At 46.2% G+C, this 144,179-nt stretch overlaps 2 protein-coding genes across 3 annotated transcripts; both read right to left on the bottom strand.

The window, feature by feature from the left end:
- Positions 1–4,380: 4,380 nt before the first annotated feature.
- Cd101 (CD101 molecule) lies at positions 4,381–45,505 on the bottom strand. 2 transcript variants are annotated; one of them, XM_005076664.4, is made up of 9 exons: positions 44,975–45,494; positions 35,049–35,429; positions 33,436–33,849; positions 30,619–31,005; positions 26,241–26,618; positions 25,137–25,541; positions 19,991–20,401; positions 15,170–15,565; positions 4,381–5,189 (listed from the first exon to the last, which is right to left on the bottom strand). In XM_005076664.4, the coding sequence occupies exons 1-9, from the start codon at positions 45,015–45,017 to the stop codon at positions 4,957–4,959; spliced, it is 3,048 nt and encodes a 1,015-aa protein (XP_005076721.1). In that variant the 5' UTR covers positions 45,018–45,494; the 3' UTR covers positions 4,381–4,956. The 2 variants fall into 2 exon arrangements, with proteins under 2 accessions (XP_005076721.1, XP_021086586.1); XM_021230927.2 differs by lacking the exon at positions 4,381–5,189 and having other exon boundaries at positions 15,428–16,121; positions 44,975–45,505.
- Positions 45,506–55,635: 10,130 nt separating this feature from the next.
- Positions 55,636–124,695, bottom strand: Ptgfrn (prostaglandin F2 receptor inhibitor). Its single transcript, XM_005076518.4, has 9 exons — positions 124,403–124,695; positions 96,101–96,469; positions 93,107–93,520; positions 88,865–89,245; positions 75,689–76,114; positions 70,742–71,161; positions 65,592–65,699; positions 60,739–61,044; positions 55,636–58,893 (listed from the first exon to the last, which is right to left on the bottom strand). Exons 1-9 carry the CDS (start codon positions 124,449–124,451, stop codon positions 58,727–58,729), a joined length of 2,640 nt encoding a protein of 879 aa, XP_005076575.1. The 5' UTR covers positions 124,452–124,695; the 3' UTR covers positions 55,636–58,726.
- Between the last annotated feature and the right edge of the window lie 19,484 nt (positions 124,696–144,179).

Genomic DNA, 144,179 nt, shown 5'->3' with positions numbered 1-144,179 from the left:
CTCAACTATTATTGACAGGAGCTGCTCCTACCATTGTGAGCCTGGCCATGGAAAAGAAAAGAAACAGAAAGCCCTATGTCTGTATAAGCGCACCATCTTGAACCAGTGATATGGGTATTATCATCATCGAAATTTCCCTTCCTCACAATAAATTAGTGCACAGGGTGTGTAGTAAGAGTCTAGGACAGCAGTTCTCAACCTGTGGGTCGTGGCCCTTAGGAGGGTGTGTGTGGAATGATCCTTTCACAGGGGTTTCGTATCAGATATCCTGCACATCAGATATTTACATTATAATCCTGAACAGTAGCAAACTTGCAGTTATGAAATAGCAATGAAAATAATGTCATGGTTGGGGGTCACTACAACATGAGGAACCCTATTAAAAGGTCACAGCATTAGAAAGGGTGAGGACCACTGGTGTAGGATGTCTCAGTAAACCTAAAGTTTGATTCTTGCTCTTCTGCACAGTGCTAGTTGATCCTGGATGAATCCTAACCTCTCTAATTGAGCATCAGTTCCTTGCTTGGGGAAAGGAAACAATTCCTTCTGTGTGGGATGCCAAGGAACTCTACGGTGCTGAATAAATTCTGAACAGTCACGAGGAGTTAGCGTGGCTTGCATCTTTTCACCACCGCATTCATCTTCGGCCATAAATCAGTCAGTGAACGCATGCCTCAAACGACTAAAAATGATGAGAGGAACGGCCATACCTTACTCATCTCGGTGTCAGCTTGCCTCGCTTGGAGAAGGTTCTCAGAACAGTGGCGTGGAGTTCCACAGGGAGGCGAGCTTTCCACTCTGCGTGGGTGTCAGCCTGCTCGGGAGGATCCTAACGGCAGAATGGCTTGGACCAGACACCAGTCCTGACAGCCCAAGACTGTTTATTAAGTCAACCAAGTGCACAACAAAGGAAGATAAAATAGGTCAAACCAACTGTTTCAGGAACATCATACACGGCTACAATGAGCAGAACACTAACCCAAAGAGACAGAGGCTGGAAATCAGTCCCTGGAAAGGGTCGGAAGAAAGCATTTTAGGCTTTGTAGGTCACATGGTGTTCTAGCTTTTTTTTTTTTTTCTGTTGCCGTGATAAAGCATTCTGACCAAAAGCAACCTGGGAGGAAGGGTTTGTTTGCCTAGTACCTCCATGTCACAATCCATCACTGAGGGAAGCCAGGGCAGGAGCTTGAAGCAGAAACCATGGAGTAACACTGCTTATTAGCTCAGTATCATGTTCACTTTTGTAGTTTCCTTACACTGCCCAGGTCCCCCTGCCTAGGGATGGCACTGCCCACGGTGGCCTGGGTCCTCCCATAACAACTAATGAAAGACCCCTACCCAGGACCCCCTAGGAAAAGAAAAGCAAGGCCAGGCCGTCGCCTAATGAAAAAACCCAAACCAGGTGCCTCGCCCAGCTGGCAGGATGTCAAACAGGATCTGTGGTCACCAGAGCAGTCATGGGACCCGGATAATAATTGCTGAAGCGTGCAGGGGTCTTTCATGAGGTAATACCAGGAAACTTAGTCAGTGGGAACTACCCCTGCCCCCAAGATGAGCCAATAAAATGCCTGTTGCTATGCTGATACTTATGTAACCATTATGTAACTCTATAAATATTGTACTCCTGCAAGCCCGGTATGCTCTGCACCCGAGTTGCAGTAGCGTCCGCAGGCGCCTGTGTACTCAATAAATCACCTCTTGCATTTGCAGCCAGTGGTCTGGCCCCGGTTCTTGGGCAGAGGGTTCGCTTCAGTGCCCGGCGCTTTGATGCCGAGGTCTTTCACTAACAATCAAGAAAATCCCCCATAAACATTCCTACGGGTCAGTTGGATCTAGCCAATTCCTGAATTGAGGCTGACTCTTCCCAGGTGACTCTAAGTCGTATAAAGTTGATGAATAAAATTAACCAGCACAAAGGTCTCTCTCCTTAAGGACCTCCTTTGTGGTCATCTCCTCAGACAGGCAGCCATGCATAGGATGTAAGGGAATGAGAAAGACTGTTTTCCAGTCAACTGTATTTAAAGCACGGGTGTAAGGCTGCATCAGGCCCCTGGGCTGTGGTCTGCCAATCCCCGAGATAAAGGCTTGTCTCACTGCCAAAGAGGATTTATAACAAAGCTGGAGACAAAGCCAGGTGGGGACACAGACTAGGAAAGTCGCAATCACTGAGCACAAGAAAAGTCCTCCAGCAAGTTCAAACACTAAAACAAACGAGCACAGCTGGAGAGAAGTGTCCTGAAGGATGAATATTATGCTGGATCAAAGCTAATTTTATTCAAGAAGCTCCAGGGTTGGGTTGGGGGGATGGCTCTGTCGGTAAGGCACCAACCCCACAGACATGAGGACCTGAGTTCAGATCCCCAGGCCCCACATAAAAGCAGAGTGTGGTAAACTCAACTCTGGGTTAGCATGAGTGTGTGTGGCGGGGAGGGGAGGGCACAAGACCAGACCATCCTGGTGGTTCACTGACCAGTCGGTCTAGCCCAGAGCAGGTGAGCTCCAAGTTCTGTGAGAAATCCTTCCTCAAAAAAATAAGGCAGAGTAGAGATTGAGGAAGACGCCCCAGTGTTTACCTCTGGCCTCTACACATACACTCAAAGGTGCATATATGAAAGAGAGCATCCAGAACAGATCAGGCAATGCTGCTATGTGGCTGGACATATTTGAGTCACTACCTTTTAGTCTGACAAGCAGGCGGTGTTTCAGGGACACACTTCCCCTGACTGCGCTCTGGCTGGAAACATTTGGTGCCCTGTATCCTCTAAGAAGGACTGCCCTGGGTTAATGAAAAATAAGCAATGCCTGAGCTGGAGTTGAAAGGTAAAGAGAGAGGGTAAATGTTGGGAGAGTACTCCAGGCAGACCAGATGGGAAGTATTACAGTGTATTCCATGATTCTCTGGTCAGGGTTCAATTCAAATACAAGTTTCCTTCAGGCATGATGGTGCATGCCTTTATAGAGACAGGAAGATCTCTGTAAGTACTGGGCTAGCCTGGTCTACATTACGAATTCCAGGTCAACCCAGGCTACATAGTAAAAACCTGTCTTTAAAAAAAAAAGCCTTAGGGGGCTGGAGAGATGGCTCAGCAGTTAATAGCACTGGCTGTTCTTCCAGAGGATTCGGGTTCAATTTCCAGCACTCATATGGAATCTCACAACCATCTCTAACTCCAGTTCCAAGGGATCCAGTGCCCTCTTCTGACTTTAGTGGGCCCTGCATGCCCATGGTGCACAGACATACATGCAGACAAATTACCCACACATAAATAAAAGAGTTTTCTTAAAAGGCCTCTAAAAGTAAGGGGAGCCATCATATTTCTAAAGAACTCTTCAATTTCAGGTTTCTTTTCATCCTTACCTGGGAGAGACGAAGTTAATGTGTTGGTTGTTTAAGAAAACATTCGGAATGTTTCAAATGCGGCTTTAGAAGGAGCTGGATTAGAGAACCAGCAGGTATATGGTGGGAATTCTCACAGCCACCAATAATCTGCTTGCAAAGGAACTAATTATCTTTGGAGAGGACTGTGTGCCTGATAAAATAATTAAAAATAAATGGCTCTCCTTAGAAATGCAAATTAGCAAGTACTGAAGAAACCCTGGTGGTCACATAGACAATAAATAGATGTGTTATCTGAGGTCCTTTACTTGATTGATTTTCAATTCTGGCTGGACAGTGGAAACAGCTCTTGAAAGCTTTAAACCATGACACCTCACTCTGGGGACTTTCTAGGGTGAGATTTGGGAGCTGCTGTGTTCCCCGAGCCCTAACTCCACTAGGAGCATCAATGCAGACCCCTCTCCAATGTTCTACTGAGACCCTTTCCTCCTCCTCAGTGCTGTCAAAGAAAATAAGGCATTAGACAAGTACCATGGTGGTGGGCTGGGCAAGGTGACAGGGAGGTAGGAGGCTCTGGAGGCCCAGTAGAACACTGTTGCATGGTGGGTGAGGGGATGTTCTTCAGTGATGACTTACTAACTCTGAAACCAAGCATACCAAAATGTGATAGCCCCCACTCTCCCATCCCAAGATGGGGTTTCTCTGTAGCTCTGGCTGGCCTGGAACTCACTATGTAGACCGGGCTAGCCTGGAACTCAGAGATGCACCTGCCTCTGCCTCCTGAGTGCTGGGATTAAAAGCGTGTGCCATTCATACCTGGTTTCACAATTTATGTTTCTAATCCCAGTATTCCGAGGCTGACCTGGGTAGGAAAAAGATTGCTGCAAGTTGGAGAACAGCCTAGACTATACAGTAAAGGGCTATTATGGTGACTTCAAGTTCAAGGCTAGCCTGGGCTATATCACAAGACCCTTTCTCATCAAAGTAAGAACAGAAACAAAAACCACCCCCCAAATCATAAAGTATGAAGCCAAATAAAAATGTAAAAAGGGCTACAACATGTTATCCTTTTGTCAAAGAACCAATGTTGATTAGATACCTACTCTTATGCTTTCTGGCAGGCATTTGTAAAGGGATTGGGGTTGGGGGATGGGTTTCTGCCTAGAAAGAAGCCTAGTGGGGAGTCAGATTCTCTCAATTCCTCTTGCTTTGCTGGTATCAGATTTCTCCTGCATCTCTTATCTGGAAGGAAATGATTTTCCTTTGTGACTAGGCCAAGCTGATGTTTTCAAGAGAATAGGTGATGTTGGAGAGGAATGAGAGAGGAAGGAAGGCTCATTGACTGGTGTTCCTTGCTTTCCAGATGAGGGCTGGACCTCCAGGAGGTGAGGTCTATGAAAGCTGGGGCAATGACACTATCTATATCTTCAGGACTCAAAGAGTCAGATGGGTGCCCCACAAAGAAACACAACAGGATCTGGTTAACAACCCATGCACACAACAGGTTTCTTCTGGTCCCTAGGTAACTTGGCCAAGGTTTGAAGCAGAATCCATTCACCCTGGTCAGTCCAATCTAATCGCATCACACTCCCTCTATCAGCATAGACATTCCTTGGGACTCAATAGCCTTCATCTTCCTTCCTAACTGTGGTCCAGTCTCCAGTGGCCATCTTCATGTCCATACAGAGAGCCCTTTCCTTCTGGGCACCGAGACTCAGCTGTGACAACTTCCTGGCCTTCCAGTACAAGCAGAGGAGGGAAGCGAGCAGCAGCAGCAGCATGATGAAGGGGCAGACAATGAGGAAGTGGAGGAAGCGTTCGGAGGAGCAGATGCGGGAGGAGAACGTGGGTTCTGCAACAAAAGACAACAGAAGACAATCAGTGTCCAGATTATCTGGGCTGACTAGTCACGTACACCTCCTTATACATGATTATAGGCAAGTCCATATAGATAACAGGGCGGAGTGGCACGGGCCCTTCATCCTGTGAGTGTGCAAGGCAGCACACGGGGTGAACAGGCCCGGGACATTCCCAACACACACATTTCCCCCTGCCTGGCCATTGCAGCTCTAGAGCTGCCAATGACCTACTTACAACCACCAACCAAAAAGGAGAGCAAAACAAAAAAGAAAACCTTTCCTTTAATCTTCTTCCCTCAGAAAAGATATGTATAATTCAGCCCTCGTTCTCAACTGTGTAGCTGGCCCTGAATTTTTAACTGAGCTATTCCCACTGCTGCTTCTGCAACTCACCACACACTGGTGCTGTCCTCAGCAGCAGCTGGACCTACGGAAGAGCATGCTTCTCCCCCTGACCCAAGTCACACAGGTGGCCCAGGCCCTGGCTCCTTGGCCCCCTCTGGGCACAGCTCTGTCTAGTTGAATCTCACTTCTTCCAGACTTTTCACATGGCCCAGTTCTCACTCTCTTGTTACACAGTCCTTTATTTAGGCCCCCTCCTTATCTTGACTGAGAATATCTAACAGTGTCCTGGGATCCATGCATCACCCATAATGCCTGGACATGTGAACTAAACCAAAATGAAGGCTATTGCAGGGTCAAAAACACTGTAAGGGGGGGGGGCATGCCAAAGCACGTGATCTCAGGCAACGACAGTCTGCTGTGAGGTACCATCACCAGACAAATGTGGGCCAGTGGGGCTCCTGGCCACTTCCCAGGGCAGTAGTGTGGATCAGACACCACAGGTCCTGGGAAATGCCGCCCTGAGCTAATGACAACCAAAACCCCGGGTTAGAGGCATTCAGCAGAAAGCCATGTGTATAACGTGCTACCCATCACTCGCTGTGGTCTTCCAACTACATTTATGATATATTTGAAATTGAGGCTGTTCTGAACAATCTGATGCTGAGAGCAGCTGTGCTTTGCTTGGGAAACCATAATGACATGAGCCCTCTCTTCTCAAAGGTTAAGCTATAGAATTTATGAGATTACAGATTCTTGGTGATAAAAACAGGTTTAATAGGTCATTCTGATCAACCTCCTGCTGCAAAAAGAAGTCCCTTTGGGGCCACACTGATGCATTTTACACGCCGGAGACTGCCTCTTTGTTGGAAGTCAAGAGAGAACCCAGACCTTTGTTCCAGGTTGGCACTGTGAGATCCTTGAGGGTTGGGCCTGTGTCTTGCATGTCTTTGTATCTATCTTGTGAAGCATTTGCCCTAGAAGACCTGACAGGATCCTGATGAAGGAGTCAACTGCCAGACTGTATTCTCCATACAAGAACCAGGGTGGCCACCATCCAGCTATGCAGAGTGACAGTCCTTGGTGTACATTAGGCTCTCAGTTCTGAATAGGGTTAGCACAAAGCTGCAGAAGTCGATGGTCTGGATTTATTTTCTGTTCTCATTTGTAGTCATCTTGCATCTGATTTTTCTTCTTGAAAACGTGATCAATGGAAGCGATATTTTGATTCTTTTCTCTCATTTTGTTTGTTGTCTGTTTTGTTCTGAGGCAGTCTCACTATATAACCCAAACTAACCCGAAGTCATGATCTTCCTGCTTCAGCTTCCCAAAGGCTGGGGTTATAGCTGTGTGTCACCATGCCTGTTTTAACTTTTAACTCTTTTCTGTCCTCTTTGTGCATTCTTCTCCCAAACGATCCAGCTTGACTATAATTAGGCTCCTAGGGCTCATCCGATGACACTTGCCAGCATGGTCAAAGGAGGCAGAGACTGCAATGCTGTGTTCAAATAGACCAGACTTCCGGGCCATACCTACCTGCAGAAACTTCTTCTTCTTCTTCTTCTTTTTTATAACAAGAGCCACTGTAAGAAAATGGCAAGCCCCCTACAGAGAGCCCATTTATGAGACGGTAAACAGTCTCCTCAGGTGTCCAGACTCCTGGAGAATGACAGACAGCCACGATTTTCACTTCCCCAAGGAAGCTTATAAGCCTCAGGGTTGGACTCCCTGGGATATCAAAGGGTGCCAGTGTTGACACATCCCTCCACCCATGTAATGGGTGCACTCAGCTAGGTGGGTCCTTCCCTCTCACTTTCTCCACATCCTCTGAGCTGCACATCCCTCTCTGGAATTCCATCTCCTCCCCACCCCACCCATTCTGCAGAGATAGCCTGGCTGCAAGCTCATGATGGGAAACCTTCCCTTTTCTGAGACCTGGAAGAAGAGACCTCCTATGCTGCCTGTGAGCTTGAACTCCCAACAGGGTCCCTACAATGCTGCTCTCTGTCCATGGCATTAATTACTCTTGTAATAAACTTCTTACCCCAAAGGACAGCCTGCCCTAGTGTCTCTTTTGGCCCCAGACCCAGAACTTTCACTGACAGAGGAGGGAGCTGTGGAGTCCTGGTTAAAACAGGGGCCATGAGTATTCCTACAGTGGAGTGAATGAAAACCAATTGGATTTCTGATAGAGCTTAAATCAGATCTTCACTCTTCAACTCACTCTTGTGAAGACTGAATAAGTTATTAATCTCCTCCAATCCTTTGTTTCCTTATGAACTAAACAGGGATAATAACAATCCATTGAATTTCAATGAGATAATATGTGCTATAACATTTAACACAATGCCTAGACCATTTCTTGAGTGGGCAAGCAATAGACATTAGCTAGAATGTTCTTGGGGAAACTGAGAAATGCCTAGGCAATCTTTCCCCAAGCCTGCTGATTCCTCACAGAGACCTTAGCTCTGCGGTTTGGATCTAGAATGTCCTCTAAAGGGTCAGGTAGTCAAGGTTTGGCCTCAGCTTGGTGCTACTGAAACTCAATGGGCATGGGTCACTGGGAGCATGGCCTTAAAGGGAACAGTGGAGTTCTGATTCTTCTACTATTTTTTCCTCCTTTCTTCTTTCTAGGATGCCAAGAGGTGAGAAGCTTCTTGAAGTGTTACACCCTCTTACAGGCCTTGCTTCTGGCCCAAAGCCATGGACCAACCAACGGTGGCCTGAAAACTCCAAGACTATAAGACAAAATGGGACTTCCCTCTCTAGACATTATCTCAGGTCTTCGGTCCCAGAAATAGGAAGCTGATCCCAAACAACAGACACCTCGCCTTCTTCCATGGGTTGGACATTGAACGATCCCTTTGGAGATGCCTGCTGTGGTGGTATCAGTGAGCTTGCCCATCCATCTCAGGCATCTGAACACTTGGTTCCCAGTTACTGGCCCTGTCTGGGGGAGGTTGAGGAAGTACAGCCTTGCTAGTGGAAGTGTGTCACTATGGCGTGCTTTGGGAGTCTTGGAGATCCACACTGCTCTTAGTTTGCTCTCTCTCCTTTATGCTTACAGTTCAAGATGAGAGGCCCTGTGTCTGATCTAGTGGCTGCGCCTGCCACCTGCTGCCTCTGCTCTGCCACCATGGCTGCTACCCCTCCTGAATCATAAGCCCAAACAAACTCTTCTATAAGTTGCCTTGGTCATCGTGCTCCGTAACGGTGATCCTGGCTTTGTTTCCCGTCAGGGGTGGTAGAGAGGCAGGAGGTGAGCCCATGGCCAGTCTGGAGCTGCTGGAATGGCAGTGTGTGGTGATGAGATGGGGTTGGGCACGCAGGAAGTAGGAAGAAATCTGGCACTGGGCTCTTCTGCCCCCGAGACTCTAGCCTTTAGTATAACAGAACAGTCTTCATGTGGAGGAGGCTTCTCCACTTAGAGCAATCTGTCACCAAAGGGCAGCACTGTGCCCTCTGCACAGCGCTGAGTTGGCCAACAGCGAGCAACTGTCAGCTCCAGTGTGTCTAAATTACCTCTCGGGGGAGGGCACTGTTTGCTCTGGATCCTGCCGCCACCATTTCCCACCATCTGCCTCTCACCCATATTTGGATGAGAACTGGTGACACTCAAAACCATTACGGTGTGGCATTTTGAATCAATCCAAGTAAGTGCCCCATACTCCAGAGTACACGCCTGCAGAAGGGAGCCAAGAGCATAAGGAGCACACTTCACCTCGAGCAGCCGTTTATAACTTGTTTCCTTCTGCCCACAGCCAGGCAACCCATGGATAGCTTTGCTTTTGGACGCGACTGCAGACATGCTGAGTTAGGAGAGGGAGAGGATAAAGGTGCTTCGAATCTCCCGACTCCATCCAGAACCCGGGCCACGCGAGGTCATTTAAGAGAATTGGCCCCCCAAGTGGGGTTTGGATATCTGCAGCAAGTACATCCCACAAGTGTCCCCAGCCCCCGGCAGCTTCCTGTGTTTACCTAACTGGAGGTGTGATTGCTCATTCTTTCAAGTGTTAGCTGAATGCTTCAGGCCAGACCTTGGGTAGTGTACTAGGGAAGGTAAACAAATGGTCTCTCTAGAAACTTCCGAGTGGTAGGAGTGCATGTCTCCTTTAAGAATCTACTTTCTAAAAATAATCCTCATCTACATAAAAGCTGGGAGATAGTAATGAGTATTATTGCTGCCACGAATGGTCCGTCCACCTCCTGTCCCCAAATCTTATAGACCGGCCTATCTCTGCATCACAGGCAATCTTGCGGAATATGGCATTTAGGGACTGGGGATGTAGCTCTACTGGCGGGGTGCTTGCCTGGCAAGCACAAAGCCCTGTTCTGTTCCTTAGTGCCATATAGACCTGGTGCAATGGAGCAGATATGTAACCCTAGCATTGACTAGGTAGAGGCAGGAGGATCAGAACTATAAGGTTATCCTTGACTATACAACATGTGTAAGGACAGTCTGGGCGCTATGAAACGTAATCTCAACAAACAACCAAGCAAACAAATAAACAAACGGATAATGCATTTGTATTAAGGATCTGAAGTTGAGGGAGGTAAAAAGACTTAGACCTATAGCCCCTACCCTGCTAATCTTTGTAAAGAGACAAGGGTTAGGGGAAGGTCTATGAGATGCCTGTTCCGCCTCCACTCAAGCCACGTGATCCACGGCTCTTTTCTGTAGTCCTAAAACTAACCCAATCTGCCGTGGTCAAACAGAGGAGGTGAAGTGAAGAGCAGCAGTGAATTGTATTTGATTTGGATTCTACCATCATGCAGGGTTGGCCGTCAGCAGGAGTATACTTGCGGGCTGGTAAATATTGACCTTCTCTTGGGTCAGTCTAGAGCTGAGAGAACACACACATAATGTCCTTGTATTCTCAAAGTCCATGTCCACTAGTGGTGATGTTCATGGTACAGTTAGCTTCAGGGTGATGACTGAGAGAAGGTAAGTCAGAAAAACATGAAGGCTCGGCTGTGGACCAGGGAAGGATGGCATGGAGGTGCACTGTCTTAAGGGTCCCCTCCACAGCCAGATGCTAGACTGCCATACAGACCTTATCTTTCTTCCCACTGCCCCTTCCCCTATGTACTGTAAACATGCTCCAGATCCTACCAACTTGAACTCCAGCAGAGCAAATAACTAACACTCATTGTTCAACGCTTCCTGCCATTTCTCATGGTCTTCTCTCTTGCCCTTTACAAAGCTCTTGAAAAAGAAGCCTTCCCCTGACATGTCTGTTTCCTCACTCCTTAGGCCCCTCAGCCTTCTGTTCTTACTGCTTTTCTGCCCATCATGTTAGATCTAGTGGAGATGTTCATTGTGCATGTGTGTGTGTGTGTGTGTGTGTGTGTGTGTGTGTGTGGTGTACACACACATTAGTGTGCAAATGTCCTCCTCTCTCACTCTCTGCCTTGTCCCTTTGAGTCAGGGTCTCTCCTGTACCCATAGTTCATATTTCTTTCTTGCCTAAACTTGCAGCCAGCAAACCCCAGAGAGCCTCCTGACTGCCTCCAACAGTTCCAGGGTCACGAGTGCATATGACCCTGGCTTGTGCGTGGGTACTAGGACCTGAACTCAAGTTCTTATGATTGCACAGCAGTGTTCTTAAGCACTGAGGCATCTTTTCAGTCCTCCCATTCTTATCTTAAACAGCCTTTTTGTATTGTTCAGTCTATTGGGTTCCCCTCGCCTCCTGATAATGCCATTCTGATTTTCCACCACTGACGCCTGGACACCTCAGGTGTCCTTCCTAGAGCGTGGTCATTACAGGCCACGCATTGATAGCACTTAGTGTACAAGTTTGGTGCAGTTCACATTTGGAGCTCCCACTATCTCCCAGATAAGCACCTCTTGAAAGTTCTTTGGGTTGAGTTCCAGCTCACCCTGCACAAATTGGACCTATCTCCCCTCTTAGCCTTGGTCTGGTTGTTTGGTAAACGTCCTTGTGATCCACTTACGCCCTGTGCAAATTTGTCTCTTCTCACTCACCACCCACAGATGTCTATCTAATCGACCTCCCAGTTCCTACTGCTTAGTCTCCCCTTCTCCCTAGCATTGCCTGAGCTCGGGCCTTCATGTGGCCCCATCTTGGCCAAAGGTTCATGTAGTTCTCCCTGCTCTGTCTGTCTCCACTTCAGCTTCACTGCTGTACTCAATGGGAACTTTCTAAATGTGGCTCCGAGGGTGTCACTGCCACATGTGAACTTCCACAGTAGCACCCATAACTGTCATGATAAAGTGCCCCTCCCTCACTTCACACACTAAGCACTGCTGAGCTCTGTGGCCCCCCACCCCAGTGCCTTCCTCTCTTAGGCTTGTACTGTAGGCTCCGAGTTTCAGCCCTTCTAACCACCAAGGTTCCCTGGCTCTGACATGGAGTTTTATATCTTTTTGCTTTATTGTGTACCTTTTTATTTCCCTACAATAGTTTTCTCTCTTCTCATGCATTCATGTTCTAGGGAACCTTCCCATCCCTATCGATCCTTCACTCTTGTTCAGTTGCTCCCTCAGCATTCTGGGACTACAGTCCTCTGATGACTCTTATCCCAGTGGATTCAACTTTCCCCATTCTGTGGGAATGCTACCTGCCATTTGTGGTTTTGTGGGCTCAGATCTCATATGCTTTTTTTTGTGAGACAGGGTTTCTCTGTGTAACAGCCTTGGCTGTCCTAGAACTTGCTCTGTAAATTAGACTGGCTTCAAACTCTCCTGCCTCTGCCCTCCGCATGCTGGGATTAAAAGTGTGTGCCACCACTACCCAGTTGAACTGTATCTTTGAACTAGGAGCCAGAATTAACCTTTTCTCCCCTTAAGTTGTATTTGTCAAAATGTTTCATGACAGCAATTAGAAAATAAATTATGACAGTGTGTATATGTGTATATAATGCATTGGGTTGGAGGCATAAAGGAAAAGGGGTTCACATTTATCTAGAACTTGTAACATGCCAGAGTCTAGGGATTTTTTGTTTTGTTTTGTTGTTCCTTTTGGGGGAGGAGGTTTCAAGACAGGGTTTCTTTGTGGAACTGTCGTGACTATCCTGGAACTCTCTCTGTAGACCAGGCTGGCCTCGAACTCACTGAGATCCCCTTGCCTCTGCCTCTCAAGTGCTGGGATTAAAGGCTTGCACCACTGCTGCCCAGTTCAGTGTCTAGGTTTTTAAAAACATATTTTTATTATGGTCCTCATTTGATGAGAAAATGAAACATCATTCATGTCAATAATCTGACAACATGGCTAATAGTTGGTTAGGACTGCAATCCGAGTTTAGGCTTATCTGACTTCAAGCCCTAAGGAATTTTTTCACCCCAAATTGTCTCCCTAACTACTCATCAGGAGAAGCAAGGCAGAGCAGGGCCAGTTGCTCAGTCACAGGATTTCCTTGGGAACACAATGTTAGCTGCAATGAAAGCCATGTTAGTCGTGGCACAGGTCTGTAAGCTTTTTCCCAAAAATGACTCTGTTTTTTTGTGTCTTCTTTTGAGTTCATCTTTTACATGATCTACAAGATGTTCTACATTATCTCATATAGATATGCTGTGCAGCCTCTCACCTGTCTCAGAGGAGATATGCTTGCTAGTCACAGAATCTGTCCTTTTTATGGTTGTTATCTATTTATTCTATTGTAAAAACTGCTGATTCTATGGGGTTTATCAATTCCAGGGGGAAACATTTGTGGGGTATGCCCAGATATATGGGGTATCCTATAGTTGTTGGAATGAAAAGCTGATAAAAATTTCTGCCTGGTAATTTGGAAGAAAAAAAAAGAATTACTGAAGAATGGACATGGAGGAAGGATAATGGGACCCATGAAGAATAGACAGGGGAGAGGATAGTGGAGCCATGAAGAATAGACAGGGGAGAGGATGGTGGAGCCATGAAGAATAGACAGGGGAGAGGATGATGGAGCCATGAAGAATAGACAGGGGAGAGGATGATGGAGCCATGAAGAATAGACAGGGGAGAGGATGGTGGAGCCATGAAGAATAGACAGGGGAGAGGATGGTGGAGCCCTGAAGAATAGACAGGGGAGAGGATGGTGGAGCCCTGAAGAATAGACAGGGGAGAGGATGGTGGAGCCCTGAAGAATAGACAGGAGGAAAAGATGGTGGAGCCATGAAGAATAGACAGGAGGAAAAGATGGTGGAGCCCCGAAGAATGAACAGGTGAAGAGGATGATGGTATCCTAGGGAACAAGTCAGATGGAGCCCCACTGGGATGCAGTGAGACTCTGTTTGCCTCAGAAAAATTGGCACATGAACTACTTCCCTTCCAGGAATTGTTGCTAAGGCTTGCTGGTCTGCTAGGAATTTGGTGGAGTACCAAGACTCTGCCTGAATTTCTCTAGTGATCCTTTTCCAATGTAAGTTCAGCCTGTAGTTCACCTTTCAGCTCTTTGAGTTTCTCTGGAAAGAAATAACTAAGATACTGAGCTGGCAGATACTGTAGCCAGCCACAAGGTGTTGGTCCAGCTGGAAGAAAACACCCTTATTATTAACACATATCTAATAGATGCCCATCACTGTCTGATGCCAGATTAGGCTGAGACGTTGGCTGAGGATGACCTTCCTACACAGAGAACTGTCAGTCATAGGTCAAAAGACCTATGGCTCTTCTCTTTGTTGGAGACTATAAGGCAGCTCTATATGGCATCCTACCTTCTCCGATATCTTCCAAGGCATAATACAATGGAAAGAGGATACCAAACAAGCATTGCTAATGTTTGGATTTTAAATGACCATCCCATCCCCTAAAAGATCTACATGGGAAAGAACCTCAGTTTGGTTCTATTAGGAGGTGGTGGTGCCTTTAGGAGTAAGTTCTGGTGGGAGATCTTCGTGTCATTAAAGGTATGCCATTGAAGGGATAGTTAGACACCAGCCCATCTTTCTCTCTCTCGCTTCCCAGCTAGAGGTGAGTGGTTTTGCTCAGTCATACATTCCTGCCATGGTGTGCTACTGCAAACTCAGAGTCCCAGAGCCACATGATCCGAGACTAGAGTTTCTAAAGCTATGAGCACAGCGATCATTCTCTGCAAGTTGAGTATGTCTGCCTAGTAACATTATCAAAGATCTGAGAGTCTGGTGAGGAGAGAGAGAGACAGAGAGACAGAGAGAGACAGAGAGAGAGAGAGAGTTCTCTGAAGAAGAGTGTTTTTGGTTCTGTTAATTTTTCTTTCCTTTAGCAAGGGAGCATTTGGGTGTAATAGACTCTGATTCATTTGGGTCAAAACGCAGAGCTGTCATCACAACTATCATCTTATTCTGCCTCATTATTTCTTCCACCACAAAACAGCATCCCAGGATCAGAGGATCAGCCAAAAGGTAAGGATGCTGACTGTTCATGTTCTTTGGGTATGGGAGGCACACATGGCACTGATGGCTTTTGCTTGGGAAGGGAAGGTCAGAACAGTTCAGATATGCCCATTAGTTAAGTGTCTGTGCCAAAACCTCCCGTAACCTGCGGGTTGAACTGAGTTACTATGGAGAAAGGCAGTAAAATCATCTTCTTTGAGAAATCTGAAAAATTGTCACTAGCTTTGGAAAAGGGGATCAAAGCTAAGAGGGAGCACAGAGGGAAGCCAGATATGCCAGTGACCCCATGAGCCAGTGGCTAGTTGACCCCCAAGTTACCTGAGGGTAGCACTGTAAGCATCATCCGCTGCGACTCATCTGAGGCTTGGTTGATCCACTTGCCTGGGTGGCTGTGTTGCTGCCACTCTGCCACCCTGCACCAATACATGCCAGCATCCTCCAGCTGCACCTGATGCAGCTTCAGGATGAAGTCCGTGGGAGAAGATCGGTAGCAGTGCAGGAGCCTCCTGCGCCCCTCTTGGCCGTACTCCAGCAATCCGTCATACTGCAGGTGGACCAGCATCTGACTCACGGCGTTTCCTCTGCTCCAGTACCATGTCACGGAGTACAGGGAGGCTGGGCTGCCAGAGCCATTCAGGCTACAGCTGATGTCCACCTCTCCATGCTCAGTAGCGTTTCCCAACCAGCTCGCTTTGGAGACGTGGACCTGACTTCCTAGAAGGCAGAGTGGTACACAGTTAGAGAAGAGCGGACTTCCGGCATGTTCGCCTCTGAGCCGCATCCGTTCCACAGGAGATCTTGTCTGGTATTCTCCAGACATTAGAACCTTCATCATTCTTGTTTACCTTTGATCCTTCCCCTATTTTTCACACTTGCCAGAACGTTCTCTGCTATGAACCAAGTTAACCACTTCCCTCCTTTAGCCTGACCCCTTGCCTGATAGACTCTACAGCTTCAGCAGGGCTTGTAGCTTTTGCCCATCTTTGAACTTCCTCTTTGATTTCCCACAGGTGCTGTTCACAAATTTCAGTACTCTCTCAAGTTACGTGTTACACCTCTGCCACTCCTTTTGATGAAATCACCTTCCCCCACCACACCCAGATATTACCTTCTGTTCAGGCACATTGAGAGACAGAACACTGATACAAGTGACAGAATACCACCCAGAGGAACCGCCTCAGTTATTATATTAGTGTGCCTTGGACAGCTTTGGGCCTTCCTTCTTCCCTACTTCCCAGTAGCCAGCAGGTGAGGACCTGGGATGACACACCTAGTAGTTATAACAGAGAACGACAGAAAGTCAAGGCGGGAAATAGCAGCACGCATGACATCTTCAACACTGATACAAATTCATCAATGAATCTGTTTTGTTGTTTTAAAACTTTTTTCCCCTGATCTTGGACTATGTTTAGTCTAATTAGTATTTACTTGTCCTTCATGGAGAATCATGTAAAATATTAATTAATATAGAATTCCCTACATTCTTGCCTAAAGTTACTACCTATTTGATTGCAAACTGGCTTCTAAACCATCACAGTACCTGACCACTGTCCACTTCCAAGCTCAAGGGACACCTTCAGTTTTGGCTTCGTTTTCTCTTTGGCTTTTGTCCCTAAGGATCATCATCATCATCTTCTTCTTCTTCTTCTTCTTCTTCTTCTTCTTCTTCTTCTTCTTCTTCTTCTTCTTCTTTTTGGTTTTTCAAGACAGGGTTTCTCTGTGGCTTTGGAGGCTGTCCTGGGACTAGCTCTTGTAGACCAGGCTGGTCTCGAACTCACAGAGATCCGCCTGCCTCTGCCTCCCGAATGCTGGGATTAAAGGCATGCGCCATCACCACCTGGCTCTTCTTTCTTCTTTTGACCTGAGAGAAAATTCCCTGCTACAGTGATGACCAACCTGCCTCCATAGCTCCATGCAGCTTATTCCTTAATTCATTCCCTAGTCCAGGTTACAGAGTCAACCCATAGTCACGTGGAGCTCACAGAGAAGACTTGCTTGATATCTGTGTATTTTAAGAGAGTTTGGTTAACTACAAGTTGAGAAGTGTCATTGTGTTGTCTAGTCAGTGTTTCATCACTGTGACAAAAATACCTGAGCAAAGCAGCTAAAGGAAGCAAAGATGTATCATATGGATGATGATTTCCATCCCCATGGTCCAATAATTCCTATATTTTGCATGTCTATAAAACTAGCACTATATGGGTTGCTGATAAGGTTTATAACCAGTTTGACCTATGACTAGGAGTCAAGCTTATTCCATGGCTTCAGTGGCTTCTTAGTGTCTATGCCATGGATCCTACAGAACTAACTTCCTGTGGAGCTCTGTGTGAGCAGGGGACTTCAGCCATGTTGTTCTCATCTCAAGGGAAAGTCATTAAAAACAACAACAACAACAACAAAAAAACCACAGTAGCTCAGGGTAGTCTGGAACTCACTGCGTAAGATAGGATGTCTTTGTAGTTGACATCCTTCTACTTCAGTGTTCCTACTTGAATGCCACCACACCTGACTTTCAAAGGAAAATGTACTCAATGAATTTACTCTGAGTCTTTGATTGGTGAATCTGGCCAGTTCTTGAGATGCTTCCAAGGTAAATTTCCTTTTTTGTTAGTGCAAAGTGTGTGGCACTAATTTCTAACAGGCACACTTTTTCTGAATCCCAACTTGAGTCTCTTTATTGGGGAGAGGACAAGGTTTTCACATTTTTTTTCTGTTCTTAATTGTCACTGTAAACCCAGCTAAAAGTGGTTGGCAGTAACCATGCCACAGCTTGAGTTGCCTTGGAATTTTTCCCATTCCTTTGAATTCAACCTCACTAAAGTCTTGGGGAATGAACAAAATATTTGCCAGAACTCAACACGAATGATGATCTTTAGTCCACTTCCCAACAGAGTCTTCTTTTCTATGTAAAGTTTCATAAGCACAATCTCTCTGTCCACATTCCTACCAGCATTTTCTTTCACCAGAATTGCCCATTAAGCTCTTCGTAAATCGTTCTAGAGATGCTCTAGCCTGCTTCCTCAACCTCTTCCAAATTCCTCCCACTAACCAGTTTCAGATCTTAAGAACCACTTCATCAGGCTGGACCACAGCATCAACCCCACCTCTTTAGCATCAATTCCCTGTATTGGGTTTGATGTTGTTGTTGATGATTATGATGTTGTCAGAACTATCTAAAAGAGTTTAGAGGAAAAAAAGTTTGCTCTGTTGATGGCCTCAGGGATTTCAACCAAAAGTCAGGTGGATCATTTGCTTTGGGCCTGAGGTAAGGTGGAATACCAGTGTTGGAACATGTGGTACAAGCTCCTCTCAGATGTCAAGGATGTAGAGAGAGAGCTTGCCTGTACCCATGGACTTCCTTCTTCTTCCCTTTTATTCTGTCTGGGACCATACACATTCAGGCAGGTCACCCCTTAGTTAATCCTCTCTGGGAATATTCTCATAAACACACCCAAACTATTCTCCTAAACATACCTAAAACACACCTTCCTAACCTCCTGGTTATCTCCCAATCCAAACTACTCAATGGTGAAAACTGAGGATTTCTTGATACACTAAAAGATCTAATACTGAGGCTGTATTTCTACCTGAGGAACACGGGCTTGAGCTGAGAGATGTTGCAGGCACATGCAGTTAAGTGTTTGGCCAGGACAAGCAGAAGACAGGGATATCAGTCACACAGATGCACAACATAGGGAGACATAAATGCAGTGGCGGTGTGGTCTCTGGAACATCCAAGTAGAAGTGAACAGTAGGATCTACAAGCCTAAGGCTCGGGGCATCTAAACCCAAAGATGTGAAGTAATTATCTTGTAGGTGACAGTTAAAGCCAGGGCAGTGGTGTAGAAGCTCTGAGAACAACAGGGACTAAGAAGCAGAAGAGCCCAGGATCACCCCCTGAGGAACATATAAGTTTAATGGAGAAAGGAGAGGGGCCCGGATAGGAAGCAAGCCAGGCGGAGGGGAGATCTTTTCCTAAGCTATGCTTTACCTCCGCTTCTCTCACAGACTGTGAGTTCCCCAAAGGCAAGAGCTGTGTCTTATTCATCTTTGCAGCCCTGTTTCCTAGCACATGGGAATGTCCACTTATACTCTTGGCTTGTTTTTTCATGTCATCTTGGAAATAGTACTTTAAGCACCACATTAGATCAGGTTATTTACATCGTTCTCTTGGCTCTTGTCCAGTTCTTTAGCTGGGATACCCATTTGACTTTAATTTGCAGTTAGAGGTGACCCAGCCAGTACTGAGAGACATAGTCAAGCCTGCCCACATTCAGACAGCAGCACTCACAGACTAGTTCAAATGGATGAAAGTTCCATTATGTTTTTTAAAGATCTCCAGAGGTGGAGAAGACTTCCCTCGTAAGCCATTCCAACAGTTAACTACTCTTATTTGCCTTATGTTTAGGCAGCCAAATGTTGGAAAGCAATTTCTCCACACATCCCCATAGAGTTGTACAGTTTCTGTTCACAGTGGGGGAAATATGCTTCGTATTACTCTTTCTCTGCCAAATTACAGTAGATACCCACTGGAGTGACACAACTTGTTATTATAGAGATCTGGAGATACAATTCCCTGGGCAGCTGTGCAGACCAGGCTGCCAAGCTGCCAAGCAAACCAGGAGAAGGGATCTTGTTCCCTTTTGAGCTAGAAACCTCATATTGGTTCACCTTAGGCAACCTCTCCTCCTCTAATGGATTACCAGGTCCTGTGTGCATTTTTAGGTGGCTATTATTCCTATGGTCCAGTTTTTTGTTGTTTGTGTTTTGAGACAGGGTTTCTCTGTAAAAGCCCTGGCTATCCTGGAACTTGCTTTATAGACCAGGCTGGCCTCGAACTTGCAGAGATCTACCTGCCTCTGCCACCATATGCCACTACTGCCTAGTCAGCTAAAAAAATTAAGATTTATTTATTTATTATGTGTACAAGAGGGCACCATATCTCATTATAGATGGTTGTGAGCCATCATGCAGTTGCTGGGAATTGAACTCAGGACCTCTGAAAGAGCAGTCAGTGCTCTTAACCTCTGAGCCACCTCTCCAGCCCCAGATAATATTTTTAATCTCCTCATAGTCACACCCGAAAGACTGTTGGGCATCTTATGGAAAGGTATATGACAACACTCTTCTGAGATTTACCTGTGGGCCTGAGTTTCAATTCTGTGAGTCCTGAAGTTTTTCTTTCAAGCTTTTTCCAAGTGCCATTCATAGACAAGAGCCATTCCTCCACAGCACAGTGGTAGTGGCCCTGGTCACTGTCTTCCACGTTCAGAATGTTCAGCAGAAACAAGTCTTGGGAGACTTTCTCAGAATGAAATTTTTGCTTGCTCCGAGGGGTTTGAAATACATCCCCATATTTTACAACATTGGTTTGGTCTGTTTCCAGGATCTTCAGATAGGACACATTTGTAGGAGTTGGAGAAAAGTACCAAGTGATGGATAATGGAAGGTTTCCGGCAGATCGGGACAAGATGGCACACCCTATATGAGTGCTGGAGCTGATGGAGAGCTCTTGGACCTGACTGCTGGAGTTCACTCTCAGTTTGCTCTCTGAATGAAAAGAATGAAAAGAGTTACTTTGCTGGGAAAACAAACCAAAACAGAATTTTAAGTGAGCACGTCAACTAGGGCAAACAGCTGCCCTAACTGTTCATTCAGCTTCAGCACAATTCATGATCTGATGACGCTGTCCTTTCTGACTTTGAGCTCTGTTCATCTCACAGGCTGCAAGTGGCTAAGAATAGCTATGACTGTGGCCCAACACAAGAGTGTAAACTTGCTTCAGATACTATGAAATTTTGTTTCAATCTTTGGCTTTGGTTGTGCATGACTTTGTAAATGACAGTGTGGTGTTACAATGTCAAAAGACCAGACATGCCTGTGAGAAGTCTGTGTGAGTGCAAGTTGGTGGTTCTCTCTTCATAGCGTCCATCTGCTCATCCCTGCTCTGTTCTTACTGTGCAGGGAGGGGAGAGTCATGGAAAAAAAAGCCAGCTCTTCCCCACGATATTACTGTTGTATTGACGCAGAGGCATGTCTTCTGTGGCAGGTCTGCATCACTGTGAGAGACAAAGAAACTGTGAGTGCTCTGTCTCTGTGTGTTTACTGTATGAACGGTTTCTGGATCCTCAATTTGTCAAAGTCTAGTTAGAGCTGCCTTCAAACAAGAGTAAACAAGAGGAAGTTGTGTGTGGGCTATTAAAATTGTATCTCTTTGCATCCATTCCACTGTGAGAATTTCATATGGAAACAGAGTCTGCCATCTTTTAACTCCAATGACTTTTCCTTTGTCACAAGATGCACAATAAATCTTACAAATCTCACTCCCATTTCTGGTTGATCCCCCTACTGTTGTTGATGTTGCCAGCAGGTCCCTTTATTCCCTTCGGCAGACATTTGTCAATCACATATTATAGCACGTGTCAGACTATTTTAGGTATTTTGTGAACACCTCCTCTCAGTGAATCACAGTTCAGAGCAGCATTTCTCAGCCTGTGCGTTGTGACCCCTTTGGTGGTTGACTGACCCTGTTACAGGAGTGGCATATTAGATATCTTGCATATCAAATATTTATATTATGATTCATAAGAGTATCAAAATTACAGTTATGAAGTAGCAACAAAAATAATTTTATGTTTGGGAGTCACCACAACACGAGGAACTGTATTAAAGGGTCAGAGCATTAGGAAGGTTGAGTATCACTGGGTTACAGGAAGATATAAGACAGGAACAAAGACTTCCAGATATAGAATAGGTCACCCATGTAGAACAGAGATATGCAGAAATGCAACGAATATGAGGATCACCCAGCAGATTTACCTAACCCAAAGACAGGAGTGGGGAAGAGACTTCCTGGAGGAGGCAACTCTGAAGTTAAGTCTTGAAGATTAATAGTAATCACTGAGATAAACAGAGAGCAAAAGAATTCCACATAAAAGGAACCACTTGAATTATGGCCTTGACCTTGAGAGTAAATGTGGATTATCGAATTGCAGGCAGTTCAGTGTGGTTGGGTCAAATCTAGGATAGAAAGTGGGAGGCACTGGAGAAACATGTGCATAGGATTACTGAAGATCTTTAACACCTTGCTATGGGAGTTTGGACATAAAGAGGACACAGTTTCTAATCTGTGGCACTGGGATGTGGTAAGGACATCATGAACAATATGGAAAGGATATCTTTGGACAATGATGACAACTTATACTCTGACACTGAGTACAGGCATGTCTTGGAAGCAGTTAGCTATGAATCCCGAGACTAGAAGAAAAATTATTCTGCATAAGGAGCATGGAAGTTGTCAATAGGTGGATCATATCCATGAGCAGAAATTATTTTACCTAGAAAATCACAGAGAGTCACAGGACATACCAAGCTTGAATCCAAAAGAACAGTTGTTTTTAGAAAAAAACTGGGCTCAGTGGGATAAATACTTGCCTATTGTGGAAGAGAATCAGAAGTTGATAAGTTTGATGCTAACCTGAGTTTAGAAAGATAAGGAGGAGGAGGAGGAGAAGGAAGAGGAGGAGAAGGAAGAGGAGGAGAAGGAGAAGGAAGAGGAGGAGAAGGAAGAGGAGGAGGAGAAGGAGGAGGAGGAGGAGAAGGAGGAGGAGGAGAAGAAGAAGAAGAAGAAGAAGAAGAAGAAGAAGAAGAAGAAGAAGAAGAAGAAGAAGAAGAAGAAGAAGAAGAAGAAGAAGAAGAAGAAGAAGAAGAAGAAGAAGAAGAAGAAGAAGCAGAGCCAAGAACAGCAGCACAAACCTGTAAACCTAGCATGTAGTAGGTTGAGGCAGGAGGACTGAGAATCTCTGGTCAGCCTGAATGAGAATGAGACATTGTCAAGAAACAAAAGCAAAAATCAAATAGTGACTCAATGGAGGAGGAGAATATAAGAGAATGAGAAGGAACCATTAGTATTAGGAAGAAAACCTCATGCCATTGGGCTGAGGACAATAATACAAGAAAAATTTGTGGAAGCAATCTCAAACATCAAGGGAATGACAAGTAAATTAAGGCATGAATTCATGCAAAGTCATTACTAATAACACAAATATTTCTCAGCAACACAGAGTAGGTAGTGACTGTCCTAAAAGACTGTTTCCTCTGGAAGAAGGCCCTTGAGAACCTGCTGTGCCAGACAGTATCCTTTTGACAGTATTTCCATGTCTATCGCCTTGCACAAAACTTAAGTCCAGATGGATCAAAGACCTCAACATAAATCCAACCACACTGAAACTCTTAGAAGAGAAAGTGGGAGATACTCTTCAATGAATTGGTACAGGAGACTTCTTCCTGAACATAACACCAGTAGTACAGACACTGAGATCTACAATTAACAAATGGGACCTCCTGAAACTAAGAAGCTTCTATAAAGCAAAGGACACAGTCAGCAAGACAAAAAGGCAGCCCACAGAATGGGAAAAGATATTCACTAACCCCACATCTGACAGAGGGATGATCTTCAAAATTTACAAAGAACTCAAGAAGCAAGTATCCAAAACACCAAAGGATCCAATTAAAAAGTGGGGTACAGAACTAAATAGAGAATTCTCAATAGAGGAGTCTAAAATGGCTGAGAGGCACTTGAAAAAGTACTCAACACCCTTAGCCATCAGGGAAATGCAAATCAAAACAACTCTGAGATACCATATTACTCCTGTCAGAATGGCTAAAATCAAAAACACCAAAGACAATTTATGCTGGAGAGGATGTGGAGTGAGGGGAACACTCCTCCACTGCTGGTGGGAGTGCCAACTCGTACACCCACTATGGAAATCAGTATGGAGATTCCTCAGAAAATGGGAATCAATCTACCACAAGACCCAGCAATTCCACTCTTAGGCATATATCCAAAAGATGCAAATTCATACAACAAGGACATCTATTCCACTATGTTCATAGCAGCATTATTTGTAATAGCCAGAACCTGGAAGCAACCTAGATGCCCCTCAACTGAAGAGTGGATAGAGAAAATGTGGTACATTTACACAATGGAGTACTACTCAGCAGAAAAAAAAACCCAATGGAATCTTGAAATTCTCAGGTAAATGGATGGCACTAGAAGAAACCATCCTGAGTGAGGTAACCCAGTCACAAAAAGACAAACATGGTATGTACTCACTCATATATGGATTCTAGACATGGATCAGGATAGTGCCAGTCTGCACTTCTACTGACAGAGAGTCTGGGAAACAGGAAAGAACCAAGAGAGATATGCATGGTACCCCAGAGAAGAGGAATGAGGCAAGATCTCCTGAACAGATTGGGAACACGCGAGAGGTGGGGGGAGGCTGGGAAGAAGAGAGGGGGGAGAAGAGGAAGAGAGAGAGTAGGTCATGGGGGAACAGGAAGGTTGAGTGGGGGGTAGAATAGGGAGAGAACAGGATGAGAAATACCATAATAGAGGGAGTCATAGGTTAGAAGACAGATCTGGCACCAGTGAGACCTCTAGTGATCTAAAGCAATGACAACAACGGGCAAGCTAAGCAATAGTGGAGAGACCACCTCAAATGCCATTCCTGATAATGAACTTGATGTCTATAACCATCCTAGAACCTTCATCCAGTGACTGATGGAAGCAGAGGCAAACACCCACAGTTAAACACTGAACTGAACCCAAGGAGCCCAGTGACAGAGAGAGAGAGGAGTGATGAGCAAATTGGCAAAGAATTGGCTGGCAAAACCAGCAGAGACAGCTGATCTGAACAAGGGGGGGAGTTCTTGGACCCCAGAATGACAGCTGGGAGGCCAGCATGGGACTGATCCAGATCCCCTGAATGTGAGAGTCAGTGAAGAGGCCTAGGCAACCTATGGGGACCTGAGCAGTGAATCAGTGTTTATCCCTGGCATACAAACAGTCTTCGTGTGTCCATAACACAAAGAGGGATGCTCTCTCAGCCTGGACTCTTAGGGGAGTGCCTGGACCCTGCCCTGAGTGAAACGACAGACTCTAGATATCCCCTATGTGGAAGGATAGGGTGGGATGCTGGGGGGGATGGTGGAGGGATGCGGGAGGAGGGGAGGGAGAGGGAACTGGGATTGACATGTGAAGCAAACTATTTAAAATTAAAGTAATAAAAAAGTTAATAAATAAATAAATAACAAAAAATAAATGTGCACCATCATAATCATACCCGACCCCCCCCAAAAAACAAGATTCCTTCCTTCCCTCCCTCCCTCTCTCCCTCATTCCGCCCCTCCCTTCCTCCCTCCCTCCCTCCCTTCCTCCTTCCTTCCTTCCTTTCTTTCCTTTTTCTTTCTTAAGGTAGGGATCATTTCAAGCATTCCTTACCTGGGAAGGTGACAGTAATCCTCAATAGGTTAGAGGTGGCAGATACCCTGGCTGGACCATCTGTGTAGAGGGAATTTCTGTCATAACCTTCCACTTTGCACTGATACACCCCTGTGTCCTCCAGAGCGGCATCATAGATTTGGAGTTGTGAATGAAATAAAGACTGTGAAACCTTCGTCCTCCCGTGGAACTGGGAGAGGATGTCCCCCCATTCAACTGTGCCATTGTGGGTCACTCGAATTAGCCGTTGAAAGGCTCCAGAGCCAGCTGGCTGGAACTGCCACGTCACTGAGAATGGCAGCTTGGGAGCCGAGGAGTTGGCCCTCACTATGCAGGACAGGCCAAAGGTGTGGGTCAATGTCACTTGTGGCTGGCGGCTCATCAAATTAACTTGTAAACTTGATTCTGTGGGAGAAAAGTGAGACACACTTCCTGTTTACCAAGTCCAAGCACAGGATTTCCAAGTTTTCTCAATGCCACCGTTCACACAGGGCCACAATTTGTGCTCCTGATGTATCATGAATTTGGGGGTAGAGGTTGGTCCACAGTACAATGTGTCTCGAATTCCAACCTCAGCCCTCCAAGTTTCCTCCATCGCCTATAACTGTTCTCAGCAGCCACAACAAACAGGCAGTGTTTCCACAGTGTGCCACTTAGACAGCTGCACGGAGCAAGTAGAACACTCACAGCCAGGGTCTGGCCTCCTTCCTCTCCCCACTCAGCCAGTAGAACACTCACAGCTAGTGTTTGGCCTCCTCCCCATCCCCCAGGGTTTAGCATCACTCTCTTGCCGGTGCCTAGGAAGACCTCACGATGCCCAGGCTGCTGCTGGAATGGAACAGGCTTGGTTCTACTCATCTGTAAGTCAACTCCTATTCACAGGGATTTGTTTTCAACTTTGAACAACTTACAAGTTGCACTCTACAATGATCTTGATAAAGATGAGTAAACTGAGAGGTTAGTGGACAGGCCTGACAGGTAGATCCTGCTCTGGATGTCTTGGGGTTCACATACTGTCGGCAAGGGTTCTGGGTAACACTACTCCAACTGCAGTATAGGATGCAGTGACTGACACACGTTCAGGAAGATTTCCCAGATACTCACTCAGAGATTTTACAGTGACTGAAATCTTCTGGGTCCACTGAAAATCTTTGGCCTGGTTCTGGAGCCTCTCTGACACTCTGCATTCATAGGTGCCACTGTCTGTGACCACGGCAGAACCGATCTCCAGCCGAAAGGTGGCCCAGTCCACTTTCTCCAACCTTCTGTTACTGCGGTGCCTGGGGCCCGGAGACGAGACTCCCAGCTGCACAGTACCAGCTTGCCCCATGCCAGCCACAAACACGGGTGTGGTCTTGTCCTGTGGGATGAGCCACCAGCTCACAGACAGAGGACCTTCAGCCCCACCTGCCTTGCAGAGAAGGGCAAGTGCCTCTCCTTCCCACACTGCCCACTGCTCGGCAGACACGGTCACACTCCTTGCTGCAGATTACAGATTATGGAAGAAAAGTGCTTCAATTAAACAAAAATGCTTCTAAAATACAGTAACATCGAAATATAAGGACTTGACTTGTCTGTGACAGATCAGAGCTGGTTGATTCCTCCTGTACCATGCCCAGAACAAAGATCTGCCAAACATTTAACTTGTAAATGGATGGATGAATAGATAAATGTATGCAGATGTGTGTGTGCATGTATGAATAGATAAATGTATGTACATATATGTATGTATGTATGTGTGTGTAGATGCATGTATGGGTGGATGAATAGATAAATGTATGTGTGTATATGTATATAGGTCTGTGTATATGTATGTATACATGGATGGATGAGAGGGTGGATGGATGGGTGGATGGATGATAAATAGACGGGTGGATGGATAAGTATGCATGGGCATATATGTATTATGTGTGAGTGTGTGTATGTGTGTGTATAAAATAAAATTTTCCTAAAGTAATTATCACAAAGTGGAAACAAGACAGGTGACCAGAGAACCTATGGACATGTACAGGATTCATAATATACACTTGTTTTTCTTATTGTTTTGTTCAGTCAGCCCATACTGAAGAATATCAAGTTGCACAAATATCTGATAGTATTTTGTTTGAATCATTAGGGTGAGTAAATGAACCTGAAAGTAATGAAGTCCTGGTGATTTAAATGTTCAGGTTGTTTGCTTTGTTTTTTAGAATAAAGGCTGTCAAGGGGCTGGAGAGATGGCTCAGAGGTTAAGAGCACTGGCTGTTCTTCTAGAGGTCCTGTGTTCAATTCCCAGCAACAACACAGTGGCTCACAACCGTCTGTGATGAGATCTGGTGCTCTCTTCTGGTGTGCATGGATATATGTAGGCAGAACACTGTATACATAATAAATAAGTCTTAAAGAAAAAAGAATAAAGGCCGTCAGTGTTTTCAACACGCTCTCCGTCTTCTACTTACCTTGTCCCAGCCAAGTGTGTGTTTTGAACAGGGAAAGAAAATTATTAGATCTATGTTTACAAAACCACCATAAAATACTAATTTGGAGAAATATGTTTATATACACATACATCATATGTACAGATCCATATCTATCGATCTTTTATCATTGGCAAAGTCGTCTTCTTTCTTAAGTTTTATTAGGGAAAGGGAAGAGAGTAGGGGAAGGGAAGGGAGAGAGGGATGAGAGAAAGAAAAAGAGAAAGAGAGGTGGGGGAGAGGGACAGATAGGGGATGAAGAAGGAGGAGGAGGAGGAGGAGGAGGAGAAGAAGAAGAAGAAGAAGAAGAAGAAGAAGAAGAAGAAGAAGAAGAAGAAGAAGAAGAAGAAGAAGAAGAAGAAGGATGGTCTTCTTATGTTTAGATTACTTAGCATAGCTATAAATGCAAGGCAGGCTCCCAGATGGGAAATTCAAGATGTGGAGAAATGCAAGCATCCACTCAGCAAATGCTTATGTGCAAGGTGCTGTCCTGGCTGCTCTGTGGGCCATGCAGACTCATCAGGAGTTCCTGGGTCCTGGGCAGTCCAGCACTAAAGGCCAACAAGCACCACCACCCAGAGGCAGAATTACTCTGGGCAGCACACTTGACCTCTCTGAGCCTTCATGTTTCTTTCCAGGAAAAATGAGGGTAATAATGGCAGCCACATTCTGCTTTGTTGAGAAGACTGAACAGAGGCCACACAAAGGGCTTGGGCCTCCGGCTACAGCAAGTACTGAAAAGGGGTTAGCTATTACCATTAGTGTTTAATAAGAGGTATTGGCAACAGCAGAGGTGGTTCAAAGCAAAAGAGAAAAATAAAACAGAGCCAGCATTAGAAACCTAAAGGGGATCTAAATGAATCTGCAAATTGCTCTTCCCCACAGAGGAGAGAGATCCCTTCCACTGCTCCAGCACGCATGCACCAGCTACAACGGCAGGATGAAGACTAATCTTCATAAACAGGCTGAGCCAATTATCAAACCTGCCTCTGCATTTTGGGTGTCAGAGGCACGATCATGCTATCTGCCTTTTGTTTTTAATATAAAAATGACTCATAACTGAAGTTTGGAAATTAGAAGGGAAATGACTAGTCATAATCTCACCACTGTAAAATAACCATCATGATTATTTCAACTAACATCACTTCAAACATTCATTGTGGTCATTAGCCTCATAGAAAGAAGAAAGGCACAGCAAGGCACAGGGACAGTGGGTGTTCCCTTCTGCTTAAAATATTCATGGAACAATAAAATCTGCTCATATTTCAAATAGCAGTTTGACTTTCAAAACAGAATGTTAGACAAGGCCTTCAATAAATATGCTAATAAGTTTTCCAATTGCTACATGTTAGGCCCAGTTTGGACTCCAGGCTATGAAAAAAATTTCCTTTATCATTGAAAGATAACCCTCTCCCCAGGACCAGGAGCCAAATGCTGTGAAGTGCCCTTTGGAGCTCCCGGGATCAAGTTCCTACCCGGGTTTAAAGGAAGCTAGTAGATATTTTCCCCGGAGAGTTCAGAGATTTAGTGAGCTCTGTGTAAATATGTAAACCACCCACATTGTTTTTCCTGAATCCTAGAAAGTTAGACCAAATGTTTAGTGTGGAAACTAACACCAAGACGCTTCCCGCCTGTCACTCTCCTCCAGACATCCGCTCTCTTCCTCCCTAGCTGCTGGGGAGAAGAGAGCAGAATGCAGAAGGGGCATCATCTATCTTTGGAGACACCCCTAATGAGCTATGCAGCAAGATAAGCTTTCATTTTAGCTCAGTTTATTTTTAATTAAAATTTCTTCCCCTATTTTTTGCTTTTGGGCAAATTTTCTTTCTAGACTTTGACTTTAACACTCAGTCCAGAGGATTCTAATATTGGTTCTGGATGTGTCTGGTTTTACTCTACGTAAAGTAATGATTGTTCAAACATAGTTAAAGTCACTCAATCTTCACAAATAAGGATGTTAGGTGGCTGTCCTGAGTCTGTTTTGTGCTGCAATATCAAAATATCTGAGGTTGGGTAATGTATATAGAGGTCCATGGTGCTCATGGCTCTGGTGGCTAAAGAATCCAACTACTGTGGTGCTGGCATGGTAGGGACCTTCTCTCAACAGCAGAATGTCATAGAAGAGAAAGGGAGCAGGAGGGACAAGCACACAAGGTGGCCTCGTTTATACAGTCCTGTCTTCCAAGGTGGCATTAATATATTCGTGAGGGCGGAGCTTTCGCTATCTAATTTTGTCCCCATCAAGCTTTGAGCCTTTGAAAGACAATTAGACACAAGGCACAGCGGCGGCTCGCACTGTTTCATTCATAGGAATGTTCAGGACCAGTTGAGCAGACATCTCACCGCATCACAACAAGCACAGAGAATGGAGTCTGTCTGCTTTCATTTGTCTCCTCATTTCTCACTAGGAGTCAGAATTATGACCCAGTGCAAGTTAACATAACGAGATTAGCAGAAAGCAATTGAAAAATGGCTGCCCAGCCTCAACTCAAGGTCAGTTTACTTGGCAGTATGTTCCCCAGGAAAAGGGACTCTGCTCTCCCCCCCCACACTCCCGTATACATTCACACACACACTGGTACACACATATGCAGCATATTCATGCACTTATAAAGCATATGATCACGTACATACATGTGCACAAACACATAAAGTCAGAGGACTTCATTAACACAGAAAACCCAGCGTACAAAAATCATAACTAAAAAAGCCAAATAGACTCAAACAACATTAGGATGCCAAGAAGGGACTTAAAGGGGCACCTACTTGTGTCATTTTATAGACAAGAGAATTGAAATTGAGAGAAGTGAAGAGGAGAGCCCATGGCCTATGGCTCAGGAATTGGACTCCAAACGTCTTAGCTAGTCTTGCTGCTTTCCCCTCCTTCGCTTCACTTCCAGAAGGGTCTGACAGACTCCAGACTCTGAAGGAAGATCCCCACTGTGTTCTTGTACTGAGGGTGCGGGATGGGGGAAGGTGGGGGTTCTGAAGACAGCATCACCTGCGGTTGTCTCCATGTCACCTACCTGACAGCTCCTTCAGCTGCACCTGGCTGACAGGTGACTGCTTTCTCTGGAGTACCTGCCAGGAGCCTGCCGGAGTCTTCACCACTTCTGCTACTTCACAACTGTAGGCACCCACGTCCTCTGGACCCACGGAGAAGATCTTGAGAGAGAAAGCCTGGGCGCTTAACTTTGAAACCTGCAGCTGTCCTTGGCTTGCTCTGTCCCTGTAGTCTCTCTTCAGGTCCAGGACTCCACCAGCATCCATCTGGGCAATTTCCTTCCCGTTGAGGAACCAAATACCCTGAAGCTGCAGGTCACCACCGCTGTCAACAACCAGGCAAATCAGTTCCAAGGGTTTTCCTTCAGCAGGTGAGCTCCTGGCTGTGATGTTCACTTCAAAATCTCTTGCTGGGCAACAAAAGCAAGACAGATGTTTAGAAAGCCCACTGTACATGCCCCTTTCAGCCCAAGAGGGATGAGGTCCAGGACAACGATACCACAGCACTTCATGTAACCTTTCAGTTCTGTGGTGGCAGTGAGTTCCCTATTCCAAAACAGCCCCACAGTGAAAGAATTTACAAAGTCCCTGACTATTTCAAATTACCCAGAAAGGACAGTATCCACGGTTTTGTGAAAGCAGCCCCAGCAAGTAGAAAGCAAGCGCAGATGTGTGAGGTATCTACTTAGGCACGCCTCCTTAATTAAAGAGTGAGATATTCCAGGCTGTAAAGCATGGCTTCTGGTTTTCTCTTTTATTTGTGTGCTGGGGTTGAACCCAGACCTCACTGTGTGCTGGACATTCACCTCTTGCTCTGAACCATACCCCCCAGCCTTTATTTCTTACTTTGTTCATTTGTCTAAGAAACAGTCAGTAGAAATTTTCTAACTTCTGAGCAAATGTGATACGGCTTTGTAGGATGAGTGGATGTCAAATACTTGAGGGTCACAGGATGATTTGTAGTGGGGCAGAGTAACATATTAAGTCAGCGGTCCATGGGTGGAGTATTGCTTTCCACAATTGAGTTGTAGAATAGCATATTTGTTTAACTGTGTAAAGATGTGTTGCTTTTGTTTATGCTGCATTTGTTTAACTGCATACATTTGTTTCCCCTTGCCTACCTAAGGCACCTGACTGGTCTAATAAAAAGCTGAACAGTCGGTAGGTAGGCAGTAGTAAGACAGTCAGTGCTAGCAGGCAGAGAAAAAAAGGAGGAGGAGGAATCTAGACTCAAGAGACAATGAAGAAGAGAGGAAGATGCCCAGGTCAGCCAGCTGCCAGCCAACCAGACACAGAGGAAGCAGGGAAAATAGGACATGCAGAATGAAATAAAGGTAAAAGCCCTGAAGCTAAATGTAGAAGAAGAGAAATAGGTTAATATAAGTTATAAGAGCTAGTGGGACAAGCCTAAACTAAGACAGAGCATTCATAACTAATAATAAATCTCCATGTCACGATTTGGAGGCTGCATTTGGTGCCCCATGTTGGGCGACAAAATGATATTTTACCTTCCTCACAGTGGCTCTGCTTTCCTGGCTGCTCAGGCCATAGCCTGGAATTTTGTTTCCCCAGACAGCGAATCTGTTGCTGCCACCAAAGTTAGCTTAACTAAATCTCTATCATTCTAATAAAACCCAAGATGCAAAGGCTAGGGTGAAATCCTTCGAGATTATAGAGTTAGAGTAGCAACGGGCTAACTTTCTCTTTTTGCTGGTGTCCTGGAAGCCCCTCTCCTTTCACCCCACCCCAACTAAAAAATCCACACTATGCTCCTTCCTACTACTTCCTGTCAACTAGTTGCTAGCCCCGCCTCTCTGAGCCCAGGTTAATTTTATCTAATTAACATAAATGCAAAATATCTTTATGTGTTTAAACAAATGTAGCATAAACAAATATAACACATCTTTGCCTAGTTAAACAAATATTCCACCACATGGATACTCACAGTTTTAGCTGGCCCTTCTATTGGGCCAATGCACATAGAGAGACCAAAAACGACCAGGCCTTTCAGTCTACTCTTGATGAAAATGTCAATGGATCAAGTAAAGTGACAGTTTCAAGCTTGGTGGAAAGACGTCCTGTCACCAACAGGGACAAAGCTGCATGCTGGGAATGAGAGCAGCTTTGAGGCCCAGCTGCCTGTGGTAGGTGGGCTCTGGAGAGAGGCAGGTTTGACTTAGGAAGTCAACCCCAGTAGGGGTTCAAATGTATTCAGGGTGTCTATAACTGGGGTCCCTGGTTTTTAAAATGGGGAGCCGACTACCTTATGGGGTGATTGTTTGGACTACAATTAGATAATCTAGATAACATGTTTACAAAGTGCCTGGTAATCATGGTTGTAATATCATTTCCATGGCTGGCTTAGAGCATCAATCTAGCTCTTTCATATTTCATCTTCTTTTTTTATTTTTTTGAAGACCGTGTGTTCTTTTTCCATTTTTAAAAAAGATTTATTTATTTGTTATGTATACAGTATTCTGTCTGCATGTATACCTGCAGATCAGAAGAGGGCACCAGATCTCATTAAAGATGGTTGTGAGTCAACATGTGGTTGCCAGGAATTGAACTCAGGACCTCTGGAAGAGCAAGTAGTGCTCTTAACCTCTGAGTCATCTCTCCAGCCCTCTTTCATATTTCTTGCCCCAAATAAAATCTCCCATGAGTAGAGTCAAAATGGAATATTCTGGAACATCTTTTTATTTATGCTTCTCAGGTGACAAAAACAAAATTAACTTTAGCTTTATATCTACTTTTTAGCAAAGTCAACAAAAGGTTAAAAAAAAAGCTAACCTGCATACTCACTGACAGGGAATTCACAGGCTTCCTGGGAAGATAATTACCTGCTGGCTGGATCCTCAGAGCTGTTTGATCTGTCTGCTTTCTGGTGATCAAAGTCCACACTTCATCTGGATCCTGAATCCATTCTGTGGCTTCACAGAACAACTGGCCTTGATCTGAGGGCTGGAGTCTGCCTATGGACAGCTTGAAGGAAGTGGCTCCAAGCTTGTCCAGCCGCACATCGCCACCCATGAACCTATCTGCATAGGAGGGCCCTGGGGCCAACAGAAAATCCCTGGAGAGAGAAATGATCTCCATGGCTTGACTCCCTCCTTCGTGCATCAGGTACCAGGTGAGGGAGAGGTGGGTATGTTGAGCCGTTGCTTTAGTTGCCTCGCAGGTGAGTTCTAATGGCTCGCCTTCCTTCTTACTGAGGGTCTGGGAGGGCATGGTGGCAGACAAGGTGTCAGGAATCACTGGGAAGAAAGCAACAGCGATCGCTTGACTGGCTCATGTTTAGTTTATTAGACCTTCTCGAGGGAAGACAGCACCCCAACCTCATCTGCAAAGCGCTTCCTTTGAGTTTGCTTTCCCAGCTATGTGCTTTCCCAATGTGGGCCTTCCCTATTGCTGAGGGTGCATGGGAACTTTGCAAAGCAAGTGGCTCAGTGATGTATGATCCTAGCTTTGCTTCATCAGCCTAGGTTGCAGCCAGGTTAGCTAATTAGCCACCAGTGTGAGGGGCACTGGAGCTTCTAGACCTAGATTCTGGCCCTCAGCCACCCCGCGTCTCACTAGATGCACACGAATGGATCTCTTCATTTCCCTCCCCAGACCCTAATCTGCTTTTTCTATTACAGAGATCTAAAATAATGCAATTTGTTATTCAAAGCCCATATCCAATCTTTCCCAAAGTTCCTACAGCTGTCTTTGGACCCTACCATTCTCTTCTTCCCCATATGTAAGCCATATAGTCCTAGCTCACGGGAAAGCAGTACTGAGACAGGGTTACCAAATGCTCTAGACACTGCACTAAGAGCTGAGTGTTCCCAGGAGCTCAGAAGGTGGTGGGAGATGTGCATATAAGTAGCCGGTTATGACATAACTGGGTGAATGTTGGTAATCACAGTGTGAACAGGGCATTCAAAAGAACCAAGTTGGGGATATGCCCTGAGGTGATCTAAAGAGCTCTTCAAAGGACCTAATGTTGAATCTGCATCCTGAAGTTTATGTAGGAGTTTGCTAAACTGCAAAAGAAAGCTAGATATTCCAGTTGCAAGAATATGAACTGTCCCTATAGGGAAATGTGCTAGAAAATGGTGGTTGGAAAATATCATTCTGCAGTTAATGATGTCACCTACGATATTAGTACCATCTCTCTTATCAAGTTGCATGATGATATGGGGTGAGGGGTTATGCAAATGTCTATCTAATGATCTAATGCTTTGCTACTACCAATTTTATGAGTGGAGACCCTGGAAAGTCACCACACTGGCTCAACCTGTGTGGGATATGTCACTGGGAAAACATAAGACACCCACTTATAATACATCTCCAAAATAGTTGGAGTGGTAGGTAGGCTCTAGAGCTAGCATACTAGTGGGAAGCTGTTCCCTTGGCAGGGCATTGTGATGGTAGAGACAGGCTTGCCAGAGGCTTGCTAGCAAGAGCTCACCAGTTAGATTTGTCTTCGCACTGTAACTTCCCAAGTACTTCCCATCTGTGTTGGGTGTGTGGCACTCATATTCGCCAGCATCCCTCATCTGGAGCTTGGAGATGTGAAGCAGGACTGAGTTGCCCTGTAGTCTCTCCACGTAGATTTCCTTGCCTCGTACCCTCTGGGCATACACTGCGTAAGAGAAGCTGGCATCCTTTGTGCTGATGATCTGGACTTCCCTGGTTGGGGCTGTTGGCAGGTAAACAGACCACTCGAAATCCTGTGTAGAAGGTCCCTGATGACCCCTTACATTGCAGCTGATGCTGACAGGGTAACCTTCGGCTCTGTACAGAGGTCCTTCTTGAATTTTTACTTCCCTCTGGCCGATGCTGAGCTTAGCTTGCAAGTAAGAGGAAGAAAGGGGAATAGAAATAGATGAGTGCTCTAATTCCCGGGTACCGCATCATGTAGTTCTCTATATTACCATCCTGGTTAAATGAGATCACAGGTTAGTAGCTATAACCACCTCAAATCTGCACTGCCTTCCTCAGGCTGGATGGCAGTGGAATGGCTCAGTGAGGTCATTGTTCCTCCGTTACTTAAGCTTGCACTGCCCAGCCCTCCTTTTGAAATGTTTAGCCTCAACCATGTACCAAGACTACATTCACAAAGCAGTTGTCTGTCTAAACGGACTTAGTTGAAAGGCAGTATCTGATAATTTGCCTTTTGTAGCATTTTATGACAAAAAAGCATAAACTTCCTCAAACCTAAAATTCCAAGACACAGTCTCTCTCAAGGATGGGCTTTCGAGAGAGGCAAAGTCCTCGGCTCTGCTCGTGAAGCCTTTGTCTTTCTTGTTAGTTGGCTGGAGATATTTGTGGCTCTCAGCCACGACTGATGCAAGCCTAGATAAAATGAGCACCGGAAGTGGCAGCAACACTTCCTGTCTACTGTAAAGGTTTTTCTTTTCTATTTGCTTTTGCTTTGTTTTGCTGGTTTTGCTTTCTGACTTCTTAGAAGGACTCTTGCATTTTACTGGGTAATCTAAGAGGGACACTTTATGGAGTATCTCCCCCTCCCTCAGAAACTACTATTGATTTATTGATACTGAAAGGGATCTTATTTTGTGTTTCCCAAAGAGCAGAGACCAGTGACAATGATGGCACAGGGATGGACAAGATCTTCTATGAGGGTCCAGGAATGCTTAAGGTCCAGGGTTGAATAACATCAAAAGGTCCATCGAGAGCTATGGCCAGCACAGAGGAGATGACAGAATAGGATCCTTCAGAACAGGCTCCAGAGAAGCAGAGCAAGGACAAAGAGTCAAGGTGACTCCTGTGGGGGAGACAGAGAAGACACGTGCAGAGCTCGTGAGAAGAAACGGAAACTATCACAAGACACAGAAGGTGGCTTCTCTCCCCCACACTGGGGTGAGTGATTACTTGGTATAATCGGCTAACAACTTAAAAACTGCATTGAATACACTCAACTAAAACCAGCCAAGAAACTAATCAATACCCAACCACATATATTTCCAGTAATAATTTAAAAATACATTCAAGTAGTCATAAATCTCAGTGTTATATATTTACATCACCCTTTTTGTGCTGAATATCTATAAATAGGAATTAGACTACATTAGAAAAAATTAAATTATTACTTACCAGAAAATGACTACAGAGGAAGTTTAAAACATTTTCAGCAAGGCAGTCTTTGTGAAATGTGGGCACTGTGCACTAGGCTACATAGGAAGGAATATTTACAGCTGTGATTTTCATTGTCACCCCAAACAAGGAACAGACCACATGTCGATCAACAGTAGAATAGAAACACTGTGGTGATGTACCATAAGATGGAATAGTATAAAGAAATTTAAAATAAATTTATAACTATTTGCAATAGCATGCCAGATTATATCTGATCAGACACAGAATACCTTTCAATCTCTTGACTATGTGTGGAATTGTTTTATACTTTATAAAGTTAAAAATAGGGGCTGGAGAGATGGCTCAGTGGTTAAGAGCATTGATTGCTCTTCCAGAGGACCCAGGTTCAATTCTTTTTTTTTTTTTAAGATTTTATTTATTATGTATACAGCACTTTCATGTATGTCTGCAGGCCAGAAGAGGGCACCAGATCTCATTACAGATGATTGTGAGTCACTAGGTGGTTGCTGGGAATTGAACTCAGGACCTCTGGAAGAGCAGCCAGTGCTCTTAACCTCTGAGCCATCTCTCCAGCTCCAGGCTCAATTCTTAGCACTCACATGGTGGCTCACATCTGTCTGTGTAAAGGGAAACCTTTACCATGAGAGAAGCCTTGCCGCCAGCCTGATTCCAGAGCCGCATGAGTCCCAAATAACACACAGGAGGCTATATTAATTATGAAGCTGTTGGCCTTGCTTGTTTCTTACTGGCTAGCTCTGACTTAAGTAATTACCCCAATAATTGTTAATCTAAGTATTTGCTCTTACTGGAGAACTTTCCGGGCTTCCTACCCCATGGCGTTACATCTTGACTCCCTGTGTTTCCCCTACCCAGAGTCCTCCTGGATTCCTAGTCCCACCTATCTTGGTTCCCTATTGGCCAACAGTGCTTTATTGACACATACACAGGACTTCCCCCATCATGTCTGTAACTCCAGTTCCAAGGGACCCAACACCTCACACAGGCATACATGCAAGTAAAACACCAACACATATAAAATTAAGTTTTTTAAAATAGGCAAAACCACATTGTATTGTTTAATTGATGCATATGGGTTAAAATCACAGGCCAGGAAGTGGTTATTGTGAGAGTCAGGAGTGATTTGAGGGAAGAATTATGTCCAGGTGATGTACAGGTAGGATGGGTGGGCACTTCTAGGGGCCTAATGATGTTTCCTGAACCTTGTAGTGATTACATAGGTTAAACTTCACATTTATGCATTATCAACCTGTTCTAACATAGTACATTTCACCATGAGAATAGTTTTTAGCACCAAGGAGATGGCTGTTGTGCATGCATAAGGATGTGCATTTGAAACCCAGTATCTAGGTAAAAGCTTGACCCAGTGGTGTACCTGTTATCCAAATGCTGGGGAGGCAGAGACTGGAGGGTTCCTGGGACTGGTAGGCAAGCTCATCCATCTGAATAAGTGAATCCCAGGTACGGTGACATATCCTGTTTCTAAATATAGGGTAAACAGCCAACTGTGACCAATTTGACAAGATATCCCAAGGGTGCTATACTGGCACTCATATCTTGGTAGTAACCAATGGCTCTCTAATTGGACTTAAGGCCCATTTAACAGGAGAGAAATCTTGCTTAGTATTGGAAACCTAGGCAACTGCCCAGGGCTAGTGAGGTCATGGGTCTTAGAGAAGAATCTACTACTGTCACTTTACTAAACCAGAATAATTACAACTACATTCTAAATCTTAATCTCTCTACCCACAGGTATGTGTGACTCTCATTGCTCATCAAACAAACTTTTCTTTGCAACAAAAGGAAACATTACAGAAAACCATAACTAGGCAAAAGGCAAAGAACAAGTGATCATGGGGTGCCCATCTCCAACTGATATATTTACAACACAGCTCTTGTGTCTAAGGCTCAGGTAACATCATAGGAGAGGGGGACAGAAGAGAGTGCAACAGGACCAGGAAATCTGCTGTGAGAATGTGCCTTCTAGAAAGGACAGAGAAACCTCACCCATACCTCAACAATATGAGTGTCTAAACAAGACCTGAAGAACAACACAACAGGCAGATTCACATGGAAGAAGAAAATCTCAGCGGGCCTCACCTGTACACAAATGATGGGCTGTGGATTATAAATTGAATTAAACTCTCTTCCCCTCCTCCCCATGTTGACTTTGGTCATGGTGATTGTCACAGAAACCGAAGGAAACTAGAACAGCATCCTTTAAGCCTCACTTGTGTGGCTCCCCCTCCCCCCTCCCCACTGTCAGTCATGAAATCTCTGTTCTCTTTACATTCCTCCAGGGGCTTTCATTTGTGTCTTTCTCATGAAGGTGATTGCCATTCTAACTGACTAGCTTATTAAGGCTCAAGGTCAGAGATGACTCCAAACTCAACTCTGTATGTTAGTCTCTCAAGTATTAGAAAGCCTCTAAGTGGCTGAATAAATATTTATTGAATTGGCAAGTAAAGCAGGGGGAAATAAAGTGCTAGTTTTCACAATAGAAACTTTCCAATGAGCACTTACTTCACCAAGAAGTGACGAAAAAACATTGAAGAAATGTTGCCCAGCTGCCCACAATAAAAATAAAAATAATAATAATATGACATGTCCTGACACAAAAAGATTAATCATACCTCAAACTATTCTTTAAAAAAATGTTTATTTAGGGCTGGGCATTGGTGATGCATGCCTTTAATCCCAGCACTTGAGAGGCAGACGCAGGCGGATCTCTGTGAGTTCAAGGCTAGCCTGGTCTATAGAGCGAGTTCCAGGACAGCCTCCAAAACAGTACAGAGAAACCCTGTCTCAAAAAACAAACAAACAAAAAATGTTTATTTAGCTGGGTGGTGATGGGGCATGCCTTTAGTCCCAGCACTGGGAGGGACAGGCAGGTAGATCTCTGAGTTTGAGGCCAGCCTGGTTTACAGAGTGAGTTCCAGGACAGCTTGGGCTACACAGAGAAACCCTGTCTTGAAAAACAAAACAACAAATGTTTATTTGTATATTTGAGTCAAATGACTAGATTGTTGTGCAAAATTCTAGGAAAGCAGAAGCAGTGGTGGTTTTGAGGCTAAGAAATGACTGAAGGACATATAAACCACTTCATGACAATGTACGGGACAGGATTCAGGAAAGCCAGGGTGGGAGCTCAAGGTAGGAACTGAAACAGAGACCATGGAGAAAGTTTGCTTACTGACTTTGTCCAAAACTCATGTTCAGTTACTTCTTACATAACCCAGGTCCATCTGCCTAGGGATGGCATTGCCCACAGTGGAGTGGGCCTCGTATATTAATTAGCAATCAAGAAAATGTATCCATGGATATACCTACAGGGCAATCTGATGGAGGCGTTTTCCCAAGTGTGATTCCCTCCTCCCAGCTATATCCAGGTTTGTGTCAAGGTGACAAAAACTAACCAGCACAAATGGCATCAAGACTGGACTCTGGAGGATTGGGAAGATTGCAGGCCAAGTGGAGACAGAGCCTTTTAGGTGAATGTGACTTTACAACAAGATGACATGAGTAAAACTGTAAATAGTCAGAAACAGGAAGTGGTCAGCGTTGGGGAAAGAGGTGCAAGAAGACTGATGGGTGGACACGAGATTGTCCAGGAGCATGAAGGACTTGATGATCATGGTTAACAATTCAAAGATTGTCCAGGAGCATGAAGAACTTGATGATCATGGTTAACAATTTGAAGATTGTCCAGGAGCATGAAGAACTTGATGATCATGGTTAACAATTTGAAGATTGTCCAGGAGCATGAAGGACTTGATGATCATGGTTAACAATTTGAAGATTGTCCAGGAGCATGAAGAACTTGATGATCATGGCTGACAATCTGAAGTTAATGAGGCGATAGGGAATCCACTGAGAGGGTCAGTTGTGTGGAGAATGGTGGAAGTTGGAAACAGACATCAGGTAACTTCTGGCTCAGGACAGAGGTGTTGGAAGTGCAGGGGTGGATGAACAAGATGTGATTAAAGAGCTATTGTGGAGATGATATCTATAGAGGTCAGGACTCTGATGCTTCAGTGTAGGAAGGATGAACATGGGGACAGGAGGATGGAGGAAATCATTTACCCATGTTTGATAAAATCGACTGGGAGAATGACTCTCAACAGAAAACAAAAGGTAATTAGTGAAAACTACTACTATGTATTCAAGGGTGGATGAGGGGATAATGCATTTAATTTTAGAGGCAGGGAATTTGAGCACTCTGGGATAAACAAGAAGGATACCCATAAAGCATTTGGGAAAATATTTAAATATGTGTATTTTACTTTTAAAGACTTTTGTAGACTTCAAAAACTTTTGTAATTTAACCCTTTCAAAATTCTGTTATTCCTGTTTTTAGTAATGTCAAAATTCACAGTGATTCAGCCAAACTTGAACTTGCAAGTGTCAACTGATCTATGGCTATTTCAACTGCCCTGGCAAGTCCCTGAGCCTGAGCTGTACGTGTAGACTTGGTCCGTTACCTTAAAGTTTTAGAAGAAACTTTTAGAAGTCTGAAGAAAATGGCCAATGAGAATCTCTGTTTAGAAAAATGGGTGGGAATGAAACATACAGAAGGGGAATGGGAAGTCAGGAAGGTGGGAAGGCAGCCATCACACAGAGGCTTGGAAACCAACAGATGTAGAACGTTCCAAGAGGAAAGGGCTTGGTCAGCACTGCTGAGGGTTGCCGGAGGGCAGGGACTGGGAGATTCCTTTGGGTCAAATGACTGGATTGCCGTGCAGATTTTTGTAAGAAACTCCAGGAAAGCAGAAGCAGTGGTGGTTTTGAGGCTAAGCAGCGACTGCAGGGCATATAAACTACTTCATGACATTGTAGGGGACAGGATGAGGATGGCAGCTAGAAAGGGTAACTGAGTGGCAAGTGAGCAGCAGCATGGATAAAGGCACCTTTGCAGGGGCAACAAGGAAGGAGATGAGACACATGGAGACAGAGAGGGTAAGAGGAAGAAGAGGCTGGACCACAAGAATGAAAGTCACTGTGCAAAAAGTTTAGTCATCCCTCTACTAAAAGAGAAAGCAATGGCCGGTCCCCTGCAGTATCACCATCTCTAGGAGGAAGAGAAAGGCCCTGACACACAGCACATACTTCAGTGTGCAATCCCTGTGACTGCTCTGGAAATCATCTATTTCCATCTCAGATATATTGACTGGGGATGTGGTTCAATGGTACAGTGCTTGTTTGGTATGTACTGGGACCTGAATTTAACCCCAGAACTGCAAAAATAGATGGATGAATAAATAACGCGTGAAACCTCACTACTTTTTCTTTCCCTTCTGAAAAGGTCTGTGTCTTAGTCTTTTCATTGCAATAACAAAAATCTAAATGGAGTAGAGCCTTGGAAACAGCCCTAGAAACTAGGCATTCCGCGATTACGGCACTAGTAGATTGATGTTAGTGGAGGCCTGATTCTTACAGATGTACCTTCTTACTGTGACCTCACACATGGAAAGGACTAGCTGGGTCTCTCCAATCTCTTGGAAGGTAACTAACCCATTCAGTCCATCACCTTTCAAAGGCCCTGTCTCCTAATACCACCACCTTGGGGTTAAAGTTCCAACAGGTGAATCCTGAGAGGACACAAACATTCAGTTCACAACACAGGCATGTCCAGGGCTGTATAGTGAGACCCCATCTCAAAAACAAACAAAAGGATTTGAAATAGTTCTACCATATGCAAAACCTGCCTAAGGGTCAGCCAACACACCAAACAACTGCTCTTTCCTTACACATTAAATTGTGTGTGTGTGTGTGTGGGGTGGAGCGCCGGGACACCATCCATCCAGAATGAAATGGAAAACTTTTCTGTTTTTCAGTGAACAAAATCTCAGTAACAAAAAAGCAGCCCCTTTCCCTAGGCCTCTTATGTTAATGCCCCCTTAATTGTTTGGCAGCTGGTCAGGGTCAGAGGCAATAGATGGATCAGGCAAGTTTGACTGCTAAGTCCATGGGAGCATTTTCCCCATTGTATTAGCTTCCAAGAGTCACATTCTAGTGTATGACTTGGTCTTTCCATTTAATAGAAAATAAATAAATAAAAAGGGTCTGGTAAGATGACTCACCAGATGAAGGTACTTATGAAGCAAACCTGACTATCTGTGTCCAATTGCCAGAACCCACGGAAGGTAGAAGAGAACTGAGTGAGTCCACAGAGCTGTCCCCTGACTCTACATATGTCCACATACAACACACAAATAATAATTAATTTTAGAGATAATAAATTGAGGTGTTGAATGTGGCTCAGTGGTAGAGTCCATGATGAATGGGCGCTGGGTACGGGAGACTTAGTCTCCACGCTGTAAAAACAACACAACAAAGTTGGGACGAAGACTAGGTTTGCCAAACAATGTGATTGAGGACTTTACCATCATTAATTTTCTGAGCTTCCTCTCTATAATTATAATGAGACATAGCAGGCTTGCCCATTACTTCCTGATTTACGCATGCCTCTTGCAAAATTTGAGATTCCATGCAAAATTAGAACTTAATATGAGCCAAAGTCTAGAAGGAACAAATGCAGAACCTGGGTCAGGCAACCGTGGTGGTGGGTAGGGAAAAGCACCCAGCTTCTCCTTTTTAAATTTGTGCTGTTATGGTCCTTCCTCCAGACCTTTCAGCCGGCTTATGAAAGACAAAAGGACAACTAAAAGCTAAAAGCAAATAAAAGAAACCGGAACAAGAATGTGCAACTTTGCTACATCCCTGTCCAATGGAAACCCATTTCACCCCCTCACAAGGCAAATGCACAGCCACCAGACACGAGGCATGCAAACTCCGTCAGATGACAGAACAGGACCAGAGACGCAGCAGTCCACGTGGGATCCCACCAAGGCACCTGTCTGCCAATGCCTGCCCTGCCAGGGAGCTGGCAGGTGTCAGTCATAAGGCAAATGGTCCTAGGACACCCCTCTGCAGGCTTCCTGTCTCCTCATCAGGCCCCAGGTCTGATCTTCACCCATTTGCTCTTTGAGATATGAACCTGGTTCAGCTCCACCAGCACTTCCATAATGCCAAAAGCTGTGCTCCCTTTCCAGTTCCTCCCTCACCCCAGCTGCTCAGGGCTCGGCACAAACTCCACTCAGTCTCTGGGAAGCAAAAGTTCTAAATTTGAACCCACAGATAGGCTTAAAGGGTTCATAAACCAGTGTGAAAGAAAGACCTGACATCTTTATTTTCATCAATCTCCAATGAAAATGTCCTATGTCCTTCAGTGATGGATATAGACAAGAAATCACAGATATTTGCACATTATGTGACATTTTTGTGGTCATATTAAAATATTCTCTTCATAGCCACCACTTCTCTGAAGTTAGTGGTTAATAAATATCCCTCCATATCTTGTATAGCACATAAGTAAGAAAGGAAATAAATACATTATGATTTATTTTTGAAAATGTTGTTTAGGCAGGGTTTACTCTGTAACTCAGGCTAGCCTCCTAGACTCTCAGGTGCTGTTATTACAGATGCCACCACACTCGCTATTGAAAATATTTTGATAACTCTATGTCAGTATGGCCACTTTTTTCCCAGTCCTATGTATTTTATAATATACATTTGTAGGTTATTCTGTAATGGTCTTTGTATAGGGCACACAGTATCTCTGGTACATGCCCTACCTGGTAAAGGAATTTCATTCCCAGCTCAGTTCAATTGCATTTTCCCTTTACCTCCAAATTTTTCCTTCCTCTACCCTGTTCAAACATGTATAAAGGCCACATATGGCCTTTAGCAAGCCAATTAATCTTCTTGTTCCTTCTGTCTCTTTCTTTGGCTCTCAGGAGAAGCCCAGAACCTTCTTTTAGTTTGTCCTAAACCTCAGCATGTTCTCCCCACCTTTTCTCCTACCCAGTTACACCCACAAGACACACTCATCTAGTTACACCCTAACATTAGGCAAGCCTCGAGGCCTCTTCATGTGGCAGCAAAACTTCTTCCTCTCCCATAGGACGGTCAACCCAGAAGGTGATGTAAAGTCAGGGACACGCAAAGCTCAAAGACAGACAAACATAAGAAAACAGATAAATAACAGATATTAGGTAGCCAGGATACAACAAAGTCTTCCACTGCCCCAGATCACAAGGACATCTAAGGAAGCCTAAAACTGTCACCAAAAAGTATGATCACAAAGTCAGTCATAACTTAGTTGTTCCTGTGAAGACCAAATTGTCCTGTTGCCTCATCCAGTGGCCTCTGGATGACAAGCTCCTGTGATGGCAGAAACATCAAAGTTATAAAACTTACCCAGGGAGAGAAAGAGAGATGCCACACACAGGATGCACGCCATCTGGACCACCACAGCCTTTCAGGGCAGTGTCACTGAAGTTGCTCAGAAGCTGAGTGACAAAATTCTGTGCTGTCACGGCAAAGGTAAAGAGGAAGCTATGGTGTGGTTTTCAGCCCACTGAGAGACGGAGATGGCTTGCAGAAAGCAAGCATGGTTACATTCAGAGTCACTCAGATTTGGGTGAGAAGTAACTAGTGAGCTTCATGGTGAAGTAAGCACACACAGACAAAAAGAAGCTGGGGCTCTTCCTCGCTAAATACAAAGGGATTCTGGGAAACTGAGTGAATAAAAAGCACTGAGAGGTGTTCTGCTTCCCTCTTAAGGGAAGAAGCTTGAGAGGGGCCCCTGAAAACATGAGCTTGGGGTCACATGAAGTGTGAAGATGGAAGCGCCAGAGGTGGGCTGCCTGGGGTTCGGGGCAGAACCCACTGTTAGCAGCTGTGTGATCTTCAGAAAGTTAACCTTTTCTAACTCTCATCTCTAAAGTGGGGCTGTGTATAACACACACCCACAAGAGAGCCCTAAAACTCATTGGTTTAAAGCACTTAGCACAGTATTTGGTCCACAGTAAGTGTTCAATGAATATTAGCTCCCATCATCAACATCAGAAGACCTCTAAGTGAATTTTTATCTTCCCAGGGTGGGTCTGGAGACCAAGGATAGCAGACGTTATCAGCCTAGTCTCTAGGACCCAGTAAAGCACAGACTGAGGTAGATTAGAAGCAAATTAGTCTGTGTCAGGGCACAGTAACAGGTAGAATCTTCACTGGTCTATCCACCCACTACCATCTACCTGTCTGTCTATTCATTCACCACCTATCCACCTATCCAAATATCCACCATCCATCCATGCACCCGCCCATCCATCTGTCAATCACTCATCCATCTATCTGCCATCCACCCACCATGTGTTCACTCATCATCCATTCATCCATGTACCACCCACCCACCCATCCATCCATTCATCCAGTCTTTTTGGTTTTCTTCCCATGTTCTGGTGTTGTGGTAAAACTTGCACATACAAAGATATTCACTACCTTCCCTTTATACTCAGAAAATGGTGTGTGTGTGTGTGTGTGTGTGTGTGTGTGTGTGTGTGTGTGTGGTGATTTGTAGACCAGTCTGGCATCAAACTCACAGAGATCCACCTGCCTCTGCCTCCTAAGTGCTAGGATTAAAGCACCTAACAATGAAATGCCTCCCTAATCAGATGACCACCAGTGTAATGTGGTCACAATCAATGGGACACACAAAAGCAGAGAAGGAGATTGGTGGGCAGAAGGGAAAGTCAGGATAGATGGGACTGGGCTAAAGAGACAAGATGAAAACTCGCTGGGGCACAGTTGGGAAATACTCTAGCAAAGCAGACGGGTGCTGACTGTCTCTTCCTGTTGATGACATTTGGGGCTGGTGAGGAGAGAATGAGTCTACAAGTTGGCTGGGACAGCTCTTAATGGGTTATGAGCCAGCCAGACGCTAACACTGAAGAACAGGGGAACTATTGGAAGGATTTTTAGCACGACTACAGCATGGTTTTTCTTTGAAAACAAAATTTCATATTATTGTTAACTGGTTGGAAGGTGAGGGAGGTAGAGAGGACTATACACAGAAGGTCAGTCATAGATTTTTGTAGTTGTTTGTTTCACCAATGATGAGTTCTCAGATTGGAGCATTTAAAATAAAGACAGGATGGAGAAATGAAGTATCAGATACTTACTGAGTCCCTCTACATGACAAGATACCAAACACTGGAGAGCCTCATGTTAAAGTACAGCCTCTCTTCTCTACTTGACACAGTGAGGCCTGACAGAGGTGAGAAGGAGAGACAATGACAGATTGTCATACTGGGGAAAGTAGGGAGGTCCCTTAGGAGACAGCTACAGTTGCTACAGGAGGTAGGGCATGTCTAGTTCAGGAAGACTGAGCGGTTGAAGGAGGCTTCAGGACAAAGGCATTTTAAGGTAAAGTTCATTTTCTTAGTGGAATGCTTACAGATCAGGGGAACATCTACAAATGTGGGGATGGAGACACTTCATCCATCCATCCATCCATCCATCCATCCATCCATCCATCCATCCACTCTCTATCTATCTGCACACCCACTCACTGAATCATCCTGACCTCTGGTTAAATTCATTAGCTGTGGTCTCTTAAAAATTAGCTCTCTGAAGCCAGTCAACCTGCAAGGGCTTTTGTGAAAGATTTTGAACTTCCCTCTTCAAAGTTCTGTATAAGACCTGGAGGGCAAAGGAAGGACAGGAAAGCTCCACCCCTCAGGAGCCAGGAATCTGGTTCAGTAAACATCTGAAGAGAAACAACAGAAGCCACAAGAGGAAGCTGGCTTGGGGTGTCCAGTGCATGGCCAGGCAAGAAAAACCCTAGCAGTGAATGGATGGAGAGGCAGGGTAGTCACCATGATCACTTAGAAAACACATGCTTTGAAGCAGTCCTTTGCAGGTCCAGTGTGATTCCAGGAGGTAAGAGGGGGTAGGAAGGGAGATCCCAGTAAGAAGTAAAATCCCAGAGACAGAGGTAGGGGCATGCTAGAGGTGTATAGGAGAGCACTAACTGTCAGGCTGCCTAGGGTTGAGATTTCAACCTCATCCTCCAAGCTGGTAATTTTAGTATCAGCCCAACTTGAAATGCAGAAATCTGTCACCATTTTGGCTAGAGAGGTCATAGGCCACCTTCTGGTATTAATATTTTAGGCAAATATACTGTATCAGCAGTTATTATTGTGTAACAAATAGTTATAAGACTGGGTGGCTTCAGTGATAAATATTTTTACTGTTGAGTCTATGGGTTAGCTGAGTGGCTTCACTAACGGCTTCAGGTGATGGGATCAGTAATGGCCTAGGATGACCTTGGGTTGGACAGCTCAGTGCTTTGCCACATGGCATACATATTTTCATATAAAGGGTCTTATAGACCTAGTAAAACCATTGCATGCTAGAGGAAGGCTCCTTAAGACTCAGAAAGTAGACGACTCACAAGTCTCAGGAAGTCCCTAAAACTTACCACATTGACGAGTCCGTCCCCATGCCCAGTATAAGCCACCAGAACACTAAGGAGAGGAGACTCTCTGGTCTTTTGAGCTTCCGTTAAGTTATGCAGAGAACTATAGGCTTCTAACTTTCATGAGCTGCTACCCATGTTGGGGTGGGTGTTCATACCCAACTGTGTTATCTCTGTACCTGTAAGCAACCCCTTACCTATGAAGTAAGTAACCTCAGTAAACTCACTGGTTCACTTTGGTTGAACTTTGGTGGTATTACTTTGGTCTGTCATTGGTTCCCCATCTGGGGTGTATGGATCAATGATACAAGAATTGTGCCACAGAACATAAGACCAAAACCAAATGCAACGAATAGATTAACAGGCTCTGCCTCTTTGTTGAAGGAAGCAGCAAAATGACCCAGCAAAGGGGTGGAGGTAAAGAACTTGAGCACCAGTGCATCTGTCATGTGCAGTGAAGAGAGAATTATCTTAGAAATAAGCATGAACCAGCCGGGCGTTGGTGGCACACGCCTTTAATCCCAGCACTCAGGAGGCAGAGGCAGGCGGATCTCTGTGAGTTCGAGGCCAGCCTGGTCTACAGAGCGAGTTCCAGGACAGCCTCCAAAGCCACAGAGAAACCCTGTCTCGAAAAACCAAAAAAAAAAAAAAAAAAAAAAAAGAAATAAGCATGAACCATGCTGCAATACCATGGAGTTTCTGCAGCCCCAAAATGCATCTGACCCAGTAAATGTGCTGCAACTTCAGATTCCCGGCTTTTGCCAAAATATTTCTTCTCTTTCTATTTTATTTGCCTCCATTTCTGCCAGAATTGAGCATTGACAGGGTGATGTTACTTCTTTTCTAGAAGGAGGGAGGGAGGCAGAGAGAGAGGGAGAGAGGGAAAGGGAGAGAGAGAGAGAGAGAGAGAGAGAGAGAGAGAGAGAGAGAGAGAGAGAGAGAGAGAGAGAGAGAGAGAGAGAGATTTCTGTTGTCAAGGAAAAGAAAGAGAGAGAGAGCTATTCTGCTGCCTTTGGATCACTGTAAGATGTAGTTTCTCCCAGAGCAAGGAAAGGAGAGGACAGTGCATGACAGGGGAGCACAGAATGCACCGGAAGAAAAGCTGTCCCAGTTCCTGCAAGATACGTAAAAAGTTCTATTTTTCCCTCAGGCTGACACACCTCATATCATACGCATCTAGCTCCCCCAAACAGAATTTTCTTTGCCAGGTGCAAGGCAGCTTCATAGACTACCTAATGTGGCAGTGTGGTGGGCATTGCTGGCTCCACTTTACAGTCAAGTGAATGGAGACTCCAAGCCCTGGGCTGATCTAGCTATGGAAACACACACAGTTAGAAAGTGGCTGGGTTCCAAGGTTGCTATGCTGGCTAGTTTTATGTCAACTTGACACAAGCTAGAGTCATTTTGAAAGAGGGAGCCTCTATTGGGAAAATGCCCTTCTAGATAGGCCTGTGGTGCATTAGTGGTTGATGTGGGAGGGCCTAAGTCTTTGTGGATGGGTGCCACTCCTGGACTGGTGGTCCTGAGGTAGGGAAGCAGTCTGAAGAAGCCACAAGGAAGGAGCAGGACACTAAGCAGCATTCCTTCAGGGCCTCTGCATCAGTTCCTGCCTCCAAGTTCCTGCCCTGACTTTTCTCAGTAATAGAGTGCGACCTGAGAGTTGATACAAGCTCTTTCCTCCCCAAATTGTTTCTGCTCATGGTGGGTTTTTTTGGGGGGGGGGTTGTTTGTTTCTTTCTTTCTTTCAATACAGGGTTTATCTGTGTAGCCCTGGCTGTCCTGGAACTCACTCTGCAGACCAGGCTGGCCTCAAACTTAAGAGATCTGCCTGCCTCTGCTGGGATTAAGGATGTGTGTGTATGACTAATGGAAGGCCAAGTGCAGGACAGTGAGTGGCTGGAAGTGCGATTTAAAAACAAACAACCTAAGGGGTCAGCAGTAAACTCACTGCCATGTATCCCCTGTAGTCCTGTAGTCTTTCCCTAACCTCAGACTTGGCTAATGTCAGGCAGCCTGTGGCTAAGCCCCATGGCTACCACCTGTTCAGAATACCAGCCACTCCGCGGCAAGAAGGGACCACTGTGACTTCAGAACCCCTCCCCTGACCCCAGGAAGAACCCAAGGCTCTGAATGACACTGCTGCAACCTGGGGCCTGCAGCAGAGGACGCTAACAGGTTTCACTCCCAGACCCTTTGTTCTGACTGCTCGATGCTCTGGCCCCATCAATACATTTACTATAAGGCTGAAGATGTTTTCAAAGTGTGGACTGAATTCCTGTGGGCAGGGGCAAAGGCCAGGACTTGGCCCAGAAGCAGGATGGACACCAGGGGTGGAGAGCTGGATATATACTTAGCTTCCTGAAGAAGAAAGGAAGGAACCACACCAGGGATTCCTAGGTCAGTTCTTGCTAAGGGAACATTCCCCAGGGAAGGGCGACTCCATAAACTTCCTGATTGACAAGCGACTTTGATGAACAGTGTAGAGGAGACATTCAGAATAGGCCCTAAATAGGAGGAAGGAGTGGGGACAGGAAGCTCCCGTACCCACCCTTAGGGACAAATACCCATTTGTTGTGGCTTACTAAGTCTGCAAAGTTCAAGTGCACTACATAGCCAGTTTAAAACTTTTAAAGATATATTTGTGTGTATGTTGTGGGGTGCACATGTGTCTTAGCACACAATGTGGAGGTTGGCTGCTTTCACTGTGGGTCCTGTGGACTGAACTCAGTACTCAGGTATGGCAGCAAGTGCTTTGAACCTGCTAAGCCACCTTGCCAGCCCCAACCCCCCACCTTTTTGCTCCCATTTCAAGCCACACTAGGGATACATAGCCAAGACCAGCCTTGCTATATAGAACAGGCTGACCTTGAGCTAACTCTTGGTGATGCTTTTGCCTCAGCCTCCCAAGTTCTACGATCATGAGGGTAGGACACCACATCCAACTTGTTTAGAATCTACTGTCTTGCAGTATGCAAACTACTAATGTGGAAGAAGTTAAAAAATGTTTGTGGTGCCATGGGAGCACCGAGGCCCTTCCGTGATTTTACATCCCCCACCCCCAACCAATTCTGCAGTCGTTTTGTTGTTCTGATTTCTGACTGTCTTAGATGTGTTCTGTATGAGGAGTCCAACACAATAGCTCTTGCATCTGGCTTCTGTCACACGGTGTAATATCATTAAGGTTCAATCATGTAGCAGCATGCTCAAGGATCTCTATCTTTGTCTGTCTGTCTGTCTGTCTGTCTGTCTGTCTGTCTGTCTACCTTTGTATTTTGGTGTTCGTGTTGCGAAAGGCAGTCTCATGCACCTGTGTGAGAATAAACATGCATGAGGAAGCAATTTGGGTCTTCCTTGATCACCCTCCCACATTTTTTGAGGCAATTACAGTGAAGCTGGCTGATTCAGCTGGGTTGGCTGGCCAGAAAGTCCCAGGGAGCCTCTTGTCACTGCCTTCCCAGTGCTGGGATTACAGCTTCTACATGGTGCCCAGGATTAGAACCTCATGCTTTACCAACTAAACTGTATGTATGTATGTATGTATGTATGTATGTATGTATGTATATCCATATATATATATATATATATATCCAGTCCCTTTTTAAAGGCTTAACAATATTCCATTTTGTTTATTCACTCATCTGCTGATGGAAATTTAAGTTACTTCTACCTCTTGGCTATTGTGAATATAATGAACATATGTGTCTCTTGGAGACACTGCTTTAAGAACATATTTCTTTTAGGACATATTCCCAGAAGTGGGATTGCTAAATCATCTGGCAAGTCTATTTTTAATCTCTTGAAGAACCTCCATACTATTTTGCATAATGGCTGTACTTACATCTACACCACCACAGCTTATTCCAACTTTTCTGCTTCTTTTTAAGGTTTTTCACTTACATGGTGTGTGTGTGTGTGTGTGTGTGTGTGTGTGTGTGTGTGTGTGTGTGTGTGTGCGTGCTTGCAAATATGCATGCACAGTCAGAAGAGAGCATTGGATCCTCTGGAGTTGCAGGCAGTTGTGGGCCACCCAATATGGATGTTAGAAACTGAGTCCTCTGCAAGAACACCAAAGTGTCCTTAAGTAATGAGCCATCTCTTTAGCCTCTTCTCTGCATTCTTGCATAAGAATAACACCAGCACTGCCTTTTTGAGAGTGGCCATCCTAACACATGTCAGGTGACATCTCCTGGTGTCTTATGGGCAGTGATGCAAGCATCTTCTCATTTGTATGTATTCTTTACAGAGCTTTCTATGCAAGTTCTTTCACAATTTTTAATTTTAATAATCAAACTTTTTTCTTTTCCTGTGTGTGTGTGTGTGTGTGTGTGTGTGTGTGTGTGTGTGTGTGTGTGTGTGTGTGTGTTTTTGAGACAGTTTCTCTGTGTAACAATCCTGGCGGTCCTGAACTCACTCTGTAGACCAGGCTGGCCTCAAACTCAGAGATCTGTCTGCCTCTCCTGTCCAAGTGCTGGGATTAAAGACATGTACCACCACCACCACCACCCAGCCAATAATAAAATTTCTTACCCAGTCTGAATATTAACCCTGTATCACGTATATGATGCATAAATATTTTCTTCTTTGATACAAGAACATTTTAACATTTGATATGGTTCCATTTGTCCATTTTTTATTTTGCTACTTATGTTTTGATGTCATACCCATGAAATAACCATCAAATCCCAAATTCTGAATATTTCCCCATATTTTCTCCTGGGATTTTTTATAGCTTTTATCATGGACATCCAGTCTTATCAACACGCTTTGATAACACACTGACCTCGATGTTCCATTGCTTTCCCAACCATCAAAGGACTCTAGATAACCATAGTAACCAGTGCTGGTGGCCAGAGGTATTTGAGAAGGCATAGACTAGGGAGGACTAGGGTGAGCAGTGAAGCAGGACCTCAGGAGAACCCGCACTCCATACAGGGAGTGCATGTTCATCTTGCTGTTTTCCTTTCAGACTTTCAATGTAGTTTGACTGTCCTGGAACTTGCTTTGTAGACCAGGCTGGCCTTGAACTCACAGAGATCTACCACCATGACCTGACAACTTTCAATGTTTTGACATCTGAAGCTTTGCTGATTTCTCTTAGGGTTGGCCAGAGACAGTGCTGACAGCATATCACCCAGTTCAGGGTCACCCCACTTCCTCTATTGTGCCTCATACCAAGGTTGGGTCTAGACAGGTAGGATGATCTCTGCCCCAAACAGGTTGACATGATTGTGCCTAGCCACTCTGAAGCCTGCCCCTTCTGTGTACTAACACATGATAGGATCGTGTCCATTTTACAAACTTTGACCTTACTGATGTGTCATCCCACAGGGCGTGTCCTCCAGTGCCATCTGTGGGTACAGCCATCTTCTCAATGGCAGCCACTGCTGGTGTGGTGGTCCTGCCATACCCAAATCATCAGCCAGCTATCACTCCAGCATCCCATGAGCACTGGCCTGTACTTACAGGAAGCAGAGTGACTACCATTGAAGAACCTGAAGATGAGACCACATTGATGTGGGGACTGTCACAACGCAGGGCATATCCTAAAAGTCCTGGCCACAAATGCCCAGTCCTCATGGTTCTATCAGACTATCAGAACATCTGTCAGGCAGCGTCTCAGACCCAGTGGGTAGGGCTACATCCCTGGAGGCTGGAGAAGTACAAGTTAGATTTCTGCAGCAACCAGTGTGAGAAAAGGCCTAGGAGCAAGCCAGTGGCAGGTGGCCAGCCTCAACAGTGACACGCTTCCTCCAACAAAGCCACACCTCCTGACAGTGCCACTTCCTTTGGGGGTCATTTTCTTTCATACCACTAAAGCCCAGGAGCAGAACTGTGGCAGGTGGCCCGCCTCATCAGTGCTAGAGTACATGGCAGGCGTGTGAGAAAGTTTGTTTTGCCTTTGACCCTGAGAAGGAACTGTTTCAGTAACAGTGAATCGTCGTTCAAGCCAGGTTCCGCCAGCATCAGTGTATGAACTGGAGGGAATGGGATGACAGGTCATTTGGACGGCAGATCATTTAACCGCAGGATGTGAGTGACACAGACACCCGAGGTGTAAAGCAAGGGCAAGAGGAGTGCCGGTTTGGGAGGTGGGCTGCCGTGCCCGCTGAGCTGGGACAATGCAGGAGGGGCCATTGGCAGCTGCGCCTGCCCAGATCTGCTGGGGAACAGTGTGGTTTTAAGGTTGCAGAGGCTGGTGCCCTCCAGAGCTGCGATTCCAAAGTGAGTCAGAAAAACAGCCTGTGCCAGTCTCAACCTGGTCACAGCGTGTGGGTACCTGTTTCCTCATGTGCAGAGAGGAATGGTTTGCAACTTCTCTTTCCTGAAAGAGACCTCTAAAGGTCATGGGAATTCACAGCAGACAAAGAGGGCCCCGGGCAAGATCAATCCCCTAGACCTTTGTGCTCACTGGGAACCTTATCATTCATGTGATAGCTATTCTTGGTGGTCAGCTTGATGACGTCTGCAACTAAAACCCCAGCAGTTGGGCACGCCTCCGGGGGACTGCTTTCATAATTAGATCATTTGAAATGGGAAGACCTGCTTCTAATCCAGATCTTTTGAGGTGGGAAGAGCCACCTTTAATCTGGGCCACACCTTCTGGTGGCAGCCTGTGTAAAGGACTCGGAAGAAGGAAGTTTGCTCTTGCTGCCAAGTCCATCCCTTCACTGGCATTAGAGTCCATTTCTTTTAAGATTCCTTCATATACTGAAGGCCAGCTGAGACATCCAGCTTCAAAATGAATAACTTCAGGACTCCTGGACCTTCTGTTTGTAGACAGCCATTTGTTGGACTAGCTGGACCACAACCTAAGCCATCCTAATAAATCTGCTTTATATATGTATGTATATATTCATCTTATATCATGTTCCTATAGCGAACCCTAATGGATTCCATGAACTGCAGTTGTTTCATTGTAGGTCAAAATCTACAGTGCTGTCTGTCTTCCTGTGTGTGTCTTATATGTACATGTGGAAGTCAATGCTGTCTGTCTTCGTGTGTATGTCTTATATGTACATGTGGAAGTCAATGCTGTCCACGTTTTTTTTTTTTTTGAGGCAGGGTCTCTCACTGGATAGAAAACCACCTGTCCCCGCCACTTCCTTAGTACTGGAAGTGTGTGCTACCACACCCAGCTTTATATAAATATGTTAGATTTATTTTATGTTTGATTGCTTTGCCTGCATGTGTGTGTGTGTGTGCACCACATGTGTATGCAATGCCCACAAAAATCCAAAGAGGGCATTAGATCCCCTAGAACTGGAGTTGCAGATGGTCATAAGCCACCATGTGGGTACTAGGAATTGAACTGGGGGGGTTCTCTGCAAGAGCAACTAGTCCTTCTAACCACTGAACCATTTCTCCAGGTCTCCCCCCCACCAAAAAACAAAAAACCAAAAACCATGGGTTCAGAGGATTATGTCCAGGTCCCCATGCTCACAAGGCAAGGACTTTACTGATGGAACCACCTCGCTATTCTGCTTTTACAGGACTTGAAGAGATCAGAAGGTACTGACATCACACCTGGAATTAGTCACAGTTCCTCCTACTGGTGAGAGGAGAGCCCACAGAAGCCAGTATCAACTTCCTCACACAACTCCAATTTAAATTAAACTTCCTTTAATGAAATAAAAAAAAAAAAACAAAAACAAATGGTGCATTGCATAATATTTGTGGCCACAGTATAAAACAACACAATTAGTTTGTATAACATTGGATACGGACAAAAATACACATGATCTTCTCTTTTGTCTACGGAAAAGTCTGCAGATCCTTGTGTTATACGCTAGAAAAGAAACCCAACCTTGTTCTCCTAGTGACCTGCACACATGTGTGTCACTGAGAATATGGTCACACGCCAGAGGAGAACTTACCTAAACCCTAGTTCCCTTCTTCCTCGTTGTCATCGGTGAAGCTTAAAAAGAAAGAAATTCCCCCGAAAGTAGCGAGTCGTGTAGTATTGCTTATTGTTCCTGCTCCAAGGGCGCAGTCTTTGGCTCATAGATGCCGTAACGAAATCATGGCTGCAGGAAGTCTGCAAAGCAGGAGGCAAAAGCCACCAGAGAAACTGACAGAGGTCTGGGCAGGAGGGAGCCGTGTGGCTGGGAGGGGAAGACACACACACACACATCGGGACTTTTCTAAATGAGGATTTAACCTAGCTGGTGAGTCAGGATGCCAGCATATCCCATGCATGAAAAATTTGAAAAGTTGTTAAAAAGCCAGAGTTTGCATTTTTCTTATTTTTTAAAAAAGTGAATTGTGTGTGTAAACATCATAAAGTAAACAATTTAAAGTAATTTCTAGGCTTCCATCTGAATATAGCTTAGGCTCTTTCGGGGGGAAGGGGGATTTTGCAATTGGGGAAAAAAGCCTTCTATAAAGTTACTCTGTAAGAAGTGCAATTTCATCTGCCAAGGCCTGGCTTGGCCTTCCGTTCTGTCACGCCGGTACTGGGGGGGTGCTCAGGAAGAGCACTTCATGGGGAACCCTATTTGGTACATTAAGAGTGTTTGCTCACACTTAAAAGGACTCACATCCCAGAATGGTGATAGTCCCTAAAGGAACTAGGTCCTGGGGTTTCTGACCCCTCTCCCAGCCCTAAGCAGCTTGAGGGTTTAGGCATGGCCAGTAGATGAAGGCCAGGGCCTCAGTAATTCAGGCTCAAATCTCAACATCAGCTGAGAAAGGGAAAGGTAGGCCTAACACTATCTGTCTCACCCTCAAGTGCTGGCCCTGACCCATCAGTGGTTTCATGTTCACCGGGGGCTGGGATCACACAGGGGTAAGTGTCTCTCCTCCTCCTAAGGAGGGCGGCACCACAATGACCTTGAATCTTCTTCAGTAACTGCAGGGTTCAGAGGCTGTTACTAATGAAGTACCTGGTTCTATTCCCCTAATTCCTGTTTGTACAGTCACCTGTACCCCATCTTTGAACTAGCAGTAGGAAGTGACATAGAAATACCCCTATCTGCCAAGTCCCCCCTTCCCCGACTTCCTCTGGCCTCTCTTGCTTGGGTGGGGTGCAACTGCTGTCTCTCTCCTTGCTACTGACTCTAAACTAGGAGCCTACCTGGGCTGGACCCACCAGCTCAGCATCTCATCCCAGGAACATCCCAGGCGGGTGGTGAACGCAAAGGAGGGGGGGTCAGCACATCCTGGCCCATGATGACAAGAGCTGCATGTGAATGGCCTTCTATTTGTATTACTTTATTGCTCAAAACAAAGGAATCTCCCCTAACACACTTTGGAAGACAATAGTGTTAAATCTTTCGGAGCCAAAGGGATAAGTGAGGGTACCAGTTGGCGGTGAGCCTTGGCACGCAGGGGAGGCTTGTGGAAGGCCTATGCTGGGGTGAGAGACTTTGGGAGGCCGAGGCCCTGATGGACCAGGCCCTGGGGACCTGGAAGGTGTGTCTGTCCGCTGTCCTAATTCCTGCTGTGCACAGTCAGGCAGAGCCGGCTGCTCTCAACCCTATTTTACAGGCCGTTCACACGACAGTAAATTGCTGGGTTCCCTTCATATTCCTAATAGGAAGGCAAACATCCACAAAATATACCCCTCTTCACTACCCCCTGCAGGGATCTTAAAAAGACTTCAAGGACTGAAAAGGTCATGGAACACACACACTTGCTCTAGGCCATTTCCGATTCCTTGAAGTCAGTCAGTGCAGGCAGCAATCTGCTTTCCTGTGAAGGAGCTCAAGAGGCGAGTGAGGGTGGCGCATCTCGACCCCCACGCAGGCCCTGTGGAAACCAGCAACAGGGCTTCTCGTGAAGTGACGGGGCACCTGGCTCAGGGCACATTCAGACGCCCGCCACTGCTACTCTCCCTGGGGTCCCTGGGCACAGTGGCCGCCGAACTACCAGGGAGACGGCATCCATCCCTTTCCTTGGCCCCAGTGTCCTCTTGCTCACAGACCTTCTGCCCTGGACGGAGGTGGCGGTGGACTTTTCTTCCTACTCATTCTTAAGGCTAAGGTGGCGAGATAAGGTGCTTGGTGGAAAGCCAAATTCTAGACTCCAGGGCTGCCATTTCCTCACTCTCACAGAAACAAACCAGAAACGCAAGAGGGTGGAGAAGAAGCGAAAACACAAAAGGCATATGAATTAAGAAGTCAAAGACTCTGACTTTAGGTTCTAACATAGTTTCAACTCCTGAAAGTGGGGGATGGGCAGGGTAGTGAACGCCACAGCTTGCCTCGGCGCAGGTCTTTATCAGCTCTGGGCCAGCATGGAGGGCATCAGGTAGCAACTACCCAGATGCCGGCCCCTTGTGGATGCTGGCTCTCAGGAGGGCAGGCACCCTCTCACCCACGATGAGCAACTCTGAACATCTCCACCCTTCCTCACCGCAATCCCTCACATCAAAAGTGATCAACACACAGAAATCAGAGGGTCGATAAGCTGCTAGGAGAAAACTAATTAGACCAGGGTTAACCATTAAAAAGCTGCAGCTGGGGAAACACACACTCGATTGTTACATATCAGAAAGTGCCGTGGGAAGAAGAGCCGTGTGCTGGTAAACATGTCTGCGCTCAGAACTTGACATGCAGAAAAGAGAGAGCGCCGAGTCCCACCTGAGATTAGAGAGGACTGGTTTTAGTGTAACACACTTTGCTCTAAAATATCACTGGTCCTCTTCTCGCCCCCACCATCCCTACAATGTTCCTCTGTCCCTCTATCTCCGCTGCTTAATCCATCTCCATGGACATGAGCCTGCGGCGCTCCCGACGCGTCTCCCGCACCTCCTTCTTACAGCACCAGTGGGAACTGCAGTACCCGATGAGGCAGGACAGGAGTCCGATGACTGTGGACAGGCCCACGCCAATCAGCAGTGGGTACTTGAAGGCATTCAGCACTGGGGCAGGAGAGAGAAAGTGGAAGGGTTAGTACTGAGAGGGAGGGTGCTAGGAAGCACTGGATCCCTCCCTCCCTCCCTCCTTCCATCCCTGTCTGTGCTCCCCACCCCCGCCGTCGGGTGTCTGCAGAGATGGGAGCTCATAATCCCATATCCTGCACCTGGCATGGGGTCCAGAAAGGAGCGGTCCAGTTCTATTGAGAAATGAGCAAATGCTCCCCCAGCCATTTCTTCGGAGCTGGGCACATGGGGGTGGGTACACAGTAAAGAGATTTTACTTGATGCCTTTGAATGTCAACTTCTTTTTAGGGTTTTGGCAGGAGATTGATTTTTAAAAGTCAGTATAAGGGCACCGCACATTGAGCAGCAGATGCATCCTTTAAAAAAAACTGAATAAATCAATTCTATGCATCAAATAACTAAAGTGTACTAAAGATGCTATTTTAAGTAACACTATAGTAAATTATCGAGCAAAGTGAATAATCACTCCCCTCCTTGTTTGGTAAATCTGGGTTTTCATATGGAGCTACTTCAAGCAGAGTTTAAGATGCAAATGAGGCAGAGATGACAGAAGTTTAGATCCCACCCCGGGAGCTCCATCTTCCCTCCCACTAAGCACTAACATTTTGTATAGATGCTGCCACCACCTAGATTCTTAATGTTTGGAATGATCTAATTTTCATAACAGCCCCATGGGAGACTACTGTCACATTTTTCAGGTCATGGACCAGAAAGTATTGTGGAGTTCTTTCCTCCAAGCAAGGCATAGCTGTTGCCGTCTTCAAGTCAGTCTGGCTGTGCTTGTCTGCACGAGCCCTCTACTCCAATATACAAGCGGTTGGTAATCACTGGTGTGTGTGTGGGGGGTTCCGATTCAGTGGTGTAGCTGCCTGTATGCTGCCCATACTCTGGTGACACCAATAAACTCACTGTGTCACCAAACTGGACTTGGGTGAAATCGGTTCTTTGGCTAGTTATTCTTTTTACCTGCAGTGACTGTAAGTAGACTCCTCAAGAAAGGTCACACAACAGAACAACTAAATGATCTGAGGAGGAGCTGGAGTTGGAAGGCCCCCTCCCCTCAAACTGATTTGCTACTAGGGAACTAGGGAAACACACTCTTGGTCCAGGCTCCTCCTGACCCTTGGAACATCTGGAATCAATTCTCTCCATGGAGTTGTTCCAGGTGGCGTAACTTTCTGAAGTGTTCACAGGACAGACATGCTTCTTGAGAATAAAGGGACAACTGTCTAGCTCTGAGATGCTCAAGGGGCAGAGATCTGGATGGTTAGGCTGGTCTGGGTGGGTGGGGTTGGTATGGGCCAGTAAAGCTGAGAAACACTCTCCCATCTCAGGGTTATAAGAGGTCCTCACTCAGTGCCAGTGGTTTTCCAAGAAGTTAAACATGTGATGGGAGGTAGAAGTGAGAAGATCAGGAGTTCAAGGCCAGCCTTGGGCAAGAGAGTGAATTTGAAGCAAGTCTGGGCCACATGAGATCACATCTCCAAAACAAACAACAAAAAAGCAGCAGGTGGGCAAGAGTAGTCAGTCCTTAATCTACAGCGTCCCCTGGAGACCTCCCTGCCCTCCACGGCAGAAGCCATGCCAACCTTAGGATGCTGTGAAGTGGGTTTCCACAGAACCACAGAAGAGCTAAGGCTCCCAAACATCCTTTCCCAGTGATATCATCAGGCCAGGACTGCAAAGCGAGGAACTTGCAAAACTGCTTTGGCCCGAGCTAGGCCCTAGATAAAAAACAGGCGGGACCAAACTATGGAAACCTGGATTCTACATGCTGTAGCAAAACCCAAGAAGGTACTCCAGACACCCAGTGAGGGAGCTCACCATCCATCTTCACAGTTATAAAGATGGGCCTGGAGTGGATCTCGGCTTCCCTCTGCCAGGAACCTGTTGGTGACCTCACCCATGGAGTCACAGAACAGTAGTAGTTGCCAAAGTCCTGGTCTTCAGAGCCATGCACTTGCAGCAAGAATTCCAGCACGCTCACGCGCTCCAGGCTGAGAGTACTCTTCCAGTCCCTCTGGCCTGTAGTCACGACTCCCTTCCGGTCCAGGGAGGATAGGAGGACCGGAGCCTTGTCCAAGCCAAAGGAGTGTACCGCAAACCAGGACACATCGAAGGCCATGTCATCTGTGGATTACCAAGCAAAAGCGCTGAGGTCAGTGTGAGAAGTGATGTATACACTCCCATGTCTGTAACCCTTAGTCCAGGCTGGGTCTGTTCTGTACAAACCCTCAGCCAGTCTGTGATGATGAACTGCCACATTCACCCCTGTGGCAAGGCCAGACAGTCACAGGCAATAGTGTGGGAGCTTATGACAGTGTCCCACTCGGCCACCACCACTCTAAGGACCCTTGGGAAGAAGACCTGGGAGCACTTTGCCACCCACAGACAGTCCTGTGTGCCGAGCCTGGTATGGTGTGCAGGGGCCCCGACACTTGGAGCAGAAGGACCGGAGGCTGGAGAGACTATAAGGTTGAAAGAACAAAATGGACGTAAAATGAACTGTACCAATTTAAAGCTGTAGACAGTTTGGATTTTATTGTTGCTGTAGGTTTTTTTCCCCCTTCTTCTTCTTCTTCCCCCTTTAGAAGTGTTTTAGTTCAAAACAAGAGGAAAAAAAAATCAAGCAGAGAAAATTGAACACAGTTAATAGTCCCGGAGAGTAAGCTGGTGGATCATGGAATACTCTGTGAAACCGAGATTCTAACAGCCTCAAATGAATAAAGAGGGGCAACAGAGAAAGGGGGTGGTACAGAGAATGCAGAAACCGAGGCCACGTGCTAAACCCAGCCCCCCCCCCCCACACCATACCAACCAATACCAGCTGTTGAGCTGAGAAACTCATCCACAAGGAATGTCAGGACTGTGGAGCATAAACACAATTACATCTTAAATCTGCTTGACAAAATTCCTTTTTCAAACAACAAACAAACAAAAGGCCCCACTGAGTACTGAACCAGTATACTGCTGGTAAGCCACACCCCTGGCCTGGGACGTTTTATATCAGTTTTTGCTGAACAACATAAAATAATGCTCATTCATTCAGTGACAGTACACCAGCAACTTTGGGAAACACATTATGAGGCAGACAAACGTTATCCAGACCTATGTAAGGCAGAACGAGCGGAACTAGAAGCAACCGTTTCCTAACGTGTCCAAATGATAATCCCGTCTCAGAACGAGCGGAACTAGAAGCAACCGTTTCCTAACGTGTCCAAATGATAATCCCGTCTCAGAACGAGCGGAACTAGAAGCAACCGTTTCCTAACGTGTCCAAATGATAATCCCGTCTCTGCCCACAGCTAAGGCATGTCACCCCTCTCCTCCACCCGCCCTACCCGTACTTTAGTATAAACAGTGCCCAGTGTGTAAGTCTCTGAGGCCAGCTTGGCGGGAGCAGAGGGAGTGCTATGAACTGCCTCATTTCCCCTCAGTGCCGGGGCGCAATAGGCTCTTCCACCTGTCAGGTGCAAGCCTAGAGGGGCTACTAAAGACAGGGCATAGAGGTGTCCCCAGTACTTCAGTCCCCACATGCATCATAGGATGGTAGGGTGAGCTAGCCTGGGCTAGAACCCCCAGTACCTACTGGCCACATGACCTGAACAAGCCATGTTAGTTCATTGCCACTTAGTTCTTCATCTGTAAAGTACAACTGATAGGGGTCTGAAAGATGGCTCAGCAGTTTAGAGCACTTACTGCTCTTACAGAGGACCCGGGTTCAGTTCCCAGCACCCGTGTCAGGTGGCTAACAACTGCTTGTAACTCCAGGGGACCTGACACTGTCTTCTGACCTCAACAGACAGACAGACAGACACGCACATAAACTCTCATTTGTGTACAGACACACACAGACATACACATAAAAAATAAATCTAAAAAGATGCTACTAACAGCATGGGCAGATACTTCAAGAGTCATGCCTGGACCACAGTGACTGCCCTCATATCCACACATGGCTGGACAAGCACACGCTGCTGGGAGGAAGGGCATGACTATCTGTTGTCAAGGCTGTGGGTCCCTCATGCAGACAGCTGCTGTGCTGAGTCACCTCATCTGCTGCATACGCGGGTGTAGGTACCAGACACTCACACTCTGAAACTGTACCTCTCCAGAGACACCATACTTGCTAGAAATGCCTCCCAGTGCCTACAAGACACCGTTAACTTCAGCCACTCAGCCTCTGAACAATGACCGGGCGCCAAGGATATGGAAGCCCAGCTCCTTACCGACCCTCAGCTCCAAGTCTTAGCATGGCTGTGGGGGCTCCATTCCTTTGCACCCTCACAGCACACTCTGGAGAAACCTCCATGACTCACACTTCCCTGCTTTGCTTCGGAGCCTGACCGTGGCGCCACCCACGCTTGGCTGCTCCCACCCTGCCTTGGTACAGGAGTGCCTTGGCTCTTGGCCCACTTATGCAACTTTCCCACAGAGAATTCCCTCTCAGAGCCCATAGGATGAATGAAAAAAGGGGGGGGGGGGAAGAAATTACAATTTGTGTTTAATTATTCAGAATCTTCCACCCACACAGACCAAGAATGCAAAGTTCTGGAAAATTGTGATTTGCAAGATACCAGCTACCTATAGCTTTTGCAATTACACTGGAAAAGGGAGTTTTACATGAAAGGCACAACTGGGCGACCTATTAATTTGCTGAGAAAGAGCATTCGGAGGGTTTATTTCTGAATATGTCATAAATGAGCTTTAGAACAACACTGCTCTATGCAAACTTTTAAAGGGGTTTTGCTTGCCTTTCCCTGGCAATCTCTTCTACTCTTCCCCTCGTTTCCACTTTCAAAGGTACCGTTGCGTCTCCGTGCTCCCCAGCTTCAGCCCCACAGTGGCTGCTTGCTAGCCTCAGAGCCAGCCTCCTCATGCCTTAACCCAATGGACAAGCTAAGCAGCCCTGGGTGTACATGTGTGTGTGTGTTGGGGGTGGGGGAATTCTTTCTTTTCCTTTCCTTCTACAAACTCCTTTCTCCCACCTCCAAAGCACATGGACATTTGAGAGCAAATGTTGGTGTCATCAGGAAACCATGCCTGGAGGTTAAATGGAGCCTCCCTTGTTCTGACAAAGTTTCCTGCTCCTCGGCCATGCTGGTTTGTTCATATTGTTGCCCACTGCTGCTTCCTTGTGTCTGAGGCAGGGCTGAGCTGCTGAGACCATCTGACCCACAGAGCCAACGCTATTCCCTCCTGGTCCCTTCACAGGAGGCATGTGCAGGTCCTGAACTGGGAGCCACCTGAGCCTTTGAACAGAAGCCCTGAAGGAGAAGGAGGCAGGATCCCACTCTAAGGTGGTGGCTACTCAGCCCATTACTTCTAGATACTGGTGAGGCCTGCATGGGCCACCATCCCTGCTTATCAGCACTGCCGCTTCACAGAGAACAAAACCTGCCTACCTGCCCCCAGGGCCATAATTCCAGGGGTCTACACACAGAAACCCATGAGAACTCACACAATTTGACTGTTCCAAAGTGCATGACTTTGTTAGGAATGGGGTGGGGCGAGGTGGTGTCAGGGTCACAGTGGGTGTAAGGGAGAAGGGCAGGCTTCAGCAAGTTAGGCTCTTCACAGAACCTTTGAAGGAAGGCAAAGGGGGGTACAGTACTGCTCAGTAACAGGGACCACACCCTAATGCCTTAATGCTCCTTCAAGACCAGAGGAACCAATGGGAGAGGGACGTTATCGGGTTGCTAAATGCATCAAGCAGAAACTGTATGAGGGATGGGCCTACAATTCTGAGGCATCTGTTGGCAAGGCTAATCTTTTCTGTAAAGAGATTCACAGAGCTGGAGATGTGGCTTGGGACAGGCTTAGCATGCTCAAGGCTTCACCTCCAGTACAATGGGAGAAAAGGATTTAGGGAGCTGTCTTGCAAGTTCTAAAAGCTGCCATTCTTCCCCTGGTCGGTACTTCTCCAGGGGTGTCCTTAACTAGGCTACGAGCTCTCTGGGGTAGACCTTGAACATGGTCACTGCGCTATTCCCAGCATCTACAGCTGCTCTTGTGTACTGAAGAAACTCAGAAACAATGAATGTATGACACATAGGAGGACCCTGTGAGTGGGTCTCAAACCAGACCACAATAAACCACAAAGAGATCTACTGATTGCCCTGGAAAGTGTTTTCAGATCTCACAGCAGATAAAGGGCCTCACAGAACCAAGACAGCATCAAGTCAGGAAAAGCAGTGTCCTGTCTAGTCTTTTGTCAACTTGACACAGCTAGAGTTATCAGGGAGGAGAGAACCTCAATTGAGAAAATGCCTCCGTAAGATCCAGCTGTAAGGCTTTGTTAATTAGTAATTGATGGGAGAAGGCCCAGTCCATTGTGGGCGTGCCATCCCTGAGCTCTACAAGAAAGCAGACTGAACAAGCCTTGGGGAGCAAGCCAGTAAGCAGCATCCCTCTATGGTTCCTGCTCTGTTTGAGTTCCTGTCCTGACTCCCTTTAATGGTGGACTACAACGTAGATGCCAAATAAACCCTTTCCTCCCCAACTTGCTTTTGGGTCATGGTGTTCACGGCAGCAACAGAAACCCCTACCTACCTAAGACAAGTGGAGAGCAACAGACAATCCAGACCCTAGTCCCTACATCTAAGTGACACGGTAAGAATGACAAGAGAAACATTTACAAAAAGCAACTGGAGGAGGGAAAGAATGGGGGGAGGTACCTGGATCCAGCACTGCTCCTTCCAGAGTGACAATACAGAACAATTTGATGAGATCTCCCCGGGTGACTGATGGCGTGTCTGAATGCACAGAGGCATTAAATATGGGACCTGGAAGAGAGTGACATTTAAGTTGCATTATTCTCTTTCACACAAGTTCAAATTCCATTCCTGAATTCAAATTCCATTCCTGAAGCTCCAACAGCATCGAAGTGTAGTTCTCTTTCTTGGGAACTAGTCTAGGGAAATCATAAAATGGGTATTGAAAGATCTCTTTTCTCTACTCAGAGACACTTGCATCAGGCACACCTGCCTGAATCCAGTCCTGACTGAATCCAAACTGAGCTTTCTCTGCCTGACAGTGGCAGGATAAGTTGGTAGTCTGAGCTCACCTCCCAGCGGGTAGGGTAAGGTTGGTGCCTGGTTCAGGGCGGTTCAAACTAACCAGAGTGGGTTAGAGACCACAAGTCCAGGGACTGAACCGCACTTGCTTCTGGTCTCAGTTGGGTGAGTGGCCTCAGTGTGCTCTGCTGTACCGATGGGGACAGAGGTCCCAGAGTTCAAGGGCTCAGATCCAGTTAGGAGATAGACTTCCTATCAGATTTCCCTAACAATGACAATACTTAGATAAAGTATATTGGGAGGCACTGAGAAAATGCTAGAATTTCAGGGGAAACAGACAGCTTGGAGAGTCCTTTAAAAGACGAAAAACGTAGGGGGAGGCCAGGTACACATAGGAGCTCTCTATACTTCTGGGTCAATTTTACTGTGAAACTAAAGTTATACCTCAACTTCCCCCCTTCCCCAAGAATACAGCAGCCTAATGATTACTTTGAACCTATCTCTGATTTCCACTTAGGTTAAGGGCATTTCATAGCTTAAGCCAAACTGATCCCAACAGCTTAATGCTTAACCTTATCACCCCAACTTCTAAAATACAGGATTAGGAAAAACTGAAAGAATGTTCTAGAACATCAGTGCCATGGGAGTCGACTTGGATTTTCAGCAGAGCATAGATGGCCTGGGAAGCTAAGGTAAAGCTGACTTGAGGAATAGACACGTTCCTGTTTCCTTGTTTGGATTGCTGGAAAGGAAAATCTACTCCACTGTGGTTTTAAGCATCTGTAAGAAGCTACTCACTCAGGAGTATGTGAAAGGTCGCACAGTCATGAGGCGCGGCGCTGAAATGAGTTTGGCTCTATTTTCACTTCAATTTGATGACTCATAAGAAGTCATGAAATTGCTTTCCTAGCACTAAGGACATGAATAATTTGTATAGTCTGAGGAGAAAGGTAAAGGAAAGCTGTTAGGTGTTAGAGAGACCTGGGGACTGAACTCCAGAGGGGCTGAGAACATGGCAGTCCCGGGGACATCCTCTCCTCCAGGTGCCTCGGCTGGTCCTGGCTCCTTTAGGTTCTCATGCTCTGGCCTGCTCTGCCCACAGCTGTGTGGAGGGCAGGGCCAGCCTCACTTCTCTGAACTCCGTGTTCTGCGGAAAGGAAATGACTGGATATGTTGTTTCTGCCGACTCAGGGTGTCAGTGGCCATGGTGAACAAGGGATTATAATTTTCCCGTAGATTAGAAACTTCACGGTAATAAACAACCCCACTAAGGGCTTTCTTTGATAAAGTATTCAGGCCCCTTCTATGAGAACCCCAAGTGACCAAACATTGAAATACCCAACTGATTTAAGTATTTTTCTTATTTGAAACAATGAAGAAAGACCTACCTAATTTGAACAAATGTCACTTTTCTTTATATTTCCAAAGAAAACCTCAAATGCTTTCTGGGTCACAAGTCATGACTCCCATTCCCCTATTGGTAGCTGCCGTGGGAACCAAGGGAGGGTTGTGAGAGGGTCTGTGCTCTGTCTCACAAAGCAGACAGGGCTGGGGAAGAAGGCCTTCATTGTGGCGAACGACTCACATTACTGGGTTTCCTTCTAATGAAATCAATAGCTCGATGTTAATATGGTCATTATCCCAGAATAGTGGAATATTCAGAAATATTTTCATTATTGTCTATTTTTGTGGCACTGCTGTTTAGCGAGGGCATTTGTCTGGTTAACTTGCAGACTACAGACTTGAGGAATTCAGTGAGCAGGCAGTCACTATGGGTCCCTGGACTCTTAGTCGGCAGTATAGGGACCACTTAACTTCTAAACACAAACATTGACACAGCCATGTTCCATCCCCACCCTAGGAAAAGGCTGGAAAGGCAGCACTTTTGTGCAGGCAAACACGGCGACCATCTGTTCCTTCAGCCACGGGGTCATGGCTAAGTGATGTTGCACAATGCAGTCTCGGGGCTAGTGTCTACCTAGCATTTACTGCTAACAGGAAAACTGATTATCTTACATTAAAGGGGAAGGAAGTGGGTCATAGAATTTTATGTGCAGTCAAGGTTTCCAAGTCATGAAGATAACACTAGAGGAAAAGTTCTAGAAAGATGAACAACCTAAATTAGTGTTTCATAGGGCAGGGTGAGGGTGGGGTGGGACTGTTCTACTTTCTACGGCATGGCTCTGTTTAATTATTAATTTATCTTAAGTGTATACCCAGTTTGCCTATGTGTATGTCTGAGCACCACATGTGTTGTTCCCATGGAGGCCAGAAGATAGTGTCAGATCCCCTGGGACTGGAGTTATAAGCAGTTGTGACCTGCAATGTGGGTACTAGGATTTGATCCAGGTCCTCGGGAAGAGGGCCCAGTGCTCTTAACATCTGAGTACTTTCACTCTGTTTACAAATTTCTATATTAAAAAGGAAAAACTTGCGACTCCTTTAAAAGGATTATGGCTACACGATCATGTTTAAGTTCATTTTAACCCTGAAACTTGGGTCAGTAAAACCCATGATCTAGTAGATTTCCTACTAATAACAAGAGACCAAGGCTGAAGATTAGGTGACAGGATGGTGGGGCCAGCGAGGACTTCTTTGTCATGTATCTTAAGGAGGAGTGCTGTTGTACAGGAAGTGAAGACTCTTGTTTACTGGGGGGTCTAGCATTGGGCTGTTTAATCAGGTGGTACCTTCTAATTAAGATGGGGACAGACTGTGACAATTCTACAGAAGGAATACAGTTTTTAGGCAATCTATTCAACCTGGAAGGAAAGAGATGACCAGCTGACATACTGAGATTTAAAGACTTAAGAAATAGACCCAATATCCATCCCCAACCCAGAAATATATAAAGGACTTCTTCATATCTCCTCTCTTCCACATAACTGAAAGAATGATCAGATAACAAATGTAAAAAAAAGATAGTACTGACCATAGCAGACAGTAAAACAGAAACATAGTGAAAAGGACAAAATCATGTAATCATCTCAACAAACACAAATATGGGGGAATCATTCGGTAAGTGGGTAGGTCCTTTCGATGACAAATTGCCCAACAAAAGTGTGGTGGCACATGCCTTTAATCCCCGCAGTCCCGAGGCAGAGGCAGGCAGATTCTGACTTACCTACAAAGTTATGAATGATTTAACAATTTCTTTTTTAAAAAGACATATTTTTAATTATGTGTATAGGTATGTGCACATGACTGCAACTGCCCAGGAAGACCAGGAAAGGGTATTGGATTCCCTGGAGTTGGAGTTACAGGTGGTGTGAGAGGCTCAACATGGATGCTGGGAACCACACTTGGGTCCTCTGCAAAAGCAGTTACGTGCTTTTAACCACTGAGCCATCTCTCCACCCCCACAAGTGAATGATTTAACTAAAGCATCGTGCATTTGTTATATTGATTTGGTTAATGACAGAATTTTTGTAGATGAGCATAAATGTATGCATTCAAAAATCCCCAACTAAAAAAGAAAAGAAAAGAAACAAAAAGAACCTAATCCCTAACTAGCAATTGAGGGCAGACTACTGAGGGCTGTGGGTTTAACATTCACACAGATCACCTAAATGAGCCTGGGCACTTGAAGCTTTAAAAGCCATCTTCCTACTGAAAGACACACACAGAAGGTGCAACCAGGACTCGTGAGTCACACATAAGCGTAAGATACTTCCACTAAGGATAAATTCATTTCTGAGTAGACACAATAAACGCCAAAGATAAATATCACGAATAACTATTCTTAACGAACCAAGCTGATAGGGTCACCAATACACAGCCCCACAGCAACTCTGGTGACACCTAATTACAGGAAGTTCATCCAATCCCAGAGCTGGGGTCACCACCTACCATCCTGGAGTTGGAAGCCATGAAATGAGACTGGATTCAGGCTCCCACTCGGGACCACCTGCTTTGATAGCCACAGGCTTCTCTCTCCACTATGTCCCCTGAGGGCTGAGGTGTAAGCTCCTGTCTTTTTTTTAATACATTTCAAAAAAAATAAACAACTTTCCCATGAGTGTTTATGACAGAATTAAAACAGTGGGGAAACCGACCAGACTGTGGGTCTGAACAGTCCATCAGCTGATGAAGTGTGGCCTAACCACGCACTCAGTCATAAAGATGACGTGGGTGACATCTGAGGACACTAAGCTCAGTTAAGTCAGCCAGACACAAAGATGACATACGTGTGAAGTATGAGGTGTGGGAAAATCCATGTGTAGAGAAAGCAGAGTGGTTATGGGGGAGGGAGGCTGGGCTGTTAGTGAAGGGGTCTGAGTTTCATCTGGGCACTACAGAAATGTCCTATAATCGACTATGGTGATTGATGGTCACACAACCCTGTGAATATGTGAAAAGCCACAGAATTACAGACCTTATTGGGATAAACTAAATGGCATAGGAATCCCACTTCACAAGCTATTTGGAAAGGCAAGGACAGGGGCTTGGGAGACAGCACAGTATATACAGTGATTGCTGCCACACGATGGTACTTGAATTCGAATCCCCGGCACCCATATAAAAAGCCGGTGAGGTCGCATATGCCCGTGATCCCAGCACTGTGTGTGCACGGTGGTGTAAAGACAGAGGATCCCTGGCTTTCTAGCCATAACTGTTTCAAGGGAAGAAGGCAGAGTGACAGAGCAAGGCACTTTCCAAGTACACATGTACACACAAATCACACACACTTACCACATATACACACCACTTCACATACACAAAAATAAACAAATAAATACTAAAGACCCTCGATGAAAATGGTAGGCTTGTATTCCAGTTCAATCTATGGCTTCACGGAATTCTCTGCTCACCTGAGGTTTGGAAGTCAATCTCAATGGGATTGGAGAGACTAGTCGCTGCTTCTCGCCACAGGCTACCCCCAATAGGAGACCAAGCCGTCACCATGCAGCGGTATAGTCCTGCATCAGAGACCTGAGTCTGGTACATTCGATATCGAAACTCGTCCTCTTGAACCTTCTCTAACACAACGCCATCCACCCGAGATGCATCAGTCCAGTTCTCCAACTTTACCACGGAATCCTGGTCCAGGGAGATGATGTACTTGGTTTCATTGGGACTGGTGAGGTCCCCGACAGGCTTCTCAGCCGTGATGAGAACAGAGTAGCGTGGTGACTTGATATTCTTGGAAGACACTTTGCAAGTCATCTCAAATGTATTCCCTGCGGCAAAGAAGGGCTTTGGCTGCCGTGCCCTCACCACAAGCACAGAATCTGGAATGAAGAATCAGAGGGAGGAGGTCATTTCCAACAGATTTGGTTAAAATGGATATGCATCTAAAAATCAAAGCATCCAGGAAATAGGGATTTATGTGCAATTTGCCACACGATAACACCAAGGAAAACATGGATTCTCCAAAAGAAAATAACGTGCTGAACAGACTGAAAACCACCACAGGGGGAGCAGCAGTCAGAATAGATCCGAGGAGCAAGGGACAATGAGAGTGTGGAGTTTCAAATCCTTGGGATGTTTCATCCAGAGAACTCAGAGAGCTATTGGGCCTCTCATGACTCAGAGAGCCAGGGAAGACAGGCTAGGTTAGCCACACCGCAGCGTTCTCTGCCGAGTGTTAGCCTGTTTGCCAGCATGTGCCAGCATGGCTACTCTCTGTCTGACCCTATAATGTATCACTAAATGCAATTGCATCTGCAGTTATGGCCATTTCTACCTGGTTTACACTTTTATCTTCAGAGATGTGGTTTTGAGATTTTGAGCCAATGTCTATGGGTACACAACCAGTGGGTTTGCATGTTCTTCGGGCTTCTCTGTCTAACACTAATCACTAAGCATGTATACGTTAGGTTTCTCCAGTCACACTAGCAAAGTCAGGCATGTGGAAGATATTCAAATAGCTACTAAAAACTGAAATGAATCATGTCCGTTCCTTTAAAAAATTTTTGTTTTGGATTTTTTTTTTCAAGACAGGGTTTCTCTATGTAGCCTTGGCTGTCCTTGAACTCACTCTGTAGACCAGGCTGGCCTCAAACTCAAAGAGATTTGCCTATCTCTGCCTCCCGAGTGCTGGGATTAAAGGTGTACACCACCATTGCCCAGCCAAGAAATGCCTTCTAATCAGATGACCACCAGTGCAATGTGGCCACAATCAACGGGACATGTAAAGGCCGAGAAGGAAATTGGTGCCATTGAGCCAGTCACTCATTCCTGCTTCTCCTGTGAGTTTGGTCATCCTCTCATGAGTTAGACACAATTACCGACAGCCTTCATATCATAGGCTCTGGTGATAGAACAGTGAACCAAAAGCACAGCAACCGTTCACTTTAAGCACCAGTAGAGGAGGACAAACAGTATGGTGAGGTGGTAAAATGTAAGAATCACAGAAGAAAAACAGACAAAAGAGAAGTGTAGGGCTGGGTACGTGGAGAGGGAGCAGAATTATAGACAGAGTAGCCCAGGAAGGTCCCACTAAGAAGATGACATTTGACTAAGCGCCTGAGGGAGGTGGGAAAGCTTTCTAGGCAGAGGAGATGGTGAGCTATAGAGCTTGTCAGGTGGTGAGGGGAACCATGGGAAGGGCAGGGCAGAGTGGGCAGTGGGGAGAGCTGTGAGGGAAGCTGATCAGTCTATTAGGAGACTCTGAGATAGGGAACCCAGGAGAAGGTTCAGGGCAGAAGAATTTCATGATCTGATTAGATGCTAAGGGTGTGATTTTTATTGTATTTTAGTTTTTGAGACCCGGTTTCTCTGTGAAGCCCTGGCTGTTCTGGAACACTCTCTCAGTACACCAGGCTGGCCTTGACCTCAAGAGATTCACCTGCCTCCCAAGCGCTGGGATTAAAGGTGTGTGCCACCACTGCCCAGCTGCTGTGGGTGTGATTAAGGGTGGATACAAGGAGACCAGAGAGGAGGCAGGTAATGTCAACACAAGTGAGAGATAGCAGGCTCATTAAGAATGAAACATGAGAGGTCATTAGACTCTAAATCAGTCTCAAGAATGAGGAGTGAGAAATGGCATGGTGGTGTCTGTAATTCCAGCACTTAGGAGGTAGAGACAGGAGTATCAGGAGTTCAAAGCCATCTTTGACTACATAATGAGTTTGAGGATGACTGGGCTACAACAGACCTTGCCTCTAAAAACAAAAAGTCAACCAAACAACAACCAAAAAGGGGAAGTTAGGGGTCAGGGTGTAGCTAGCTTGCATAAGGCTTTTAAAATCCTTGGTTCAACCCTCAGCAATTAAACTGAACAAACAAACAGAATAAAAAGAATGAAGAATTGGGGAGAAGCTTTAGGTTGGCAACCAAAGGTGGACGGAGATAGGCTGCAGAGGCTGGAGGTTCCATTTCTGACACAAGTCTGAGTGGTGTCTGCTAGCCAAGAAGGCAGCATAACCCTGAATCTAGAGTTTCTGCAACAGGCTGGGTAAACATGAGGATTGGGAGTCAGTCACTGCTGGGTGGAGTATGAAGACAGCTAAGGGAGGTAAACAGGAATTCAGGGACTCTGTCCTGATGCTGTTTCCTGTGTGGGAACTGGGAGGATGGACAGGAAGCAGCAAAGGAGGCTGAGATGCAGCCGCCAGTGAGGATGGGAACAAGCCTGGGGAAGGCATCCTACAAGCCATGGGAAAGCCAAAGCATTTGTGGAGAGGAGATAACTGACAACAGGCTTCTGGCAATCTTAATATGTGCAGTGAGGGGGAAAGTAGGTACCAAAGGGGAATGGAGGAGAAACTAGAGACATTAAATATAGTTCAATCAAATCCACTGCTACCAAAGGACAGAGTGGTGGGCAAGGGTTATAAGAAACAGAAAGATAAAAGAAGATAGCTGGGTGGTGGTGGCGCACGCCTTTAATCCCAGCACCTGGGAGGCAGAGGTAGGTGGATCTCTGTGAGTCTGAGGCCAGCCTGGTCTACAAAGTGAGTTCCAGGTTTAGTCAGGAGTGTTAAACAGAGAAACTCTGTCTCCAAAAACAAAACAAATAAACAAACAAAAAAAATCAAAATTAGTTTCCTTAACAGCAATGTTAACAGGCTGGTGGGAAGGGACCAAAGGTGAGAGACTATCAAAGACATGAGAGAGAGAGAGGGGGGGGGGGGGTCATGGGCCTGAGCTGTGAAAGGGGCTGACGGTTGCCAAGACAGAAGGGTGAGTAACAGGTTCAATGCTGGGCATGACAGATGAAGTTCTCCTTTGACTATCTTTTTATAGGGGATGGAGAAGCAAGGCCAGAAGCTGATGGAGGCTGGGGGAGGATGTTTGCAGAGAGAGCAGGTGGCGTGCAATTATCACTTAGGAGAGTGGGGAAGTAAACACACGAAGGAAACCAGAATGGCTCTCAATGTTGAGAGCCCATGTGACAGAAGGGATTGGAGATTTAAAGTGAGACCAGACCACTGTTGGAATGTTTTTTCCTTCAATTGCATCTAGCTCTGCATACACAGCCAAGAAAACAGCAAAGTTGGCTTTGAATCGGGTTGTGTTTTAAGTAGAGTAGACCAAGCCAGTGGCTAGAGAGTTAAGGATGCAAAGGAGGGAACATTATTGACTGGGAACTTAGGCTAAGGTATCAGTAGGTGATCATATAATTCCCCTTACCCCTTGACCCTGAACCCCTTAGGGAGGGCTCCAGGTACATGGTGAACTTCTGGTAAGAGAGAAGTGAAGACCAAGTAATGAGGAAGGACAATGTCAGATGGCAGGATCAATAGGACTGAAACACTACAGGGAACAATCTAGAAAGACTGTGCATAGAGAACCAGGCATGTCAAACTTCAGCTATGCAGGGGTTGGGCTTCAGCTATCAGAACTGAGCTGGTCTGACTTATAGAACTGGGAATGAAGGGCCAAAAAGGACAGAGGACGTGACACTTGGAGAGAACTTAAGAGACGAAGGCAGGGACTGACAATGAAAGTCTTGTCTACACCAGGGTTCTCCATGGTGGCTACTCAAGAGGATTCAATACCAGCGTCTAGACTGCACACATCTCGGAACTTCAAACATAATTTTTTTAAAGATTTATTTATTATATATATAGCATTCTCCTTGCATATATGCCTGCAGGTCAGACATGGTACCAGATCTCATTACAGATGGTTGAGAGCCACCATGTGGTTGCTGGGAATTGAACTCAGGACCTCTGGAAAAGCAGTCAGTGCTCTTAACCTGAGCCATCTCTCCAGCCCCCAAACATAATTTCTATTGGGATCTTTGCTTTCTGAAATCTCGCAAGATGACTTCAATAAATTTAGCCAGATAGGAATAAGGCTGGCATCTCAAGCAAATGAACAGAAAACCCAGGAGTCAATCAAGTTAGTGATAGGAGGGGCTACGAGGAAGAGGGAGGAGGAAGAGGGGCCCTGGGCAAGGAGACGCAGAAGGGACTTCCAGGGCTCAAAGGAAACGGTAGAAACCGCACTGGGAAACAAGGAGGGTACCTGACTTCTTTGCAAGGACTGTGAGAACAGTATCACTTAGGAGGGTTTCTGGGACAACTGCTCTCAGGGAGGAGGTAGGCAGCTGAAAAGAAGAAAAAGAAACAATGGGGTGCAGAAAGTGCAAGGCTTTGTTAATGACAGTGAGTTGCAGAGGGCCTTCCCTCGTAGCTTGGGGACAGAGTCTAAAGGGGGGCAAGAGGATCATGAGGTGATTACAGCTCCCTCGGGTATCAGTATAGATTTCCAGTGTGAGTGGAGGGTGATGGGAACCGGAACAAACACAGACAGAAGACTTAAGAAACTAAAACAAAACCGAGCAACGACCGGCACGAAGTTCCTACCTTCTGAGGCCCAGAATATGTTGACAGGCTTGGAGAAGACATCCTTACTTTTGACCCAGCTGTTGTTTCTCTGCCTGGTCCAGGCAGACACAACACAGTAATAATTGCCCCTGTCTTCCTCTGTAGTCCTTTGGATCCGGAAACTGAATGTGTCCGTGTGTTCCTTAGAAAAAATAAACTCTCCGCTCTGGGCCCGCAGTTTGCTCCTCTCTCCGTATCTTAGAGTCCAGTCTCCGTCCATGACTGCAAGAAGCTCACTGGCCACCACTTCGTCACTGCGGCGATTCATTCTGTAGTACCATGACACGGTAAGTCGGACACCAGCCTCCACGCGCTTCATGTCCATCACCCGACACTGCAGTTCTGTGGGGTCGTCTGAAAACCCAGGGACCTTAGAAGCATTCAGGTAGACTTGGTACTCTGGCTCTGAAGATGAGAGAGAAAAAACACAGCAACATAAGAATTGGCAAAGGGAACAAACCAAGGACCGCTCATATTGTGACAAACTGTTCATCTTACCAACTCTTAGGATAGAAATCAAGTCTTTGTGTTGGGCAGTAAAGACCCTATAAGAGTGTTTCTCAAAACCTGTAAATCACTTTTTCCTATATCTGCCTTAAGAAAACTGCCAAGGTGGTTGAGAGGTGGTTAAGAGGTTACGAACACTTGCTGCTCTTGCACAGGACCTGGGTTCAATTCCCAAAACCCACACTGCAATCACAACCATCTATAACTCCAATTCCAGGGATCCAATCCCATCTTATAGCCTCTGAGGACATAGTACACATGTGGTACACATGTATACATACAGGCAAAATACCCATACACATTAAAAAATAATTTTAAAATAGAAAGAAAAGGCCCAAGGCAGGAAGTCAAATGCCCAGGGTCAGAACCCCCACTTTTGCATAGGATGAGGGATACTAACAGGCACTACAGGCAGTTGGAATCTTTGAGGAGGATCTCAGAAACTTAGTGTTCACATCCTATCAAGACTGTCTCTGGGATGCCAAGAAAGCCCGCAGACCTCCGAAACTCCCAGTGATGCAAAGTTCTAATGCGAAGGACAATCCATCCACAATCTGAGGCTCACTAGGGTTCAGGTTCCTGCCACTCCTGGATGTGCCCCAAATGCAAAGGCCCCAGGTCCTCACTCATATTCTTATCCTCATTTGCAATTTTCCACTGAATCTGTATTCATCAGCCAACACCCCCTAGCTTAGACTCCCCAAAGCACATTCTTTTCACTGCCACAAATAACTCACCCTGTAACTCTGCCAGCCATGAAGCCATCACACAGTGAGCATGGCCCTGGTAAGTCTGCAGGATCACCACCCGCTTGCCCACTGTTTCCATGCTTGTGCTGTCACTGGCTGCAGGCTCCTCCACACTTGCCTCCTTAGGGAACCTGTGTTAGAACCCCTTGGCGGCCTTCTTTCCTCTCCACAGGCTGTTAACCACCACACAGGCGGATGCCTTTGTGCACAACAGTGTTTGGGATAGTCTGTGACCCTCAGTGTCCCTAGGGATGGCTCTCTTTCTCTGAGCTCCCATGCATCTTTCTGACACCAGTTATTCACTCTGCAACTACTCTTTGCTTGGGAGTCTCATTCCCAAGATCCTGGGACACAGTAGGAACTCAAGACATATCCCCTGAATTGATGGTAAGGTTATTAGAAAAGTCTACATTTTCTTTGCCCCAAGCACTTTGCCTTCTATGAGAAAAATCATTCGACTTAAACAGAGCTTTCCACTTTCCAGCACTCTCTTTATCTCCATCACCTTTAGCAATTTTGTTTTATTTCTTGCTGCTTTTATTTATGACTCACATGGATTATAAACTGCTGAGGTCAAGGAACTGTTCTTTTGTGATTTACACTTCTAATGAAATTTATAACATCCTGACTTCTCCAAGAATGATTAACAGGGTTAGGAAATGGAAAGAACTCAAAATCTTAATTCTCTCAAATGCCATCTTCACAAGCATGTAATTGTGAGTAAAACTGGGCTCCACCGTAGAGGTAAACCCACAGGGCCCCTGCCTGGCTGTGTGAGCACAGCCTAGCTGTGATACTGTGAGTGCTGTGTAAGCAGGTACCATAGGTTGCTGGGACATCAGTGGCAGAGAGGACAGGGCTGCCTCACTTTACTGTGTGTGGGGGCAGCAGTGCAGGGGGTGGGTGGGGCTCTGAGCTTGTCTTCCCACCTCCTGGAAGGGGGCTAACATGCCATAAGCTTTCCCAGCAGCAAGTGATTGAGGGGCAACCTCCCAGGAACTTGTGAAAGCTGCCACATGCAGAGGACATGCAAGACCCTCAGCACCCCACATTCAAGGGTTTTAGACCCTTCCGTTATGTCAAAATTTGGTTAGGACTGAAAAGCGGAACAGAGCCATGCGCTTCATCTAGTGTGGAAATGACAGATTTGAACTAGTGTGCACACAGCAGGGTGGCAGGCACACGGTTTTCTAGAAACCTTAGCATGAAACAAGCAAATATATTGGGTGCCTGCTACGTACAAAGCAATGTATTTGAAGCTTGGGGACGAGACCCTCAAACAGTCACTGTAGAGTAGGCAACTGCCATGAGGGAACCAGGGGTGCTTAGAAGGAAAGTGTTATCCCTGGGGACACTGAAGCTTCAGAGCATCCCAAACACTGGGACGCCACTGGGGCAGGAGTGTGTGGTAACTAGAGAAACTGAGGTAATGTGGAGGGGGCAGGCAGAGGAAGGAAGGCTAGAGGGGCTTAACACAGGGTTCTTGGCAAGTGTGGAGGAGGCGGGGAACCAGTGAAGGAGAAATATCAAACACAGCCACTCTGGCTGCCATTCACAGAGCTCTGTCTACTTTGGGTATGGTATGGGCAACACTTCCTGATGCAACAGCATCAGCCTGGACACTACTTCATGAGGTCATGGAGAGCAATGAAGACCATCTGCAGAGGTGAAGTACCATCGGTCAGCAAGCAGACCGTGTGCTCACCCTGCTTCTGCCACTGATCTGCAAACAATCTTGAACACACTTCTTAAGCTCTCTGGTGCCTCATCCGTAGCAATGCAGACTGTGACTATAACCACACCTCCTAACGTCACTGCAAGGGTTAGGAATTAGAAATATACATAGAAGGGATTGGAGAGATGGCTCAGAGAGTAAAAGCAGTAGTTGTGTAAGCCTGAATGACCCGAGTTCAGTCTCTAGAACCAATGTAAAGAGCCTGGTTGTACTCATTACATGGCAAGACGGAAGGCACAGACAGGAGGATTACCCGGAAGCTCACGGGCCTGACAGCCTGGATTATACAGTATGGCAGAAACAGCATGAGAGCCTGCCTCAACAGGGTGGAAAGGAAAACTCTAGACTGTCTTATGATCTCCATACATCTACTGTAGCATGACTGTGCTTGTACCCTCCCTGCTTAACCTGGTTCCTGGAGTACATACCAACAAATGTGAGCACACACATACACTGTTTACTATTCACAATTCCCATTTCATTCTCAGAAGGAACACCTTTAGAAGTCGAGTAACCTCCTCACATGGCTCACTGGTGGGAGATCTTGTCCAGGCCTGCATCCATCCTACCTTTGAAGACCAGCACCTCTCCTGAGCCAAACTTCATAGTTTCTAAGCTCCATGCTCGACAGGACAATTTTCAGGGCACTGAAGACTGTGCTGGTAATGGCACCGCCAGTTACTGCCACAGGGAATGTGACCAGAGGACAGCTGGCTTCCCATGGGCCCGAACTCTAGCCCAACTGACCATTGAAACTGAGATGCCCTGCCACTCGCTCCCCTCAGGACTTCTGTTCTCTAACAGATCACCTACCTTTTAATAACAAACCATTCTGTCTTTCATGGTTTACTTTCAGCTACAGGCACTTTCTTCCAAAGTGACCCCTTTCTAAAGGCTGTTAAAGTGATGATGAATGGCAGGGAATGCTCACCACAGCACTGTCCACAGTAGCCAGGACAGGGAGGAGAGGGAGTCCATCCAAGTGTCATGGGTGAGTGGAGAAAATGTAGGAGACACGCGCACGCATGTGTGCGCATGCACACACCACACACACACACACACACACACACACACACACACACACACATGTACGCATGCACGTATGCGCTCAATCACATTACAGTACTTTTCAGCTTTTTAAGACAAAAGAAATTCTGTCATCAGCAATGACATTGATGAACCTGATGGAGATTGTGTTAGTCAGAATAAGAAAGACACAGAAAGACAAATGCCTCATAGAACCTAAAAGAGTCAAACAGCACAGAATACAATGGGAGTTCTCAGAGGCTGGAGAAGGGGAGGGGCAGGTGTCTGTCAAAGGATGTGAAACTTCTGCTGGACAGAAGATAAGTCCAAAAAGCCCATTTGCAACACAGTGACTGTTCTTAGATGACTGTCTATAGGTGCTTGAGAATGGTTAAGAGAATGCATTTTAAATGCTCTCTCCACTCAAAGTCAGCATAACCATTGCCAACAGACATGTTAATTAGGTTACTTCAGCCATTCCACCCAGCATACAGGTATCATGGTGTATGCCATAAATAGATTCAATGTTAAGCCAGATGTGGTGGTGTATAGCTTCCATCCCAGCACTCTGGAAGCAAAGGAGAATCACTGAGAGTACCAGGTCAGCCAGAGTTAAATGGTGAGACCCTGTTTCAAAACTAAAGACAAAACCAAAACACCAAAAACAAAACCCCATACACACAGAGACACAGACACGCTCAATGTAGACACACGCACATATATAATATATGCATACAACTTTAGTTAGCTGAATTAAAAAGATGATTAAGAATTGGAAGCATGAATAACTGACCTTTTAGTGGCCAGGGGAAAATGTTCCACCAGGGTACCTCTCCCCCTACCCTCTTCTCTTCCCCTCCCTGGCTATTCCCCAAAACTCACTCACTCACTCACTCACTCACTCTCTCAGTGTTTTACAGACTTCACAACCCAACACAGGTGCGGTGCTGTGTCAGGCACATTGACTGGGGCTCCACAGCATCTTAAGTGTAGCCAGGTCATAATGTAACCCACATCAGTCACCACCTTCCCTCACCAGCGTGCACATGGGGCAAACACACCTGGAGCCCACTCCGAAGAAGCACAGCCAGCTCCTCCTTCCCAACGCTCCACTGCCTGCTCCTGGGACCACACTCCCACCGTTCTTGCTCCTGACCATCCCAGATTGGGGTGAACTGCTCCATCTCACCTCTTCCTCTTGCCTCCACACTCCGAGAGAGTAAGCCCCAGGCCTCCTCAGTGCCCTTTCCACTCCTCCTACTCCAAGTCTGATACATGGCAGTTAAGAGCGAAACCACAGGGAACACCACCCTCACTGCCTCCAGCAAGACTATCATGGCCTCCCAATGGCCCTGTAACTGATATACTTGGCAAGTCACAGTCATAAGCCTCCTAAGCCTCCTCTCACCTGCTTGGTTCAGAGCACGCACCCTAGCCTGCATTCAAGACCCTCACCATTTGAACCCAACCTAACCCCAATACTGCCTCCCCTCCGTCCCTCTCGGCACTCCACTGCTCCTAGTTCCTGCTGTCTTCCCTGTCACACCCCCTACCTCATCACCCAGGGTACCTGCTCAGCATGCTGCTGAGGAAATAGCTGAACAGACTGTCCCACTCTACTCCACCCCCCACTCTGAAAGGGGTCTGTCTCCATCCTGTGATTCCAGGCGATGGGGAGGGGCACAACACAGTAGGAATGCAGGACACTCACATCGGGTTAGAAGAATCTCATTGACTGGCCAGGAAAATGTCTCCATGGACTTCGGGGCTGCTCTGCTACTCCTGCTGATGTTAGCATGAACCCCACCTCCACCACAAACAGCCACAGGTTGAATGCACAGACTCATGGGGTTTTGGCTTGTGAAATGACGAAGTGTAGGTTTGTTTGAGCTGTCTACCAGCTTTGTGAGCCAATTTCAGATGAACACTCTCAGAGAAGACGGGATGCTGCCTATGACATCAGTCAGATGCTGCCTATGACATCAGGAGTCAGGGCACAGGTTCCTGTTTCATTTCTGCCCTGTGCATGTGCAGAAGGTATCCTTTTACGTTGTTTCAGTTTTAAGCATGGTTTGTGGAGTCTGTGTCTTTCTGTAGGCCTCTGGTACCACGCCCCTTCTTTGTGGCCTCACCTTGGCAACACAGAAAGCGTCCTCTGATCTCTCGCAGTGTATCATCCCACATCCCCACTTCTCATTCAGAAAGTGTTCAGAGATCCTACCACCTGCCAGGCTCCCTACTCTCTGGAGATTTTACTAGAACACTGTCTTGAACTTCGGTTATTTGTATGTATATCTCATGGACCCTTTCCAAAGCTAGGGACTACCCACAGCATCCATCTGCACATGCTATGCATAAAGAGCCTTCTATATCAAAGATATTAGCATACTGGCTGAATTGGAGTAAATTCAATATTTTGCATAAAAATGCTCATTTTGGCATGGTATTTCACAACTGATTACTGCTACATTCTGCCTGATCTCATCACGAAATCAGCTAAGAATGCAAGGACAGTTATGTTTGAGAAATGCTCATCAGTTAAGATGCATCCTGAAGCATTTAGTGGTAAAGCGGTATTGGGAGGCTGTGTGCGGTAGCACATGCCTGCAATTCTAGCATGTGAGAGGCAGAGGCAGGAGCGTGCTGTAGCCAACCAGGGCTACAGGGGAAACGAGATCTTCTCTCACAAAAGAAAAGATAAGGCATCTTGGGAATGGTTTATGTTTCTGTAGATAAAAAAGGAAGTGTAAGAGAGAAAGACAGTGTGTGTGTTCGTGCGTGTGCGTGTGCGTGTGTGTGTGTGTGTGTGTGTGTGCCTCCCTCCAAGGGAGGAAAGAACACTGAAATCAGATGAGCAAGATACTTATAGTTAAGGCTGGTGATTATTTCTTCTACTGTGAATGTTTGTAAATTTGTTTTGAAAAGCTGAAAACAAATAACAACCCACGCTATCAGCTCTTTCACAGAACACAGAGCCATTCCAAGCCAAATTCCAGTAGCATGTGAAAACAGGAACCCATTTTTTAATCTGGGTACCAGGGCCACACCTACACACACACACACACACACACACACACACACACACACACACACACACACAATCGATCTCCAAAGCTGTAGAAACATGGATCATTAAATTTCTTTGTCATAACATTCAAAACAATGAAAAGTCTTGAGAATCACTGGCTAGGTTACATACTCAAGTACTTTGTGCCTATTGTTTTCAGGAGCCGCCCACTTTCTGTACTGTGTATTCAAGGTATACAGATGTCTTTCATTTACTCTAACAATTCTATAAAGAAGGTATATAACCTTATCCCCATTCTACAATAATAACAATGGTGGCAACTAACATTTATTGAAAGCTCCTAGATCCCAGGCAGCAGACCACAATACTTTCCGTGCTGTTTTGTTTAATCATTACAACAACGTTATGGAATTAGTATTATTTCCATGTACATTTTAAAGGACAAGCAAAACTGAAGCCCAGGGAAGCTAAGTTAGGGAATTTTTGCATAGAGTTTGAGCAGAATTGCAGGGGAGACTGGCTCCCAACCTAACCTACCTGGACAAGCTCATTCCATCCTTGGGATACCAAGGCTTTCTCATAGCCTACTCCCTCCCAGGAGCCCAGAGTGATAGCTGAGATGCTTTGTCCCCCTTCCCCTGCAGGGGCATGTTCTAACACCCCCTCCACTTGTGCTCTCCCTACAGCTGATGAGAGAAAAGGCTGGAAGGTCGGAGTTGGAGAAAACAGTGGGGGCCTTCTACGGCTGTGGATCTTGAAGCAGACAGGTACTTTAGAGGCAGCCAACTGTCAAAGAGTTAGCATAGTCATTTGTACACTAAAGATTCTAATTTCTAAACAGAGGTGGCTACAAAGTCCTGTTGTGGGGGAATTGCTCTGCAGAGCCTAGGAGGAATTATTACCATGACAGAAGTCAATACTAGCCATTTCAGAGCAAATGGAACACTTATGCGCTACACTAGCTTCATCCTCATTTACTCCTCTAAGAGAGCGGGTGGTAGTGGCTCACACCTTTAATCCCAGCACTTGGGAGGCAGAGGCAGGAGGATCTCTGTGAGTTCAAGACCAGCCTGGTCTACAAGAGCTAGTTCCAGGACAGCCTCCCAAGCCACAGATAAACCCTGTCTCGAAAAAAATCCAGACTTGTGAGCACAGTAGGAAGGTCTGGGTGTGGTCAGCTCAACCACCTTGCCCCAGCACCTCTTGGGAATGCTACATTTCTTGGGACACACATTTCTGGCTCTTCTAAGCTGGATTCCCTGGTGCCCAAACAAAACTTCTACATCCTGACTGACTAACGACTTGGTGGAGAAGACCCTCAAGAACTGCGAAATCATCCCCATTACCGCTAAGGAATGTATTAACATATAACCGCCAGGTACTATGCTAAGTACCTTATGCATTTTCCTATTAAACCGAGAAAACCAAAGATGCAACAGAGTCCACACAAGTCTCCCTGACTCCAATGCTCCACCACGCACATTTCTAGAATAATCCTGAACAGATGCGGGCTATCATGTTAACAATTCCATATCTCTAAACAGGATGTCCTAGAGAAGGCATCTACTAAGTGCTTAGCAGACTAATAGTGCTTTTAAAGAAAAGAAGTAATTACCATCCTTGCTGGCACACTGCTGAAGAGGGGGGTCAGTTCTCCAGTGGGGGGAGAATGCAAATCAGGTTCTTAAGCCTAAACAGCAAGCTCAGAGCTCAGCTCCCCCCACCCCCATTCCAAGCCCCTGGAACCTTCTCTAATTAACACTGCAGAAGTCCGGTCTTTGGGCAGAGAGCTCAACCATAAACTGATTAGTATCCAACTCTTGCCAAAGGCTCGTTTAAGACATCTGATAGCAGAGAGAGATGGCTTAATGTGCAGATTAACTGGCCATTCCGCTCGGCTCTCTACGCTTTAGCTATACACTAAATTGGATCAACACAAAGCAACATTTGTTTCCTGAAGCGATTCAAGTTCTCGAGACAAACTCCTTTTCCACACTTACAACTCACGCCCTCAGCTCTCAGCGAGTGTGGGTTTAAGAAACAATCCATTTGAACAGTCACTGAAGGCCTTTAGTAAAAGAACAGTTATGAGCACTGTCCATTAAATTATCCACTGCCCCTGAAATGAAAGAGCATGGGATAAACCCTGTGCCAAGAAAAAGTTTGCCTCTCTGAAAGAGTTTATGTTTTCTTTCTTCAGAGAACTGGATAATCACATCTTTTTGTCTCAATTTCAAAACTCACGAATCAGCCCTCAAGTGCAACAACTAATTCATCCCAACCTCCTCCCATGATCTATTCTTAGATTCTCTTTGCCCCTTTTGATCGTGATTATATTTTTATGTCTGCTGCTTTGTTCTTCATTTTGCAAACCAACTTATATCTTTTCCTCCTTCAAAGGCGGATACAAATCATAGCAAAGGGCCTTTTTCTCACCTTCAAAAAAAAAAATCACCTGGATTCCTCCATCCTGTTACAAAGGATCCTTGACTTTTCAGACCATTGGCAATATCAGACCCATGTAACACCACATACCTGAGGCCACAGTTCCCACTCCCTCATCAACCAGCACAGCAGCTCTGAAGACGAGAACAAAACCAGCTCATCTTTAAGACTAGATGATGGCCATCTCAGGCAGCGGAACTGATTTTCAAAACCAAAGATGTTCCCCATGTATAGTGATAACGCATAGGGCAGATCAAGTTGACCATCATTCTAAGCCATTCCCAAACAAGCAAAAATTAGCCACTGGGCAAGAGTCCGTTTTCCAAAGATGGTCAATAGTACATCCCACCTGGCCATTTAGTGCATATAAGTTCTCCGTCCGTGCCTGGAAAAAGTAAGTATTCAGTAAATGGTAATTGTAACTCTTAACATATCAAGTGCAAAACTGAGTGGGGTGTCATATCTGCACAGGGATCCGACTTTCTTAAGAACACCCCTGTGAGCCAGGTGTGGTGCGGGCGCCTTTCATCCCGGCACTCAGGAGGCAGAAGCAGGCGGATCTCTGTGAGTGATCCAGCCTGGTTTATAGGGTGAGTGATTTCCAGGACAGCCAGGGTGGTTACACAGAGAAACCTGTCTCAAAAAACCAAAAAAAGAAAAAAAAAGTGCCTCTGTGACAACAGTCTATGTCACACAACTCAGGATGATCTATACACTTAGCAGGTCATCTACCTCCCTTGCTTTTTTTTGGGCACATCTTCATTATGCTATACAGACTCCCAGTTGTATTTGATGGAATGCACAAACTACACTTCAGAGACAACATTTAAGGTCTGGGTAGAGAATGCAGTTTGCAGACTATGACTAAAGGCCTGTGGCTGTACTCTGGGCTGACTATGACTAAAGGCTTGTGGCTGTACTCTGGGCTGAGTTGCCTCCTGACAAGTGTCCAAACAGCTGCAAAGCATGAGTCATAGACAGGGAAGAGGGTGAAGACTTAAGAGGAAAAAAGAGAAAAACACAGTTGTTTTTCATAGTATTTACCCTCCTGGTGAGTTCACGTGTGCACAAGGGTCTCTGGATATTCTAAGCCATGGCTACACCTGCACACAGTTCTGGTTTTAATATGCATGGGTTTTATATCACCTGTACCCTGGGGTTGACATTTTCTCCCACTCAGCCAACACTGATCGAGTGCTTATTCGGTATAAGACACGGGAGAGAGTATGGGACGCTACTGGAGTTCTACTCACTGGAGATATGCACCAATGACTTTCACAATGGCGCTGGTACTCTTCAGGAAAACAGATGACAGGATCCTTGGGATAATAAAGGAGTCTTTCCCACAGTTTAGCCTCTTTATTCCTCCTCAATCTCTGGAGAACACGTCACCAACAAATCCCTTCCAGTTACAAAGCCCATTCCCTCCCAGAGCTTGCCCCTGATGTCTGACAGTGCCTGTGCTTCCCCCAGGGTATGTGGGATCAATACAGCAGGACTTCAAAGAAGCCCTTGAATTGAAGTACAGGCAGAATTTAAAAAAAAAAATCCTGGAGCTAGGATTCAGAAGTTGGAGGGGAGAGGTGGGGGGAGAAAGCCGGAGTGGGAATTTGACAGCACCACACAATGCACTCGGATCAGAGCTGTGAGACAGATTCAAGTCCAGAGATGAAAACTCTTCCCTCGGTGCTGACAACATCTGTTTTATTTTGAAGGTTGCTAAGGAGCGTCCTAGCTGGGCCAGCATTGTTCCAGCTCGGGACTTCACAGCGCGCCTCACGCGGGCTTCTGACTGCACGAATGAAAGCTCTCCAGATAAGCCTGCTCCTTTTGCCTTCCAGATATCAAAGCGCCACTTTGCAGCCGGGCTGACTGACACCCCAACACCCCACTCACCCCTGGCTCAGCCCTGACCGGACTTTCCCTACTGCTGATTCTCTAAGGAGTCTTCCCCCTGCACCCCCGTTCCCACTTGCCAAGTTCCCATCTGTGCCGAAGAAGGCTTACTGAGGACAGACAGACAGGGAGCTCACCCTAGAGCCATAGAGGACCGCTATGGAAGATGGAGAACTACCTAGGAGCTGAGGCACACACAAGCCAGAGGAGTGTTAGCACCAGGCAGTTGGGGAAGTCATTTCCTGGCCTTTAAAGATCAGTGCTGCCTCCTTAATCACAGAAAAATCAAATGCCTTTGTCAGGTCCACGCTGTAAACAGAAGAGCTGACCACAGGCCTGTCCACTGGGGAAACGATGTAGGTGGGGAGCCAGGGGAGCCCGCCACACCCTACAAGCCCATCCCTCCTAAGCCTAGTAGCAATTACAAGCCTTGATGAACAACAGAAGGGGCTAGCACACACTCCTTCCAGTGGACAGACACACAGGAAAAAAAGATGAGGAAAAAGGACACTATAGGAGATAGAGTCAAAACCAATCAGGCATAAGATGGAGCCACAGAGGGAATCACAGTAAGACAAGGCAAAAACACGTGAGACAAAGGGAAGACACAGCAGGAACCACATGCATGATAAAGTGAGGACAGCAGGGAGCACACATGGTAAAGTGAGCACTCGTCAGGGAGCACACATGATAAAGTGAGGACAGCAGGGAGCACACATGATAAAGTGAGCACTCATCAGGGAGCACACATGATAAAGTGAGGACAGCAGGGAGCACACATGGTAAAGTGAGCACTCATCAGGGAGCACACATGGTAAAGTGAGCACTCGTCAGGGAGCACACATGATAAAGTGAGGACAGCAGGGAGCACACATGATAAAGTGAGCACTCGTCAGGGAGCACACATGATAAAGGGAGCACTCTCTGGGGAGCATATGCACAATGAAGGAGGACTCTCCTGGGAGTACACGTGTGACAAAGTGAGGGCTCCCAAAGGAGCACAAGCATAATAAAGTGAGAGCCCCCAGGGAGTACATGCATTATAAACTGAGCACTCTCCAGGAAGCATTCATGATGACAAGATGAGGATACATCAGTTGACATGACAAGACAGAACATGGCCACAGTCACATATGTGATTAGGGAAGGGCACACATACATGACAAATGGGGTGGGTGACACTATGAGGTCACACCAGGAATCGTTCCACGTGTCACACGCTGCTATAAAACATGGAGTGAGGTGACACCTCTGCTTCTTCACCAAGGGAGCAACACCTGGGCTGAGAGCCTGAGGAGAGACAGCGAGGTGGGTGGCCCTACTGTAGCCCCTACTGTAAACGGCATCTGCAGATAAAACCACTACGGGCTGAGCGGGGAGAGAACACTCTGGTTAGCTGGACGAGGTGACTGCTGTTTCTTGTTGCCTGCCCTTCAGGAAGCACTAGCCCAGGGCAGAAATGTCTAGGGGTCTAAGTAAGGAGAAGAGAATGGCTGTCTCTTCCCTCAACAAAGAGCCACTGAGCTCTCACAGGCAGGTGACTCTCACCAACAAAGGAACCCACATTCTCCAGCAAGGGCATTGGAACAAAAATCACCTATGCTTTTCCTTGCTGGCCAGACTGTTTCAGCCCATCATGCTTCCCTCCAGCCTAGGAGCTGGGGGGCTCAAGGACACTTGTCTGATCCAAACATCTAAATGAGGCACACCGCCTAGCATACCACAGGCTTCCTGAGTGCACAGGAAGGATTAAGCAGACAATTACTCACCTAGCCAGGTCACGCTTACACTGGACGGGGCAGACATGGCCTCTGCCACCTTGTGCCAGCTCCTGTTATGTCCAGGAGCCCAGAGGGCCACAAGGCAAAGGTAGTAGCCAGAGTTTTCTTTGCTAGCATCCCGCACCAGCAGATGGTAAGAGCGGGTATCCACGTGGCTGAGAGCAACGTGTGGTGAGCTGTGTACCAGGGAGTCACGGTCCAGCCGGGCCAGCATGTGAGAGGCAAGCAAGGAGGCATCAGGTGTCTTTTTGAAGTACCATGTCACCTCGGGTCGAACATCATCCACACAGTCTGTTGTGATGTTGCAAGAAAGGTCCAGGTCCTTTCCTTCAGTCACAGACACAGTCCTGGGCACAGCCAATTGCAGAGCTAGAAGAGGAAAAACAAGTCTATCAAGCGATCGAGTGGTTTGCCCTTTCTAGACCCTCCCTTCTCCTTACCACCCCCTAGATCACCTCCTTTTAAGCTGATTTATAGTGTTAAAATTAGAAGGCTTTGTGCAGTTGAAAGTACTTGAGGAATAGTTAATGAATAAATTCATGACACACACTAAATTGGTTTTGGAAAAGAGAAGCAACGAACGCCAGCAAACACTTTATCACTTTCATGCACTCACTGTACATTAATTCTGAAAATAACAATATGAGGTGGATACTACTATGGTCATTTTATTGATATGGAGGCTGAGGCAGAATAGCTCCATGGTAGAGTCCTCCCCTAGCATCCCTGGCTCCAGTACCCTGAGGGTGGGGGTGGAAAATCCTACACAGATAAGCCAGAAAGTAAAACCAGACAATTCTTGTGAGTCAGCCCTTCACAATGTGATGTATGTAGACTATCGCTTCATTAGACATGCCCAGCTGAAAATCAAGCATGAGACATACTCTGAACCCCAAACCCAACGAGTTTTGCATTCTCCCTGCTACTGTCCTCTCATGACTATGGGCGATTAAAAGTAAGACATAATTAGGGAAAGCCTTGAAGTATTGGATGTCACAGACTCAAGGAAGGTTTTGCTCAGCATTCTATAGTCAAAGCTTTTAAATGGAAATATTTTACTCTATTCAGGGAGTTTTTAAGACGTCGAACATCTGTAATCAGAGTAGAAAAATTCAAGTTACAACGATACTCTGGGAACTGTCACTAAATGACAGACAGCCAACTTCTCCCAGTGGAGTCAAGTGAGACACAGTCCCCACCTTCTACCAGAATCCATTTAGCACCCACTGCTGTTCCCTGGAAGCTCAGGGACAAAGGCTTGTGCCCAGTTCAGAAAACACCAAACCCAAGAGCCCACACCCTCCAGCAGATACTGCTTCCACATGAATATTTCCAAATCTTGACAATGTTTCAAACGAGTATTTCAAGTCAAGTTCAACATCCATCCCAGCACTTGACAGAAAATGAGGTAGACACAGATCAGGGAAAAGAATCTGAAAGTCTGGTTTGTCCTTCTCTTTCTCCTCTTTATAGATCGAGAAATGCATTCCTAGGATCCAGAAATACTGGCAGCAATGTCTTTTCACTTTGCTATTTTCTTAGTGAAAGTGGCTAAATATCTGTCCTACCAGTAACCATGGGTCCCAGTATTCCAGATGTAAAGATTTGGCAATGGGAGATGAAACAGAGCTGGGGATGGGGGATGGGATGAGGGTGCAGTTCTAAGGATTAAGAATGCATGAGGAGATCTGGGCAAAGCCTGTGGCATTCTAGGTTTTCTCTTGTAGAATACTGCTAAATCTTCAAGTTACATACTAAGATTTGTATCACCAGCCACTCCCACCGTAGGGAGGACCTACCCACCACACGGATGGCACAGCTATCTAAGGGTTCTGTGCCATTTACAATGCCACTATGGTCAGAGAACATGGGCAGGTACCTGTGACAGGTGCACAGATTGATAATAAGCAAAAGAGCATCCCTCAGCTGGGTATGGTGAGACATGTCTGCACTCCCAGCACTTGAAACAGAGGTAGGCAGATCTGTGTGTGTTCAAGATAAGCCTGTAAGTTACAGGCCAGTAAGACACTGTCTAAAAACATAAATAAGTAGACAAAGAGGGCTGTGAGGATGGAGGGAGAGAGGAAGGAGGAGAGGGAAGGGGGGGATCACATGTAAGTGAGCTCACAGCCACCAAGCCCAGGGATTCTTAACTTGTAGTGCACAGAGGACTTAGGGAGTCTGGGCATGTGGATGGGAAAATTTGTCCCTATTTTTATTTTCATTATATTATATTTCATTCATGCTGGCATATTACAAATCCTCCCTTTGTAAGTAAGCAATAAGGCAGTAGAGTATGGCCTATACCTGGGGCTTGTCCTCAACAGAAGCAACAGATCTTCATACGTCACCTTATAGGAGTTGTAGACATCTGAAACATCATTTACATTCACTGCTTCCCTAGAAATTATGATGGCTGTTAGGCCTGCCAATATGGCTTATTGCTCATGTGTTAATAATGAAGTATAATTTAGTATAGAACAAATGTGTCTTAAAGATATTTGGTAACTACTTCAGTATAATTCTTTCAGTGTCACCTTATATACTGTGTTTCATGAATTAAGAGAGTTACAGGCTTCAAAAGACTGTCAAAGAGACCCATCACACACGAAAAGATCACAAAGTCAAGCATGCTGGTGCAAGTCCGTAGTCCTAGCTATTCCAGATACTGAGGCTGGAAGAACACAAGTTCAAGGCCAGGTGGAGTCACTTATCAAAGTCCCACCCCAAAATAAAAAGGGCAACATAGCTAAGCAATAGGTGCTTGCCTAGCAAGTGGGAGGCCCTGGGTTCAACACCAGAGAGGATGGTGAAGCCTCAACCTCAGGATGGAGCTGCTATGCCGGGTCTTGAATCCCAATCATGTAACTAGATGCTACGGGTTTGTTGTATGTTTGAAACATGCCCCTCCTTTCTGATTGAAATTCCTACATTAAATGGTGAATTTGCTGCCAAGCTAAGCTCTTAGCCTGCTTGCCTCATTAAAGCAGTTGCTTGGTACACACTGAGGTTTCCTATAGCAGATCCCAGACAATCAGTTTGGCTACAGAATATGACCCTAGTCCACCTGGGAAGTCATTTCTGCAGCCACGGGAGCCTAGGCCCACAGTAATGGCCATGCCTCGGCTGCCCCAAGCTCCTTGTGAACGTATTCACACCCGTGTTCAGGTGCAGGGAATGCTGCCCAGAACCATGCAAGTTGCAAAAACAATCACTGGTTATAGTTTCTCACTTTCCTTCCCAGGGAACAGAGCAGGCCACACACTCACATTCCTGAGCAGGGAATGAATCCAGCCAAGGTCTCCTAGGAGGTAGGGGAGACCATTATCTGAAGATGTCAGACTCCTAGACAACCAGGTACACCCAGCTATCCCTGGCAGTGACAATGACCTGCAATGATTTCTTTGTACTCTGTCCTTACTGAGGCTTCAGGCTCCAGTGACCCAGGATTGAGCCTGAAGTAGTTCTGAGTCCAGAGCCCAGAACAGTGCTGAAATCAGTAGGCAACCTACCAATGCTTATCAAAGACTAATTCAATGATGGTTTTCTCTCGCTTTTCTTCTGTTTTTGTAGACTTCCTAGTATGACCTTTCTGCCTTGTTACCATAGCTGGGGATCCTAAAAGAGGGCATATTTGCAAATTATAGGACAAAAATTAATTGATATGGACCATGACTGGACTTTCTGGAGTATATATGGCATAGGAAGCAAGAAGAAGCCTGATCCATGGGGGGGGGGGGGGTGTTACCTGATGAGGGTGGAAAGGCAGGTTCAGAGTACACAGTGGCAAGAGGTTTAGAGTCAGTTGCACACGCACGCACGCACACACACGCGCGCGCGCACACACACACACACACACACACACACACACACACACACACACGCACGCACACACCCCTACCTAACGGGAGGTGGGACCCAAGGATTCAAGGAGATAGTAAACAAGAAAAGCTAAAGCAGCAGGTATGAGCAAATGCAGCCACACCCCTGGGGACATCAGGTGGGCCCTGACAGGACACCGTTCTTAACTTCTGAGTCAGACCTATACAAGGTAAGCAACAGCAGACAGCAGGAAGGCAAAACTCTGGCAGTAGCACACAGCTCAAAGGCCCGAAGCTACCAACACCACTCTGCTCCCCACACCCAACAAGGGGAAAGGTCAGTCCTTTTCTGGTCTAGTCCTGTATATGGCCACTGGTTCCAATCAGTGAGACATTTTCAAAACCTCACCTGTCGGCTGGATCACCACGGTGGCCACTTCCACAGCTTTTTCTTGGATTTCTTGCCAGCTGCCTTGCTCTGTGATCCACTCGCTGACCACACACCTGTAGGAACCCTGGTCTGCAGAGAGCGCCCGGGCCACGGAGAGGCGGTAGGCGTCACTGCCCACTGTGTCCAGGCGTACATCCCCACTGTGGTAGCGCTGCTCATAGCCAGGGCCTGGGTGAAACCTGCCCTCGTGGCTTAGGGCTAGGATGCTGCGGTGCACTGGACCACGGTGTAGCTCCCACCGAAGCACCAGGTGAGTATGCAACGGTGACACGGTGGACGCGACACATCTCAGCTCGAAGGGTTCCCCCTCACGCAGACTCAGGCCTGGAGGAGGCCGGGAGCTGGGGCCCACCACCAGGGCGTCTGCTAGCACTGTGAAGGACAGAGGGAAGACACCAGTCAGTGGTCATCATTGGTCCTACTCCGTAACTAAAGCATAGGCTACTTCTCATGACTCTGGCCTTGAGCCGTGGCGGATACCCAAGAAGGATTCCTCATTCCTTTTCTGGTTCTAAAGCCTAGAGAGGCAAGTCATCTATTCTGATCCACCCACTATCTCAACTGACTTTCTGACTTGAACAAACAAAAAGAAAAATGAGACAATAATAAAACTCCATCCAGCTAAAATGGGTTTGTGAGTATTTCTGTCACCATGATGCAGGTTTACTTTGCTCTCTGTGCCTCAGTTTCCTAGAAAGGAAGATGATTGGCTGTCCTCATTTCACAGGGCCAACAAGAGTCCAGTGAGTGCCATGACAGTGTCGAGCACCAGGATGAAATAGACTGGCGTGATGTCCAAGCAATCCTTTGGTTAGGACACAGGGCTGGAGGAGGGAGCCTGCAATCTAGAGACAAGTGAGCTGCCAAGACTCAAGATCTCCAGGGAGACGTGATGGCAGGAGCTGCCTGAGCCTCACATCCTGCATAAGGTATATCCCCAGGACAGGAAAGAGCTAAGAAATGCTGAAGGTTCTGCTGCTAATTCTTAGCACCAATGGGAAGAGGTCACTGCTAGTCTAGAAATGAGGGTGGGTCCAGGTGATGTGACAATGACAGATGCTGGCGATCTGGTAAGAGTCTACTAAGGGGTGGGAAAATCTTCCAAGCTCAACAGGAGCTACACATGTGGTTCTTCAGGTATCACAATTACTCCAGATACTAGGAACATTCCTCCTTTAGAAGAACACTTCCCATAGGCCCATCTCTTCTACAAAACTACTCTAGCGGTCTTCCAATACATACAGCAATCTGTGAGTATGGCTGCCATGGCTTCATTCTCAAGACCAGTTACTCAATGAGGCAGCTTCAAGACCCATGAAGCTGAAGGCCAGACGGATGGTGGACCCCGTCTAGCTCCTGCCAGAGACTCCACCTGGCCAGTCAGCCAGCCTCTCTCACACTATCCTTCTGCTCCCCTGAGCCAAGAAAAGCCTCCCCCCTGCTTCTCTTGCCTTCAAAGACGAGTGGAGAAATGGGCAGATACTAGGGAGGGGGAGGGGCTCTGTCACCCTCCACTTCTCACAATAAATCACAATAGTGCATCTGACCTAAGGGAGGGATGCTTTGTTGTACTGCTTAACTTAGTGCAAAATGGCTTATGGAAATCTTAAAAGGAAAAAAAAAGTCAGATCCCCTCTCTCCCACTTCTAGAAGCCAGATCTAGGGCCTTGCATATCTAGGCAATTACTCTACCACTGAACTTCTGAGTTTCCTGTGCCCTAGTCTCTAACCTCCAGATGGAGTCTTATTATGCAGCTCAAGCTGGCTTTGAACTCACTATATAGTTTACCCAGACTAGCCTCAAACTTTCAATCCTCACGCCTCAGTTTTCCAAGTGCTAGGTTTCCAGGTGTGTGCCACCATGCCCATAAAAAGGTATGTACACACCATAAAGAAGGTGTGTACCTTTTATGGGAAGATGGAAGAAGTAAATTTAATGGCTTAATGTTTTGGTTCCTACCTGACATGGCTGATATTTCATCCCCTCGTGGAAAAGCAGTTTCTACCAACCATGACAAAGGATGGGTGCCTGGATTAGCCCACTCCTTTTCTATCATCATTTTCTACTTTCTAGGTAATTGTATACAGTCCTTCCCTGATACAAATATTTTCAGAAACAAGGCAGGACACAAATAAATGCACAATTAGTAATAACAATAATAATGTTTCTATTTTGTTAGCCTCAAATTAAGATAGCTTCTTCTTACTCATTCGCTAATGAGCTATGTCATTTTAAGCAAGTAATTAACCTATGCACTTCTACCTCATGTGTAAATTAGGGAATAGCCTGTCCTATCTTCATTGAATTCAGATAACTGAATGTGTGAGCAAACCCAACAGCACTTAGAAGGCAAGGAAAACTCAAACTCAAGATATTCCAGATGACTATGATGTCAACTTTGCACAGCTGGGTTCACGAAATAGCAATAACCATGTGGTTTTTCTCATCTGTAAACAGCAAGTACAACTTCTGACACAAACAGGTATTAACTCGTAAATGCCCCAGAGAAAAGGACATGAACTTTGAAGTACCGATTTCTCCCATAAAGCCGAACCTCATAGTCATGCCTTCCAACTTGCCTTTAAGCTGAACACTTGCTATGACACAGTTGGAGAGGCCTGGCGTGGGTTACCTCTCCTGTCCCTGCGCCTTTTAAGGCAGGCTCTGTTGTACAGAGGGAGCTGAGGCATGGACTGAGCCAGGCGCCCTTTAGCTGACAAGTAGCAGAGCCAGGCGCTGACTGCACAGGCAACCTGACTCTAGAGTGGGGCTCTCACAGGTGACTACGCCATGGTGCCTACAACTCACTGGCCCTCTGATGCATCAGAATTGCACTGGGAAAGGAGAAGGGGCTCCCAGGGGTCACAGCATCACTGCGACGGACAGGGGCACTGAGTCTCTTTGCAGCAGCAGACACAGAAGAAGATCTGGGCCCTGTGTGAGAGCTGTACCTTTAACCTGCACTGTGTCCTCATAATTGCCCTGGACAGTGGCATCTGTGCTCGGGGTTGAGCACTTGTAGTGGCCCTGGTCTGAGGGCTGGACGTTCTTTATGTGCAGTTCCACAGCGTCATTGGCGGTTCTCCTCAGGAGGATGTCGCCCCTCTGTAGCCGCTCCCGGTACAGCTGTGCTGGGAAGCCCACTTCCCAGGTGCTGGCGAGCTCCACGAAGCTGCTTCCCGAAGATGAGAAGCTCCAGTCAAAGTTCTGCTCGCTGGGGCCATCGTAGTCGCTGACATTGCAGGGGATCACCAGCTCAGTGCCCACCACTCGAACCAGGCTGCCTGCAGGGACTCTCACCACACGACCTCGACAGACAGCTGCAACGACAGGAAATAAAGGCGGACCGTTAGCCAGGGAAGGCCTTCTTGGTATGACAGTGACATCTGAAGGATGTTTCTGCTCGGGGGCCCAGGGCAGATGGTGGCATCTGAATCTCTAAGAAAATGGACCCCATAGAAGAGGATTAAGCCATTCCTGAAGTTATTGGTCGGAAGTAGCACTTTCAAATGAGCGTCTTCCACACAACCAGTCTCCCAGGGCTGACAGGGAGACTAAATATGAAAAGTGGTCTAATCATGGCCTCAAAAGGCTTTGTCTCTTCTGTTAGCATTTAACATACTATCATCATGCAATGAGACATGAAAAGTTTCTGTGTGAAAGAAAAGGACACAGATCAGCACATATTTACATTCCTGCCCATCCCACATCAACCTTCATCCCTAGAGACCATGCCCAAGACCTGATTTATAATGATGGATGCCAATTTTCAAATCCTCGAGCCGCCTGCTGATTAAATGATTTAACTCCTGTTATCTGACATTGGTTATAAATTATTTTAAAAATATGACAATTTCACCAAGTATTAATTTTCTATTTTCTGGCTCATTTCCTTCTCTCTACTCTTCACTCTGATCTAAATGCAGAAGCTCAGAGGGAGGGAGGGATGCTGCCTGGGGTTGTCAGGAATACGGCAGTTTGTGGACAGAGCCAACGGCTGGCTGGCATTACCTGCCAGGAGAGCCTGTGCTCCACAGACCTCCGGGGCAGGGCCCTCAGTGACAGGCACCTACCTGTCCCTTTAGAGGGTCTCACTACAATGAACTTCATTCATTTAGCACTATTCTGTGGCATTGACAACCTGGATTCGGCATTTCCATTTAGATCAAATAACTAACTGTACCTCTCTTGATAGTCTACAAACAGATACAGCAATGAGTCAGGAGCTAACATGGGCTCTGAATCACAGAGATCAGAATTCAATCTCTCTTAGCTTGGTTTCCTTCATTATAAAATCAGATAAGATGGTATCAATGTAATAAAACAAAATGTTCAGCTGAGAGTCCTCTATGTACTATGGGTTCAATATGACGGGGCTTTCCATTGTCACTATTGTATTTCTATTATCTGTTATGAGTTGATCTGTGTGCCTCACGCAAAATTCATACGCTGGATTCTGAAATCCAGTATGTCAGAACACAGCCTTAATTGGTAATAGGGTCACAGAAGATGTCATCAGGCAAGCTGTGATGCGGTCACAGGGCATAGGGTAGGCCTCTGAACCAACAAGACTGGCGTCCTTAAAAGGGAGCTAATTTGGACTCACAGGGAGAACACTGCACGGTGATGAAGGGGGAGATCAAGGTGATGCATCTAAGAACCAAGAACCCCACAGACTGGCAGCCAGCCAGCACAGGCTCAGGAGAGGCAGGCAGGCCCAATCCTTCCTCTCAGCCCTCAGAGGGCACAGACTCTGGCCACCTTGCTTTGACCTCTAGTTTGTAAGGAAAAGGGTCTGTTGTTTAAGTCACCTGGTCTGCGGCATCATTCGCAGGAACCCAGCACACCAGGCTGCTTGTTTATTGCTGGTGTAATTCATGTTTTTCAAACTCTGTGGCCACCTATTAGTGGATTCCAAAATGAATTCATAGTGGTTGCGAGTGCTTTTAAAAATGGAATTTTAAATGAGCAGAAGCGATTAGGTGCAATGCACTTGGTAGGAGATAAACACTGCTATACACAGCACTTTGTTAGATAAACAAAGGTACACAGGAATCAGATTATGATGAAAACGTAACATAAATTTGGGTCAGAGTTGGAAAAAAAGTTGAGGGCCACTTTTTAAAACCTAGGCCGAGCAGTGGTGGCGCATGCCTTTAATCCCAGCACTCAGGAGGCAGAGGCAGGCGGATCTCTGTGAGTTTGAGGCCGGGCTGGACTGACAGCCTCCAAAACAATACAGGCAAACCCTGTCTCGTAAAACAAAAAAACAAAACAAAACAAAAACCTAACTCCCCGTTTTCTCTAACCTCAGAAGCATTATCAATTGTCATTTCCTTTGGGAAAGGAAAAAGACAACCGTGTAAGAGACATATTGACAGAGACAGGGTGAGACACTGTTCAAGTAAGGGGACTGTGGTGGTTTGAATGCAATTAGCCTCCATTATCTCATAGGGAATGACACTATTAGGGGGTGTGGCTTTGTTGGAGTGGGAATAGCCTTGTTGAAAGAAGTATGTCACTAGGGGCAGGCTTTGAGGTTTCCTATGCTCATGATACCACCAAGTGTCTCAGTCAACTTCCTGTTTCCTGCAAGATGTGGCTCTCAGCCCCAGCACCCCGTTTACCCGAATGCCATCATGCTCCCCATTATGATAAAGGACTGAACCTCTGAAACTGTGAGTCACCCCAATTAAATGTTTTCTTTATCAGAGTTGCTGTGGTCATGATGTCTCTTCGCAGCAATGAAAACCCTATCTAAAATAGGGACCAACTGTCTTCCTATCCTAGCTGAACTATGGGCAGGCCCAAAACAACTTCCCAACCTAACAAAGGTGGTTGAACCCCAAATCACATCACTGTCCTTAAAAATCAAAAGGTAGGGCTGGGGGTGGCATGCAGCTCAGCACTACAGTGCCTGCCTTGCAGGTGTGAGGCCCAGGGCGCCACTCCCAGCATTGAAAAGAAAGTTAAATAAATAGGTAAAATTAAATAAAGCTATTACATGCTTATAACTCCAACTGCTCAAGAAGTTAAGGATCACTTATGTCTGGGAGTTGGTAGCTCATTGACATTTCAAGACCCTGGCTCAAAAACAGAACCTGAAGGATATGGTGGTGTTCCCAAAGGTAGTTTGGTTTTGTTGAAGAATAAGCATTAGGGGAGAAGGATGTGAGGAGATGAAGCTCAGGCCAGGCCATGAAGAATCCTGTGTGTCTTCCATTCAACACATACTTATTGGATAGCTTGTGCACCTTTCTAGAAATGCCACCATGCCCTGTGGTACCCAGGATCTCTGCTCCATTGCCTCCTCCAGCCAGCATGCCTTCCCTCTTGCCAAGAGGAGGCTTCGGTGCCACCATCTCCTCAGTGAGGCACCCCCTCTCCTGGAATCACTCGCACACCCCTTCCTCAAATTCTATCACAGCCTGTGCAAGTCCCTGGATGGAAGCTATGTCACGGTGCTGCTGGGGAAGGAGACGGTAGAAACAGATACCCGAAAGAGCAAATTTTACTCCGAAAACCTATAAACCCGAGCAATGTCATGCGTGCAAGAACCAGGGTGTCCTCTCCTCCGAGCATACGGAGATACAAGATTTTGGTAACAGAATTTCAACTTGCCAGCAGCAATCTGGTATTTAGTACAGATTCCCCTTAATATTGTTAAATAGCGGCAAACGGTACTTAAAAATAAATATAACTTGTAAAAGGGAAAGCATATGGCTTTTCTCAAATCAAGAAGACTATCTGCAGAGCCACACTTGCCAATTTTTGTCACAACCTTTGGTAACAGCTGATAACTCAGGGGAAGGGGAAAAGACAAGTTTCTTCTGAGTTTCCACGCGCTACCAGTGTTTCAAATTAAGAGTCTTAAACATTTCTGATCCCAAACTATGTTACCAGGCAGTGGTGGCACACTCTTTTAATCCCAGCACTTGGGAGGCAGAGGCTGGTGAATCTCTTGAGACTGAGACCAATCTGGCCACCTAGCTCCATCTCCAAAAGGCATGTAAAGGTGAATGGAAAAAAATCAAACCTACAAGTTGTCCTCTGACTTTCGCCTGCATGCTGAGGCACATGTGCCACATACAGGGAGGAGGACACACAGTAGTAATCAATATGTTTTTAAAAATACATAATTTTTAAAAAAATAATGAAGGTTTCATTTGTTTCCCAGCGTCAGTAAAAGAAACCTTAATATGAAAGTCATTTAAAGCTTTGTTTGGTTTGTTTTATAGTCCAGGCTGGCCTCTCACTCAATGTCCTGAGACTCTTGAATTCTGGGAATGAACACTTGTGTTTCCATGCCCACTGGAAACCACTGCTCTACTAACTTTAAAAATACTACAGGAAATTAGTTGGTAAAGTGCTTGCATCACAGGCTCGAAGTCCTGGGTTCAATCCTCAGTACTGAACAAACTGAGCCTGGAAACAGAGGATCAGAAGTTCAAGGCCATTCTCAGCTACCTAGCCAAGTTAGATAGCCTAGACTACAGAACATAGCCTGTCTCAAAGAAATAAAGTACTATCAAGAATATTGTCATGGTGCATTACAAAAATCCACCTGATAAAAACCCAATAAAAATTCAGTAAAAAAAAAAACAACAACAACATCCAAACAGAATGACAATAAGATAAAGAAACAAAACCATAGGACAACTGTAGCATCATATTCCAGAAATTACAAAGTACATAGCTATCTTTGTCCTTTTGGGCCACTTATGACAGTCTCAGAGCATGTTATATCCTCCAAAAGCAAGGGTACTTTATTGGAGGGTGTGAAGAAGGCTCCTACACTCAATGAGTTTCAATCCCCATGGCTAAGAGCCCTGCACTTGTTATGACAACCTGCTCAGCTTAGACCCCTAGGTAAGCCATACAACCCTCCAGCCTCAGCACCCACTGCCCCTGCACCTGCTATGACAACCTGCTCAGCTTAGACCCCCTAGGTAAGCCACACAACCCTCCAGCCTCAGCACCCACTGCCATTGGGTTCTTGTGGAGCAGGGTCCAAGAATGGAATTCTGGGTGCTTGTGAGAAAACTCCAAGAAAACAAGACCAGAGTCTTGTGATCTCAATTTCTTCAAAACATGGAATTGTTCTTGGAATGTGTTTTCATGCTCAAGTGTAGCAGCCAGGGGTGAGTTTACTTCAGATGACTCATTATTGCTTGCTATTAATTATATGCCTCTATGAAAAAGCATGTTTTTGTCACGTGTGGTCTATCCTTGTAACTGTATACTTTACTCATGTGATTCTTAACCCTCAGAAGATAAACCGTCGGATGCTCTGAAAAAGTTAGCTACTGCATGAGCCATTGGTCTGCCTTATTTTTAGGCTCCATTCTCCCAGGTCCCACTGCCAATTAGAGCAATAAACAGTCACATTTAAATATTTTTTCTTAAATCTACAGAAGAAAAAAGTCATTTAATGTAACCATTGCTAACTTCGCCTGTCATTATTCCAACTAGCAAGTCCTGCCCCCACAAAAAAAAAATACAAAATTCATGTTTCTTCTTGTACCCTGCTTTCAAGGAACATCAGTTTAAATATGACATTCAACTATGAAAATCATTTAGCTTCAATTAGAAATAATCATCTCCTTCTTTTTACTTCCCATGCTGTCTTGTAAGCCTAGCTTTTTATCTCATTTCAAAGTTCTCTTTGCATTTATATGTGTATCTCATTGTAAGTTCCCTCAAATACTTGGGGGAGGGATAAGTAGGATAAATCTGTAACTCACTTGCCCGTGTACTGTTTCTGGTATAATAAAGTTGTGTGGATCAGACAGCTGTCTTTGAGAAGCAGCAATGGTCGTCAGGTTAAAACTGCAACAGCCTAGATCAGTGCCTCCATGAAGTATGAATGAGTCACTGAACCCAATGATGCCCCATGCTTCTGCTCTTTACAAACATGCCAGTGCTCAAGTGGTTCAGGCCACAAAATGTATGTCTAAACACAGAGCTTTGAACACCTTGTGGGACCGAGAAATAACCCGAAAGTTCAGGAACACATAGAGAGCTAAGTTAAAGAGCCAAGATTCTGCTTGGGGGTTGGAGGCTGGGGCAGCCAAGAAGTGACCCTGGCATCATACAGGGCTTTTTCCTCTTCTCACACAATGCATATCTCAAAGGATAGGTCATACATATGGAGGGCAGGGTAAGGAGCCAGAAGGCTAAGCACAAAAGGAAACCAACAGGTTAAACCACACGTGTGATCCCAGCTCTTAGGAGGCTGAAGTAGGAGGATCCTGAGAGTTTGAGGCCAAGCAGAGTGAATGAATCCCAGGTTGGCCTGGGCAATAGAGGAAGGGCCTGCTTCAAGCAACAAGTTGCTTACCTAGCACATTAAGCTGTGTTTTCTAAAACCAACTTGCAGAATACAGACATCGAAACGGCAATTCTGAATCCACAAAGCAAGGTAGGTAAATCTTTTGACTTTTAGCTATAGCCTGAAAGGGCCATGCTCTTAGATCAAAAGCAAAGCTGAAAATGGAATTAGAGCCAGCAAGACTGAGATCCAGGGCAACAGCATCGCTCACTGGAGAAAGGGAAGCTTCTTGCTGTGCTGGTGCATCAGGGCAAAAGTGTATCTTCTTGGGCAGAAGACGAGATCATCCAGGGACTGAACGGCTTCTCCATGTTCACCTGCTGCTTATGGGACAGTCACAATGCTAGACCACTTGCCTAGTAAGTGAAAGACCCCTGGGATCAATCCCCACTACCACAAGGATTAAATGACAATAATAAGCTGGAGAGACGGCTCAGCAGCTAAGAATGCACTGATCTTGTAAAGGAGTAGAGTTCAGTTCCCAGCATCCGCTTTGGGGAGCTCACAATCACCCACAACTCCAGCTCTGGGAGATCTGACACCTTCTTCTGGCCACTGAGGGCACATGCACATGCACGTGCATACACCCACAAACATATACACATGTACGCATGAATACGGTAATAAACAAAAAGGTTTTTAAAAATGAGAAAGAACCAAATAGCTAAAAATAAAACACACTAGACACAGAGCCAAAGGAATAGAGATATTGATGCAGACATGGATATTAAAATAATCATGACTTATTACAGAAGTAGCAAATAGGATTACCTACTAAAACTAGGACCCATTAAAATGGAAATTTAAATTCTAGAAATAAAAAATACAGTAACTAATTAAAGAGTTCACTAAGTGGTTCTGATAGCAGTTTATAGGTAGCATAAAAGCAGTCAGTATAACTAATCCACCTGAACTCCAGGGTATAAAAAAGATAAAAAACAAAAGACAGATGGGCCAGGTGGTATGGTGCATGCCTTTCTTTAATCCCAGGACTCGGGAGGCAGAGGCAGATGGATCTCTGAGAGTTTGAGGCCAGCCTGATCTACAGAGTGAGTTCTGGGATAGTTCAAAGCTACACAGAGAAATCATGCCTTGGAAAAAACCAAAAAACCAAAGGACAGATGGCAGTGGTGAACGCCTTTAATCCCAGCACTCCCAGGAGGATCTCTGTGAGTTGAAGGCCAGCCTGATCTACAAAGCAAGTCCCAGGACAGTCGATGCTACACAGAGAAACTGTCTCAAGCAAAACAAAACAAAAGAAAACAACAATAAAAATAAAGGAGGATGTGAAGAACATGGGCACAGTAAAAAAGTTACAAATATGTGTAACAGGGTCCTAGGAGGCGTGAGAGAGAACAGATTCTTAAAGAGACAATGGCTAACATTTCCTTAAACTAAACTTACCTATACTCTGCTGCAAAAGCAAGCAGCACTATTTATCACAAGCAAGACAAATTGGAGGTTCAGCCCGGTGAGAGTGCTGAGAGGCAGAGAAGGGAGCCACAGCACAACCGATGACTGACATTCAACGCAAACAATGGTAGGAAAAGCATGGGGTGGCAGCCTTCAAGTGATTTTTCTAAAAGTAACTGCCAACCTCGAGTCCCCCATTCAGAAAAGGATGGAGGGGGCACTTTTAAGTGGAAAGCAAAATAAATATGCTTTCAACCAACTCAAAAAGATAATTAATTGGCATCCAAAAGGAACACTAAATGGAGTTCTTCAGACAGAAATAGCTGGTTCATCTTGAAACCATAAAAAAACGAGAAGGCACAAGGACAGACAGAAATAACTGCGGGTGGCACTACAGAATCTGACCAAATAATAGCAGTGACATCTTTTGGACTTCAATCTATATACTTAATAAAAATATATGAGATCCATAGCATACAAAGCAGTAAGAGGGGGTAGAGTCAACTGGAGCTTAGATGTCCCCCGGAATTGGTAAAGCATTCCCTGGTGGGACCTGTGTGACAGCTCAGTGAATAAAGACACTTGCCACCAATCCTGATGACCTGAGTTAGATCTGGGAAACTGACTTGTGGAATCTCACATACACCACACAAAATAAGTGAAAATATAATACTTTTTTAAAGCTCACTAATAGAGAAGTTAACAATGGACAGAGTTTGTTGTTTTTTAGCAATTCTAGTTAAACAAGGGGTACATTTAATTAAACAGTTCATACATATTTAAGCAAAATAATAATTTTTAAAAATCTAGCCAATTTCAGCTTTTCTGCATTAATTCAGCCAAAGGTAAATGTGGCTGAAAGAGTTACTGGTTAAAAGTGTAACAATATGTGTTTTAATCTCTAGGTTAGCCACAAAGAGAAAAGGTTGAGCCTGGGGGCGGGGGGGAGGCGAATCTGAAGTCACAGCACTTGTGAAGACAGACCAGAAGCCAACCTGGGCTACATGAGCCAACCTGGGCTACATGAGATCCTATCTCAGACAACAACCAAACAAAAAATGGGAGTGGGGGGGGGAGATAACAAGTTGGAGAAGGGATAGAAAAATATCCCAACTTCCACCTAATGTCACTGAAGCATGGCTCAGGTATTTACTTTGTAATATACTGTCTGATTTATCAAGAGCACACTGTGTGTCTCTGATATGCCATGCTCTGAGTTGGGCGCTGTTCAGAGAACTTCTAATCCAGCAAACACACCAGGATGTAGGTGTTCCCAACTTGCCACAGACTAGGAGAAGTTAGGTGACCCGAGGGACACCGGGACAGCTTACGAGGAACAGAGTCCCCGACCCAGTGACTTTGAGGAACTACCATGCAACCACAAGCTGGGTTGGTTCTGCCTCTGTTGGTTTTATCTGCTCTGAGGGAAGGAGCTTAACAGCTGGAAATTCCTTCCGAAATATTTCCTATTCCCCGATAGCAATATGAAGTAGGTAGACAACAAAGCAACAGAGGAGACGAGGAGAGTAAATTTCTAATCAGCAAATAGGTGAGAAATGAAAGAGTCTTGTCAAAACAATCCCAGGGGGGTTGGCAAGACAGCTCATTGGTTACCACTCTTACAGGACTGGAGTCTGGTTCCCAGTTCCCACAGTGGGTGGTTCACAAGCCTGTGACTCCAGGGCATCTGACTCCCTCTTCTGGACTCCAGGGTACCCACACAAACATGAGCATACACATACACATCAATAAAAAAATTTAAATCCATTGCTCCCCACTTTCAGTTTGGAAGTGATGCCAACTCTAACACACGCACGCGTGCGCGCGCGCGTACACACACACACACACACACACACACACACAGTGGAAAGGTAATGCAGGCTTTATCTCAAAGTCCTCTCAGAAGGATGCCTAGAAGCCCTAGGCTCTGGCATCTCAGCGGCAGACAGTTAATGGAGAACTGACTCTTTCCAGATTACCATTCCCTCCCTTTCGAATACTCAAGAAAGTAATTAGATGCCTTCAGGTTTGCTGTATCTGGAATAGCTGAGGAGAGACAGGAAATGCCAGGCAAGGCTTAAGGCTTTCAAGGTAAACAATGACCATGTGCACATGTGTGTAGCAGTAAGTCCCATTGGCAACCGTTGGAATTGTTAAAAGAGAGATGAGACGATAAAGACCAAGCTTTATTTATTGATCACTTCCTACCTCCTCCTGATAGCCAAGGGAAGTAATTTTATTTCTCAGGTTATCATCAACATTATTCTAAATCAAGACCTGCAGAGTGTGGCCTAGCTACAAAGCATTCTTGCAATCTGTTCCTATTATTGCTCAAATTTTTATCATCTGGCTTTCAGATTGGAGCCATTTGTAAGATATGTATCGGCTGTTATGATGACAGCAGTACAGGCAAAGCTAAACCCTGAAATACGCGGAGCTCATAGTGCTTCAGTGGTCAAAGGCACAGAAGCCGCTCTTCCCCAGCCACCCTTGCAGGAGACCAGGTGCCCATGGAGTCCTACAACGATGTCCCAGTCCTTGTGTGAGCTAGCCGAGAACATACACAGAAGGACAAACTTACAGACCTTGTAGTGAACCTCTGCCAGAGTTCCCGCCTCTACAAATGAAAATCCTTTGTCTCCCTTCAGTCTGCCTCTGAGAGACCTGGCATCGGGGGAACATGCCAATGTTCATCGAGACAGTCCCTAAGTGATGGGAATGCTGCAGTGTACACATTAAACAAGTTACAGCTGGCAGAGAATGTGAAATAGTCACACATGGCCAGCACTTCAAAAATGCCATCCCAAAGAAAATACGGGTCTACTAGAATGGGGCCTTTAAAAAACAGAAAGTTCGGCTAAGACCTCACTTTTGAACATACAATGTCTCCCCTGTGCTCACGTGTGTGGACACATGTGCGGTCTTTGAAAGGCTGTGGAATCTTTAAGTAAAGGAGGCCAACTGGAAGTATAGTCTGGCTCTACAACCTGTCTGCTCTTGACTTCCTGCCCCACCGAGAAGTGAGATGGTGAAGAACACCGATGGACAATCCTGCCACCTGCCATCCTCCGTCACGGATCATATCCACAGATCTGTGAGCCAAAGCCCCTCCTCTCTTTAAACTGCTTTTGTTGGTATTTGGCCACAACAATAATAACCAATGTACTCCCTAAGATAAACCAGAATTATTAATTCAGTAAATAACTACAGTGCAAGAAATCCCTACGCTAGACCATAGGCACATGAGGTATGCCTGCAGTCTTGAGGGGTGTGCAGTGTAATACAGAGAAGCGCTAACAAGTACTGTGGGGTTGAAAAAGAACAAACAAAATCGAGAGCATTCCCATCTGTCGCACCTGCTGTGCGGCCTGCATCCGAGAATGTAGCGAGGTGGTCGGGATAGATGACACAGAGACCGGTCGGTTGTTTTAAGAAAACTTTATGCTTCCCAAGTCAGCTTAGGAGGGAGACCCCAGTCTGCTTAGGAGAGCTCTCAGGCGAAATCTCAGGAGAAGTCTCTCTAAGAAAAAGGAGCTTCCCTTTTTAAGGACTTTTGCCATCCATTTACATACCATTCTTTCCACTTCTCACCCTCCTGGCTGGTGGTTTAATCTCCGGCCCCAGAATCGGGGAGACACCACAGGGGGCAGGAAGAGGCATCTAGCCATAGGAGGTGTGGAAGGCATGGTATTTCAGTGAGCCAGCCCTATCTGAGCCCTATCAAGCTTTAAAGCACTGAATTGTTTTCAGTAAACAATACATAGATGCCTGCTCCCAGGCCAAAGGGGAAGTGGGTTTCTGCTCAAGGTCTGGTGTCCCCACACCCATCCACAAAGTTTGGTGAAGGGAGCTTCAGGCAGGGTCATTATTCCAACTGGGTCTTTGAGAAATGGCAGGGTGAATGGGGAGGCTGAACAGACACATGGAAGAAGAAGAAAGTGACTTAGATTAGGGTATGGCTTGAACAAAGATCTATGTATAGAGTGTGTACCCAGAGATGATGTGGTAGCCCATGGATTACGCCAGACCCTCTCCTCCATAAAAAAACAAACAAAACCCAACAACAACAGGAAAATAAAATGAGGGTTAAGCCAAGGGGATCAGACAGAAGCAGCAGCTTTCAGCTGCATTGAAGGATTGCCGTGAGAGAAGCCAATGGGAAGCTTGCAGTCAGTAAAACCCATTTTCCAAAGGAAACACTAGAAAACCAGTGAAGTTCAGACAGGTTGAAATGTCCACTAGGCAGCTGGAAACGGGGTGGGGTGGGGGTAACTAACAGGCTACAGGGATGAAGACAAGTGGTCCAGAGAACGAATCCTTATCCTCTCAACATATGCATGATAGTTGCCAGGTCCACAGTCCTGTGCTGTCATTTATATCCAGAAACCTCTTAGTCTTCAGACTACATTCCTTGCTTGGGTCCCAAGAGGAAAAGGAAATGGCTGTCTGGAGACTTTTTGTGACCACCTGAACTAGAACTAATGGGTTCTTTACAGTCCATGCTTCTTCTGCCTGGGTAACCATTACCTTCTGCATCATCGACAACAACAGTAAGGAAGGCTGTCAAAGATGGAGGACACCACAACCTAGGAACCAACTCTCAGGTCACATCTCACAGACTAGACCAACAGCTAACTGAACACAACCTGACAGTGCTTCCAATTCTGGGGCCTTGGAGAGACTGTGGCAAGCTGAAGACATATGAATCTTTAATGCTACATTATGAAACTGTTAGGTTTAGAGTAGGTCAACTTGGCTAAGCCCAAACTACATTTTCCAGAATCCTCTTCTTTCTGTAACTCCAGGTTAGAGTTGAACAAGACAGAGTTTCCTCTAGGAGAAAAGCTGCAGGACTTCTGCTCTGGTGGTCTCAGGTTACAGGCAGGGAAGAGAGCAGAAACACACCTGGTCCCCAAGCCACAGGCAGGGAGATGGAGCAGAAGTACCCCGCCCCCCAGCCCAGTCCTTGCTCTTTCTCTCCTGCTTCTTCCCAGATGTTGCTCTTATGGACCCTATGATGCCCAAGACCATTGGGTACTTGGATACAAGCTCAGAAGTAAACAGTGAGGTAGAGACCATTCAGATCACCACATCGGTCCCTCTAGAGACTCCACGCTGCTTGGTTCCAGATTCCTCCACAGTCCTCAACTTGCCCACCCACCCAAGCACAGGAAGGCCAGTCAGTGACTGGCTCCTGACCTTTCAACTCCCCTTCCAGACTCCCATAGTTGTGTGAATTCTAGTTTCTATCCCATAATATTTATAGTGACTCCAGATCCCTGCAGGAGCTTAACCAAGTGTTGAGTAGACAGCTAACACCCTTAAGGACTCAGAACCTCTGACAGAGCCCTGCTCCCTACAGTTTGCAAACATGATTTCATACTCCCCCTGGAGAGGGTTAAATAAGACAACTGAGGTTCCAAAAGTCATATGCCCAAATGATAATTTTTACCAAAAGGAGAAAAATAAAGAGATGTAGAAAAACCACTTCAAGACAATCTGTACCACTGACTAAACAGCGTAAGCCAATAAACACAAGATGATTTAAAACGATTCTCTGTCCATGGACCATAGACAGAGAAGGCTGAAGCATCATCTACCCACAAGGATTAGTTCAGCATAGTCTACAAAATTAACAGCTGCTAGGGGCCCAGGCACTGCCTAGCATCCCTCTCTACTCAGCCATTCTCAAGCCTCTCCACGCACAAACCGGCCAGCATCGCCTGCCAAGTTCTGTGTGAACACCTGGTCCTCCTCTGAGCCGTGTGCTTAAAGAGCACAGGATAGCACTGAGCTTGAACTTGCAAACGGGCATGAAAGACACCTGAGCTGATTCTGGGGCCAGGCTCCCCTGCTCACTACCTGGTTAGTGTTTTCATCTTACTATTTCTTAAACCAGTTTCTCCTCTTTCTGACTGGTGTAGTCCTCCTCCCCAGCAAGACCTAGAACCTGTTCTTGAGGCTCAAAGACTGTGCCAGGTACTGTGGGTGGCATGGGGTCTATGCCAGCTTCCCAGATGAGTCTTGGTAAAGAGCTGAGTGTGACTGTCATGCAAGGAATTCAGTGGAAAGATTCTGGGTTTGTCTGCATGGTTTTTTTAAAGAAAAGATTACATCACTGAGATAGGAATGAAAATGCCTTGCATTCACAAACTCTTTACTGCACACCTATTGTATATAGAGTCGTATGAACTTATAGGACCTCTGTGACACGGCACAGCTAGGGACAGAGAGATCCTGCAATCAAAAGAGCATCAGGTAATTAAAGGAACAGAGAGACCTAAAGCATTTCAGGTGATGTGTGGGACTCTCTCAATTGTATGACATTTTCTCCACCCTCAGCCTTTTCCCAGAGATCCTACATCTAGGCATGCCCAAACTTTTAACAGAAACAATGACCTCAATAAAGCCCAAGCTCAGGAACCATGTTATCCAGTCACCAATAATAGATTAGATAGATAGATAGATAGATAATAAATTCGAAATAAAAAGCTATTATGTTTTAAGTTTACAATTTTTGTTGGGCTACATGCATGGCTCTTCTCGGCTGCATATAACACACACCCTGTCTACGAGTCATCTTTTACTACAGCTACAAGCTTTCATTCAAAGCCAGCATGCAGATGGGATGTCACACACCTGTAATCCCAGCACTTGGGAGGTCGAAACAGAAGGTCGTAAATTCAAGGCCAGTCTGGGATATATAATATATTCAGAACCAGCCTGGCCTACATAGGGAAACTTGTCTCCAAAAAACACCCAAAAAACACCACACACAAAACAAAACAAAAAAGCCAACAAGCACTTATAAATCAGGGTATTTCTTTCCCTGCATTCTTCTATCTGCTTGGAAAACCTACCCCTTCTCAGCCAGACAAAACCTACTGAATGTCATGACTTAATGAGCTCCAATGAGTCCATACTGTGAAGCTTCAGTGCCCACTCAGGGAGAGTTCAGAAAGTAGCTGCAGGTGGCTGGCCCACCCACCAGCATTCCAGCGGTCTGTCTCCCTCACCGTCTCCCTCACTGGTTGTGAGACCTAGAGAAACAGACAGCACACCACATCCCCGGCCCAGCCTGATGATGTCGTAGTAACTGTGGTTGCTCCAATCTCCATGAGTTCCTGGGCTTTCAAAGGCATATGGAACCTTGTTCCTCATCCAGGTGTGTTAACAGGAGTACTTCATCTCATTAATTTTAAAAACAGTCCCTCACTAAGACATTTTCAGTCAAGCTCTTGGTTGAGCTCATCACAGAAAGTGAAGGGCACATGTCTGGAGGAAGTATGACACATGGCATGGTCAATGAGATGGGCTACAAGCACCACAGCAAGTGACATCCTGCCAGTCTCAATGTCCTCAACACCAACTCTCCACCACATCACAGCACTCATCTCTGAGATAACAACAGCCAATACTTGGGTGCTTCAGGGCTTTCATGAAAGGTTCTCTCTATGCCACTAAAGCCTGGACAGATGCACAGGTGACCCCAGCAGTGACACAATTGGGCAAAGAAGCACACCTGTGTTGTGGAATATTCCTTTACATTGTGTGAAGATGTGTCACTTTAATTGGTTTAATAAGGAGCTAAGTGGCCAAAAGCCAGGCAGGAAGAGGTTAGGCGGGACTTGAGGGCAGAGAGAAAAGAAGAGGAAGTTCTAAGAGGAGGAGACATACCAGAAGAGATGGAGAGGACACAGGGCTCGCAAGAGGAGATGTAAAAGTCACGAGCCAAGTGGCAGCACATAAACTAATAGAAATGTGTTAACTTAAGCTGTAAGAACTAGTTAGAAACAAGCCTAAGCTAAGGCCAAACTTTCATAGTTAATAAGACCCCATGGCCAAAAGAAAAATCTGCTTTCTTAGCCTTTCTGCAAAAGCACCTCTACCTGAAGTGGTAGAACGCTCCCCAACTTCCTTAACTGTTTCTAAACTTTCAGTCTTTAGCAATCGTTGGACATTTCTCCAATGCCACTTCTCCCATGGATGTCAAACCTGTCAGTTAAGGAGTCAAGGGACCGTGTCTATGTCCTTATGTGCCCCAGGTTCTAGAATAATGATTGGCACAGGGTAAGTAATAAATAAGGGGTTTGAATGAGGCAGACAGTGAGACGTGGCACAGGCTGCAGGCTGCAGCCTCACGGCCCTACCCTGAGACATGGCTGGGAGCTGGCTGCTCCCTACAACAGTGATGACAAGAAGACAGTCTGTGGTTGGGACCAACCCAGCCCCAGGGTGCTGGAAACAAGCACTGGGGTGAAGGCAGTCTGTTCCCTTCACTGCAGACATCAGGATGAGGCTTGGAGTATGTCGGGGGAGCAGATACTGTGTGTGGAATGGGAGAGGCTACACCAACCCCACAAAGGGAGGAAGGGTGGGGACAGTGAAGGGACAATACTGAGAATCTAAGAGTGGTGTATCTTACACACAAGTTGCCAAGAGAAGAACAGAGGTGATTCACAGGAAGGACAGAGACTTTCTCACTGTGCACACATTTGTGTGTGGCGTGTTTGTATGTGTGGCGTGTTTGTGTGCTTGTGTATGTGCACATGCATGCATGTGTGTATATATAGATCTTATCTGTTTGTTGGTTTTCTTTCCATGAGTAGACTCTATTTTTCCTCTTCTACTGTACAAGTTTCAGAAATCAAGTCAAAACCAGATGACAAGCACACAGACAAAAAACAGCAGGGAGCTGTGTCTGGGATTTTAGCTACTCAAGGTGCTGAGGCAGGAAGATCCCAAGTTAAAGGTCTACCTAGGCAATAGTGTGGGTTAGAGGCCAGCCTGGGTAACTTAAGGAAACCCTGTCTCAAAGTCAAAAGGCAGGGAAGGGGTGGCTAAGGAAATAGCTCCGTGGTATAGTACTTTCTTAGTATGGGTTAAGTTCAAGGTTCAATTTCCAATACAAAATCAAAGACTGACAGACAGACATGACTCATAGACAGTCTTTGTTAAGAACAACAGAACCTCAATTTCACATGGTGTGTGTGTGTGTGTGTGTGTGTGTGTGTGTGTGTGTACCATACGAATACCATATTATATACACATATCTCAGTGGTACTTTCCAAGCATATAATATACACATATCTCAGTGGTACTTTCCAAGCATATAAGTAAATCCAACCATACAAAAACTCATGGCGCTACACACTTAGATGAGCAAGAAGCCTCCCTGCCTCTGCGACCCTCCAGGGACGCCCAAAGAGAACAACTTCCACAATTACTTATGCACCAGGCACCACACTGCACTTTCTGGGACTCATACTGATGTTTCAGATAAGCCTGTTTGTGGGATAAATGGTTATTAAAGTGGGACTCCAACAAATAAGCTACATGACTACATAAACCTTGTTTCCGTAGAAAACCAACTAATGTTCCAACCTTCCTCTCCTCTGGTGATAGCCCTCTGAAGAAACACTGTGTTAAACGACCTAAGGGGAACATCAGTAATTGTTTGGTGAGCTGTTTTCCTCGTAAGAAACAACCAAAAATAGGCTTATGGCTTGACTTATCACCTTCATTTAACAGGCTTGCTTCCTGGAAGCCCCAGAAGACTTCACATGCCATGTGTGCACGTGACTCAGGATGCTCTGTGGGTGCTGACAATGCTGCCAACACCTTTCAGGGTGACTTTGCACACGTCTTCCTCTCTACCCACTCCCCTTCCCAGAATTTAATATCTATAGCCCCTGAGGTCTCATACTTTCTCAGCTAATTCAGCTAATCCCTAAATGGGATGCCAAGCCGGACACATTCATGTTTTCCCAGTGATCACTTCCCCATCTTTCCACTCTCTGGCCCACCTGCCCTGTGACACTGTTCCACGGTAAGAGCTCCTGGCCCCAGTTACACCCCTTTAATTCTGACAGCCCCACTTGCACAGCCGTCCCATAACTGACTCACTCAGACCCTTAAAAGCACCTAGGATCCACCCCTCTGTTCAGTTACGTACAACTGGCTCCATTTCTCCTTGGGAATGCATTTAATTCCTCTGTAATGTGTCACAGTGTCAGGAACATGGCAAATATTCCCTGGTGCTGCTGAGGGAAAGCAGGAATGCCTCGGACTGCAGAGAAAACTAACAGCAAATCATTTGTTCCTTCTAGAGCTACAGCCCTGCCTACTGACTAATATGACAAAGTGTCCGCCATGTACCCTGCCCTGGGTCAGGCATCATCGTCTTAACTTGGATTTACTGTATGGATTTCTCAATCAAGGATGACAGACTGTAATGTCTTCTAATAAATAAAAAACATTTGGATGTGCCAGCTTTCAGAAAATGGAAAAATGAATAGCTGTGCCAAGTGCTTCTCTCTCTTTTTTTTTAGCTCCTCATTGCAATATAAGCTAAGAGGCAACACCAAGTCCAACATTGCCCCTGGTCATCGTGAGAGACAATGCATTTAGAAAGCAGGACCAAACCCATCACCTCCAGAGTAGGGAAATAACAAGTTATTAGCACACAGGATTCATTCCTAACGGGGTCTCTCTTATTCAGTATCAGCACACAAGTGAGGTAGCATTGCTGGACTTAGCTGCACCTCAAAGCAGCCAGGCAAGACTGGACAATAGCCAAGGTGCATCAAGTCATAGGCCAGAAGCACAGGCTCCTACCAGTATCTATCTCACAGCTTTCTAGGACACATCCCTCAACGGAGGGCGCCAAGCAATAATCTTGAACTTTCCCCTTTCAGACCGAGGGAGAAGGAAAACCCCCAGAAACACAGGGCACATTTAGCCAATTAAGACTCGTATGAGGGCAGGGAGTGTCAGAATCTGAACTCTCCTACCCTTTCAGGAAGGGTGTCAATGCTTAGATGCATCTAAATACCCTTCTTGCTGTACTGGACATGGTGACACATGCCTGCAATCCTTGGGAGGCTGGAGCAGGGACACCATGCACTTGAAGCCAGCATGGTCAGGAGGGAAGAGGGAAGCAGAAAAGGAGAGAGGGGGGAGGGAAATAAACAGCAAGAGTGCACCAGCTGGGTAAGCACAAGCACATTCCTGTAGGGCAGAGCCATCAATCAGGCTCTCTAGGAGACCCAAAGGATAAAGGTAGAAGAAAACACAGGTTTACATTTCGGAAGGTTGGGACTTAATCACATAATCCCAACCTACTGACATTGAATATCTTCAATCAAAACTTACCCCACCAACAAATAAAAAGGCAGTGATATAATTAACATCAGCCACTTTCAAAGGCTGTGTGGGTTTTATCATTTCTGTGTTGTGGTTGTTTTCCCTAGAAATCAGCCTGGAAGCCCAGTTATCCTGGGGATGAGGTCCCCAGAACCCTAAAGAACCTAGAAGGAGATCCCATTTCACAGCACGTAAAAAGAGAAGCAGTCGCTGCTGGACAGAACAGCAATGGCACCAGTCAGTGACCAGCCCCAGGCCAGGCAAGGGAGAAACTACACCCAGGCATGGGCTGCAGACTCGAGCAGTGCTGGGGAAGATGGCAAAGAGCCAGCAAAGCCAAGGCCAACCAAGAGACCCATATGGCCAACAGCAGGAGTCAGCCCACTCAGAGAAGTCTGCAGATAGAAGGAGAGTCCTTCAGGACCAGCTAAACTAATCCTTTTTACAGGGGCTAAAGCTACTCAGCAATTTGTTCAAGGTCAAGAAACTAGTGAGGAGAAGGAATAAGGCCAGGATCCAAGCCTTGGGTCTTAAAGACAGTGAGATGATTGTTAGTGTGTGTTAGCTGCTACTTGTATCAGCAGCTTCCCTCGAGTAGAGATCCATTTGAAGGATGTGTGAGTTTGCTTCAGCACATCTGTCACTTACAGTGTGACCCTGAGCAATTTATTTCACTGTGCCTCAGTTTCTTCACCTATCGGGTGGGGTTAGTAACAGGACCCATCTGGTGCGGTTATGAAACCTATTCAACAAGTCAATAGTTGGGAAACACAGGGTCTAGAATACGCTGCACACTATAGAGAAGGAAAGAAGGGACTTCCTAGAGAATCCTTATACTGGTTGCTCCCCAGCCCCTATTTACCACAGCTACCAGTTTTCACCATGTTCCCTACCCTGGAACCAGGACTTCTAAAACATTGCATGGCTCTTGCCTACAATGTCTGGTATTAGAGCTAAGCAATCAGAACAACAGAAAGACTGATTAAATGCTCACTTGATGCCTGCTGCCCCATCTATCGCCCCGCAAACCCCTAAGTTGAAGATTCTAGATTCTGGACCCTCACATCCTCTGTCTTGAAGTTTCGTTCACCTGTGTGTCCTACTTGCTTTCCTTGGCCAACCTTCCCTGTGATGTTCTCAGAGGCTCCCTTGAGTCCTTGGTCCCCTATCCTAACCTCATTCCACGGAAAGACATGTCATTCTTCCTACGTGCCAAATTTGGTGGATTAAACACAAAACCAAGCTGACAGCTTCCAGTGCATGCCCACACTCTCTCCATCCTTTATTGCTAGCTGAATGCCTCCTACATTCACAAAGTCCAGCACTAACCCACACCTATCACTGCCATGACCTTTGCCTTGGTGCTCACTGAGAAAGCCAGGCTGCCATATATCCTGTGTGCTAAGACCCTCACAGACTAGGACTTCCCACTCATCAGTGTGCATTTCAGCCTCCTAGGAATATGTTCAAATGCAGACTCAGATTCAGCATATTAGACTGGATCTGGAGATTGCCCCAAGAGCTACTGTGGTACCAGACAACACTAGAAATGTATATGTATTAACTAGAATACTTGCATTCTAAAGATAATTTTTATCCTGATGACAGTCCTACTGGAGAGGCATTCTTCCCATTTCCCAGAGATGGAAAATGAGGTTCAAAGTAGCAAAGAAACTTGCCTATAGCCTACAGTGCCGAAGGCATGGTTCAGAGGAGGGCTGGTTCCAAAGCCTAAACCCGGTATTTTCTCTCCATGTAAGTCATTTTCAACTGGGAGTTGGAGTGGGATGTGAAGGGTACTGGGTACAGAAATAGTTTTTATGTAATACATGTAATCATTTGTCTGTAGCAGATGACTGAAGACTTCTTGGGTAACAGAGAGAAGAGATGGGTCACATAGTGGCACAGATGGCCTGGGCATGCGGCTCAGTAGTAGGGCATGCATAAAGTCTTGGGTGTGACGCCCAGCACCACAAACACTTTTCTTTCTTTTCAGCTAATTTTCCAAAACTCACCCAAGGGAGTTAATGAGATGGCTCAGTAAACTGAGTACTTGCTATGCAACCATGAAGACCTGAGTTTGACTTTTAGTATTCATGTAAAAAGCCAGGTGTGTGGGAGTGGTGAGGACAGGTGAATTCCTAGGGCTTGAGGGCCAGCAAGCCTAACACACACACCATAAAAATAGCCATCAGGGAGCCAGTTAATTCTACTAGAAGAAAGGTTGACATACAGAAAACTTCTCCCTACAATGTCTGGGACTGTGGAGACATTCCCTATAGGGCTTCAAAGGCTGAGAGAACTGCAGGGACCATGTTCCACACTAAACCACTCCTCCCAAATTCTGCCTGTACCTCCTCAACTCTTCTTAGTCCATGCAAAGCTAGGGACTTGCCTTGGGCTCCAACTTCACTGTCCCTGTTACCTGGAGTCCCCCCAGGACTCAGTCACTTGTACTCTCCTCTCTCTAGCTGGTTTCCCAGGAGGCTCTTCCACACACTAGTGTCCCCTGGATCATGTTGAACAGATGTCACTCCCACAGAGATCATCTACTTGGCACCCCTTGGGAGGACAGGTGACAGCCTCTGTGTCAAGAATGTCCTCACTCCTCAGCATTTGCCTGCAAACACACCTTTACTATGTAGTCAAGTTTCAGTGTCTCAACCCAAGGATAGCTGTGAGGGCTGCATTCGAGGGTGAGAATTTCCACGCCAGACCCACACTTTTCTCTCTTTATCCTTCTGGTTTGCAGCAACACTCTCCGCCCCCAACTCCCTCTTTAGCAAGCTCCCACTCATCTCTGCTTCATTTCCAATAGGGTGCTCTCATGGTTTTCTTCCCAAACCTCTGATGACTACTTAAAGAACTTTCCCTTCCGATCTGCTATCAAACCAGCTCTTGAACCCACTTTCTGTGATGGTCCTAACCCCACATCTAGTACACTTTGTGCCATCATATATAGGGGAGATCTGAATCTGCCTTGCTCTGGTCACTTCAGAGTCCCCAGCACTCAAGATGCTGACCTGTGTAACTGATCCTGAATCAAGGTCTGCTGGATGAACAAACGAGCCATGCCACTAAGCTGCTTGGCCTCTTCCTTCCCTTCCCCTCCCCCAAAGTCTCCCTATACAGCTCAGGATAGCCTTGAACCTCCTGTGTCTGCCTCTATAAAACTGGGCTTAGCAGCAGACATACCAAACCTGACTCCATTTCTATCTCCAAACAGCTCATCCTGAGGTAGGGTGGGAGTGCAGCGGTTCCCTAAGTGAAAGCCATATCCAGTAGCCTTCATCACTGTCCTCAGCAATGATAATATCTACAAGGCTCAAGGGCTTAGAGACGGCCTCTGAGCTTGGGCTCCCAGGGCTGGTCATCATAATGCAGATACACCTACAACCCACATGAAACTGACAGAGTCCCCTCACACCAGCCTGCAGGCTGTGAAATGCTGGCCTACTCCAGCTTTAAGCAAGAACAAGGGAGAACCATTTCCAAGATAGTCTTGGCTTGGCTTATGGTCACTTTTTTTTTTTTTTTTTTTTTTTTTTTGGTTTTACGAGACAGGGTTTCTCTGTATTGTTTTGGAGGCTCTTATGGTCACTTTTAAGGTCTGTGTCATTTAGATTCCATGGCAGCACACATTCAGTGGTGAACCTTGAACCCATGAGACATCTCTGCTCTTTAATGTTCTCAGTCAGATTCACCCAAGGCAGAGCAGCGTCTGATACCAGGTCCCTCGCTCTCCCGAAACCTTCCCAGTGCTGTTTCCACATCCCAGGTGCTTACAGAGAGGTGTAAAGCAGACTGCAGATAGAATGTTGTCGGAATGTCATGCTTAAACATGATCAGGCCACTTAGTGACTCCATAATCCAGTGCAAACACTCAGGAAGCACCTAGAGAAATCAGCATTCAAAGAACAGAAGCCCACATTTCCATTGTCTTTGTCTCCTGGAAATCACACTGTCGGTATGTGATAGCATAGCATTTGCCAGTGGGTCTGAGGCTGCTTGCTGCTTCCCAATGTCTACAACTGGTGTGTTATGTGTTGGGGGGCGGGGGGTAGCACAAGATCTAAAAAAAAAAAAGGAAAAAAGAAAACAGACTGTGCCAATTCCAGCACTTTGCCTTTTCCAAAAGATAAATTATTTAGGATTTTTTGCCAGTTTGAGTTATTTTTCCCAAAGCAGAGTCAAATGGCCTAGCAGCCCTGCCTTAAAGAAACCAAGGCAATTAAACCAAACAGCTATGAACTGGTCCTGACAGCTTCCACCAACTCCATTTGATAAAGTGAGACGCAGACACACTCCGACAGACAAGCCCACACTTTATTCACTGCCAGACGCAGCGCCAATATGTAAGTATAGATTCAGCTATAGGGAGAGGAATCAGCTCAGCAGCTCATCACTAAAACCAAATAGCCATATAAAAGCCGCCTAGCCCAGCTGCCTCATAAGGAATATCCCCGACAGCTACAGCTCCTATCCAGCAGGCTAATAAGAATAATTATAGCCAGGGCAGGCATTAATCAGCTTGGCAGATACAGGAATTCTGTTAACAAGACTGAAATAAGTGCCAAGGAATCTCTGAAGACCACAGCACTTCAAAGGCTGTTAAGCCAGAGGGATTCGCGAGTGTTTCTCCTGCAGCTTCCCCCTTATCCAGTGCCCTGTGGAGCAGCAAGCTTCATTTCAGTCCCATTTCTCTGCACAGGCATGAAGACCTGCAAGGGCTGCAGACTGTCACATCTGTGCGGTGCATGCTGACACCACTACTCCCTTCTGGATTGCACCTGGGCCCTGCATGCCCGGGATCCTACTTTTAATTACAGCTCTGTTTTCTAACCATAATCATCTTTTCTTCATCTAAATTAATCTCAAGCAACTTGCAGCATATGGGCATGGTGAACCATGGTCAGCAGATCCTTAGCATAGACAGGATGGAGTCCGGCCATGCTTGAACCTGTCATTTCACTATTCTGGGCACTAGTTCCTCAATAACTGAGCCTTTCCTAACATTTGATGACTGACAGAATGGATCCAAGAGCCTAACTCTAAAGTGATAGTTACTGGTGCTCTGTGCCTTTCAGGTTGCAAAGTTCTCATAGAAGCCACCAGAAAAGAACAAGGCTGTGGGTAAGACGCAGTAGTAGAGTGTACAGACCCTGGTTTCATTCTCTAGTACCACCAAGAAAGGACTTGGTTTATCTTGTATCATGCATCCTTTATAATTGACAAAGACTACTTGGTGCCCCTCCCAATCAAAATCCATCCTTCCATTTTCTACAGTAGCCAGCAGATGGCTGCCAGGGTCCTCTGTGTGTTTCAGCTTCCCTTGCAGCTAGTGTAACATAGAACTAAATTGTCTCCAATAGAATATGCACAGAAATGATGTCACTTCCAAGCTTGGCCAATGAGGTATCCATTATAATATCCCAGCTGCTTCCCTCCTTTGAGGGGCTGGAAAAGTAAGCAGGTGCTAAAGGTCACCAACCTGGGACCAGAAGAGCTTTGGGGAAACAAGCCCACCCAAGCTTTCCCTCAGAAGCACTCCCTGGCCACTGTTACAGAAAAAGAAGAAAAAAAAGTCCTATTGTTTGAACCACCATGCCAGGAATGTGTTAAGGCAGTTTTTTGTTTGTTTGGTTTAATTTGGTTTTGGTTTTTCCAGACAGGGTTTCTCTATGGCTTTGGAGACTGTCCTGGAACTAGCTCTTGTAGACCAGGCTGGTCTGGAATTCACAGACATCAGCCTGCGTCTGCCTCCCCAGTGCTGGGATTAAAGGTGTGCGCCACCTATGCCGGCCTTGTTAAGGCAGTTTAACTTGCTTAATTAGCATATACTCTTCTGCAGCAGTTGAATTTGAAAATATGGATGTGATGCTGTTGTCACTTAAAAGCTATTTCAGTGGATTTTCAATTTTTTTAAGCTGTAGAGAATCTATTAATCACTCTCCACAATCTCTAGGTCTCATGCTGCACACCAGTTAAGAACCTAGCCTCCTCCTGTCTTGTTAATCTCACTCAGCAAAGTTTTCTTGGCTACTTACTTCCCACACAAGAAAAAGGACATACCCATTTATAGGTGTTTATTGGTCAAACACCCCCTATATATTACATGCCCATTATTAAGAGGATAAAAAGAGAGCAAGACCAATGGGGTCCCTGCCCCTGGGGGATAATCAGGTAGGGATGTAAGACCCAGGAACAGATAATGACATCCATTGTCATGAATGTGAGCCATGACATGAAACACAAGCTGCCTGGATATCTACAGGAAGACAACAATTCACAGCCCAGACTGGTCCACATAGCACACAGAGTCTCCAGCACCCCCCCCCCCACCCAATCACCTCATCCTCCTCCCATCTCATTACATGGAACTCTGGTGCCATTTCTGAAGGAGCCACACACTTCACTCACCCACACTTTATGCTTTTCCCCAGAGCCCATGATGCTCTTCTATCCTTTCTTTCAAAATTCTAATTATCCTCAAGGCTCGTCTCAAATGTCACCTCTTCAGCAAAAGCAACCCCATCCCAAGTCAAGATGAATGCCCCTCCTCCCTGTTTCTCCCCAGTGTTGAGCGGGTGTCAGAGGTTGTACTGTTTTTATCAACTGTCTACACAGCCCAGTCAAACACTCAATGAGGTGCAATACCCTGGTCATTTGCTGGGGCCTCCCAGTACTCAAAACTGTCACAGACAGAGCAGGCACGTAAGAAATGGCACGTGGGATAAAGGGATGAGGAACAGACACAGGCAAGGAGGTGAGACTCAGCGGTTCTGGCCTGATCTTCACCAGTGAGCTTAGTGAGAAAGCTTCAGGGGGAAGGAGCTTCAGGGACACAGGGAAGAGGCTAGCAGTAGAAGGCTAGAAGGTTCAAGAGATTCCATGACTGTTAACAAATGGGTGCTTAGGATGAAATAGCTAAAGCAGAAAGAGAGCAAACCCAAGCGGCATCTCCTAGTAGGAAAATCACAAAAGCCCAATGCACACAGGTGGGAACCCCAAAATCATCCATCAGAAAAATGGTGACCTTGGAAGGGAGCTGGAGGGAAAAGTCAACATAAGAGGTCAGAAGTTATCCTGGCAGGGAACCTCCAGGGAGGACCTTGGCTAAGACTGGAAAAAGCATGGAGTGTGGGGGTCCCTCAGAAAGTGGAGGCAGCTTGAGCCTGTGCTTGGGAAAAGCTACAAAACAAAAGGTCAGAGTACAGGTAGAGGTCCCAGAGCAGAGGTCACCACACAAGTAGCAGTGACAGCGTAGTGTCACTGATTCTATCTGGCAGCAAGACCTGAGGAACGACGGAACGACGATCTTTCTTATCAACACACTCCATTTCTGGATTCAGTGTGTCTGTCTGGAGAATGATGGAACACCACGAGGCTGCCTCTGGGGTCAGACTGAAGCTGCACCCAGTGGTGTCAAGGGGCAGAGTTTGCACGCAGCACATAAATGGTTCAGAGAATTGTTGGTGAATCTGCACTGGCCAGTGACTCCCAAAATGACTTATGTCTCATCAAGGTTGGATGCATGAATACACCACCATGATTTCCCTAAGCTGCGCTTTTTTCCCCCTGTGTTGTTGGTTGTGGTTTGTTTTTGTTTGTTTGTTTTTGTTTCAAATGAAGGATGAAATCCAGAGCCTGGCAAAGCTACATATGCATGCTGCACTCTTCCACAGAGCTACAACCCCAACAAACTCAAAGGCATTCTTTCTAAACTTCTACCTCCTGCTACCCTCTTAACTGGTTTATATACAGACTGCAAACTGACCACCCTAGGGAGAGTCATTCACATAAACCACAAAGTGAGTAGCAGATGGGAGTGGTGCCCCGTGTAATCTGTGCAGCCATAGGCCATGGCCCTGCTTGACCCAGACACATAAGCCAATTAAGTGGGATGGACCATCCCCGGCAATGTGTAACAAACACACAACTTACAAGCCCGAGCTATGTGCAACAAATACACAACTTACAAAGGCGGGCACCTGGCAGGGTAAAATTAAATAGCTTAGATCAGAAACCACAGAGGACCACGGGATGCTTTCTGCACATGGGCTGTGGCCAAAGAACTGTGGCTAGATGAATTCTTGGAGGGAATAACTTCCAGAAAACCCCTCAGAGGTAAAGTATCACACTAGTAGCTAAGCTAGAAAGAAAGGCTAGTTTGCAGGCAGTCAGGACTCATGGGGGGCTGGGCCAGTAAAGTCCTAATGCCAGCAGGAAGGGAGTGGTGGAAGGTCTCCACTGGGACCCTCAGGCCACCAGAAGTGCAGTAATTTAGCCTATCTGCAGCTGAGGCCTGGCAGGGATAGTCAACACACAACACGTGCCCTGCAAAAGATTGAGCTCTGTCTTCTGCAGAGGCTTGGAAGGGAACCTAGGGCTGAGTCTGGAATTCCGCTTGTCCTAGATGACACTGACCACAGGGATTCAAGCATATAACCACAGTTGGGGATCTGTATTTCTAAACCATGGCAGGAGCTAAATAAATACATCTCGTGGCTGGTTAAGATCACCCTGTGTGTATCTATGTGAAGATGGTGTCTCTGTAAGGAGTGAATAGAAAATGGAGAGAGGCGGGGAAAGCTCAGGAAAGATTCCTAGGGTGGGGGGAGGACACTGGGCCAAACTACCAAAAAGGCACCAAGGGTTTCCGGGGGATAGAAGAGAAAGGGGCAGTATCGAGGGAAGTAACAGGTAGAAAAGTTGGAGAAGCAGGGCTCCCGGGTCTTTGTGTGTGAATCCTAGCCTAGCCAGTTTCAGGAAAAGCTGGAAGGAAACACTGAGGCAGACCTAGCCACAACTAAAATGACGAGGATGGTACTCGATTGTCACTGTAACGCTCTGGGCCACCCAAGTGACCTTCGTGAAAGGAAGTTGGATTCTCTTGCTCCCCTAGAAAAGCAACTCAGCGTAGGCTAACGAGTGCAGAGCGATCCGGACCGGCCGCGGCTATGGCGGGGCACAGCAAAGGCTCATATTTCCGCCCAGCGGTGCACGCCGGCCGGGGCCGCCCGCACCTTCCGAGGCCGGGAGTTCAAGGTGAGCCCGGTTCCCGGCGGCCAACAGGTAGAGAGCGCTGTCGGGGAACCGGCCAGCGGCCACTCCCCCGGCACACGTGAGGACCCGGCTCCGCCAGGCCGGGAGGCTCCGGGTATCCCGCGCGCGGGCCCAGGAGGATGTGCACCGGGCTCCGGGCGGCCGCACACCGTTCCCCACCCGGCCGGCGGCCCCGTACTCCGGAGCCGGGTCTCCCGGGAGCCGCCCCGGACACCCCGGGTGCCCCAGGCCCCGTGCTGCAGCCGCCGCCCCCCCACCCCAGGACCCCGCGCCCCCGCCGCGCCCCACGCGCACTCACCCAGCGATAGTAGCGCCAGCAGCAGCGGCCTCGGCGCCGGGCGCCCCATGCTCGGCCGGCGGGAGCGACTCTCCGCCTCCTCCTCCTTCCCCGCCGCCGATCCTCCTCCTCCTCCTCCAGCTCCGGCTGCTCCAGAGTCGGCTGCTCCGCCGGGCCGCGCGCCTGCTCCGCTCTCCCTGCCGGCCGAACAAGCCCAGCGCCGGCGCGGACGTGCGCACCTGGCTCGGCGCGGCCCCCCGCCCCCTCCCCTCCCGCCCTCCGCTGTCGCCGGGCCCCGGAGCCGGCCCCGCCGATCCCAGGGCGCAGCCCCGACCGCCTCCCGAAAGCAAAAGGGAAGAGTCGTGGCGTCCGCCCGCCCGCACCTCCCACCCGGCGCTGTGCCAGCAACAAACACAAACTTTCCCAAGCCCCTCCCCGCTCCAGGTAACGGAGGAGGCGCCGGGGCCACCCGCTTAAAGGGGAGGTGACGCCCGAGCCCACCCAGCCTTCCCCTCGGGTCCCCACACCTCGGGAAACTTTCCTCCGACCTTTAAAAGTTGGCCTGGAAGAAGTGTCTGGAAACCTCATCGCTTGGGCCCTATCCCGGTACGTCCGGCATTCCTTCGCTGTGGAATCCCCACGAGTGTCTCGCAGCCAGCAACCCACACGTACACCCTCTAGTCCCTGGGTAAGCATTGCCACCCGCCACCTGCTCAGCCCTTGCTAAAAATAATTACTCAGATAGGATTGAAAGGGCTTCAAAGGCAGTGAATTCTCACCCCCTCATGGTCCAGAGACCTGATGTGCCAGGGAGAGTTGGCGAGGGACTCTTCAGCCAGCATGGGATCTATCAAGGCTCTGGCATGACTGTTCACCACCCTGTAGTTGGGTGGGCCTGCCTTCCTGCTGGCCCACCTCCCTCCTCTCCAGGGTCCCTATGGTACTAATTAGAACAACTTCCAACAAAGGTACCCATAAAAAGAGAAAAGAAAACCCACACCATCCTATTATTAGCTATAGTGCTTCAAATGGTATGTCTGCCACGTGAGACTATATTCATTGCTTTAAGTGGACACGGCTGGGTTTCTATTAAAGACTCTTTCCTCCCACAATAGAGTTTTGTGCTTTGGATTTGAATACAAAAGGCTCCACAGTGCTGGGGGAAAAAAATCAGTGTTCCTTGTTTAAAACTTCACAAGGATGATTCAGACACTGAAAAAGACCCACTGGTATCCAGTGACCCCCTCTCCCCGACCTTTCGTTAATATATGCAAAGCAAATCACAAATGTTCCTGGGACCTGCCCTCTTTGGTGCAGAATGTCGCTCTTGTTCTGATTTCCACAAGTGTTTCTCATTTCTGTTAACTGACATGTGACCATCCAGGTGTGAAGCCTTCCAGAAGAGACTCTTAAAAATGCATTGCCAGCCAGGCAGGGTGGCCTGCCACTGCATTTTGGAGGGAGAGGTAGGATCCGTGCAAGGTCATCCTTAGCTTCAAACAGCAGAGCTCAAGACCAGCATGGGCTACATGAGACCCTATTTGGTCAAAAGACCTAAATAAATTCCTGGTGGTTCAACAATGTGAATTACTGCCACACAATGACAATAGTTAAACAGAGTTAAAAATGGTGACTTTGGTATTAAGTGAATTTTACCCCAATACATTTCTTTCTTTTAATTTCAGTCTGACAACCAAGTCTTTCCCAGGGCTCCCCCACCGGTACCCCTACCCATCTTCCCTTTCCCTCCCCACCCCAACCTTTCCCTAGAATTTCTGAGGGAAGTTTCCTTTTCTTTTGTTTCTCTCCATTTTACCAATCCTGAATAGGAGCCTAATGTTACATTATGAAATCTGCTGGAACTACAGAGAAACGTAAGGCCGGGCTCCTCCAGAAGCTCAGATTTCAGCTCATCAATCTTTCTGCTTCCTTACCACCCAGAATGCTCAAAGTCTGGGCTGCACATTTGGGTACTTGATCACAGTCGGCGCACCACCACACTATGTATACTACTTCCACCTCTGTCTAATAACTCGGGGACCTATGAGGCCGGCACACTGTCACTGTGCATCCCCGCATTGCTGGAGAGGAGTTCTGTGCTCTTTGTTTAAGAAACAAATAAAATCTGGAACTTGGAAAGAGCCCTCCATGTCTCTGAGCTAGACCCAGGAACTGCAGTCATGAGTCAGTTCCGGCCCCTGGGGTGTTTATAGTGGGCCCTAGGACTTAATGAGTGTGACAGCAGGTGCAAAGTCCAGGCATGACACACCCTAGGAGTGGTCAGGGCTGGAGAAAGTTCACAGCTGTCACCGGATGACTGTGAGGGAGTCCTACAGACCGAGAGCTCACTAGGTGCAAGGTAGTGAGGGGCTTAACAATAAGTGTACTCATATGCAATGGGAGGTCCGTCTCCCCGCCCATCCTAGCACACATGTATTGTTAGACTAATGTACATGTTATAACTGTGAACATCTGAACTGGTAGTAATAAATGAGACTGTCCAGGCAAGGCAATTGCAAAGGAGACTAAGTGGATGGCTGTCACCTGACTGACTGATTGGCAGCCAGTCAACTGTGTCATGAGAAGCCACTGATGAGCCATTGATGTAGCAGAAAATAAGCGCAAATTAATAACACCAGACACTTGATCCTATTACCACCCTTTGCGCTGACTACCAACAGATACAAGGTTTCCAACTAAGAAGCTCGGCACCTGCCGCAGAGGTCCACAGCAGCTCCATTCATCTCTGTGGGGTCTGATGATGCTTCCATTATGATTGGCATTTATTTGCCAGAGTGAGTGAGTAACTTCCCACACAGGTAAGCCTGGTGCCCCAGCCAGTGGTTCTGTTCAGTTCATGTACAGGCTTGCCTGAAGCAACAAGACTCATTTCTAGTAATCTTAATTAACCCTCCCCCACCCACAAGGAGGATGAATTTCAGCTTGGGTTTTACTGTGATACAGTGAGCACCAACGGCATCAACCACCCTTTATTAGCTCTTGAAATAAACATCAGCCTGCAGCTGTGGCCCTTGGATGTCCTACAAAAGTCCTCACATTCTCTCCTCTCAAACAGGATTTCCTATCGAAATCCAACACTGTATTGTTCAAATTTCAGACTGAGATATTAAAAGGTTCCAAATAGATGAATTTGCTAATTTTTCTTAAGATTCATCCAGATGTGGTAGGTTTACCCTGTTACTACCCTTAGCCCTTGCATGGTATGTATCCAAACTGACCACCATGGAAAAAGGGTGGGTTCTATTGCAACATTTTATCCCATTAGTCACTTTGATTCAAAACTTCCTTCTGTATCTGAAGGTAACTTACCCCACTGAAATTAAGAGATTACTAATCTAAGAGAAATGGAAGGGTTGGAGACATTACTCAGAGGTAGGAAGGACACTTGCTTCTATGTTCATTCTCCAGCAATGGAAAGATGGGTGTGGGTAGGATGGGTGTAGGTAGAAGGGGGTAGGAAAGGGAGGGAGGCAGGCAGGGAGGGAGGGAGGCAGGCAGGGAGGGAAAACTAATTAGTAGAATTAGAAAACCGAGTTGGAGTTTAAAAGAGAATGATGGAGAAGGGAATCTCACACTTCCTGAGAAGTGAAATTTGGTGATTCTATGAACTCTGGGAAGCTGTGGGTGACCTTCTGACAGACAAGGGAAGCATCTAAGCAGCTGGCTAGAGGCCTGCTCCTGCTCTGTGACTCCTCCTCTCCCAACCCTGCCAATCTTTCTTACCATTTCTGCTGTCCTAAAAGGCCAAGGTGGGAAATGGCAAAAAATTATGTTCTTGGGTGACTTAGAACTGCCTGCAAGTGCACATCCATGGAACCAAAAACTGTCCCACAAACATCGCGGGGGGGGGGCGTGGCCCTGGACCTGGAGGGGCTCCTTACACTCCAATGGGGAAGACAGGGATGGTGGGAGGATGGAAGGGAGGGGAGGAAGGAAGGAGAGAAGGAGAGGAGGGAGGGTAGGAAAGGCAGAAGGAAAGATGGAGGGAGAGAGGAAGGAATAGCTGGTTTGTACCCAAGGCTACCCATTCTGGCTCACCTCTAGCTGAAGTCGGGGAGAGAGCTTGCTCATTTGGCAGAACTCCCTTTACCCTGGTTGTGCACATAAGTGTACTGGGAAGAACAGGCGTGCTCTTCTCTTTCCTTCACTGCTTCCCGCTGACCCTCCTGATCTATATGCAGGGGGTGAGTGGAACCTCAGTCCCAAGTGTAGTCTGCATTTTCTTTGGACCACCAGCTCCCAAATAATGACACGGAGATTTCTTATTAATTATGAAAGCTCGACCTGTAGCTCAGGCTCGTTCCTAACTAGCTCTTATAACTTAAATTAACCCATTTATATTAATCTACGTTCTATATGGCTTTGCCTCTCTTCCGTCTTGTTCCTCCTGTTTCTTCTTGCCTCATAGCGTTTCCTGCACACCTAGATTCCTCCTCCTCCTCCTCCTCCTTTCTCTCCCTGGAAACCCCCATCTGTGCCTCCTGCCTAGTTATTGACCCTTCAGCTTTTATTACACCAATCACAGCATTACACCTTCACACAGTGTACGAAGATCCCACAACATCCAAACAAAGTCTTTATGATGATATTTACAAACTTAACTGTAGAGTCCCTGGAGCTACCCTGTATGGTGGCAGCCCTCCATCTCTAAAACACATCCATCCTAAGTGCCTTCCTGAGAAGAGATCCATTAAGCAGTTTGCTGCATTGGGAGGAGGAGCCACAGGCCAACTAACTTAGATGTCCTTTCCTTAAAATGGGCAGTTCGTTCGAGATCATCTGACTCTAAAAGTTCAGCCTTTGCTCCAATTGTTCATTCTTTTATCTAACAAAAGCAAGGCTTAGACTGCATGCATCCTGCAGCTTTAATTGCAGAGAAGCTCATCTGTGGATACCACTGTTTTACTGGGAAAATGTAGGCTCACTCTTCTTCCCGCCTACCTGCTGTCTACTGATGATAACCCAACAATAGCTGTTGGAAATCCAAGTCACGTTTTCAGTATGCATCTCTGAAAAGAAAAAATGTATCATTTTTATTATGTGTATGGAGTTGGGGGAACAAGAGGTATGCCCATGTGAGTTCAAGTGCCCATAGGAGGTGTCAAATCCCCTTGAGCTGGAGTTACAGGCAGTCGTAAACTGCCTGGTACCAGCTGGTAACCAAGCTCAGAGCCTATGAAAGAGCAGTACTCACTCTTAACCACTGAACCATTTCTCTCTACTTCTCTTTTTTAAGAATATAATGTGTGTGTGTGTGTGTGTGTGTGTGTGTATGTGTGTGTGTATGCACAAGTGTGCAGATGGAACACGGTGCACATGGAAGCCAGAGGACAACTTGTAGGAGCAGTCTGGTCCTCTACTTCCATCATATGGGCCCCCGGGATGGTACTCTGGTTGTCATGCTTGAGGGCAAGAGCCTCTACCCTCTGAGCCATCTCCACCGCCCTCATCTCCCCAGTTTTGACTAATATATAACTCTTCATCCCCTGGAGGTGAGCCAGGCCCCTGCGTGCAGGGTACATTTTGCTACTTTGTTTTGGAGGGTCTACAGGAATAGGGATTTTGCTGTCAGTTACTTCATGGACACTTAAGGAATGACTTCTCACCCCAACAGTGGCTACATCTATGCCTTGTTACACAGAGCTCCTGAGGTCTGAGGTAGAATGCAGTGACTGTCTGGGATCCCCATTGGAACACTGGAGGTCTACTTCCGGATAATAGCCAGCTGCCCTTCACCAGGTGATGTCGGGGCTCCCTGGCTGGGAGGACTGATCAGCAAAACAAATGATTTTATGCTTAACTCACAACCGAGAACAGCCAACATCCAGAAGATGATTTCAAACTTATGGCCTCTCAATATTTTTTTAAAGTTCAACCGAGAAAAGCAATATTTATGGAAGATTACTTGAAGAAAATGCAGCCTGTACATTCTAAAATCCCCAAGATCTTCCCCTGAGTTATGAATTAAAGAGACCGTCAGTGAGCTTAATACTTGGATACATCACATCAGCACCCCTATAAAGTTGCTTTTATTGATTGCTCTTTGTCAGGATGCTATCAACCCTTATTGAAGGATGTCCTAAGAAAGAGCCCTGAGCATTTTGTCACTGTGTTGTGCACAGGACAGGTTTACAGATGCCCTCTGTCACGCGAGGCAGCAGCCTCTCTGCCTACAACCATGCAGAAATTGTATCCTCATCTCAGCTTGGCGGATGCTCTTTTGCTAGAGACTGGCTTCTGTTCACCTCCTGGTCTCTGTAAATATGTAACTGTTGGCGTTTCCCTTTCCACAGTACACAGTGGTTAGAATGCTTATGGAGAGAGCTGTGACTCCCCACTGCCGCACAGACAGGACCCCCTGCAGGTCTTCCCTTCAGACTCCTCCTCTCCTCCCCACCCTTATCTCCCCTCCCCCTCGTTTTACTCCTGTTTCCTTGTGTAGGCGCTGTTTATTGTGAAATCCAGTCCGCAGCTCCTGCCCTTCAAAAGACATTTTAAATCAGAACTCCCCATTTGCAGATGACATGCAATGAGGTAATCATCTCAATGAGCTCGGCTGGGAAAGGCTGCTGCAGTGAGTGAGGCCTGTGTGGTGAGGAGGGCACTGGGACCCACAGAGGGCCACCAAGCTTTGGACAAAGGGCCTCGTTTCCAGGAGCAGCCAGCAGTGGCTGCTCCTCTCTGAACCTAGGAGTGTGCACAGTTCTCCATCTGCAAGGAGTGAGTAAATATTAGGAGTGCTTTGCTTTCTCTAAGTACACAGTGATTGAGGGGCTGAGTGACCAGGTCAGTGGGTGACAAGCCAGTTCAAATGCCACACGGCTAACCGCACAGAATCAGGACAGCCTGGTCAGGGCGGAGCGGCCCAGACCTCTCTCTTGCCCCTGCTGTCTCTCATTGTCCCCTGCCTTGACAGGGCCTCTCACCCTCTTCATGTGGCCCAGTGAAGTTCCAGTCACTGATTTGGTTGCATTCTTCCCTTAAAAAAATGATCTCAGAAATCAGCAATGGTGACAGAGAAAGCAGGGCAGGGAACCAGCGAGGTGCACCATGGGAGTGTGCACTGCTGTGGTCCCACCACGTAAAGGGACACTGGAGGTGTCCTTTGCAGGCTTTGACTCCCTAGTCCCCACTCTGCTCCTAAGGTTAGCTCACAGTGGCACCTGTTCTCCTCCCTCCTGAGCCCAGCACCCAGAAGTTGTCTGTCCCCCTCCTCCACTGAGCTGGTAGAAGAGGCTGTGTCGCCCAGCACGCAGTGGGTCTGCTCAGTAAATGCTTCAGGTCAAGCTGTGAGTTCTGGTTTTATCATTTTTATAGACTAGGGTGCTACATGGATGTTCCTTTGGAGGGCGTGGGTATCATCTGATTCCACTAAACTTGCTCATGTGAGGCTCAGAGAACCTTAGCAACTTCTCTGAGATTACACAGCACACTAAAGTAGTTGCAGAATATTAAAACAAGGCCTCAAAGCAAGCCAAAGGCAGATCAGGGAGCCAACCGGAGCTGCAGTGGGCATTATTAACACACTGCAGGTGGACCGTTTGACCACCTCTCCACTGAATTTCCAATAGGAAATTGCTTGAAATAAATGAACTTCCAAAGTTCCTGAGCTCTGATTAAGGAAATGAGTGATATGAGCGAGGCTTTCCCTCCTAGAGGGAGATGCTCATCCTCTATATGAGTGGTGGTTTGAATAAGAATGGCCCCCACAGGCTCATATATTTGAATGTTTAGTCATCAGGGAGTGGCACTATTTGAGAAGGACTAGGAGGTGTGGTTTTATTGGAATAGGCGTGGCCTTGTTGGAGGAAGTGTGTCACTGGGGATGGATGGACTCTGAGGTTCCAAAAGCCCAAGCCAGGCCCAGTGGCTCTCTCTCTGCCTACTGCCTGCCAATCTGGTTGTAAAGCAAACAGCTGCTTGTCCAGCACCATGCCTTCCTGAGTGCCACCACGCTCTCCGCCAAGATAGTAAACAAAACCTCTGAAACTGCAAGCAAGCATCACTTAAATGCTTTCTTTTATAAGAGTTGCCATGGTCTTTGATGTCTCTCTTCACTGCAATAAAACAGTGACCAAGACAGTAAGCATGCCGAGTAAAGGCAGCGTGGATCTTGGATGACTGCAAACTCTCTCTGAGCATTCTCTTCCTCCAATCAGTTTAGCAACAACGGCAGCATGGAGACAGTGGGGGCTTTGTTTAAAGTAAAACTGAAATTCTAGAATGTTCTGCTAACTCAGTAAATTATAAGAGCCCTCTAGAGTCTCCCACCTCCTCAGCTTCCTGATCCCTTCCTACATCTGCATATTCTTCCACTGCTGTCTTCAACACATTTCTAAGACACACAATGCCAGGGACTTTCAAACGTTACAGAAAAAAACAAAAATATAGAGGGTTAGGAAAAAGCTGTGTGCAGCTCATATCCAAAATCTCACTGCCGGGGTGGCAGAGACAGGTGGAGCTTGATGGCTACTGGCTTGGCCAAACTGATGAGTGGCAGGTTCAGTGAGAGACCCTCTTTCAAAAGCTAAGGTGCGGCTGGGGAGATGGCTGAGTGGCGCAGAGAGCTTGCTAGGCTTCATTTGTAGAGGACCCAAGTTTGTTTCCTAGCAGCTCACAACTGCCTGTAATTCCAACTCCAGGGGCTCTGACAGCCACACACACATAATTAAAAATAAAAGAAATGTATATATTTTGAAGGAGAATAACTAAGGAAGACATTTAACATCAATCTCTGGCCTCTTTATGCACATTCATATATACACCCACATGCAGAAACACACACACAAACACACATACACACACACTCTATATGCAAACATACCAAAATAAAAGGTATACCACTTCTCTCTGTATGCTAGCATAAAAGGCCAGGGAAATATACAGTGATGTGAGGATTGCCCTGAGAGTCCTGGGAACTAGTTGTTCCTGCCAAATGAGAGAAATGGGATTTATTTGAACAGACACACTCATACTAAGCTTCTTTTATTTGAACAGACAAGGGTCAACATTACTCTAGAAATGAGTAGCTGATGCAAAAGCACTTAGGGAGCGGGAAGCAGATGCCCAGCCCTGTCTGTGTGGTCCATCCCCAAAAGATTTCTCTCTGACGCTGACCTGAGTGGAGCCATGATGTCAAATGATGAAGAGGAAGGGTAAAGCTCTACCCCACAACCAAAGCACACACACAAAAAAAAAAGAGAGATCAAGAGAACAAACTTTTGACTCTCAGAGCCCTAGGGAGCATGCCCCCAGCTCAGCTGGTTGGGTAAGCTATCCAAGCTTGGATACCTTACTTAGCTTCCCCCCCCCCCACGGCCTCAGGACACACACACATGTAAAGTGGGCACATGGTGATATCTAAGGCAAAGGTTTCGGGGATGACTGAGGAAGGACAGAGTCATTAGCAGGAGCTGTTGGTTTGTCAGTACTTAGGACATTAAGTATATACAGTCCCCCATCGGGAACCAGCTTTCCTGCCAGGAACAGTAGCTCCCACCCCCCTTGATGTGGCCAGATCTGGTTCTTCCTGACAAAGAGTTGTTGAGCAGAAGCTGTGTGCATTAACTTCAAGATGGCCAAGCTAAGAAACAGTTCTTGGGCATCTTCACACCCCTTCCCCTTGTCTATTAGGTGGATGACTACTCCTCAGAGACCCCTGAGAGTCCACACAGAAGAAAGCTGGCCCCAGCCAAGAATGCTGGGACGGTTCTGTCACCTGGTGGCTGAAAAGTTTTGATGCTGGTAGGCAACTGAAACATGGGGCTCACCTGTTACAATGGCTACAGTCGCCTCAGGGACAAGCCTCCTTCTTCCCTAATGGAGCCTCTGTGTTCCTAACAGATCCATTCATCTCTACGCAAGGGAGGTTGGCTCCAGCCCCAGGCCAGGGTGTGAGTTTTGACTTTTATATACCTGAGCACTCTACAAGGAGAGGTTAGTCCTCATTCCTCTACAGTGATCGGCTTAAGCATGACCATGAGAGGGAATGCAGGCGCTGAGATTTGAGACATCTCCTAGGAAGGATTCTTAGAGAGGCCTCTGCTTTCAGTTTATGGCCTCTAGCTTACCTGCGACTGTTGGAGTTTCGTTTTATTTTGTTTCACAAGGAGGGGAGGCTGTTCTTTGCTTTCCTTTTCATTGTTAAGTATGACACAAAACAAAATCTATCAGTTTAAATTTTTGATGTGTTTGACAAATGTAGTCTTACGTCCACAGTTATAGAGTCTCCATCCATGCCTCCCTCCCCGAAGCTCCTACACCTGATCATAGACAACACCCTGCCTCCACACTCAGTCCCTGAAAACACTGCTTGCTTGCTATTTTCTAACATTTCATATAAATTGACTCATGTAGATAAACCTACTTTTGTTTGAGTCAGGGTCTCACACAGTCTCCCAGGCTACCTGGAACTTCCTATGTAGCTCACGCTGGCCTAGAACCTGGCACTCTTCTCCATGACTGTCTGGAGGTTCACACATCTTGTTCTACGCACAGCAAACTGTTCCTTAGTAGTTCTGGGAATTATTCCTCCTGCAGTTGTAGCATGATTGGCTCATCCATTCACTGGTTGATGTAGATTTAGATTCCTTTTAGCTTTAACCTATTCTGAACCAGGACATTATGAATGTTTGTAAGCAAGTTTGTGTGTGAATATGTACTCTTCCTCTTAGGAAAAACCTTGGGAGCGGAATTGTAGTAGGTTTACATTTAAATTTATAAGACATTTCTCCAAAGTAACAGTTTGGAATATATTATTTAGCATTATCAGTGGAAATATATGAACATTTTAGCTCTTCTGCCCCTTGTCAACACTTGGTATTGTCAGATAGTTTTAAAGGACTCTGTGGTATGGCATGGGATCTCATTGTGGCTTTGATTTGCATTCCCCTTGTGACTAATTATATGTAGAATCTTTTTGTATGCTTTTTGCCATCTAGATACTTTCCTTGGGGAAATGTCTGTTAAAATATTTCCCACTTTTAATTGGTTTATTATTAATAAGTTATGAGTTCATTATATATTTTGAATATAAACCATTTGTCAGGGGGTTAGAACATAGCCCAGTGATTGTGTGCCTAGCACACGTTCAATCCTTAGTACTGGAAAAAATATATCAGATATATTTTGCGGGTGTTTTCTTGGCTCAGTAGGTAAAGGAGCTTGTTGCCAAGCCTGACAACCTGAGTTCAATGCCCAGGACCCACTTGAGTCAGGGAGAGCTCTGATTCCTGCAAGTTGCCCTCTGACTTTCACATGCATAGCATTCACATCTACACGTACAGGGTGCACGCACACATGTGCACATACACACACACTCGTGTGCACACACATGTGCACACATGGAGGGCAGGGTATGGGGGCACGTACACAAATAAACAGATGGATATAGAAATGTGAGTACAGTAGAAACAATGCAGTTGGGTTTTGTCTTCTTTTGTAACTGGAGTATTTAAAGCACTCAGCTTTAATGTAGTTGGTGACAAATGTTTACATCGATGGTTCTGTGACATTTCTCCATTTGCCCCATCTGTTCTTTCTCTGCCTCTCTTGGATGCAGCTTTGTTCTGTGTCATAGTTCGCTGGATTCTCACTTGGACATCTACCTGTTCCTCTTCTTTTTCAGCCGGTCTTTAGGCTTTACAGGCTGCAATCCCACCCCTCACAGGTCAGATGGGAGGCTGCATCCCTGCCCTGTCTCCTTACCCTCTGGGGCTGTCCTCCTTTAATTTTCTTCCATATAGACCATCAATCTCAGACTGTATTAATGTTATTTTTGTTTTAGCCAGTCAAAAAGTCAGAAACTTTAACACATTGAAAAATCTTTTGTAGTCATTACAATGTTTCCATTTGCAGCGCTCTTTGTTTCTTTGTGTGATTCCCCAAATTCCATCTGCTTATTCTCCTTCTGCTTGAAGAATTCCCTTCGCTTTTGTTTGCCTAAAGATGTCTTTGTCTTCATTTTTAAATCCATTTCTCCCGAACGTAGAATTATAGTTTGTAAGAATATATATATATATATTACACATTATTATAATAACATATAAATCATGTGTGTGTGCTTTCTTTTCCTTTCAGCTTTTTGAAGACACAGTTTCACTATTTTCTAGCTTGGGAGACTTATGACAAGAAATTTATGCCATTCTTATCTGTGTCCTGTGTTTTTCTTTGCTCTTTGGAGAATTCTTCTATGGGTCACTTTAAGTCTGTTGTAGGACGGGACCCTCTGAGAACACTCACTATCTTTGTCAAGTCAGTGGGGCTGCTTTCAAGAGTCCATCATAAACTGTCTTGTTGGCTGCTGACATTCCTCCATTGAATATGTTTGACCTGGGGGACATCACTGAACCCTTCCCAAGACTCCAGCCTTTCATCACAGACATTTGTATGCAATTCTGCCTTAATTGGAGGTGGCCTCAGAGTCTCCAGAAGAGCTGGAGTACTCAGAATGGGGAAGAGGGTGTTTGTGTGTGTGTGTGTGTGTGTGTGTGTGTGTATGTGTTGTGGTGTATATATGTGTATGTGTATGGTGTGTGTGTATGTGTGGTGTAGTGTGTGTGTGTATATGTGTGGTGTATGTGTGTGTGGTATGTGTGGTGTATGTGTGTGGTGTGTGTGGTGTATGTGTAGTGTATATGTGTGTGTGTGGTGTGTGATGTGTGTGTGTTGTATGTTTGGTGTATGTGTGTGTGTGGTGTGTGGTATATGTATGGTATGTATTTGTGTGGTGTGCATGTGTAGTGTATGTGTGTGTGGTGTGTATGTGGTGTATGTGTGGTGTATGTGTGTGTGTGTGTGTGGTGTGTGGTATATGTATGGTGTGTATATGTGTGGTGTGCATATGTGTGTATGTGTGTGTGTGGTGTGGGTGTGTGGTATATGTATGGTGTGTATATGTGTGGTATGCATATGTTTGTATGTGCGTGTATGGGTGAGGACTCCTAGGGTGCTGTTTGGGGATCACGCATGCTCCTACTCCTGTAGGCAACCCCTCACTCATGTTCTGTAAGTAAACCCAATAAACTCATTGATTCCCGAGTGACCTTTGGTGGTTGGTCACTGGGAGTTTATGAGGAGGGGTAGACAGTGTTTAAATCTCCCTTGGGAAGGAATTACCAAAGCAAAGTCTGTTTCTTCGGAGTTGTCTCCTGGTATGGGTCGTATTTTCCTGCTTCTTTGTGTATGTGACAACTCTTGATTGCTAAGCTTGGAAAAAGTTGCTGCAGATTATCTGAACTTTGTTGTCTTCCTTTAAAGGGTAAAGGCTTTGTTGGGTGTTCAGTCATATTGCCTGCAGGTCAGCATCTAGATTCTCTTCAGGATTGTGTGCTGAGCATTGTTGAGAAAGATAACCTTCACTATGGGGTTAACTGGAACTCTCTTTGAAGGTGTGACCCCTCCAGGCCCTTAGAGAATGCTCAGCTCTCCTTTTTACCTGGATGAAATACATATAATTCTCTTTCCTGTATGAACAGAGAGACAGTCAGGGCACCGACCTCCGAGAGACATTTTGATTTTCTATCCTATGCAGCTTCAGCTGCAATTGGTACAACTTCATATTTGGCCAAACACTCCAAGCATAAAGCTTCCCTTTATGCATAATCCTTAGATTTTTCTTTCTATGAAACTTCCTCTCCAGCCCCAGTCCTCACAGAGGGACAGATAAAAACACATTACAAATCCAGCAAGAAGAGACTTCCCCGACCCCAACCCCAGAAACCAGAAAACAGCAGAACCGTGTATAAAACCTTTCCAACCCTGATTTCTCACCCCAAATTCAGAGCTACAGTGTTCTCCCTGGGGACTTTGTACCTCTCTGTCGTCCAGGAAATGCCTTCATGAAGAAAGCCAGGTGGTAGGAGGCCCACTAATATGGTACCTTCTGTTGGGGTTACCGTGAGAGCCCCGGCCCCAGGGTTCGCTTGCTTTGTCTGGAGAGCATGTTTGACCCTGGCAACTCTTCATGCTCAAAGATAGAAGAGTGTCCTTTTCTGTCCTTCTTTCTTTTCTCTTTCTTTCTCTCTTTCTTTCTTTGCCTTCCTCCCTCCCTCCTTCCCCCCCCCCTCTTTCTTTCTTTTGAGACATGGTCTCTCTGTATAGCCCTCGCTATCCTAGAAGTAGCTCTGTAGACCAGGCTGGCCCCAAAATCATAGAGATCCACCTGAATCTGTCTTCTGAGCACTGCTAAAGGTATGCACCACCACTGCCACACATTGTGTGTCTGTTTTTGAGAAAGAATATTGCTGTGTAGACGAACCTTGAAACCTCCACAATGCTCTTTCCCTAACCTCCAAATGTTAGGATGGATTAAGGCACATGCCTGACATTACCTGTGTTCTTAAAGGCATCAAGTATACACTGAGCCTTCCCACCATGGAAAATCATGGTTGGATAAGAAAAAAATTCTTAAGTTTTGCAGCCGGGCGTTGGTGATGCACGCCTTTAATCTCAGAACTTGGGAGGCAGAGGTAGGCAGATCTCTGTGAGTTCGAGACCAGCCTGGTCTACAGAGCAAGTTATAGGACAAGCTCCAAAGCTACACAGAGAAACCCTGTCTCAGAAAAAAAAAAGTTTTCAACCAATCAAACTGGGATTTATTTGCAATCAAACATATTCCACTTAGTACAAATTAGTGTGTTAACACAGTAGCAATAATCAGTACTCCATCATTGTTAGCAAGTGATTCTGGATGCTACAACAGAACACTGCACAGATAGTATGCTGAGTGCCACACACCTTTTCTTCCCCGATGCATGGCAAGCCTAGTGTGAAGGCAGCAGTGTTAACCCCAGAGCACAGACATCAAGGCTGGGGAAGCCGCACATTTCCAAACTTACAAAGTTTAGTCCATGGCACCGATGCACACGCACTCCAACCCCACATGCTCTTTTACTTTTTCTAATCTCAGAACCACAGTTCTCACTTCAAAGAAAAATCCACCAAGAAAAGGGTACCTTACAAATGAGTGTTATCCCAGAGTCAACTACATAGAGAAAGTTCTAGCCTGGGTTATGTCTCCTAACTTCACCCTGCCTGAGCACTTCTGAGATTTGTGAACTTAGCCTAAGCATAAGGAATAAACACCTTGGAACTAGAGTTAGGCCTTGTAAACTTAAAGAAGAAAGGAAAGAAGCTAAATCCACATTGTAGGTTCTGTAGGGGTGATTTACAAGAACGTCATGATTGTGGAGAGTTGGGATGTTGCAAATCCAGAGCCAAATTATTTTTAGTCTCTTTGGTAGCCATTCATTGACCACCTCTGTGTCTGACTTAACACACTTTTGTTTATTGGATAAAACCTTTAGACTGTATTCTTAGCAGATCACTACTTTCTAAGAGGACCACTAACCAGTTCCTGAATCTACAGAAGGAAGCTCTCCCCCTGCTTTGCTGTAGCCTACCTATTCAGTGTGCCACCAATGTATTTGGAAGATAACTTTATTTATGACTTTGTTTTGTTCAGTAAGTATAAAAACCTCATGAAAATGTGTCTACATTGGAATGTATCGATCCAGCAATATGAATCTGTGTTCCTGGGCCATACCCTCTCATGTTTGCCTTAGGAATGAACTACCTCCTATTTCCTTTAAGGTAAGAGCTATGTTTTTCTGGGTTGACAGCCACAGCCCCACCCATACCCCCACAAATGGTCTAGATGCTAGTGAACTGAAGAAAGGTTCTAGGTCAGATCAGAAGCACGGGAGGCAAAAGCCCCTGAGGGATGCCCACATCGTGCTAGCTTGGAGGTGCTAGAAAGAGCCTGTGGCCCGTAAATCTCTCCTGGTCTCTGCTCGGAATGCCGCCAAAGTCACAGTTTTAAGACGTTAAGAGACGTGAAAAATGGACTATGTTATGGCAGTGTACAAACACTGTAATTCTTCTTGTAAGGCTCAGCCACTCAGTGCAAGAGGAGCTTCTGAGAGCCACTGCCACAGAGAGGAAGGCAGGAAGAAACCCTCCCCGAACATGACTTGCACATCACAGAGGCAGACAGTTGTCTTTTTCAGACCCAGGGTTTATCGTTCACATATTACAAAAAGAGAAACGGCGCAGAGCAAATGACTCTAACAGCCTAATAATCCAGCTCTAAGTGCCGTCACTGATGACCAGTGACAGAGTTCACTCAGCAGGCAGAGGTGGCAGGAGTGGTCACAAGTCCAATCGCCCAGCACCACCTCCTCCTCATCTACTGATGGGAAGGACAGTGAATGGATGCTGGTTCTGCAGCCAGCCAGAGCAATGGAGGCTTGCTGGCCACAGCCTCAGCTGGACCCAGTCAGGTCAACCACAATGCTGGACACCAAAGGCAGAGTCAGGCCGGAGGCAGGAGATCGGGAATGGTCCTCTGTTGCTAGGGCAATGGCTCCTGTGTGCTGAGGAATGTTGGAGCCCAGTGTGTTGAGCTGCCCAGGCCTGCCTGTGTTTTTTATAGTCCTTCAAAGGCTTATCTCATCCTTGCAGATTTTTTGGTCCCTGCTTCTTTCTGATGGGTGCCAGCTGAGGGCTGCCAGGGATTTGATGGGTGCACCCCCTACTCACTTCTGCTCTCAGCCCAGTCTGGTGTCAGGGGTGTCTCCATCTTTGTTTTCTTTATTTTCCATCCTGAGCTTTCCCTCAAAAAACAAAACTCAGGCCCTCCGGGTGGTGGTGGCGCACGCCTTTAATCCCAGCACCTGGGAGGCAGAGGCAGGCGGATCTCTGTGAGTTTGAGGCCAGGCTGGCCTCCAGAACGAGTTCCAAGACAGTCAGGACTACACAGAAAAACCCTGTCTTGAATAAAACAAAACAAAACCACAACCAGGACCTGGAAAAGAAAGGGTTCTGCCGAGAAAGTGTGGAATGGTTGACACGGAGCTGCTAGAACACTTCTTTGTGTCTCGTGTGTGTGTGTGTGTGTGTGTGTGTGTGTGTGTGTGAGTGTGTGTGTGAGTGTGTGAGTGTGTGTGAGTGTGTGAGTGTGTGTGTGTATGTGTGTGTGTGAGAGAGAGAGAGAGAGAGAGAGAGAGAGAGATTGACTGACTTTGGGGCTTTCCTCTATTCCTCTTTACCATATTAAAATATTGGAATTACACTTGTTTATTTGTGTATGTGAGTGGGTGCCTACATGCTGTGGTGGAGGTCGGAGCACAGCTCGTGGGAGTTGGTTTGCTCTTTCAACATGTGGGATCTGGGGATGGAACTCAGGTCATCAGGCTTGGCAACAGTTGCTATGGGTCCTCTGCCCCACAAGCTTCAGGGATCCATCTACTGTCTCCCCACACAGCGCTAGGGTGATGGAGCTCTCACCTTGTTCCTATAGCTGTCAGGGGTCTGAAGCAGGCTCATTACCCACTGAGCCATCTCCCCAACCCCTTTGTAGCTTTTGTAATGTTCACTCTAGGCAAACTGGAGACCAGAGCACAAAGCTTAACTGGCCTATTTCCTCCTTGCCTGGTACCTTTCCCACAGAACTTGTATAAAACACCAGAGCAACTGGAAACACATCCCCAACCAAGGGTGTTACCTTCCTCCCCTTCAATACCAGAAAGCCAAAGATGGTGATAATTTAAACAAAACCACCTTCAGACATAAGGAGAAGCAGGGAAAGTAGCTTGTAGAAGGCTCCAGCACTGGGAACCATGAGTTCAAGGTCATCCATCCTGTCAAACACCACACACACACACCACACACACACACTCACACACACACACACATATCCCGATGGAAAACCTATGGTTGGTATTTTGGATGCTTTCTAAAACGCCTGCTATTTTGATAAATAGCTTTTAAGAGAATGACATCCTGTGTTTCAAAGCCTGGATTTTGTCAGGATATCTCTCAGTCTCCCCATTTGTTCTTGGAATCTCACTCCCTGCCCTACAGGCTGGTAGCACTTTAAACTTACCCTGAGAACAAAGAAGAGAGCCCTTGCCACATTTTAAAGGCCTCCAGCTGTGGATCAGCCCTTGCAGCTTGCAGGAACCTCAGCCACGCCCTCCCCAAGCTTCTGGGCAGCTGTGTGCCTGGTCTTGGCGCCTGCAAGTACAGTGTTTGGCCCCTGAAAAATGTTACCACCAGTGCTGCTACTTGCAAGAAAACAGAATCCAGGCAGGCTCTGCTCTTCAGGTGTTCTCTGAAAGAAATACATCCGGTACCTCAGCAGCTGGCTGCAGGGCAGTGTCAACAGCACTGCGGGAGATGCCTGACCTGCCCGCTTGTCCACCTCACGTTGTGAGGGTTGTTCTGTCCAGTGTGGAGAAAACCTGTCACCCACAGTGTCACCACCGCCATCAACTCCACACCTACCAGTGTCACCATTGCATCTCAGAGAAAGGTACAAAAGAGAGGACCTTTCAACAATCAGCACATTTGAAGGGCTCTCCCCATATTCCCTGAAAAAGCATCTACTGAAATTCCCAACTCCTGGACTATGCAAATACTGATGTTTTCATAACTTACTATTGAGATCGGGAAATGGTAGCTCACACCTGTCAGAGGCCGAGTCAGAAGATTTAAGAGTTCCAGGCCAGTCTGGACTGCAGAAGAAGTTCCAGGCCAGGTTGGGCTTCAGAGTGAAATCTGTTCTAAATGACAAACAACATAGAGGGACAAGTAGGGCAGGGCATTCTCATAATCCTAGCACTTGGGAGGCAGAGACAAGAGGGTCGTCCATGGTGGACCACGTAAGGAGACCCTATCTCAAAACACCACCAAAACAAATCTGTAATGAGGAAGTTCTGCCAAACCCTAAATATAAAAGGAGCATATGAGCCTGTAACCCACTCCCAGGACAATACTGAAAAGAAGTAAAGTAAGGACTCAGCATCCTCACAACCATTCCAAGTTCAAGTGACCAAAGTTCGCCTGGGCAGATGATCAGCAAACAAGGAGCGCTACAGGCACACAATAGAGTAGTATTTGGCCCAAGTGTCTCAAGCAGGGTCTGTTTACATAGGCCTGGCTGACCTGGAACTCACTATGTAACCCAAGCTGACACTGAATGTGAAGTAATCGTCCGGCCTGAGCCTCCCAAGCACTGAGGTTACCAGCATATACCTCCCCCATGCACAGCATGGACGGACCTTGAAGACAAGCTGATTGAACTAGGCCAGTGATGAAAGGACAGGTAGTGTATCATCCGGCTTGTTTGGGGTAGCTGGAAGAGCCAGACTCATAGAGACGGAACACTGGTTACCAGGGCCAGGGGCAGTCGGGAACAGGATGCTATTGTTTGACAGGAATAGTGCTAGTTTGGGACAATGAAAAACTTCTGGGGACAGACACAGTGCTGGCTATATGTTGTTCTTACTGCCACTGAATCCTCCACTTGAAGTGTTTTAAATGGTGAATCTATGTTACGTTTATTCTACTGCAGAGAAAAAACAAGTGGAATGTCATAACTGTTTGACTCATTTTGTCAGCAAGCTCTTGTGGAGACCTTAAATGCCAACATTGAACTAGGCAGAGAATACAAAGTGAGTAAAGGAGACTTGTGTTTCCCAGAGACACTGCCGCTTTCTGTAGTGTAGATCTTGAATTGTCCCAAAGACCTGTGTGGACCCAAAGTCTTGGCCTCTGGGGTGGCAGCTTTGGTAGGCAGTACATCTTCCTCACTTTTTGAGACAGTTTTTTGTTTGTTTGTTTGTTTTGTTTTGTTTTTCGAGACAGGGTTTCTCTGTATTGTTTTGGAGGCTGTCGGGACAGTTTTGTTTTTGAGATGGGATTTTACACAGCCCAAGCTGTAGTCAAGGATGACTTTGAACTTCTGATCCTCCTGCCTTTACCTCCCCAGTGCTGG

Source organism: Mesocricetus auratus, unplaced genomic scaffold (genome assembly GCF_017639785.1).
Source record: "Mesocricetus auratus isolate SY011 unplaced genomic scaffold, BCM_Maur_2.0 Super-Scaffold_100009, whole genome shotgun sequence".
Classification (NCBI taxonomy): domain Eukaryota; kingdom Metazoa; phylum Chordata; class Mammalia; order Rodentia; family Cricetidae; genus Mesocricetus; species Mesocricetus auratus.
This window is presented reverse-complemented; position numbering and strand designations above follow the sequence as displayed.

Excerpts from the sequence above, each read along its gene's own strand:
- Cd101 (XM_005076664.4), bottom strand. The coding sequence starts at position 45,017 with ATGGCGTGCATCCTGTGTGTGGCATCTCTCTTTCTCTCCCTGG. Across the intron at positions 26,619-30,618 it reads GCAGCTGAAGGAGCTGTCAG|CAAGGAGTGTGACCGTGTCT; the intron begins GTAGGTGACATG and ends TGTAATCTGCAG. Across the intron at positions 5,190-15,169 it reads GCTTACAGTGCTACCCTCAG|AACCCACGTTCTCCTCCCGC; the intron begins GTAACTTGGGGG and ends CTTTTGTTGCAG.
- Ptgfrn (XM_005076518.4), bottom strand. The coding sequence starts at position 124,451 with ATGGGGCGCCCGGCGCCGAGGCCGCTGCTGCTGGCGCTACTATCGCTG. Across the intron at positions 96,470-124,402 it reads GCTGGCGCTACTATCGCTGG|CTGTCTGTCGAGGTCGTGTG; the intron begins GTGAGTGCGCGT and ends CTGTCGTTGCAG. Across the intron at positions 65,700-70,741 it reads GATTGACTTCCAAACCTCAG|GTCCCATATTTAATGCCTCT; the intron begins GTGAGCAGAGAA and ends ACTCTCTTCCAG.